We start from the raw sequence: 144,179 nt of genomic DNA on the forward strand, positions 1-144,179 counted from the left end.
TGACCTTTATTAGTGAGCCTGGTTACCCCCTCTCGGAACCACAGACTTAGAAATCGCCAGCTCATATACAGTGCATAAAATATATTTATATATATACCCTTATACAGTACACCATTTTAATAAAAAATATCACAAAATTCTTCTAAGTCCCTCGGGAAGAGTGAAAGACGCGCACGTTCATTTTCAGAGCTCCTAGACCTTCCTATAAGAAGTTAGCCCAAAAGTAGCTTCGAAAAACGCTTAGGTTAAGTATCAGAGTTGCTTCTAATGTACCAAAGCTGGACTTAGACATAATTTCACTCTCACAACATTATGGCTGGTTGGAGACAGTCCGAACCACAAGTACCGGGTCCATGGTTCTGGGCGTATACTGGGGGGACGGGGACGACTCCCATTAACCCCTGACTATACCGGGGATACGCTTATCACAATGCCTTTCTGGTCTGTGCTGAAGCAGGGCATTCTGGCAGCCAAGTGGCTTGACCTTTATTAGTGAGCCTGGTTACCCCCTCTCGGAACCACAGACTTAGAAATCGCCAGCTCATATACAGTGCATAAAATATATTTATATATATACCCTTATACACCATTTTAATAAAAAATATCACAAAATTCTTCTAAGTCCCTCGGGAAGAGTGAAAGACGCGCACGTTCATTTTAAGAGCTCCTAGACCTTCGTATAAGAAGTTAGCCAAAAAGTAGCTTCGAAAAACGCTTAGGTTAAGTTTCAGAGTTGCTTCTAATGTACCAAAGCTGGACTTAGACATAATTTCACTCTCACAACATTATGGCTGGTTGGAGACAGTCCGAACCACAAGTACCGGGTCCATGGTTCTGGGCGTATACTGGGGGGACGGGGACGACTCCCATTAACCCCTGACTATACCGGGGATACGCTTATCACAATGCCTTTCTGGTCTGTGCTGAAGCAGGGCATTCTGGCAGCCAAGTGGCTTGACCTTTATTAGTGAGCCTGGTTACCCCCTCTCGGAACCACAGACTTAGAAATCGCCAGCTCATATACAGTGCATAAAATATATTTATATATATACCCTTATACACCATTTTAATAAAAAATATCACAAAATTCTTCAAAGTCCCTCGGGAAGAGTGAAAGACGCGCACGTTCATTTTAAGAGCTCCTAGACCTTCGTATAAGAAGTTAGCCAAAAAGTAGCTTCGAAAAACGCTTAGGTTAAGTTTCAGAGTTGCTTCTAATGTACCAAAGCTGGACTTAGACATAATTTCACTCTCACAACATTATGGCTGGTTGGAGACAGTCCGAACCACAAGTACCGGGTCCATGGTTCTGGGCGTATACTGGGGGGACGGGGACGACTCCCATTAACCCCTGACTATACCGGGGATACGCTTATCACAATGCCTTTCTGGTCTGTGCTGAAGCAGGGCATTCTGGCAGTCATGTGGCTTGACCTTTATTAGTGAGCCTGGTTACCCCCTCTCGGAACCACAGACTTAGAAATCGCCAGCTCATATACAGTGCATAAAATATATTTATATATATACCCTTATACAGTACACCATTTTAATAAAAAATATCACAAAATTCTTCTAAGTCCCTCGGGAAGAGTGAAAGACGCGCACGTTCATTTTCAGAGCTCCTAGACCTTCCTATAAGAAGTTAGCCAAAAAGTAGCTTCGAAAAACGCTTAGGTTAAGTTTCAGAGTTGCTTCTAATGTACCAAAGCTGGACTTAGACATAATTTCACTCTCACAACATTATGGCTGGTTGGAGACAGTCCGAACCACAAGTACCGGGTCCATGGTTCTGGGCGTATACTGGGGGGACGGGGACGACTCCCATTAACCCCTGACTATACCGGGGATACGCTTATCACAATGCCTTTCTGGTCTGTGCTGAAGCAGGGCATTCTGGCAGCCAAGTTGCTTGACCTTTATTAGTGAGCCTGGTTACCCCCTCTCGGAACCACAGACTTAGAAATCGCCAGCTCATATACAGTGCATAAAATATATTTATATATATACCCTTATACAACATTTTAATAAAAAAATCTCAAAATTCTTCTAAGTCCCTCGGGAAGAGTGAAAGACGCGCACGTTCATTTTAAGAGCTCCTAGACCTTCGTATAAGAAGTTAGCCAAAAAGTAGCTTCGAAAAATGCTTAGGTTAAGTTTCAGAGTTGCTTCTAATGTACCAAAGCTGGACTTAGACATAATTTCACTCTCACAACATTATGGCTGGTTGGAGACAGTCCGAACCACAAGTACCGGGTCCATGGTTCTGGGCGTATACTGGGGGGACGGGGACGACTCCCATTAACCCCTGACTATACCGGGGATACGCTTATCACAATGCCTTTCTGGTCTGTGCTGAAGCAGGGCATTCTGGCAGCCAAGTGGCTTGACCTTTATTAGTGAGCCTGGTTACCCCCTCTCGGAACCACAGACTTAGAAATCGCCAGCTCATATACAGTGCATAAAATATATTTATATATATACCCTTATACACCATTTTAATAAAAAATATCACAAAATTCTTCAAAGTCCCTCGGGAAGAGTGAAAGACGCGCACGTTCATTTTAAGAGCTCCTAGACCTTCGTATAAGAAGTTAGCCAAAAAGTAGCTTCGAAAAACGCTTAGGTTAAGTTTCAGAGTTGCTTCTAATGTACCAAAGCTGGACTTAGACATAATTTCACTCTCACAACATTATGGCTGGTTGGAGACAGTCCGAACCACAAGTACCGGGTCCATGGTTCTGGGCGTATACTGGGGGGACGGGGACGACTCCCATTAACCCCTGACTATACCGGGGATACGCTTATCACAATGCCTTTCTGGTCTGTGCTGAAGCAGGGCATTCTGGCAGTCAAGTGGCTTGACCTTTATTAGTGAGCCTGGTTACCCCCTCTCGGAACCACAGACTTAGAAATCGCCAGCTCATATACAGTGCATAAAATATATTTATATATATACCCTTATACAGTACACCATTTTAATAAAAAATATCACAAAATTCTTCTAAGTCCCTCGGGAAGAGTGAAAGACGCGCACGTTCATTTTCAGAGCTCCTAGACCTTCCTATAAGAAGTTAGCCAAAAAGTAGCTTCGAAAAACGCTTAGGTTAAGTTTCAGAGTTGCTTCTAATGTACCAAAGCTGGACTTAGACATAATTTCACTCTCACAACATTATGGCTGGTTGGAGACAGTCCGAACCACAAGTACCGGGTCCATGGTTCTGGGCGTATACTGGGGGGACGGGGACGACTCCCATTAACCCCTGACTATACCGGGGATACGCTTATCACAATGCCTTTCTGGTCTGTGCTGAAGCAGGGCATTCTGGCAGCCAAGTTGCTTGACCTTTATTAGTGAGCCTGGTTACCCCCTCTCGGAACCACAGACTTAGAAATCGCCAGCTCATATACAGTGCATAAAATATATTTATATATATACCCTTATACAACATTTTAATAAAAAAATCTAAAAATTCTTCTAAGTCCCTCGGGAAGAATGAAAGACGCGCACGTTCATTTTCAGAGCTCCTAGACCTTCCTATAAGAAGTTAGCCAAAAAGTAGCTTCGAAAAACGCTTAGGGTAAGTTTCAGTGTTGCTTCTAATGTACCAAAGCTGGACTTAGACATAATTTCACTCTCACAACATTATGGCTGGTTGGAGACAGTCCGTACAACAAGTACCGGGTCCATGGTTCTGGGCGTATACTGGGGGGACGGGGACGACTCCCATTAACCCCTGACTATACCGGGGATACGCTTATCACAATGCCTTTCTGGTTTGTGCTGAAGCAGGGCATTCTGGCAGCCAAGTGGCTTGACCTTTATTAGTGAGCCTGGTTACCCCCTCTCGGAACCACAGACTTAGAAATCGCCAGCTCATATACAGTGCATAAAATATATTTATATATATACCCTTATACACCATTTTAATAAAAAATATCACAAAATTCTTCTAAGTCCCTCGGGAAGAGTGAAAGACGCGCACGTTCATTTTAAGAGCTCCTAGACCTTCGTATAAGAAGTTAGCCAAAAAGTAGCTTCGAAAAACGCTTAGGTTAAGTTTCAGAGTTGCTTCTAATGTACCAAAGCTGGACTTAGACATAATTTCACTCTCACAACATTATGGCTGGTTGGAGACAGTCCGAACCACAAGTACCGGGTCCATGGTTCTGGGCGTATACTGGGGGGACGGGGACGACTCCCATTAACCCCTGACTATACCGGGGATACGCTTATCACAATGCCTTTCTGGTCTGTGCTGAAGCAGGGCATTCTGGCAGCCAAGTGGCTTGACCTTTATTAGTGAGCCTGGTTACCCCCTCTCGGAACCACAGACTTAGAAATCGCCAGCTCATATACAGTGCATAAAATATATTTATATATATACCCTTATACAGTACACCATTTTAATAAAAAATATCACAAAATTCTTCTAAGTCCCTCGGGAAGAGTGAAAGACGCGCACGTTCATTTTCAGAGCTCCTAGACCTTCCTATAAGAAGTTAGCCAAAAAGTAGCTTCGAAAAACGCTTAGGTTAAGTTTCAGAGTTGCTTCTAATGTACCAAAGCTGGACTTAGACATAATTTCACTCTCACAACATTATGGCTGGTTGGAGACAGTCCGAACCACAAGTACCGGGTCCATGGTTCTGGGCGTATACTGGGGGGACGGGGACGACTCCCATTAACCCCTGACTATACCGGGGATACGCTTATCACAATGCCTTTCTGGTCTGTGCTGAAGCAGGGCATTCTGGCAGCCAAGTTGCTTGACCTTTATTAGTGAGCCTGGTTACCCCCTCTCGGAACCACAGACTTAGAAATCGCCAGCTCATATACAGTGCATAAAATATATTTATATATATACCCTTATACAACATTTTAATAAAAAAATCTCAAAATTCTTCTAAGTCCCTCGGGAAGAGTGAAAAACGCGCACGTTCATTTTCAGAGCTCCTAGACCTTCCTATAAGAAGTTAGCCAAAAAGTAGCTTCGAAAAACGCTTAGGGTAAGTTTCAGTGTTGCTTCTAATGTACCAAAGCTGGACTTAGACATAATTTCACTCTCACAACATTATGGCTGGTTGGAGACAGTCCGAACCACAAGTACCGGGTCCATGGTTCTGGGCGTATACTGGGGGGACGGGGACGACTCCCATTAACCCCTGACTATACCGGGGATACGCTTATCACAATGCCTTTCTGGTTTGTGCTGAAGCAGGGCATTCTGGCAGCCAAGTGGCTTGACCTTTATTAGTGAGCCTGGTTACCCCCTCTCGGAACCACAGACTTAGAAATCGCCAGCTCATATACAGTGCATAAAATATATTTATATATATACCCTTATACAGTACACCATTTTAATAAAAAATATCACAAAATTCTTCTAAGTCCCTCGGGAAGAGTGAAAGACGCGCACGTTCATTTTCAGAGCTCCTAGACCTTCCTATAAGAAGTTAGCCAAAAAGTAGCTTCGAAAAACGCTTAGGTTAAGTTTCAGAGTTGCTTCTAATGTACCAAAGCTGGACTTAGACATAATTTCACTCTCACAACATTATGGCTGGTTGGAGACAGTCCGAACCACAAGTACCGGGTCCATGGTTCTGGGCGTATACTGGGGGGACGGGGACGACTCCCATTAACCCCTGACTATACCGGGGATACGCTTATCACAATGCCTTTCTGGTCTGTGCTGAAGCAGGGCATTCTGGCAGCCAAGTTGCTTGACCTTTATTAGTGAGCCTGGTTACCCCCTCTCGGAACCACAGACTTAGAAATCGCCAGCTCATATACAGTGCATAAAATATATTTATATATATACCCTTATACAACATTTTAATAAAAAAATCTCAAAATTCTTCTAAGTCCCTCGGGAAGAGTGAAAGACGCGCACGTTCATTTTCAGAGCTCCTAGACCTTCCTATAAGAAGTTAGCCAAAAAGTAGCTTCGAAAAACGCTTAGGGTAAGTTTCAGTGTTGCTTCTAATGTACCAAAGCTGGACTTAGACATAATTTCACTCTCACAACATTATGGCTGGTTGGAGACAGTCCGTACAACAAGTACCGGGTCCATGGTTCTGGGCGTATACTGGGGGGACGGGGACGACTCCCATTAACCCCTGACTATACCGGGGATACGCTTATCACAATGCCTTTCTGGTTTGTGCTGAAGCAGGGCATTCTGGCAGCCAAGTGGCTTGACCTTTATTAGTGAGCCTGGTTACCCCCTCTCGGAACCACAGACTTAGAAATCGCCAGCTCATATACAGTGCATAAAATATATTTATATATATACCCTTATACACCATTTTAATAAAAAATATCACAAAATTCTTCTAAGTCCCTCGGGAAGAGTGAAAGACGCGCACGTTCATTTTAAGAGCTCCTAGACCTTCGTATAAGAAGTTAGCCAAAAAGTAGCTTCGAAAAACGCTTAGGTTAAGTTTCAGAGTTGCTTCTAATGTACCAAAGCTGGACTCAGACATAATTTCACTCTCACAACATTATGGCTGGTTGGAGACAGTCCGAACCACAAGTACCGGGTCCATGGTTCTGGGCGTATACTGGGGGGACGGGGACGACTCCCATTAACCCCTGACTATACCGGGGATACGCTTATCACAATGCCTTTCTGGTCTGTGCTGAAGCAGGGCATTCTGGCAGCCAAGTTGCTTGACCTTTATTAGTGAGCCTGTTACCCCCTCTCGGAACCACAGACTTAGAAATCGCCAGCTCATATACAGTGCATAAAATATATTTATATATATACCCTTATACAACATTTTAATAAAAAAATCTCAAAATTCTTCTAAGTCCCTCGGGAAGAGTGAAAGACGCGCACGTTCATTTTCAGAGCTCCTAGACCTTCCTATAAGAAGTTAGCCAAAAAGTAGCTTCGAAAAACGCTTAGGGTAAGTTTCAGTGTTGCTTCTAATGTACCAAAGCTGGACTTAGACATAATTTCACTCTCACAACATTATGGCTGGTTGGAGACAGTCCGTACAACAAGTACCGGGTCCATGGTTCTGGGCGTATACTGGGGGGACGGGGACGACTCCCATTAACCCCTGACTATACCGGGGATACGCTTATCACAATGCCTTTCTGGTTTGTGCTGAAGCAGGGCATTCTGGCAGCCAAGTGGCTTGACCTTTATTAGTGAGCCTGGTTACCCCCTCTCGGAACCACAGACTTAGAAATCGCCAGCTCATATACAGTGCATAAAATATATTTATATATATACCCTTATACACCATTTTAATAAAAAATATCACAAAATTCTTCTAAGTCCCTCGGGAAGAGTGAAAGACGCGCACGTTCATTTTAAGAGCTCCTAGACCTTCGTATAAGAAGTTAGCCAAAAAGTAGCTTCGAAAAACGCTAAGGTTAAGTTTCAGAGTTGCTTCTAATGTACCAAAGCTGGACTTAGACATAATTTCACTATCACAACATTATGGCTGGTTGGAGACAGTCCGAACCACAAGTACCGGGTCCATGGTTCTGGGCGTATACTGGGGGGACGGGGACGACTCCCATTAACCCCTGACTATACCGGGGATACGCTTATCACAATGCCTTTCTGGTCTGTGCTGAAGCAGGGCATTCTGGCAGCCAAGTGGCTTGACCTTTATTAGTGAGCCTGGTTACCCCCTCTCGGAACCACAGACTTAGAAATCGCCAGCTCATATACAGTGCATAAAATATATTTATATATATACCCTTATACAGTACACCATTTTAATAAAAAATATCACAAAATTCTTCTAAGTCCCTCGGGAAGAGTGAAAGACGCGCACGTTCATTTTCAGAGCTCCTAGACCTTCCTATAAGAAGTTAGCCAAAAAGTAGCTTCGAAAAACGCTTAGGTTAAGTTTCAGAGTTGCTTCTAATGTACCAAAGCTGGACTTAGACATAATTTCACTCTCACAACATTATGGCTGGTTGGAGACAGTCCGAACCACAAGTACCGGGTCCATGGTTCTGGGCGTATACTGGGGGGACGGGGACGACTCCCATTAACCCCTGACTATACCGGGGATACGCTTATCACAATGCCTTTCTGGTCTGTGCTGAAGCAGGGCATTCTGGCAGCCAAGTTGCTTGACCTTTATTAGTGAGCCAGGTTACCCCCTCTCGGAACCACAGACTTAGAAATCGCCAGCTCATATACAGTGCATAAAATATATTTATATATATACCCTTATACAAAATTTTAATTAAAAAATCTCAAAATTCTTGTAAGTCCCTCAGGAAGAGTGAAAAACGCGCACGTTCATTTTCAGAGCTCCTAGACCTTCCTATAAGAAGTTAGCCAAAAAGTAGCTTCGAAAAACGCTTAGGGTAAGTTTCAGTGTTGCTTCTAATGTACCAAAGCTGGACTTAGACATAATTTCACTCTCACAACATTATGGCTGGTTGGAGACAGTCCGAACCACAAGTACCGGGTCCATGGTTCTGGGCGTATACTGGGGGGACGGGGACGACTCCCATTAACCCCTGACTATACCGGGGATACGCTTATCACAATGCCTTTCTGGTTTGTGCTGAAGCAGGGCATTCTGGCAGCCAAGTGGCTTGACCTTTATTAGTGAGCCTGGTTACCCCCTCTCGGAACCACAGACTTAGAAATCGCCAGCTCATATACAGTGCATAAAATATATTTATATATATACCCTTATACAGTACACCATTTTAATAAAAAATATCACAAAATTCTTCTAAGTCCCTCGGGAAGAGTGAAAGACGCGCACGTTCATTTTCAGAGCTCCTAGACCTTCCTATAAGAAGTTAGCCAAAAAGTAGCTTCGAAAAACGCTTAGGTTAAGTTTCAGAGTTGCTTCTAATGTACCAAAGCTGGACTTAGACATAATTTCACTCTCACAACATTATGGCTGGTTGGAGACAGTCCGAACCACAAGTACCGGGTCCATGGTTCTGGGCGTATACTGGGGGGACGGGGACGACTCCCATTAACCCCTGACTATACCGGGGATACGCTTATCACAATGCCTTTCTGGTCTGTGCTGAAGCAGGGCATTCTGGCAGCCAAGTTGCTTGACCTTTATTAGTGAGCCAGGTTACCCCCTCTCGGAACCACAGACTTAGAAATCGCCAGCTCATATACAGTGCATAAAATATATTTATATATATACCCTTATACAAAATTTTAATTAAAAAATCTCAAAATTCTTGTAAGTCCCTCGGGAAGAGTGAAAAACGCGCACGTTCATTTTCAGAGCTCCTAGACCTTCCTATAAGAAGTTAGCCAAAAAGTAGCTTCGAAAAACGCTTAGGGTAAGTTTCAGTGTTGCTTCTAATGTACCAAAGCTGGACTTAGACATAATTTCACTCTCACAACATTATGGCTGGTTGGAGACAGTCCGAACCACAAGTACCGGGTCCATGGTTCTGGGCGTATACTGGGGGGACGGGGACGACTCCCATTAACCCCTGACTATACCGGGGATACGCTTATCACAATGCCTTTCTGGTTTGTGCTGAAGCAGGGCATTCTGGCAGCCAAGTGGCTTGACCTTTATTAGTGAGCCTGGTTACCCCCTCTCGGAACCACAGACTTAGAAATCGCCAGCTCATATACAGTGCATAAAATATATTTATATATATACCCTTATACACCATTTTAATAAAAAATATCACAAAATTCTTCTAAGTCCCTCGGGAAGAGTGAAAGACGCGCACGTTCATTTTAAGAGCTCCTAGACCTTCGTATAAGAAGTTAGCCAAAAAGTAGCTTCGAAAAACGCTTAGGTTAAGTTTCAGAGTTGCTTCTAATGTACCAAAGCTGGACTTAGACATAATTTCACTCTCACAACATTATGGCTGGTTGGAGACAGTCCGAACCACAAGTACCGGGTCCATGGTTCTGGGCGTATACTGGGGGGACGGGGACGACTCCCATTAACCCCTGACTATACCGGGGATACGCTTATCACAATGCCTTTCTGGTCTGTGCTGAAGCAGGGCATTCTGGCAGCCAAGTGGCTTGACCTTTATTAGTGAGCCTGGTTACCCCCTCTCGGAACCACAGACTTAGAAATCGCCAGCTCATATACAGTGCATAAAATATATTTATATATATACCCTTATACAGTACACCATTTTAATAAAAAATATCACAAAATTCTTCTAAGTCCCTCGGGAAGAGTGAAAGACGCGCACGTTCATTTTCAGAGCTCCTAGACCTTCCTATAAGAAGTTAGCCAAAAAGTAGCTTCGAAAAACGCTTAGGTTAAGTTTCAGAGTTGCTTCTAATGTACCAAAGCTGGACTTAGACATAATTTCACTCTCACAACATTATGGCTGGTTGGAGACAGTCCGAACCACAAGTACCGGGTCCATGGTTCTGGGCGTATACTGGGGGGACGGGGACGACTCCCATTAACCCCTGACTATACCGGGGATACGCTTATCACAATGCCTTTCTGGTCTGTGCTGAAGCAGGGCATTCTGGCAGCCAAGTTGCTTGACCTTTATTAGTGAGCCAGGTTACCCCCTCTCGGAACCACAGACTTAGAAATCGCCAGCTCATATACAGTGCATAAAATATATTTATATATATACCCTTATACAAAATTTTAATTAAAAAATCTCAAAATTCTTGTAAGTCCCTCGGGAAGAGTGAAAAACGCGCACGTTCATTTTCAGAGCTCCTAGACCTTCCTATAAGAAGTTAGCCAAAAAGTAGCTTCGAAAAACGCTTAGGGTAAGTTTCAGTGTTGCTTCTAATGTACCAAAGCTGGACTTAGACATAATTTCATTCTCACAACATTATGGCTGGTTGGAGACAGTCCGAACCACAAGTACCGGGTCCATGGTTCTGGGCGTATACTGGGGGGACGGGGACGACTCCCATTAACCCCTGACTATACCGGGGATACGCTTATCACAATGCCTTTCTGGTTTGTGCTGAAGCAGGGCATTCTGGCAGCCAAGTGGCTTGACCTTTATTAGTGAGCCTGGTTACCCCCTCTCGGAACCACAGACTTAGAAATCGCCAGCTCATATACAGTGCATAAAATATATTTATATATATACCCTTATACACCATTTTAATAAAAAATATCACAAAATTCTTCTAAGTCCCTCGGGAAGAGTGAAAGACGCGCACGTTCATTTTAAGAGCTCCTAGACCTTCGTATAAGAAGTTAGCAAAAAGTAGCTTCGAAAAACGCTTAGGTTAAGTTTCAGAGTTGCTTCTAATGTACCAAAGCTGGACTTAGACATAATTTCACTCTCACAACATTATGGCTGGTTGGAGACAGTCCGAACCACAAATACCGGGTCCATGGTTCTGGGCGTATACTGGGGGGACGGGGACGACTCCCATTAACCCCTGACTATACCGGGGATACGCTTATCACAATGCCTTTCTGGTCTGTGCTGAAGCAGGGCATTCTGGCAGCCAAGTGGCTTGACCTTTATTAGTGAGCCTGGTTACCCCCTCTCGGAACCACAGACTTAGAAATCGCCAGCTCATATACAGTGCATAAAATATATTTATATATATACCCTTATACAGTACACCATTTTAATAAAAAATATCACAAAATTCTTCTAAGTCCCTCGGGAAGAGTGAAAGACGCGCACGTTCATTTTCAGAGCTCCTAGACCTTCCTATAAGAAGTTAGCCAAAAAGTAGCTTCGAAAAACGCTTAGGTTAAGTTTCAGAGTTGCTTCTAATGTACCAAAGCTGGACTTAGACATAATTTCACTCTCACAACATTATGGCTGGTTGGAGACAGTCCGAACAACAAGTACCGGGTCCATGGTTCTGGGCGTATACTGGGGGGACGGGGACGACTCCCATTAACCCCTGACTATACCGGGGATGCGCTTATCACAATGCCTTTCTGGTCTGTGCTGAAGCAGGGCATTCTGGCAGCCAAGTGGCTTGACCTTTATTAGTGAGCCTGGTTACACCCTCTCGGAACCACAGACTTAGAAATCGCCAGCTCATATACAGTGCATAAAATATATTTATATATATACCCTTATACAACATTTTAATAAAAAAATCTCAAAATTCTTCTAAGTCCCTCGGGAAGAGTGAAAGACGCGCACGTTCATTTTCAGAGCTCCTAGACCTTCCTATAAGAAGTTAGCCAAAAAGTAGCTTCGAAAAACGCTTAGGGTAAGTTTCAGTGTTGCTTCTAATGTACCAAAGCTGGACTTAGACATAATTTCACTCTCACAACATTATGGCTGGTTGGAGACAGTCCGTACAACAAGTACCGGGTCCATGGTTCTGGGCGTATACTGGGGGGACGGGGACGACTCCCATTAACCCCTGACTATACCGGGGATACGCTTATCACAATGCCTTTCTGGTTTGTGCTGAAGCAGGGCATTCTGGCAGCCAAGTGGCTTGACCTTTATTAGTGAGCCTGGTTACCCCCTCTCGGAACCACAGACTTAGAAATCGCCAGCTCATATACAGTGCATAAAATATATTTATATATATACCCTTATACACCATTTTAATAAAAAATATCACAAAATTCTTCTAAGTCCCTCGGGAAGAGTGAAAGACGCGCACGTTCATTTTAAGAGCTCCTAGACCTTCGTATAAGAAGTTTGCCAAAAAGTAGCTTCGAAAAACGCTTAGGTTAAGTTTCAGAGTTGCTTCTAATGTACCAAAGCTGGACTTAGACATAATTTCACTCTCACAACATTATGGCTGGTTGGAGACAGTCCGAACCACAAGTACCGGGTCCATGGTTCTGGGCGTATACTGGGGGGACGGGGACGACTCCCATTAACCCCTGACTATACCGGGGATACGCTTATCACAATGCCTTTCTGGTCTGTGCTGAAGCAGGGCATTCTGGCAGCCAAGTTGCTTGACCTTTATTAGTGAGCCTGGTTACCCCCTCTCGGAACCACAGACTTAGAAATCGCCAGCTCATATACAGTGCATAAAATATATTTATATATATACCCTTATACAACATTTTAATAAAAAAATCTCAAAATTCTTCTAAGTCCCTCGGGAAGAGTGAAAGACGCGCACGTTCATTTTCAGAGCTCCTAGACCTTCCTATAAGAAGTTAGCCAAAAAGTAGCTTCGAAAAACGCTTAGGGTAAGTTTCAGTGTTGCTTCTAATGTACCAAAGCTGGACTTAGACATAATTTCACTCTCACAACATTATGGCTGGTTGGAGACAGTCCGAACCACAAGTACCGGGTCCATGGTTCTGGGCGTATACTGGGGGGACGGGGACGACTCCCATTAACCCCTGACTATACCGGGGATACGCTTATCACAATGCCTTTCTGGTCTGTGCTGAAGCAGGGCATTCTGGCAGCCAAGTTGCTTGACCTTTATTAGTGAGCCAGGTTACCCCCTCTCGGAACCACAGACTTAGAAATCGCCAGCTCATATACAGTGCATAAAATATATTTATATATATACCCTTATACAAAATTTTAATTAAAAAATCTCAAAATTCTTGTAAGTCCCTCGGGAAGAGTGAAAAACGCGCACGTTCATTTTCAGAGCTCCTAGACCTTCCTATAAGAAGTTAGCCAAAAAGTAGCTTCGAAAAACGCTTAGGGTAAGTTTCAGTGTTGCTTCTAATGTACCAAAGCTGGACTTAGACATAATTTCACTCTCACAACATTATGGCTGGTTGGAGACAGTCCGAACCACAAGTACCGGGTCCATGGTTCTGGGCGTATACTGGGGGGACGGGGACGACTCCCATTAACCCCTGACTATACCGGGGATACGCTTATCACAATGCCTTTCTGGTTTGTGCTGAAGCAGGGCATTCTGGCAGCCAAGTGGCTTGACCTTTATTAGTGAGCCTGGTTACCCCCTCTCGGAACCACAGACTTAGAAATCGCCAGCTCATATACAGTGCATAAAATATATTTATATATATACCCTTATACACCATTTTAATAAAAAATATCACAAAATTCTTCTAAGTCCCTCGGGAAGAGTGAAAGACGCGCACGTTCATTTTCAGAGCTCCTAGACCTTCCTATAAGAAGTTAGCCAAAAAGTAGCTTCGAAAAACGCTTAGGTTAAGTTTCAGAGTTGCTTCTAATGTACCAAAGCTGGACTTAGACATAATTTCACTCTCACAACATTATGGCTGGTTGGAGACAGTCCGAACCACAAGTACCGGGTCCATGGTTCTGGGCGTATACTGGGGGGACGGGGACGACTCCCATTAACCCCTGACTATACCGGGGATACGCTTATCACAATGCCTTTCTGGTCTGTGCTGAAGCAGGGCATTCTGGCAGCCAAGTTGCTTGACCTTTATTAGTGAGCCTGGTTACCCCCTCTCGGAACCACAGACTTAGAAATCGCCAGCTCATATACAGTGCATAAAATATATTTATATATATACCCTTATACACTATTTTAATAAAAAAATCACAAAATTCTTCTAAGTCCCTCGGGAAGAATGAAAGACGCGCACGTTCATTTTCAGAGCTCCTAGACCTTCCTATAAGAAGTTAGCCAAAAAGTAGCTTCGAAAAACGCTTAGGGTAAGTTTCAGTGTTGCTTCTAATGTACCAAAGCTGGACTTAGACATAATTTCACTCTCACAACATTATGGCTGGTTGGAGACAGTCCGAACCACAAGTACCGGGTCCATGGTTCTGGGCGTATACTGGGGGGACGGGGACGACTCCCATTAACCCCTGACTATACAGGGGATGCGCTTATCACAATGCCTTTCTGGTCTGTGCTGAAGCAGGGCATTCTGGCAGCCAAGTGGCTTGACCTTTATTATTGAGCCTGGTTACACCCTCTCGGAACCACAGACTTAGAAATCGCCAGCTCATATACAGTGCATAAAATATATTTATATATATACCCTTATACACCATTTTAATAAAAAATATCACAAAATTCTTCTAAGTCCCTCGGGAAGAGTGAAAGACGCGCACGTTCATTTTCAGAGCTCCAAGACCTTCCTATAAGAAGTTAGCCAAAAAGTAGCTTCGAAAAACGCTTAGGTTAAGTTTCAGAGTTGCTTCTAATGTACCAAAGCTGGACTTAGACATAATTTCTTTCTCACAACATTATGGCTGGTTGGAGACAGTCCGAACCACAAGTACCGGGTCCATGGTTCTGGGCGTATACTGGGGGGACGGGGACGACTCCCATTAACCCCTGACTATACCGGGGATATGCTTATCACAATGCCTTTCTGGTCTGTGCTGAAGCAGGGCATTCTGGCAGCCAAGTGGCTTGACCTTTATTAGTGAGCATGGTTACCCCCTCTCGGAACCACAGACTTAGAAATCGCCAGCTCATATACAGTGCATAAAATATATTTATATATATACCCTTATACACCATTTTAATAAAAAATATCACAAAATTCTTCTGAGTCCCTCGGGAAGAGTGATAGACGCGCACGTTCATTTTCAGAGCTCCTAGACCTTTCTATAAGAAGTTAGCCAAAAAGTAGCTTCGAAAAACGCTTAGGTTAAGTTTCAGAGTTGCTTCTAATGTACCAAAGCTGGACTTAGACATAATTTCACTCTCACAACATTATGGCTGGTTGGAGACAGTCCGAACCACAAGTACCGGGTCCATGGTTCTGGGCGTATACTGGGGGGACGGGGACGACTCCCATTAACCCCTGACTATACCGGGGATACGCTTATCACAATGCCTTTCTGGTCTGTGCTGAAGCAGGGCATTCTGGCAGCCAAGTTGCTTGACCTTTATTAGTGAGCCTGGTTACCCCTCTCGGAACCACAGACTTAGAAATCGCCAGCTCATATACAGTGCATAAAATATATTTATATATATACCCTTATACACCATTTTAATAAAAAAATCACAAAATTCTTCTAAGTCCCTCGGGAAGAGTGAAAGACGCGCACGTTCATTTTCAGAGCTCCTAGACCTTCCTATAAGAAGTTAGCCAAAAAGTAGCTTCGAAAAACGCTTAGGTTAAGTTTCAGAGTTGCTTCTAATGTACCAAAGCTGGACTTAGACATAATTTCACTCTCACAACGTTATGGCTGGTTGGAGACAGTCCGAACCACAAGTACCGGGTCCATGGTTCTGGGCGTATACTGGGGGGACGGGGACGACTCCCATTAACCCCTGACTATACCGGGGATACGCTTATCACAATGCCTTTCTGGTCTGTGCTGAAGCAGGGCATTCTGGCAGCCAAGTTGCTTGACCTTTATTAGTGAGCCTGGTTACCCCTCTCGGAACCACAGACTTAGAAATCGCCAGCTCATATACAGTGCATAAAATATATTTATATATATACCCTTATACACCATTTTAATAAAAAATATCACAAAATTCTTCTGAGTCCCTCGGGAAGAGTGAAAGACGCGCACGTTCATTTTCAGAGCTCCAAGACCTTCCTATAAGAAGTTAGCCAAAAAGTAGCTTCGAAAAACGCTTAGGTAAAGTTTCAGAGTTGCTTCTAATGTACCAAAGCTGGACTTAGACATAATTTCACTCTCACAACATTATGGCTGGTTGGAGACAGTCCGAACCACAAGTACCGGGTCCATGGTTCTGGGCGTATACTGGGGGGACGGGGACGACTCCCATTAACCCCTGACTATACCGGGGATACGCTTATCACAATGCCTTTCTGGTCTGTGCTGAAGCAGGGCATTCTGGCAGCCAAGTGGCTTGACCTTTATTAGTGAGAATGGTTACCCCCTCTCGGAACCACAGACTTAGAAATCGCCAGCTCATATACAGTGCATAAAATATATTTATATATATACCCTTATACACCATTTTAATAAAAAATATCACAAAATTCTTCTAATTCCCTCGGGAAGAGTGAAAGACGCGCACGTTCATTTTCAGAGCTCCTAGACCTTCCTATAAGAAGTTAGCCAAAAAGTAGCTTCGAAAAACGCTTAGGTTAAGTTTCAGAGTTGCTTCTAATGTACCAAAGCTGGACTTAGACATAATTTCACTCTCACAACATTATGGCTGGTTGGAGACAGTCCGAACCACAAGTACCGGGTCCATGGTTCTGGGCGTATACTGGGGGGACGGGGACGACTCCCATTAACCCCTGACTATACCGGGGATACGCTTATCACAATGCCTTTCTGGTCTGTGCTGAAGCAGGGCATTCTGGCAGCCAAGTTGCTTGACCTTTATTAGTGAGCCTGGTTACCCCTCTCGGAACCACAGACTTAGAAATCGCCAGCTCATATACAGTGCATAAAATATATTTATATATATACCCTTATACACTATTTTAATAAAAAAATCACAAAATTCTTCTAAGTCCCTGGGGAAGAATGAAAGACGCGCACGTTCATTTTCAGAGCTCCTAGACCTTCCTATAAGAAGTTAGCCAAAAAGTAGCTTCGAAAAACGCTTAGGGTAAGTTTCAGTGTTGCTTCTAATGTACCAAAGCTGGACTTAGACATAATTTCACTCTCACAACATTATGGCTGGTTGGAGACAGTCCGAACCACAAGTACCGGGTCCATGGTTCTGGGCGTATACTGGGGGGACGGGGACGACTCCCATTAACCCCTGACTATACCGGGGATACGCTTATCACAATGCCTTTCTGGTTTGTGCTGAAGCAGGGCATTCTGGCAGCCAAGTGGCTTGACCTTTATTAGTGAGCCTGGTTACCCCCTCTCGGAACCACAGACTTAGAAATCGCCAGCTCATATACAGTGCATAAAATATATTTATATATATACCCTTATATACCATTTTAATAAAAAATATCACAAAATTCTTCTAAGTCCCTCGGGAAGAGTGAAAGACGCGCACGTTCATTTTCAGAGCTCCAAGACCTTCCTATAAGAAGTTAGCCAAAAAGTAGCTTCGAAAAACGCTTAGGTTAAGTTTCAGAGTTGCTTCTAATGTACCAAAGCTGGACTTAGACATATTTTCACTCTCACAACATTATGGCTGGTTGGAGACAGTCCGAAGCACAAGTACCGGGTCCATGGTTCTGGGCGTATACTGGGGGGACGGGGACGACTCCCATTAACCCCTGACTATACCGGGGATACGCTTATCACAATGCCTTTCTGGTCTGTGCTGAAGCAGGGCATTCTGGCAGCCAAGTGGCTTGATCTTTATTAGTGAGCCTGGTTACCCCTCTCGGAACCACAGACTTAGAAATCGCCAGCTCATATACAGTGCATAAAATATATTTATATATATACCCTTATACACCATTTTAATAAAAAATATCACAAAATTCTTCTAAGTCCCTCGGGAAGAGTGAAAGACGCGCACGTTCATTTTAAGAGCTCCTAGACCTTCGTATAAGAAGTTAGCCAAAAAGTATCTTCGAAAAACGCTTAGGTTAAGTTTCAGAGTTGCTTCTAATGTACCAAAGCTGGACTTAGACATAATTTCACTCACACAACATTATGGCTGGTTGGAGACAGTCCGAACCACAAGTACCGGGTCCATGGTTCTGGGCGTATACTGGGGGGACGGGGACGACTCCCATTAACCCCTGACTATACCGGGGATACGCTTATCACAATGCCTTTCTGGTCTGTGCTGAAGCATGGCATTCTGGCAGCCAAGTGGATTGACCTTTATTAGTGAGCCTGGTTACCCCCTCTCGGAACCACAGACTTAGAAATCGCCAGCTCATATACAGTGCATAAAATATATTTATATATATACCCTTATACACCATTTTAATAAAAAATATCACAAAATTCTTCTAAGTCCCTCGGGAAGAGTGAAAGACGCGCACGTTCATTTTCAGAGCTCCTAGACCTTCCTATAAGAAGTTAGCCAAAAAGTAGCTTCGAAAAACGCTTAGGTTAAGTTTCAGAGTTGCTTCTAATGTACCAAAGCTGGACTTAGACATAATTTCACTCTCACAACATTATGGCTGGTTGGAGACAGTCCGAACCACAAGTACCGGGTCCATGGTTCTGGGCGTATACTGGGGGGACGGGGACGACTCCCATTAACCCCTGACTATACCGGGGATACGCTTATCACAATGCCTTTCTGGTCTGTGCTGAAGCAGGGCATTCTGGCAGCCAAGTTGCTTGACCTTTATTAGTGAGCCTGGTTACCCCTCTCGGAACCACAGACTTAGAAATCGCCAGCTCATATACAGTGCATAAAATATATTTATATATATACCCTTATACACCATTTTAATAAAAAATATCACAAAATTCTTCTAAGTCCCTCGGGAAGAGTGAAAGACGCGCACGTTCATTTTCAGAGCTCCTAGACCTTCCTATAAGAAGTTAGCCAAAAAGTAGCTTCGAAAAACGCTTAGGTTAAGTTTCAGAGTTGCTTCTAATGTACCAAAGCTGGACTTAGACATAATTTCACTCTCACAACATTATGGCTGGTTGGAGACAGTCCGAACCACAAGTACCGGGTCCATGGTTCTGGGCGTATACTGGGGGGACGGGGACGACTCCCATTAACCCCTGACTATACAGGGGATGCGCTTATCACAATGCCTTTCTGGTCTGTGCTGAAGCAGGGCATTCTGGCAGCCAAGTGGCTTGACCTTTATTATTGAGCCTGGTTACACCCTCTCGGAACCACAGACTTAGAAATCGCCAGCTCATATACAGTGCATAAAATATATTTATATATATACCCTTATACACCATTTTAATAAAAAATATCACAAAATTCTTCTAAGTCCCTCGGGAAGAGTGAAAGACGCGCACGTTCATTTTCAGAGCTCCTTGACCTTCCTATAAGAAGTTAGCCAAAAAGTAGCTTCGAAAAACGCTTAGGTTAAGTTTCAGAGTTGCTTCTAATGTACCAAAGCTGGACTTAGACATAATTTCTTTCTCACAACATTATGGCTGGTTGGAGACAGTCCGAACCACAAGTACCGGGTCCATGGTTCTGGGCGTATACTGGGGGGACGGGGACGACTCCCATTAACCCCTGACTATACCGGGGATATGCTTATCACAATGCCTTTCTGGTCTGTGCTGAAGCAGGGCATTCTGGCAGCCAAGTGGCTTGACCTTTATTAGTGAGCATGGTTACCCCCTCTCGGAACCACAGACTTAGAAATCGCCAGCTCATATACAGTGCATAAAATATATTTATATATATACCCTTATACACCATTTTAATAAAAAATATCACAAAATTCTTCTGAGTCCCTCGGGAAGAGTGATAGACGCGCACGTTCATTTTCAGAGCTCCTAGACCTTTCTATAAGAAGTTAGCCAAAAAGTAGCTTCGAAAAACGCTTAGGTTAAGTTTCAGAGTTGCTTCTAATATACCAAAGCTGGACTTAGACATAATTTCACTCTCACAACATTATGGCTGGTTGGAGACAGTCCGAACCACAAGTACCGGGTCCATGGTTCTGGGCGTATACTGGGGGGACGGGGACGACTCCCATTAACCCCTGACTATACCGGGGATACGCTTATCACAATGCCTTTCTGGTCTGTGCTGAAGCAGGGCATTCTGGCAGCCAAGTTGCTTGACCTTTATTAGTGAGCCTGGTTACCCCTCTCGGAACCACAGACTTAGAAATCGCCAGCTCATATACAGTGCATAAAATATATTTATATATATACCCTTATACACCATTTTAATAAAAAAATCACAAAATTCTTCTAAGTCCCTCGGGAAGAGTGAAAGACGCGCACGTTCATTTTCAGAGCTCCTAGACCTTCCTATAAGAAGTTAGCCAAAAAGTAGCTTCGAAAAACGCTTAGGTTAAGTTTCAGAGTTGCTTCTAATGTACCAAAGCTGGACTTAGACATAATTTCACTCTCACAACATTATGGCTGGTTGGAGACAGTCCGAACCACAAGTACCGGGTCCATGGTTCTGGGCGTATACTGGGGGGACGGGGACGACTCCCATTAACCCCTGACTATACCGGGGATACGCTTATCACAATGCCTTTCTGGTCTGTGCTGAAGCAGGGCATTCTGGCAGCCAAGTGGCTTGACCTTTATTAGTGAGAATGGTTACCCCCTCTCGGAACCACAGACTTAGAAATCGCCAGCTCATATACAGTGCATAAAATATATTTATATATATACCCTTATACACCATTTTAATAAAAAATATCACAAAATTCTTCTAATTCCCTCGGGAAGAGTGAAAGACGCGCACGTTCATTTTCAGAGCTCCTAGACCTTCCTATAAGAAGTTAGCCAAAAAGTAGCTTCGAAAAACGCTTAGGTTAAGTTTCAGAGTTGCTTCTAATGTACCAAAGCTGGACTTAGACATAATTTCACTCTCACAACATTATGGCTGGTTGGAGACAGTCCGAACCACAAGTACCGGGTCCATGGTTCTGGGCGTATACTGGGGGGACGGGGACGACTCCCATTAACCCCTGACTATACCGGGGATACGCTTATCACAATGCCTTTCTGGTCTGTGCTGAAGCAGGGCATTCTGGCAGCCAAGTTGCTTGACCTTTATTAGTGAGCCTGGTTACCCCTCTCGGAACCACAGACTTAGAAATCGCCAGCTCATATACAGTGCATAAAATATATTTATATATATACCCTTATACACTATTTTAATAAAAAAATCACAAAATTCTTCTAAGTCCCTCGGGAAGAATGAAAGACGCGCACGTTCATTTTCAGAGCTCCTAGACCTTCCTATAAGAAGTTAGCCAAAAAGTAGCTTCGAAAAACGCTTAGGGTAAGTTTCAGTGTTGCTTCTAATGTACCAAAGCTGGACTTAGACATAATTTCACTCTCACAACATTATGGCTGGTTGGAGACAGTCCGAACCACAAGTACCGGGTCCATGGTTCTGGGCGTATACTGGGGGGACGGGGACGACTCCCATTAACCCCTGACTATACCGGGGATACGCTTATCACAATGCCTTTCTGGTTTGTGCTGAAGCAGGGCATTCTGGCAGCCAAGTGGCTTGACCTTTATTAGTGAGCCTGGTTACCCCCTCTCGGAACCACAGACTTAGAAATCGCTAGCTCATATACAGTGCATAAAATATATTTATATATATACCCTTATATACCATTTTAATAAAAAATATCACAAAATTCTTCTAAGTCCCTCGGGAAGAGTGAAAGACGCGCACGTTCATTTTCAGAGCTCCAAGACCTTCCTATAAGAAGTTAGCCAAAAAGTAGCTTCGAAAAACGCTTAGGTTAAGTTTCAGAGTTGCTTCTAATGTACCAAAGCTGGACTTAGACATATTTTCACTCTCACAACATTATGGCTGGTTGGAGACAGTCCGAAGCACAAGTACCGGGTCCATGGTTCTGGGCGTATACTGGGGGGACGGGGACGACTCCCATTAACCCCTGACTATACCGGGGATACGCTTATCACAATGCCTTTCTGGTCTGTGCTGAAGCAGGGCATTCTGGCAGCCAAGTTGCTTGACCTTTATTAGTGAGCCTGGTTACCCCCTCTCGGAACCACAGACTTAGAAATCGCCAGCTCATATACAGTGCATAAAATATATTTATATATATACCCTTATACACTATTTTAATAAAAAAATCACAAAATTCTTCTAAGTCCCTCGGAAAGAATGAAAGACGCGCACGTTCATTTTCAGAGCTCCTAGACCTTCCTATAAGAAGTTAGCCAAAAAGTAGCTTCGAAAAACGCTTAGGGTAAGTTTCAGTGTTGCTTCTAATGTACCAAAGCTGGACTTAGACATAATTTCACTCTCACAACATTATGGCTGGTTGGAGACAGTCCGAACCACAAGTACCGGGTCCATGGTTCTGGGCGTATACTGGGGGGACGGGGACGACTCCCATTAACCCCTGACTATACAGGGGATGCGCTTATCACAATGCCTTTCTGGTCTGTGCTGAAGCAGGGCATTCTGGCAGCCAAGTGGCTTGACCTTTATTATTGAGCCTGGTTACACCCTCTCGGAACCACAGACTTAGAAATCGCCAGCTCATATACAGTGCATAAAATATATTTATATATATACCCTTATACACCATTTTAATAAAAAATATCACAAAATTCTTCTAAGTCCCTCGGGAAGAGTGAAAGACGCGCACGTTCATTTTCAGAGCTCCAAGACCTTCCTATAAGAAGTTAGCCAAAAAGTAGCTTCGAAAAACGCTTAGGTTAAGTTTCAGAGTTGCTTCTAATGTACCAAAGCTGGACTTAGACATAATTTCTTTCTCACAACATTATGGCTGGTTGGAGACAGTCCGAACCACAAGTACCGGGTCCATGGTTCTGGGCGTATACTGGGGGGACGGGGACGACTCCCATTAACCCCTGACTATACCGGGGATATGCTTATCACAATGCCTTTCTGGTCTGTGCTGAAGCAGGGCATTCTGGCAGCCAAGTGGCTTGACCTTTATTAGTGAGCATGGTTACCCCCTCTCGGAACCACAGACTTAGAAATCGCCAGCTCATATACAGTGCATAAAATATATTTATATATATACCCTTATACACCATTTTAATAAAAAATATCACAAAATTCTTCTGAGTCCCTCGGGAAGAGTGATAGACGCGCACGTTCATTTTCAGAGCTCCTAGACCTTTCTATAAGAAGTTAGCCAAAAAGTAGCTTCGAAAAACGCTTAGGTTAAGTTTCAGAGTTGCTTCTAATATACCAAAGCTGGACTTAGACATAATTTCACTCTCACAACATTATGGCTGGTTGGAGACAGTCCGAACCACAAGTACCGGGTCCATGGTTCTGGGCGTATACTGGGGGGACGGGGACGACTCCCATTAACCCCTGACTATACCGGGGATACGCTTATCACAATGCCTTTCTGGTCTGTGCTGAAGCAGGGCATTCTGGCAGCCAAGTTGCTTGACCTTTATTAGTGAGCCTGGTTACCCCTCTCGGAACCACAGACTTAGAAATCGCCAGCTCATATACAGTGCATAAAATATATTTATATATATACCCTTATACACCATTTTAATAAAAAAATCACAAAATTCTTCTAAGTCCCTCGGGAAGAGTGAAAGACGCGCACGTTCATTTTCAGAGCTCCTAGACCTTCCTATAAGAAGTTAGCCAAAAAGTAGCTTCGAAAAACGCTTAGGTTAAGTTTCAGAGTTGCTTCTAATGTACCAAAGCTGGACTTAGACATAATTTCACTCTCACAACATTATGGCTGGTTGGAGACAGTCCGAACCACAAGTACCGGGTCCATGGTTCTGGGCGTATACTGGGGGGACGGGGACGACTCCCATTAACCCCTGACTATACCGGGGATACGCTTATCACAATGCCTTTCTGGTCTGTGCTGAAGCAGGGCATTCTGGCAGCCAAGTGGCTTGACCTTTATTAGTGAGAATGGTTACCCCCTCTCGGAACCACAGACTTAGAAATCGCCAGCTCATATACAGTGCATAAAATATATTTATATATATACCCTTATACACCATTTTAATAAAAAATATCACAAAATTCTTCTAATTCCCTCGGGAAGAGTGAAAGACGCGCACGTTCATTTTCAGAGCTCCTAGACCTTCCTATAAGAAGTTAGCCAAAAAGTAGCTTCGAAAAACGCTTAGGTTAAGTTTCAGAGTTGCTTCTAATGTACCAAAGCTGGACTTAGACATAATTTCACTCTCACAACATTATGGCTGGTTGGAGACAGTCCGAACCACAAGTACCGGGTCCATGGTTCTGGGCGTATACTGGGGGGACGGGGACGACTCCCATTAACCCCTGACTATACCGGGGATACGCTTATCACAATGCCTTTCTGGTCTGTGCTGAAGCAGGGCATTCTGGCAGCCAAGTTGCTTGACCTTTATTAGTGAGCCTGGTTACCCCTCTCGGAACCACAGACTTAGAAATCGCCAGCTCATATACAGTGCATAAAATATATTTATATATATACCCTTATACACTATTTTAATAAAAAAATCACAAAATTCTTCTAAGTCCCTCGGGAAGAATGAAAGACGCGCACGTTCATTTTCAGAGCTCCTAGACCTTCCTATAAGAAGTTAGCCAAAAAGTAGCTTCGAAAAACGCTTAGGGTAAGTTTCAGTGTTGCTTCTAATGTACCAAAGCTGGACTTAGACATAATTTCACTCTCACAACATTATGGCTGGTTGGAGACAGTCCGAACCACAAGTACCGGGTCCATGGTTCTGGGCGTATACTGGGGGGACGGGGACGACTCCCATTAACCCCTGACTATACCGGGGATACGCTTATCACAATGCCTTTCTGGTTTGTGCTGAAGCAGGGCATTCTGGCAGCCAAGTGGCTTGACCTTTATTAGTGAGCCTGGTTACCCCCTCTCGGAACCACAGACTTAGAAATCGCCAGCTCATATACAGTGCATAAAATATATTTATATATATACCCTTATATACCATTTTAATAAAAAATATCACAAAATTCTTCTAAGTCCCTCGGGAAGAGTGAAAGACGCGCACGTTCATTTTCAGAGCTCCAAGACCTTCCTATAAGAAGTTAGCCAAAAAGTAGCTTCGAAAAACGCTTAGGTTAAGTTTCAGAGTTGCTTCTAATGTACCAAAGCTGGACTTAGACATATTTTCACTCTCACAACATTATGGCTGGTTGGAGACAGTCCGAAGCACAAGTACCGGGTCCATGGTTCTGGGCGTATACTGGGGGGACGGGGACGACTCCCATTAACCCCTGACTATACCGGGGATACGCTTATCACAATGCCTTTCTGGTCTGTGCTGAAGCAGGGCATTCTGGCAGCCAAGTGGCTTGATCTTTATTAGTGAGCCTGGTTACCCCTCTCGGAACCACAGACTTAGAAATCGCCAGCTCATATACAGTGCATAAAATATATTTATATATATACCCTTATACACCATTTTAATAAAAAATATCACAAAATTCTTCTAAGTCCCTCGGGAAGAGTGAAAGACGCGCACGTTCATTTTAAGAGCTCCTAGACCTTCGTATAAGAAGTTAGCCAAAAAGTATCTTCGAAAAACGCTTAGGTTAAGTTTCAGAGTTGCTTCTAATGTACCAAAGCTGGACTTAGACATAATTTCACTCTCACAACATTATGGCTGGTTGGAGACAGTCCGAACCACAAGTACCGGGTCCATGGTTCTGGGCGTATACTGGGGGGACGGGGACGACTCCCATTAACCCCTGACTATACCGGGGATACGCTTATCACAATGCCTTTCTGGTCTGTGCTGAAGCATGGCATTCTGGCAGCCAAGTGGCTTGACCTATTTATTAGTGAGCCTGGTTACCCCCTCTCGGAACCACAGACTTAGAAATCGCCAGCTCATATACAGTGCATAAAATATATTTATATATATACCCTTATACAGTACACCATTTTAATAAAAAATATCACAAAATTCTTCTAAGTCCCTCGGGAAGAGTGAAAGACGCGCACGTTCATTTTCAGAGCTCCTAGACCTTCCTATAAGAAGTTAGCCAAAAAGTAGCTTCGAAAAACGCTTAGGGTAAGTTTCAGTGTTGCTTCTAATGTACCAAAGTTATGGACTTAGACATAATTTCACTCTCACAACATTATGGCTGGTTGGAGACAGTCCGAACCACAAGTACCGGGTCCATGGTTCTGGGCGTATACTGGGGGGACGGGGACGACTCCCATTAACCCCTGACTATACCGGGGATACGCTTATCACAATGCCTTTCTGGTTTGTGCTGAAGCAGGGCATTCTGGCAGCCAAGTGGCTTGACCTTTATTAGTGAGCCTGGTTACCCCCTCTCGGAACCACAGACTTAGAAATCGCCAGCTCATATACAGTGCATAAAATATATTTATATATATACCCTTATACACCATTTTAATAAAAAATATCACAAAATTCTTCTAAGTCCCTCGGGAAGAGTGAAAGACGCGCACGTTCATTTTCAGAGCTCCAAGACCTTCCTATAAGAAGTTAGCCAAAAAGTAGCTTCGAAAAACGCTTAGGTTAAGTTTCAGAGTTGCTTCTAATGTACCAAAGCTGGACTTACAGTAGACATATTTTCACTCTCACAACATTATGGCTGGTTGGAGACAGACCGAACCACAAGTACCGGTTCCATGGTTCTGGGCGTATACTGGGGGGACGGGGACGACTCCCATTAACCCCTGACTATACCGGGGATACGCTTATCACAATGCCTTTCTGGTCTGTGCTGAAGCAGGGCATTCTGGCAGCCAAGTGGCTTGATCTTTATTATTGAGCCTGGTTACCCCTCTCGGAACCACAGACTTAGAAATCGCCAGCTCATATACAGTGCATAAAATATATTTATATATATACCCTTATACACCATTTTAATAAAAAATATCACAAAATTCTTCTAAGTCCCTCGGGAAGAGTGAAAGACGCGCACGTTCATTTTAAGAGCTCCTAGACCTTCGTATAAGAAGTTAGCCAAAAAGTATCTTCGAAAAACGCTTAGGTTAAGTTTCAGAGTTGCTTCTAATGTACCAAAGCTGGACTTAGACATAATTTCACTCACACAACATTATAGCTGGTTGGAGACAGTCCGAACCACAAGTACCGGGTCCATGGTTCTGGGCGTATACTGGGGGGACGGGGACGACTCCCATTAACCCCTGACTATACCGGGGATACGCTTATCACAATGCCTTTCTGGTCTGTGCTGAAGCATGGCATTCTGGCAGCCAAGTGGCTTGACCTTTATTAGTGAGCCTGGTTACCCCCTCTCGGAACCACAGACTTAGAAATCGCCAGCTCATATACAGTGCATAAAATATATTTGTATATATACCCTTATACAGTACACCATTTTAATAAAAAATATCACAAAATTCTTCTAAGTCCCTCGGGAAGAGTGAAAGACGCGCACGTTCATTTTCAGAGCTCCTAGACCTTCCTATAAGAAGTTAGCCAAAAAGTAGCTTCGAAAAACGCTTAGGTTAAGTTTCAGAGTTGCTTCTAATGTACCAAAGCTGGACTTAGACATAATTTCACTCTCACAACATTATGGCTGGTTGGAGACAGTCCGAACCACAAGTACCGGGTCCATGGTTCTGGGCGTATACTGGGGGGGACGGGGACGACTCCCATTAACCCCTGACTATACCGGGGATGCGCTTATCACAATGCCTTTCTGGTCTGTGCTGAAGCAGGGCATTCTGGCAGCCAAGTGGCTTGACCTTTATTAGTGAGCCTGGTTACACCCTCTCGGAACCACAGACTTAGAAATCGCCAGCTCATATACAGTGCATAAAATATATTTATATATATACCCTTATACACCATTTTAATAAAAAATATCACAAAATTCTTCTAAGTCCCTCGGTAAGAGTAAAAGACGCGCCCGTTCATTTTCAGAGCTCCAAGACCTTCCTATAAGAAGTTAGCCAAAAAGTAGCTTCGAAAAACGCTTAGGTTAAGTTTCAGAGTTGCTTCTAATGTACCAATGCTGGACTTAGACATAATTTCACTCTCACAACATTATGGCTGGTTGGAGACAGTCCGAACCACAAGTACCGGGTCCATGGTTCTGGGCGTATACTGGGGGGACGGGGACGACTCCCATTAACCCCTGACTATACCGGGGATACGCTTATCACAATGCCTTTCTGGTCTGTGCTGAAGCAGGGCATTCTGGCAGCCAAGTTGCTTGACCTTTATTAGTGAGCCTGGTTACCCCCTCTCGGAACCACAGACTTAGAAATCGCCAGCTCATATACAGTGCATAAAATATATTTATATATATACCCTTATACACCATTTTAATAAAAAAATCACAAAATTCTTCTAAGTCCCTCGGGAAGAGTGAAAGACGCGCACGTTCATTTTCAGAGCTCCTAGACCTTCCTATAAGAAGTTAGCCAAAAAGTAGCTTCGAAAAACGCTTAGGGTAAGTTTCAGTGTTGCTTCTAATGTACCAAAGCTGAACTTAGACATAATTTCACTCTCACAACATTATGGCTGGTTGGAGACAGTCCGAACCACAAGTACCGGGTCCATGGTTCTGGGCGTATACTGGGGGGACGGGGACGACTCCCATTAACCCCTGACTATACCGGGGATACGCTTATCACAATGCCTTTCTGGTCTGTGCTGAAGCAGGGCATTCTGGCAGCCAAGTGGCTTGACCTTTATTAGTGAGCCTGGTTACCCCCTCTCGGAACCACAGACTTAGAAATCGCCAGCTCATATACAGTGCATAAAATATATTTATATAATATATTTATATATATACCCTTATACGCCATTTTAATAAAAAATATCACAAAATTCTTCTAAGTCCCTCGGGAAGAGTGAAAGACGCGCACGTTCATTTTCAGATCTCCAAGACCTTTCCTATAAGAAGTTAGCCAAAAAGTAGCTTCGAAAAATGCATAGGTTAAGTTTCAGAGTTGCTTCTAATGTACCAAAGCTGGACTTAGACATAATTTCACTCTCACAACATTATGGCTGGTTGGAGACAGTCCGAACCAGAAGTACCGGTTCCATGGTTCTGGGCGTATACTGGGGGGACGGGGACGACTCCCATTAACCCCTGACTATACCGGGGATACGCTTATCACAATGCCTTTCTGGTCTTTGCTGAAGCAGGGCATTCTGGCAGCCAAGTGGCTTGATCTTTATTAGTGAGCCTGGTTACCCCTCTCGGAACCACAGACTTAGAAATCGCCAGCTCATATACAGTGCATAAAATATATTTATATATATACCCTTATACAGTACACCATTTTAATAAAAAATATCACAAAATTCTTCTAAGTCCCTCGGGAAGAGTGAAAGACGCGCACGTTCATTTTGAGAGCTCCTAGACCTTCCTATAAGAAGTTAGCCAAAAAGTAGCTTCGAAAAACGCTTAGGTTAAGTTTCAGAGTTGCTTCTAATGTACCAAAGCTGGACTTAGACATAATTTCACTCTCACAACATTATGGCTGGTTGGAGACAGTCCGAACCACAAGTACCGGGTCCATGGTTCTGGGCGTATTCTGGGGGGACGGGGACGACTCCCATTAACCCCTGACTATACCGGGGATACGCTTATCACAATGCCTTTCTGGTCTGTGCTGAAGCAGGGCATTCTGGCAGCCAAGTGGCTTGATCTTTATTAGTGAGCCTGGTTACCCCTCTCGGAACCACAGACTTAGAAATCGCCAGCTCATATACAGTGCATAAAATATATTTATATATATACCCTTATACACCATTTTAATAAAAAATATCACAAAATTCTTCTAAGTCCCTCGGGAAGAGTGAAAGACGCGCACGTTCATTTTAAGAGCTCCTAGACCTTCGTATAAGAAGTTAGCCAAAAAGTATCTTCGAAAAACGCTTAGGTTAAGTTTCAGAGTTGCTTCTAATGTACCAAAGCTGGACTTAGACATAATTTCACTCACACAACATTATGGCTGGTTGGAGACAGTCCGAACCACAAGTACCGGGTCCATGGTTCTGGGCGTATACTGGGGGGACGGGGACGACTCCCATTAACCCCTGACTATACCGGGGATACGCTTATCACAATGCCTTTCTGGTCTGTGCTGAAGCAGGGCATTCTGGCAGCCAAGTGGCTTGACCTTTATTAGTGAGCCTGGTTACCCCCTCTCGGAACCACAGACTTAGAAATCGCCAGCTCATATACAGTGCATAAAATATATTTATATATATACCCTTATACAGTACACCATTTTAATAAAAAATATCACAAAATTCTTCTAAGTCCCTCGGGAAGAGTGAAAGACGCGCACGTTCATTTTCAGAGCTCCTAGACCTTCCTATAAGAAGTTAGCCAAAAAGTAGCTTCGAAAAACGCTTAGGTTAAGTTTCAGAGTTGCTTCTAATGTACCAAAGCTGGACTTAGACATAATTTCACTCTCACAACATTATGGCTGGTTGGAGACAGTCCGAACCACAAGTACCGGGTCCATGGTTCTGGGCGTATACTGGGGGGGATGGGGACGACTCCCATTAACCCCTGACTATACCGGGGATGCGCTTATCACAATGCCTTTCTGGTCTGTGCTGAAGCAGGGCATTCTGGCAGCCAAGTGGCTTGACCTTTATTAGTGAGCCTGGTTACACCCTCTCGGAACCACAGACTTAGAAATCGCCAGCTCATATACAGTGCATAAAATATATTTATATATATACCCTTATACACCATTTTAATAAAAAATATCACAAAATTCTTCTAAGTCCCTCGGAAAGAGTAAAAGACGCGCCCGTTCATTTTCAGAGCTCCAAGACCTTCCTATAAGAAGTTAGCCAAAAAGTAGCTTCGAAAAACGCTTAGGTTAAGTTTCAGAGTTGCTTCTAATGTACCAATGCTGGACTTAGACATAATTTCACTCTCACAACATTATGGCTGGTTGGAGACAGTCCGAACCACAAGTACCGGGTCCATGGTTCTGGGCGTATACTGGGGGGACGGGGACGACTCCCATTAACCCCTGACTATACCGGGGATACGCTTATCACAATTCCTTTCTGGTCTGTGCTGAAGCAGGGCATTCTGGCAGCCAAGTTGCTTGACCTTTATTAGTGAGCCAGGTTACCCCCTCTCGGAACCACAGACTTAGAAATCGCCAGCTCATATACAGTGCATAAAATATATTTATATAATATATTTATATATATACCCTTATACACCATTTTAATAAAAAATATCACAAAATTCTTCTAAGTCCCTCGGGAAGAGTGAAAGACGCGCACGTTCATTTTCAGATCTCCAAGACCTTCCTATAAGAAGTTAGCCAAAAAGTAGCTTCGAAAAACGCATAGGTTAAGTTTCAGAGTTGCTTCTAATGTACCAAAGCTGGACTTAGACATAATTTCACTCTCACAACATTATGGCTGGTTGGAGACAGTCCGAACCAGAAATACCGGTTCCATGGTTCTGGGCGTATACTGGGGGGACGGGGACGACTCCCATTAACCCCTGACTATACCGGGGATACGCTTATCACAATGCCTTTCTGGTCTGTGCTGAAGCAGGGCATTCTGGCAGCCAAGTGGCTTGATCTTTATTAGTGAGCCTGGTTACCCCTCTCGGAACCACAGACTTAGAAATCGCCAGCTCATATACAGTGCATAAAATATATTTATATATATACCCTTATACACCATTTTAATAAAAAATATCACAAAATTCTTCTCAGTCCCTCGGTAAGAGTAAAAGACGCGCCCGTTCATTTTCAGAGCTCCAAGACCTTCCTATAAGAAGTTAGCCAAAAAGTAGCTTCGAAAAACGCATAGGTTAAGTTTCAGAGTTGCTTCAAATGTACCAATGCTGGACTTAGACATAATTTCACTCTCACAACATTATGGCTGGTTGGAGACAGTCCGAACCACAAGTACCGGGTCCATGGTTCTGGGCGTATACTGGGGGGACGGGGGGGACTCCCATTAACCCCTGACTATACCGGGGATACGCTTATCACAATGCCTTTCTGGTCTGTGCTGAAGCAGGGCATTCTGGCAGCCAAGTTGCTTGACCTTTATTAGTGAGCCTGGTTACCCTCTCTCGGAACCACAGACTTAGAAATCGCCAGCTCATATACAGTGCATAAAATATATTTATATATATACCCTTATACACCATTTTAATAAAAAAATCACAAAATTCTTCTAAGTCCCTCGAGAAGAGTGAAAGACGCGCACGTTCATTTTCAGAGCTCCTAGACCTTCCTATAAGAAGTTAGCCAAAAAGTAGCTTCGAAAAACGCTTAGGGTAAGTTTTAGTGTTGCTTCTAATGTACCAAAGCTGTACTTAGACATAATTTCACTCTCACAACATTATGGCTGGTTGGAGACAGTCCGAACCACAAGTACCGGGTCCATGGTTCTGGGCGTATACTGGGGGGACGGGGACGACTCCCATTAACCCCTGACTATACCGGGGATACGCTTATCACAATGCCTTTCTGGTCTGTGCTGAAGCAGGGCATTCTGGCAGCCAAGTGGCTTGACCTTTATTAGTGAGCCTGGTTACCCCCTCTCGGAACCACAGACTTAGAAATCGCCAGCTCATATACAGTGCATAAAATATATTTATATAATATATTTATATATATACCCTTATACACCATTTTAATAAAAAATATCACAAAATTCTTCTAAGTCCCTCGGGAAGAGTGAAAGACGCGCACGTTCATTTTCAGAGCTCCAAGACCTTCCTATAAGAAGTTAGCCAAAAAGTAGCTTCGAAAAACGCATAGGTTAAGTTTCAGAGTTGCTTCTAATGTACCAAAGATTGACTTAGACATAATTTCACTCTCACAACATTATGGCTGGTTGGAGACAGTCCGAACCAGAAGTACCGGGTCCATGGTTCTGGGCGTATACTGGGGGGACGGGGACGACTCCCATTAACCCCTGACTATACTGGGGATACGCTTATCACAATGCCTTTCTGGTCTGTGCTGAAGCAGGGCATTCTGGCAGCTAAGTGGCTTTATCTTTATTAGTGAGCCTGGTTACCCCCTCTCGGAACCACAGACTTAGAAATCGCCAGCTCATATACAGTGCATAAAATATATTTATATATAAACCCTTATACAGTACACCATTTTAATAAAAAATATCACAAAATTCTTCTAAGTCCCTCGGGAAGAGTGAAAGACGCGCACGTTCATTTTCAGAGCTCCTAGACCTTCCTATAAGAAGTTAGCCAAAAAGTAGCTTCGAAAAACGCTTAGGTTAAGTTTCAGAGTTGCTTCTAATGTACCAAAGCTGGACTTAGACATAATTTCACTCTCACAACATTATGGCTGGTTGGAGACAGTCCGAACCACAAGTACCGGGTACATGGTTCTGGGCGTATACTGGGGGGACGGGGACGACTCCCATTAACCCCTGACTATACCAGGGATACGCTTATCACAATGCCTTTCTGGTCTGTGCTGAAGCAGGGCATTCTGGCAGCCAAGTTGCTTGACCTTTATTAGTGAGCCTGGTTACCCCCTCTCGGAACCACAGACTTAGAAATCGCCAGCTCATATACAGTGCATAAAATATATTTATATATATACCCTTATACACCATTTTAATAAAAAAATCACAAAATTCTTCTAAGTCCCTCGGGAAGAGTGAAAGACGCGCACGTTCATTTTCAGATCTCCAAGACCTTCCTATAAGAAGTTAGCCAAAAAGTAGCTTCGAAAAACGCATAGGTTAAGTTTCAGAGCTGCTTCTAATGTACCAAAGCTGGACTTAGACATAATTTCACTCTCACAACATTATGGCTGGTTGGAGACAGTCCGAACCAGAAGTACCGGTTCCATGGTTCTGGGCGTATACTGGGGGGACGGGGACGACTCCCATTAACCCCTGACTATACCGGGGATACGCTTATCACAATGCCTTTCTGGTCTGTGCTGAAGCAGGGCATTCTGGCAGCCAAGTGGCTTGACCTTTATTAGTGAGCCTGGTTACCCCCTCTCGGAACCACAGACTTAGAAATCGCCAGCTCATATACAGTGCATAAAATATATTTATATAATATATTTATATATATACCCTTATACACCATTTTAATAAAAAATATCACAAAATTCTTCTAAGTCCCTCGGGAAGAGTGAAAGACGCGCACGTTCATTTTCAGATCTCCAAGACCTTCCTATAAGAAGTTAGCCAAAAAGTAGCTTCGAAAAACGCATAGGTTAAGTTTCAGAGTTGCTTCTAATGTACCAAAGCTGGACTTAGACATAATTTCACTCTCACAACATTATGGCTGGTTGGAGACAGTCCGAACCAGAAGTACCGGTTCCATGATTCTGGGCGTATACTGGGGGGACGGGGACGACTCCCATTAACCCCTGACTATACCGGGGATACGCTTATCACAATGCCTTTCTGGTCTTTGCTGAAGCAGGGCATTCTGGCAGCCAAGTGGCTTGATCTTTATTAGTGAGCCTGGTTACCCCTCTCGGAACCACAGACTTAGAAATCGCCAGCTCATATACAGTGCATAAAATATATTTATATATATACCCTTATACAGTACACCATTTTAATAAAAAATATCACAAAATTCTTCTAAGTCCCTCGGGAAGAGTGAAAGACGCGCACGTTCATTTTCAGAGCTCCTAGACCTTCCTATAAGAAGTTAGCCAAAAAGTAGCTTCGAAAAACGCTTAGTGTAAGTTTTAGTGTTGCTTCTAATGTACCAAAGCTGTACTTAGACATAATTTCACTCTCACAACATTATGGCTGGTTGGAGACAGTCCGAACCACAAGTACCGGGTGCATGGTTCTGGGCGTATACTGGGGGGACGGGGACGACTCCCATTAACCCCTGACTATACCGGGGATACGCTTATCACAATGCCTTTCTGGTCTGTGCTGAAGCAGGGCATTCTGGCAGCCAAGTGGCTTGACCTTTTTTAGTGAGCCTGGTTACCCCCTCTCGGAACCACAGACTTAGAAATCGCCAGCTCATATACAGTGCATAAAATATATTTATATAATATATTTATATATATACCCTTATACACCATTTTAATAAAAAATATCACAAAATTCTTCTAAGTCCCTCGGGAAGAGTGAAAGACGCGCACGTTCATTTTCAGAGCTCCAAGACCTTCCTATAAGAAGTTAGCCAAAAAGTAGCTTCGAAAAACGCATAGGTTAAGTTTCAGAGTTGCTTCTAATGTACCAAAGATTGACTTAGACATAATTTCACTCTCACAACATTATGGCTGGTTGGAGACAGTCCGAACGACAAGTACCGGGTCCATGGTTCTGGGCGTATACTGGGGGGACGGGGACGACTCCCATTAACCCCTGACTATACCGGGGATACGCTTATCACAATGCCTTTCTGGTCTGTGCTGAAGCAGGGCATTCTGGCAGCCAAGTGGCTTGACCTTTATTAGTGAGCCTGGTTACCCCCTCTCGGAACCACAGACTTAGAAATCGCCAGCTCATATACAGTGCATAAAATATATTTATATATATACCCTTATACACCATTTTAATAAAAAATATCACAAAATTCTTCTAAGTCCCTCGGGAAGAGTGAAAGACGCGCACGTTCATTTTAAGAGCTCCTAGACCTTCGTATAAGAAGTTAGCCAAAAAGTATCTTCGAAAAACGCTTAGGTTAAGTTTCAGAGTTGCTTCTAATGTACCAAAGCTGGACTTAGACATAATTTCACTCACACAACATTATGGCTGGTTGGAGACAGTCCGAACCACAAGTACCGGGTCCATGGTTCTGGGCGTATACTGGGGGGACGGGGACGACTCCCATTAACCCCTGACTATACCGGGGATACGCTTATCACAATGCCTTTCTGGTCTGTGCTGAAGCAGGGCATTCTGGCAGCCAAGTGGCTTGACCTTTATTAGTGAGCCTGGTTACCCCCTCTCGGAACCACAGACTTAGAAATCGCCAGCTCATATACAGTGCATAAAATATATTTATATATATACCCTTATACACCATTTTAATAAAAAATATCACAAAATTCTTCTAAGTCCCTCGGTAAGAGTAAAAGACGCGCCCGTTCATTTTCAGAGCTCCAAGACCTTCCTATAAGAAGTTAGGCAAAAAGTAGCTTCGAAAAACGCTTAGGTTAAGTTTCAGAGTTGCTTCTAATGTACCAATGCTGGACTTAGACATAATTTCACTCTCACAACATTATGGCTGGTTGGAGACAGTCCGAACCACAAGTACCGGGTCCATGGTTCTGGGCGTATACTGGGGGAAGGGGACAACTCCCATTAAGCCCTGACTATACCGGGGATACGCTTATCACAATGCATTTCTGGTCTGTGCTGAAGCAGGGCATTCTGGCAGCCAAGTGCTTGACCTTTATTAGTGAGCCTGGTTACCCCCTCTCGGAACCACAGACTTAGAAATCGCCAGCTCATATACAGTGCATAAAATATATTTATATAATATATTTATATAGATACCCTTGTACACCATTTTAATAAAAAATATCACAAAATTCTTCTAAGTCCCTCGGGAAGAGTGAAAGACGCGCACGTACATTTTCAGAGCTCCTTGACCTTCCTATAAGAAGTTAGCCAAAAAGTAGCTTCGAAAAACGCTTAGGTTAAGTTTCAGAGTTGCTTCTAATGTACCAAAGCTGGACTTAGACATAATTTCACTCTCACAACATTATGGCTGGTTGGAGACAGTCCGAACCAGGAGTACCGGGTCGATGGTTCTGGGCGTATACTGGGGGGACGGGGACGACTCCCATTAACCCCTGACTATAACGGGGATACGCTTATCACAATGCCTTTCTGGTCTGTGCTGAAGCAGGGCATTCTGGCAGCCAAGTGACTTGACCTTTATTAGTGAGCCTGGTTACCCCCTCTCGGAACCACAGACTTAGAAATCGCCAGCTCATATACAGTGCTTAAAATATATTTATATAATATATTTATATATATACCCTTATACACCATTTTAATAAAAAATATCACAAAATTCTTCTAAGTCCCTCGGTAAGAGTAAAAGACGCGCCCGTTCATTTTCAGAGCTCCAAGACCTTCCTATAAGAAGTTAGCCAAAAAGTAGCTTCGAAAAACGCTTAGGTTAAGTTTCAGAGTTGCTTCTAATGTACCAATGCTGGACTTAGACATAATTTCACTCTCACAACATTATGGCTGGTTGGAGACAGTCCGAACCACAAGTACCGGGTCCATGGTTCTGGGCGTATACTGGGGGGACGGGGACGACTCCTATTAACCCCTGATTATACCGGGGATACGCTTATCACAATGCCTTTCTGGTCTGTGCTGAAGCAGGGCATTCTGGCAGCCAAGTTGCTTGACCTTTATTAGTGAGCCTGGTTACCCCCTCTCGGAACCACAGACTTAGAAATCGCCAGCTCATATACAGTGCATAAAATATATTTATATATATACCCTTATACACCATTTTAATAAAAAAATCACAAAATTCTTCTAAGTCCCTCGGGAAGAGTAAAAGACGCGCACGTTCATTTTCAGATCTCCAAGACCTTCCTATAAGAAGTTAGCCAAAAAGTAGCTTCGAAAAACGCATAGGTTAAGTTTCAGAGCTGCTTCTAATGTACCAAAGCTGGACTTAGACATAATTTCACTCTCACAACATTATGGCTGGTTGGAGACAGTCCGAACCAGAAGTACCGGTTCCATGGTTCTGGGCGTATACTGGGGGGACGGGGACGACTCCCATTAACCCCTGACTATACCGGGGATACGCTTATCACAATGCCTTTCTGGTCTGTGCTGAAGCAGGGCATTCTGGCAGCCAAGTGGCTTGATCTTTATTAGTGAGCCTGGTTACCCCTCTCGGAACCACAGACTTAGAAATCGCCAGCTCATATACAGTGCATAAAATATATTTATATAATATATTTATATATATACCCTTATACACCATTTTAATAAAAAATATCACAAAATTCTTCTAAGTCCCTCGGGAAGAGTGAAAGACGCGCACGTTCATTTTAAGAGCTCCTAGACCTTCGTATAAGAAGTTAGCCAAAAAGTATCTTCGAAAAACGCTTAGGTTAAGTTTCAGAGTTGCTTCTAATGTACCAAAGCTGGACTTAGACATAATTTCACTCACACAACATTATGGCTGGTTGGAGACAGTCCGAACCACAAGTACCGGGTCCATGGTTCTGGGCGTATACTGGGGGGACGGGGACGACTCCCATTAACCCCTGACTATACCGGGGATACGCTTATCACAATGCCTTTCTGGTCTGTGCTGAAGCAGGGCATTCTGGCAGCCAAGTGGCTTGACCTTTATTAGTGAGCCTGGTTACCCCCTCTCGGAACCACAGACTTAGAAATCGCCAGCTCATATACAGTGCATAAAATATATTTATATATATACCCTTATACACCATTTTAATAAAAAATATCACAAAATTCTTCTAAGTCCCTCGGTAAGAGTAAAAGACGCGCCCGTTCATTTTCAGAGCTCCAAGACCTTCCTATAAGAAGTTAGGCAAAAAGTAGCTTCGAAAAACGCTTAGGTTAAGTTTCAGAGTTGCTTCTAATGTACCAATGCTGGACTTAGACATAATTTCACTCTCACAACATTATGGCTGGTTGGAGACAGTCCGAACCACAAGTACCGGGTCCATGGTTCTGGGCGTATACTGGGGGAAGGGGACAACTCCCATTAAGCCCTGACTATACCGGGGATACGCTTATCACAATGCATTTCTGGTCTGTGCTGAAGCAGGGCATTCTGGCAGCCAAGTGCTTGACCTTTATTAGTGAGCCTGGTTACCCCCTCTCGGAACCACAGACTTAGAAATCGCCAGCTCATATACAGTGCATAAAATATATTTATATAATATATTTATATAGATACCCTTGTACACCATTTTAATAAAAAATATCACAAAATTCTTCTAAGTCCCTCGGGAAGAGTGAAAGACGCGCACGTACATTATCAGAGCTCCTTGACCTTCCTATAAGAAGTTAGCCAAAAAGTAGCTTCGAAAAACGCTTAGGTTAAGTTTCAGAGTTGCTTCTAATGTACCAAAGCTGGACTTAGACATAATTTCACTCTCACAACATTATGGCTGGTTGGAGACAGTCCGAACCAGGAGTACCGGGTCGATGGTTCTGGGCGTATACTGGGGGGACGGGGACGACTCCCATTAACCCCTGACTATAACGGGGATACGCTTATCACAATGCCTTTCTGGTCTGTGCTGAAGCAGGGCATTCTGGCAGCCAAGTGACTTGACCTTTATTAGTGAGCCTGGTTACCCCCTCTCGGAACCACAGACTTAGAAATCGCCAGCTCATATACAGTGCTTAAAATATATTTATATAATATATTTATATATATACCCTTATACACCATTTTAATAAAAAATATCACAAAATTCTTCTAAGTCCCTCGGTAAGAGTAAAAGACGCGCCCGTTCATTTTCAGAGCTCCAAGACCTTCCTATAAGAAGTTAGCCAAAAAGTAGCTTCGAAAAACGCTTAGGTTAAGTTTCAGAGTTGCTTCTAATGTACCAATGCTGGACTTAGACATAATTTCACTCTCACAACATTATGGCTGGTTGGAGACAGTCCGAACCACAAGTACCGGGTCCATGGTTCTGGGCGTATACTGGGGGGACGGGGACGACTCCTATTAACCCCTGATTATACCGGGGATACGCTTATCACAATGCCTTTCTGGTCTGTGCTGAAGCAGGGCATTCTGGCAGCCAAGTTGCTTGACCTTTATTAGTGAGCCTGGTTACCCCCTCTCGGAACCACAGACTTAGAAATCGCCAGCTCATATACAGTGCATAAAATATATTTATATATATACCCTTATACACCATTTTAATAAAAAAATCACAAAATTCTTCTAAGTCCCTCGGGAAGAGTAAAAGACGCGCACGTTCATTTTCAGATCTCCAAGACCTTCCTATAAGAAGTTAGCCAAAAAGTAGCTTCGAAAAACGCATAGGTTAAGTTTCAGAGCTGCTTCTAATGTACCAAAGCTGGACTTAGACATAATTTCACTCTCACAACATTATGGCTGGTTGGAGACAGTCCGAACCAGAAGTACCGGTTCCATGGTTCTGGGCGTATACTGGGGGGACGGGGACGACTCCCATTAACCCCTGACTATACCGGGGATACGCTTATCACAATGCCTTTCTGGTCTGTGCTGAAGCAGGGCATTCTGGCAGCCAAGTGGCTTGATCTTTATTAGTGAGCCTGGTTACCCCTCTCGGAACCACAGACTTAGAAATCGCCAGCTCATATACAGTGCATAAAATATATTTATATATATACCCTTATACAGTACACCATTTTAATAAAAAATATCACAAAATTCTTCTAAGTCCCTCGGGAAGAGTGAAAGACGCGCACGTTCATTTTGAGAGCTCATAGACCTTCCTATAAGAAGTTAGCCAAAAAGTAGCTTCGAAAAACGCTTAGGTTAAGTTTCAGAGTTGCTTCTAATGTACCAAAGCTGGACTTAGACATAATTTCACTCTCACAACATTATGGCTGGTTGGAGACAGTCCGAACCACATGTACCGGGTCCATGGTTCTGGGCGTATACTGGGGGGGACGGGGACGACTCCCATTAACCCCTGACTATACCGGGGATGCGCTTATCACAATGCCTTTCTGGTCTGTGCTGAAGCAGGGCATTCTGGCAGCCAAGTGGCTTGACCTTTATTAGTGAGCCTGGTTACACCCTCTCGGAACCACAGACTTAGAAATCGCCAGCTCATATACAGTGCATAAAATATATTTATATATATACCCTTATACACCATTTTAATAAAAAATATAACAAAATTCTTCTAAGTCCCTCGGTAAGAGTAAAAGACGCGCCAGTTCATTTTCAGAGCTCCAAGACCTTCCTATAAGAAGTTAGCCAAAAAGTAGCTTCGAAAAACGCTTAGGTTAAGTTTCAGAGATGCTTCTAATGTACCAATGCTGGACTTAGACATAATTTCACTCTCACAACATTATGGCTGGTTGGAGACAGTCCGAACCACAAGTACCGGGTCCATGGTTCTGGGCGTATACTGGGGGGACGGGGACGACTCCTATTAACCCCTGATTATACCGGGGATACGCTTATCACAATGCCTTTCTGGTCTGTGCTGAAGCAGGGCATTCTGGCAGCCAAGTTGCTTGACCTTTATTAGTGAGCCTGGTTACCCCCTCTCGGAACCACAGACTTAGAAATCGCCAGCTCATATACAGTGCATAAAATATATTTATATATATACCCTTATACACCATTTTAATAAAAAAATCACAAAATTCTTCTAAGTCCCTCGGGAAGAGTAAAAGACGCGCACGTTCATTTTCAGATCTCCAAGACCTTCCTATAAGAAGTTAGCCAAAAAGTAGCTTCGAAAAACGCATAGGTTAAGTTTCAGAGCTGCTTCTAATGTACCAAAGCTGGACTTAGACATAATTTCACTCTCACAACATTATGGCTGGTTGGAGACAGTCCGAACCAGAAGTACCGGTTCCATGGTTCTGGGCGTATACTGGGGGGACGGGGACGACTCCCATTAACCCCTGACTATACCGGGGATACGCTTATCACAATGCCTTTCTGGTCTGTGCTGAAGCAGGGCATTCTGGCAGCCAAGTGGCTTGATCTTTATTAGTGAGCCTGGTTACCCCTCTCGGAACCACAGACTTAGAAATCGCCAGCTCATATACAGTGCATAAAATATATTTATATATATACCCTTATACAGTACACCATTTTAATAAAAAATATCACAAAATTCTTCTAAGTCCCTCGGGAAGAGTGAAAGACGCGCACGTTCATTTTGAGAGCTCATAGACCTTCCTATAAGAAGTTAGCCAAAAAGTAGCTTCGAAAAACGCTTAGGTTAAGTTTCAGAGTTGCTTCTAATGTACCAAAGCTGGACTTAGACATAATTTCACTCTCACAACATTATGGCTGGTTGGAGACAGTCCGAACCACATGTACCGGGTCCATGGTTCTGGGCGTATACTGGGGGGGACGGGGACGACTCCCATTAACCCCTGACTATACCGGGGATGCGCTTATCACAATGCCTTTCTGGTCTGTGCTGAAGCAGGGCATTCTGGCAGCCAAGTGGCTTGACCTTTATTAGTGAGCCTGGTTACACCCTCTCGGAACCACAGACTTAGAAATCGCCAGCTCATATACAGTGCATAAAATATATTTATATATATACCCTTATACACCATTTTAATAAAAAATATAACAAAATTCTTCTAAGTCCCTCGGTAAGAGTAAAAGACGCGCCAGTTCATTTTCAGAGCTCCAAGACCTTCCTATAAGAAGTTAGCCAAAAAGTAGCTTCGAAAAACGCTTAGGTTAAGTTTCAGAGATGCTTCTAATGTACCAATGCTGGACTTAGACATAATTTCACTCTCACAACATTATGGCTGGTTGGAGACAGTCCGAACCACAAGTACCGGGTCCATGGTTCTGGGCGTATACTGGGGGGACGGGGACGACTCCCATTAACCCCTGACTATACCGGGGATACGCTTATCACAATGCCTTTCTGGTCTGTGCTGAAGCAGGGAATTCTGGCAGCCAAGTTGCTTGACCTTTATTAGTGAGCCTGGTTACCCCCTCTCGGAACCACAGACTTAGAAATCGCCAGCTCATATACAGTGCATAAAATATATTTATATATATACCCTTATACACCATTTTAATAAAAAAATCACAAAATTCTTCTAAGTCCCTCGGGAAGAGTGAAAGACGCGCACGTTCATTTTCAGAGCTCCTAGACCTTTCTATAAGAAGTTAGCCAAAAAGTAGCTTCGAAAAACGCTTAGGGTAAGTTTTAGTGTTGCTTCTAATGTACCAAAGCTGTACTTAGACATAATTTCACTCTCACAACATTATGGCTGGTTGGAGACAGTCCGAACCACAAGTACCGGGTCCATGGTTCTGGGCGTATACTGGGGGGACGGGGACGACTCCCATTAACCCCTGACTATACCGGGGATACGCTTATCACAATGCCTTTCTGGTCTGTGCTGAAGCAGGGCATTCTGGCAGCCAAGTGGCTTGACCTTTATTAGTGAGCCTGGTTACCCCCTCTCGGAACCACAGACTTAGAAATCGCCAGCTCATATACAGTGCATAAAATATATTTATATAATATATTTATATATATACCCTTATACACCATTTTAATAAAAAAATATCACAAAATTCTTCTAAGTCCCTCGGGAAGAGTGAAAGACGCGCACGTTCATTTTCAGAGCTCCAAGACCTTCCTATAAGAAGTTAGCCAAAAAGTAGCTTCGAAAAACGCATAGGTTAAGTTTCAGAGTTGCTTCTAATGTACCAAAGCTGGACTTAGACATAATTTCACTCTCACAACATTATGGCTGGTTGGAGACAGTCCGAACCACAAGTACCGGTTCCATGGTTCTGGGCGTATACTGGGGGGACGGGGACGACTCCCATTAACCCCTGACTATACCGGGGATACGCTTATCACAATGCCTTTCTGGTCTGTGCTGAAGCAGGGCATTCTGGCAGCCAAGTGGCTTGATCTTTATTAGTGAGCCTGGTTACCCCTCTCGGAACCACAGACTTAGAAATCGCCAGCTCATATACAGTGCATAAAATATATTTATATATATACCCTTATACACCATTTTAATAAAAAATATCACAAAATTCTTCTAAGTCCCTCGGTAAGAGTAAAAGACGCGCCCGTTCATTTTCAGAGCTCCAAGACCTTCCTATAAGAAGTTAGCCAAAAAGTAGCTTCGAAAAACGCTTAGGTTAAGTTTCAGAGTTGCTTCTAATGTACCAAAGCTGGACTTAGACATAATTTCACTCTCACAACATTATGGCTGGTTGGAGACAGTCCGAACCACAAGTACCGGGTCCATGGTTCTGGGCGTATACTGGGGGGACGGGGACGACTCCCATTAACCCCTGACTATACCGGGGATACGCTTATCACAATGCCTTTCTGGTCTGTGCTGAAGCAGGGCATTCTGGCAGCCAAGTTGCTTGACCTTTATTAGTGAGCCTGGTTACCCCCTCTCGGAACCACAGACTTAGAAATCGCCAGCTCATATACAGTGCATAAAATATATTTATATATATACCCTTATACACCATTTTAATAAAAAAATCACAAAATTCTTCTAAGTCCCTCGGGAAGAGTGAAAGACGCGCACGTTCATTTTCAGAGCTCCTAGACCTTTCTATAAGAAGTTAGCCAAAAAGTAGCTTCGAAAAACGCTTAGGGTAAGTTTTAGTGTTGCTTCTAATGTACCAAAGCTGTACTTAGACATAATTTCACTCTCACAACATTATGGCTGGTTGGAGACAGTCCGAACCACAAGTACCGGGTCCATGGTTCTGGGCGTATACTGGGGGGACGGGGACGACTCCCATTAACCCCTGACTATACCGGGGATACGCTTATCACAATGCCTTTCTGGTCTGTGCTGAAGCAGGGCATTCTGGCAGCCAAGTGGCTTGACCTTTATTAGTGAGCCTGGTTACCCCCTCTCGGAACCACAGACTTAGAAATCGCCAGCTCATATACAGTGCATAAAATATATTTATATAATATATTTATATATATACCCTTATACACCATTTTAATAAAAAATATCACAAAATTCTTCTAAGTCCCTCGGGAAGAGTGAAAGACGCGCACGTTCATTTTCAGAGCTCCAAGACCTTCCTATAAGAAGTTAGCCAAAAAGTAGCTTCGAAAAACGCATAGGTTAAGTTTCAGAGTTGCTTCTAATGTACCAAAGCTGGACTTAGACATAATTTCACTCTCACAACATTATGGCTGGTTGGAGACAGTCCGAACCACAAGTACCGGTTCCATGGTTCTGGGCGTATACTGGGGGGACGGGGACGACTCCCATTAACCCCTGACTATACCGGGGATACGCTTATCACAATGCCTTTCTGGTCTGTGCTGAAGCAGGGCATTCTGGCAGCCAAGTGGCTTGATCTTTATTAGTGAGCCTGGTTACCCCTCTCGGAACCACAGACTTAGAAATCGCCAGCTCATATACAGTGCATAAAATATATTTATATATATACCCTTATACACCATTTTAATAAAAAATATCACAAAATTCTTCTAAGTCCCTCGGTAAGAGTAAAAGACGCGCCCGTTCATTTTCAGAGCTCCAAGACCTTCCTATAAGAAGTTAGCCAAAAAGTAGCTTCGAAAAACGCTTAGGTTAAGTTTCAGAGTTGCTTCTAATGTACCAAAGCTGGACTTAGACATAATTTCACTCTCACAACATTATGGCTGGTTGGAGACAGTCCGAACCACAAGTACCGGGTCCATGGTTCTGGGCGTATACTGGGGGGACGGGGACGACTCCCATTAACCCCTGACTATACCGGGGATACGCTTATCACAATGCCTTTCTGGTCTGTGCTGAAGCAGGGCATTCTGTCAGCCAAGTTGCTTGACCTTTATTAGTGAGCCTGGTTACCCCCTCTCGGAACCACAGACTTAGAAATCGCCAGCTCATATACAGTGCATAAAATATATTTATATAATATATTTTTATATATACCCTTATACACCATTTTAATAAAAAATATCACAAAATTCTTCTAAGTCCCTCGGGAAGAGTGAAAGACGCGCACGTTCATTTTCAGAGCTCCAAGACCTTCCTATAAGAAGTTAGCCAAAAAGTAGCTTCGAAAAACGCATAGGTTAAGTTTCAGAGTTGCTTCTAATGTACCAAAGCTGGACTTAGACATAATTTCACTCTCACAACATTATGGCTGGTTGGAGACAGTCCGAACCACAAGTACCGGTTCCATGGTTCTGGGCGTATACTGGGGGGACGGGGACGACTCCCATTAACCCCTGACTATACCGGGGATACGCTTATCACAATGCCTTTCTGGTCTGTGCTGAAGCAGGGCATTCTGGCAGCCAAGTGGCTTGATCTTTATTAGTGAGCCTGGTTACCCCTCTCGGAACCACAGACTTAGAAATCGCCAGCTCATATACAGTGCATAAAATATATTTATATACTGTATATACCCTTATACACCATTTTAATAAAAAATATCACAAAATTCTTCTAAGTCCCTCGGTAAGAGTAAAAGACGCGCCCGTTCATTTTCAGAGCTCCAAGACCTTCCTATAAGAAGTTAGCCAAAAAGTAGCTTCGAAAAACGCTTAGGTTAAGTTTCAGAGTTGCTTCTAATGTACCAATGCTGGACTTAGACATAATTTCACTCTCACAACATTATGGCTGGTTGGAGACAGTCCGAACCACAAGTACCGGGTCCATGGTTCTGGGCGTATACTGGGGGGACGGGGACGACTCCCATTAACCCCTGACTATACCGGGGATACGCTTATCACAATGCCTTTCTGGTCTGTGCTGAAGCAGGGCATTCTGGCATCCAAGTTGCTTGACATTTATTAGTGAGCCTGGTTACCCCCTCTCGGAACCACAGACTTAGAAATCGCCAGCTCATATACAGTGCATAAAATATATTTATATATATACCCTTATACACCATTTTAATAAAGAAATCACAAAATTCTTCTAAGTCCCTCGGGAAGAGTGAAAGACGCGCACGTTCATTTTCAGAGCTCCTAGACCTTCCTATAAGAAGTTAGCCAAAAAGTAGCTTCGAAAAACGCTTAGGGTAAGTTTCAGTGTTGCTTCTAATGTACCAAAGCTGTACTTAGACATAATTTCACTCTCACAACATTATGGCTGGTTGGAGACAGTCCGAACCACAAGTACCGGGTCCATGGTTCTGGGCGTATACTGGGGGGACGGGGACGACTCCCATTAACCCCTGACTATACCGGGGATACGCTTATCACAATGCCTTTCTGGTCTGTGCTGAAGGAGGGCATTCTGGCAGCCAAGTTGCTTGACCTTTATTAGTGAGCCTGGTTACCCCCTCTCGGAACCACAGACTTAGAAATCGCCAGCTCATATACAGTGCATAAAATATATTTATATATATACCCTTATACACCATTTTAATAAAAAAAATCACAAAATTCTTCTAAGTCCCTCGGGAAGAGTGAAAGACGCGCACGTTCATTTTCAGAGCTCCTAGACCTTCCTATAAGAAGTTAGCCAAAAAGTAGCTTCGAAAAACGCTTAGGGTAAGTTTCAGTGTTGCTTCTAATGTACCAAAGCTGGACTTAGACATAATTTCACTCTCACAACATTATGGCTGGTTGGAGACAGTCCGAACCACAAGTACCGGGTCCATGGTTCTGGGCGTATACTGGGGGGGACGGGGACGACTCCCATTAACCCCTGACTATACCGGGGATACGCTTATCACAATGCCTTTCTGGTCTGTGCTGAAGCAGGGCATTCTGGCAGGCAAGTGGCTTGACCTTTATTAGTGAGCCTGGTTACCCCCTCTCGGAACCACAGACTTAGAAATCGCCAGCTCATATACAGTGCATAAAATATATTTATATATACCCTTATACACCATTTTAATAAAAAAATCACAAAATTCTTCTAAGTCCCTCGGGAAGAGTGAAAAACGCGCACGTTCATTTTCAGAGCTCCTAGACCTTCCTATAAGAAGTTAGCCAAAAAGTAGCTTCGAAAAACGCTTAGGGTAAGTTTCAGTGTTGCTTCTAATGTACCAAAGCTGGACTTAGACATAATTTCACTCTCACAACATTATGGCTGGTTGGAGACAGTCCGAACCACAAGTACCGGGTCCATGGTTCTGGGCGTATACTGGGGGGACGGGGACGACTCCCATTAACCCCTGACTATACCGGGGATACGCTTATCATAATGCCTTTCTGGTCTGTGCTGAAGCAGGGCATTCTGGCAGCCAAGTGGCTTGACCTTTATTAGTGAGCCTGGTTACCCCCTCTCGGAACCACAGACTTAGAAATCGCCAGCTCATATACAGTGCATAAAATATATTTATATATATACCCTTATACACCATTTTAATAAAAAATATCACAAAATTCTTCTAAGTCCCTCGGGAAGAGTGAAAGACGCGCACGTTAATTTTCAGAGCTCCTAGACCTTCCTATAAGAAGTTAGCCAAAAAGTAGCTTCGAAAAACGCTTAGGTTAAGTTTCAGAGTTGCTTCTAATGTACCAAAGCTGGACTTAGACATAATTTCACTCTCACAACTTTATGGCTGGTTGGAGACAGTCCGTACCACAAGTACCGGTTCCATGGTTCTGGGCGTATACTGGGGGGACGGGGACGACTCCCATTAACCCCTGACTATACCGGGGATACGCTTATCACAATGCCTTTCTGGTCTGTGCTGAAGCAGGGCATTCTGGCAGCCAAGTTGCTTGACCTTTATTAGTGAGCCTGGTTACCCCCTCTCGGAACCACAGACTTAGAAATCGCCAGCTCATATACAGTGCATAAAATATATTTATATATATACCCTTATACACCATTTTAATAAAAAAAATCACAAAATTCTTCTAAGTCCCTCGGGAAGAGTGAAAGACGCGCACGTTCATTTTCAGAGCTCCGAGACCTTCCTATAAGAATTTAGCCAAAAAGTAGCTTTGAAAAACGCTTAGGGTAAGTTTCAGTGTTGCTTCTAATGTACCAAAGCTGGACTTAGACATAATTTCACTCTCACAACATTATGGCTGGATGGAGACAGTCCGAACCACAAGTACCGGGTCCATGGTTCTGGGCGTGTACTGGGGGGACGGGGACGACTCCCATTAACCCCTGACTATACCGGGGATACGCTTATCACAATGCCTTTCTGGTCTGTGCTGAAGCAGGGCATTCTGGCAGCCAAGTGGCTTGACCTTTATTAGTGAGCCTGGTTACCCCCTCTCGGAACCACAGACTTAGAAATCGCCAGCTCATATACAGTGCATAAAATATATTTATATATATACCCTTATACACCATTTTAATAAAAAATATCACAAAATTCTTCTAAGTCCCTCGGGAAGAGTGAAAGACGCGCACGTTAATTTTCAGAGCTCCTAGACCTTCCTATAAGAAGTTAGCCAAAAAGTAGCTTCGAAAAACGCTTAGGTTAAGTTTCAGAGTTGCTTCTAATGTACCAAAGCTGGACTTAGACATAATTTCACTCTCACAACATTATGGCTGGTTGGAGACAGTCCGAACCACAAGTACCGGGTCCATGGTTCTGGGCGTATACTGGGGGGGACGGGGACGACTCCCATTAACCCCTGACTATACCGGGGATACGCTTATCACAATGCCTTTCTGGTCTGTGCTGAAGCAGGGCATTCTGGCAGCCAAGTGGCTTGACCTTTATTAGTGAGCCTGGTTACCCCCTCTCGGAACCACAGACTTAGAAATCGCCAGCTCATATACAGTGCATAAAATATATTTATATATATACCCTTATACACCATTTTAATAAAAAATATCACAAAATTCTTCTAAGTCCCTCGGGAAGAGTGAAAGACGCGCACGTTAATTTTCAAAGCTCCTAGACCTTCCTATAAGAAGTTAGCCAAAAAGTAGCTTCGAAAAACGCTTAGGTTAAGTTTCAGAGTTGCTTCTAATGTACCAAAGCTGGACTTAGACATAATTTCACTCTCACAACTTTATGGCTGGTTGGAGACAGTCCGAACCACAAGTACCGGTTCCATGGTTCTGGGCGTATACTGGGGGGACGGGGACGACTCCCATTAACCCCTGACTATACCGGGGATACGCTTATCACAATGCCTTTCTGGTCTGTGCTTAAGCAGGGCATTCTGGCAGCCAAGTTGCTTGACCTTTATTAGTGAGCCTGGTTACCCCCTCTCGGAACCACAGACTTAGAAATCGCCAGCTCATATACAGTGCATAAAATATATTTATATATATACCCTTATACACCATTTTAATAAAAAAAATCACAAAATGCTTCTAAGTCCCTCGGGAAGAGTGAAAGACGCGCACGTTCATTTTCAGAGCTCCTAGACCTTCCTATAATAATTTAGCCAAAAAGTAGCTTCGAAAAACGCTTAGGGTAAGTTTCAGTGTTGCTTCTAATGTACCAAAGCTGGACTTAGACATAATTTCACTCTCACAACATTATGGCTGGTTGGAGACAGTCCGAACCACAAGTACCGGGTCCATGGTTCTGGGCGTGTACTGGGGGGACGGGGACGACTCCCATTAACCCCTGACTATACCGGGGATACGCTTATCACAATGCCTTTCTGGTCTGTGCTGAAGCAGGGCATTCTGGCAGCCAAGTGGCTTGACCTTTATTTGTGAGCCTGGTTACCCCCTCTCGGAACCACAGACTTAGAAATCGCCAGCTCATATACAGTGCATAAAATATATTTATATATATACCCTTATACACCATTTTAATAAAAAAATATCACAAAATTCTTCTAAGTCCCTCGGGAAGAGTGAAAGACGCGCACGTTAATTTTCAGAGCTCCTAGACCTTCCTATAAGAAGTTAGCCAAAAAGTAGCTTCGAAAAACGCTTAGGTTAAGTTTCAGAGTTGCTTCTAATGTACCAAAGCTGGACTTAGACATAATTTCACTCTCACAACTTTATGGCTGGTTGGAGACAGTCCGAACCACAAGTACCGGTTCCATGGTTCTGGGCGTATACTGGGGGGACGGGGACGACTCCCATTAACCCCTGACTATACCGGGGATGCACTTATCACAATGCCTTTCTGGTCTGTGCTGAAGCAGGGCATTCTGGCAGCCAAGTGGCTTGACCTTTATTAGTGAGCCTGGTTACACCCTCTCGGAACCACAGACTTAGAAATCGCCAGCTCATATACAGTGCATAAAATATATTTATATATATACCCTTATACACCATTTTAATAAAAAATATCACAAAATTCTTCTAAGTCCCTCGGTAAGAGTAAAAGACGCGCCCGTTCATTTTCAGAGCTCCAAGACCTTCCTATAAGAAGTTAGCCAAAAAGTAGCTTCGAAAAACGCTTAGGTTAAGTTTCAGAGTTGCTTCTAATGTACCAAAGCTGGACTTAGACATAATTTCACTCTCACAACTTTATGGTTGGTTGGAGACAGTCCGAACCACAAGTACCGGTTCCATGGTTCTGGGCGTATACTGGGGGGACGGGGACGACTCCCATTAACCCCTGACTATACCGGGGATACGCTTATCACAATGCCTTTCTGGTCTGTGCTGAAGGAGGGCATTCTGGCAGCCAAGTTGCTTGACCTTTATTAGTGAGCCTGGTTACCCCCTCTCGGAACCACAGACTTAGAAATCGCCAGCTCATATACAGTGCATAAAATATATTTATATATATACCCTTATACACCATTTTAATAAAAAAAATCACAAAATTCTTCTAAGTCCCTCGGGAAGAGTGAAAGACGCGCACGTTCATTTTCAGAGCTCCTAGACCTTCCTATAAGAAGTTAGCCAAAAAGTAGCTTCGAAAAACGCTTAGGGTAAGTTTCAGTGTTGCTTCTAATGTACCAAAGCTGGACTTAGACATAATTTCACTCTCACAACATTATGGCTGGTTGGAGACAGTCCGAACCACAAGTACCGGGTCCATGGTTCTGGGCGTATACTGGGGGGGACGGGGACGACTCCCATTAACCCCTGACTATACCGGGGATACGCTTATCACAATGCCTTTCTGGTCTGTGCTGAAGCAGGGCATTCTGGCAGGCAAGTGGCTTGACCTTTATTAGTGAGCCTGGTTACCCCCTCTCGGAACCACAGACTTAGAAATCGCCAGCTCATATACAGTGCATAAAATATATTTATATATACCCTTATACACCATTTTAATAAAAAAATCACAAAATTCTTCTAAGTCCCTCGGGAAGAGTGAAAAACGCGCACGTTCATTTTCAGAGCTCCTAGACCTTCCTATAAGAAGTTAGCCAAAAAGTAGCTTCGAAAAACGCTTAGGGTAAGTTTCAGTGTTGCTTCTAATGTACCAAAGCTGGACTTAGACATAATTTCACTCTCACAACATTATGGCTGGTTGGAGACAGTCCGAACCACAAGTACCGGGTCCATGGTTCTGGGCGTATACTGGGGGGACGGGGACGACTCCCATTAACCCCTGACTATACCGGGGATACGCTTATCATAATGCCTTTCTGGTCTGTGCTGAAGCAGGGCATTCTGGCAGCCAAGTGGCTTGACCTTTATTAGTGAGCCTGGTTACCCCCTCTCGGAACCACAGACTTAGAAATCGCCAGCTCATATACAGTGCATAAAATATATTTATATATATACCCTTATACACCATTTTAATAAAAAATATCACAAAATTCTTCTAAGTCCCTCGGGAAGAGTGAAAGACGCGCACGTTCATTTTCAGAGCTCCTAGACCTTCCTATAAGAATTTAGCCAAAAAGTAGCTTCGAAAAACGCTTAGGGTAAGTTTCAGTGTTGCTTCTAATGTACCAAAGCTGGACTTAGACATAATTTCACTCTCACAACATTATGGCTGGTTGGAGACAGTCCGAACCACAAGTACCGGGTCCATGGTTCTGGGCGTGTACTGGGGGGACGGGGACGACTCCCATTAACCCCTGACTATACCGGGGATACGCTTATCACAATGCCTTTCTGGTCTGTGCTGAAGCAGGGCATTCTGGCAGCCAAGTGGCTTGACCTTTATTAGTGAGCCTGGTTACCCCCTCTCGGAACCACAGACTTAGAAATCGCCAGCTCATATACAGTGCATAAAATATATTTATATATATACCCTTATACACCATTTTAATAAAAAATATCACAAAATTCTTCTAAGTCCCTCGGGAAGAGTGAAAGACGCGCACGTTAATTTTCAGAGCTCCTAGACCTTCCTATAAGAAGTTAGCCAAAAAGTAGCTTCGAAAAACGCTTAGGTTAAGTTTCAGAGTTGCTTCTAATGTACCAAAGCTGGACTTAGACATAATTTCACTCTCACAACTTTATGGCTGGTTGGAGACAGTCCGAACCACAAGTACCGGTTCCATGGTTCTGGGCGTATACTGGGGGGACGGGGACGACTCCCATTAACCCCTGACTATACCGGGGATACGCTTATCACAATGCCTTTCTGGTCTGTGCTGAAGCAGGGCATTCTGGCAGCCAAGTTGCTTGACCTTTATTAGTGAGCCTGGTTACCCCCTCTCGGAACCACAGACTTAGAAATCGCCAGCTCATATACAGTGCATAAAATATATTTATATATATACCCTTATACACCATTTTAATAAAAAAAATCACAAAATTCTTCTAAGTCCCTCGGGAAGAGTGAAAGACGCGCACGTTCATTTTCAGAGCTCCGAGACCTTCCTATAAGAATTTAGCCAAAAAGTAGCTTCGAAAAACGCTTAGGGTAAGTTTCAGTGTTGCTTCTAATGTACCAAAGCTGGACTTAGACATAATTTCACTCTCACAACATTATGGCTGGTTGGAGACAGTCCGAACCACAAGTACCGGGTCCATGGTTCTGGGCGTGTACTGGGGGGACGGGGACGACTCCCATTAACCCCTGACTATACCGGGGATACGCTTATCACAATGCCTTTCTGGTCTGTGCTGAAGCAGGGCATTCTGGCAGCCAAGTGGCTTGACCTTTATTAGTGAGCCTGGTTACCCCCTCTCGGAACCACAGACTTAGAAATCGCCAGCTCATATACAGTGCATAAAATATATTTATATATATACCCTTATACACCATTTTAATAAAAAATATCACAAAATTCTTCTAAGTCCCTCGGGAAGAGTGAAAGACGCGCACGTTAATTTTCAGAGCTCCTAGACCTTCCTATAAGAAGTTAGCCAAAAAGTAGCTTCGAAAAACGCTTAGGTTAAGTTTCAGAGTTGCTTCTAATGTACCAAAGCTGGACTTAGACATAATTTCACTCTCACAACATTATGGCTGGTTGGAGACAGTCCGAACCACAAGTACCGGGTCCATGGTTCTGGGCGTATACTGGGGGGGACGGGGACGACTCCCATTAACCCCTGACTATACCGGGGATACGCTTATCACAATGCCTTTCTGGTCTGTGCTGAAGCAGGGCATTCTGGCAGCCAAGTGGCTTGACCTTTATTAGTGAGCCTGGTTACCCCCTCTCGGAACCACAGACTTAGAAATCGCCAGCTCATATACAGTGCATAAAATATATTTATATATATACCCTTATACACCATTTTAATAAAAAATATCACAAAATTCTTCTAAGTCCCTCGGGAAGAGTGAAAGACGCGCACGTTAATTTTCAGAGCTCCTAGACCTTCCTATAAGAAGTTAGCCTAAAAGTAGCTTCGAAAAACGCTTAGGTTAAGTTTCAGAGTTGCTTCTAATGTACCAAAGCTGGACTTAGACATAATTTCACTCTCACAACTTTATGGCTGGTTGGAGACAGTCCGAACCACAAGTACCGGTTCCATGGTTCTGGGCGTATACTGGGGGGACGGGGACGACTCCCATTAACCCCTGACTATACCGGGGATACGCTTATCACAATGCCTTTCTGGTCTGTGCTTAAGCAGGGCATTCTGGCAGCCAAGTTGCTTGACCTTTATTAGTGAGCCTGGTTACCCCCTCTCGGAACCACAGACTTAGAAATCGCCAGCTCATATACAGTGCATAAAATATATTTATATATATACCCTTATACACCATTTTAATAAAAAAAATCACAAAATTCTTCTAAGTCCCTCGGGAAGAGTGAAAGACGCGCACGTTCATTTTCAGAGCTCCTAGACCTTCCTATAATAATTTAGCCAAAAAGTAGCTTCGAAAAACGCTTAGGGTAAGTTTCAGTGTTGCTTCTAATGTACCAAAGCTGGACTTAGACATAATTTCACTCTCACAACATTATGGCTGGTTGGAGACAGTCCGAACCACAAGTACCGGGTCCATGGTTCTGGGCGTGTACTGGGGGGACGGGGACGACTCCCATTAACCCCTGACTATACCGGGGATACGCTTATCACAATGCCTTTCTGGTCTGTGCTGAAGCAGGGCATTCTGGCAGCCAAGTGGCTTGACCTTTATTAGTGAGCCTGGTTACCCCCTCTCGGAACCACAGACTTAGAAATCGCCAGCTCATATACAGTGCATAAAATATATTTATATATATACCCTTATACACCATTTTAATAAAAAATATCACAAAATTCTTCTAAGTCCCTCGGGAAGAGTGAAAGACGCGCACGTTAATTTTCAGAGCTCCTAGACCTTCCTATAAGAAGTTAGCCAAAAAGTAGCTTCGAAAAACGCTTAGGTTAAGTTTCAGAGTTGCTTCTAATGTACCAAAGCTGGACTTAGACATAATTTCACTCTCACAACTTTATGGCTGGTTGGAGACAGTCCGAACCACAAGTACCGGTTCCATGGTTCTGGGCGTATACTGGGGGGACGGGGACGACTCCCATTAACCCCTGACTATACCGGGGATGCACTTATCACAATGCCTTTCTGGTCTGTGCTGAAGCAGGGCATTCTGGCAGCCAAGTGGCTTGACCTTTATTAGTGAGCCTGGTTACACCCTCTCGGAACCACAGACTTAGAAATCGCCAGCTCATATACAGTGCATAAAATATATTTATATATATACCCTTATACACCATTTTAATAAAAAATATCACAAAATTCTTCTAAGTCCCTCGGTAAGAGTAAAAGACGCGCCCGTTCATTTTCAGAGCTCCAAGACCTTCCTATAAGAAGTTAGCCAAAAAGTAGCTTCGAAAAACGCTTAGGTTAAGTTTCAGAGTTGCTTCTAATGTACCAAAGCTGGACTTAGACATAATTTCACTCTCACAACTTTATGGTTGGTTGGAGACAGTCCGAACCACAAGTACCGGTTCCATGGTTCTGGGCGTATACTGGGGGGACGGGGACGACTCCCATTAACCCCTGACTATACCGGGGATACGCTTATCACAATGCCTTTCTGGTCTGTGCTGAAGGAGGGCATTCTGGCAGCCAAGTTGCTTGACCTTTATTAGTGAGCCTGGTTACCCCCTCTCGGAACCACAGACTTAGAAATCGCCAGCTCATATACAGTGCATAAAATATATTTATATATATACCCTTATACACCATTTTAATAAAAAAAATCACAAAATTCTTCTAAGTCCCTCGGGAAGAGTGAAAGACGCGCACGTTCATTTTCAGAGCTCCTAGACCTTCCTATAAGAAGTTAGCCAAAAAGTAGCTTCGAAAAACGCTTAGGGTAAGTTTCAGTGTTGCTTCTAATGTACCAAAGCTGGACTTAGACATAATTTCACTCTCACAACATTATGGCTGGTTGGAGACAGTCCGAACCACAAGTACCGGGTCCATGGTTCTGGGCGTATACTGGGGGGACGGGGACGACTCCCATTAACCCCTGACTATACCGGGGATACGCTTATCATAATGCCTTTCTGGTCTGTGCTGAAGCAGGGCATTCTGGCAGCCAAGTGGCTTGACCTTTATTAGTGAGCCTGGTTACCCCCTCTCGGAACCACAGACTTAGAAATCGCCAGCTCATATACAGTGCATAAAATATATTTATATACTGTATATACCCTTATACACCATTTTAATAAAAAAAATCACAAAATTCTTCTAAGTCCCTCGGGAAGAGTGAAAGACGCGCACGTTAATTTTCAGAGCTCCTAGACCTTCCTATAAGAAGTTAGCCAAAAAGTAGCTTCGAAAAACGCTTAGGTTAAGTTTCAGAGTTGCTTCTAATGTACCAAAGCTGGACTTAGACATAATTTCACTCTCACAACTTTATGGCTGGTTGGAGACAGTCCGAACCACAAGTACCGGTTCCATGGTTCTGGGCGTATACTGGGGGGACGGGGACGACTCCCATTAACCCCTGACTATACCGGGGATACGCTTATCACAATGCCTTTCTGGTCTGTGCTGAAGCAGGGCATTCTGGCAGCCAAGTTGCTTGACCTTTATTAGTGAGCCTGGTTACCCCCTCTCGGAACCACAGACTTAGAAATCGCCAGCTCATATACAGTGCATAAAATATATTTATATATATACCCTTATACACCATTTTAATAAAAAAAATCACAAAATTCTTCTAAGTCCCTCGGGAAGAGTGAAAGACGCGCACGTTCATTTTCAGAGCTCCGAGACCTTCCTATAAGAATTTAGCCAAAAAGTAGCTTCGAAAAACGCTTAGGGTAAGTTTCAGTGTTGCTTCTAATGTACCAAAGCTGGACTTAGACATAATTTCACTCTCACAACATTATGGCTGGTTGGAGACAGTCCGAACCACAAGTACCGGGTCCATGGTTCTGGGCGTGTACTGGGGGGACGGGGACGACTCCCATTAACCCCTGACTATACCGGGGATACGCTTATCACAATGCCTTTCTGGTCTGTGCTGAAGCAGGGCATTCTGGCAGCCAAGTGGCTTGACCTTTATTAGTGAGCCTGGTTACCCCCTCTCGGAACCACAGACTTAGAAATCGCCAGCTCATATACAGTGCATAAAATATATTTATATATATACCCTTATACACCATTTTAATAAAAAATATCACAAAATTCTTCTAAGTCCCTCGGGAAGAGTGAAAGACGCGCACGTTAATTTTCAGAGCTCCTAGACCTTCCTATAAGAAGTTAGCCAAAAAGTAGCTTCGAAAAACGCTTAGGTTAAGTTTCAGAGTTGCTTCTAATGTACCAAAGCTGGACTTAGACATAATTTCACTCTCACAACATTATGGCTGGTTGGAGACAGTCCGAACCACAAGTACCGGGTCCATGGTTCTGGGCGTATACTGGGGGGGACGGGGACGACTCCCATTAACCCCTGACTATACCGGGGATACGCTTATCACAATGCCTTTCTGGTCTGTGCTGAAGCAGGGCATTCTGGCAGCCAAGTGGCTTGACCTTTATTAGTGAGCCTGGTTACCCCCTCTCGGAACCACAGACTTAGAAATCGCCAGCTCATATACAGTGCATAAAATATATTTTTATATATACCCTTATACACCATTTTAATAAAAAATATCACAAAATTCTTCTAAGTCCCTCGGGAAGAGTGAAAGACGCGCACGTTAATTTTCAGAGCTCCTAGACCTTCCTATAAGAAGTTAGCCAAAAAGTAGCTTCGAAAAACGCTTAGGTTAAGTTTCAGAGTTGCTTCTAATGTACCAAAGCTGGACTTAGACATAATTTCACTCTCACAACTTTATGGCTGGTTGGAGACAGTCCGAACCACAAGTACCGGTTCCATGGTTCTGGGCGTATACTGGGGGGACGGGGACGACTCCCATTAACCCCTGACTATACCGGGGATACGCTTATCACAATGCCTTTCTGGTCTGTGCTTAAGCAGGGCATTCTGGCAGCCAAGTTGCTTGACCTTTATTAGTGAGCCTGGTTACCCCCTCTCGGAACCACAGACTTAGAAATCGCCAGCTCATATACAGTGCATAAAATATATTTATATATATACCCTTATACACCATTTTAATAAAAAAAATCACAAAATTCTTCTAAGTCCCTCGGGAAGAGTGAAAGACGCGCACGTTCATTTTCAGAGCTCCTAGACCTTCCTATAATAATTTAGCCAAAAAGTAGCTTCGAAAAACGCTTAGGGTAAGTTTCAGTGTTGCTTCTAATGTACCAAAGCTGGACTTAGACATAATTTCACTCTCACAACATTATGGCTGGTTGGAGACAGTCCGAACCACAAGTACCGGGTCCATGGTTCTGGGCGTGTACTGGGGGGACGGGGACGACTCCCATTAACCCCTGACTATACCGGGGATACGCTTATCACAATGCCTTTCTGGTCTGTGCTGAAGCAGGGCATTCTGGCAGCCAAGTGGCTTGACCTTTATTAGTGAGCCTGGTTACCCCCTCTCGGAACCACAGACTTAGAAATCGCCAGCTCATATACAGTGCATAAAATATATTTATATATATACCCTTATACACCATTTTAATAAAAAATATCACAAAATTCTTCTAAGTCCCTCGGGAAGAGTGAAAGACGCGCACGTTAATTTTCAGAGCTCCTAGACCTTCCTATAAGAAGTTAGCCAAAAAGTAGCTTCGAAAAACGCTTAGGTTAAGTTTCAGAGTTGCTTCTAATGTACCAAAGCTGGACTTAGACATAATTTCACTCTCACAACTTTATGGCTGGTTGGAGACAGTCCGAACCACAAGTACCGGTTCCATGGTTCTGGGCGTATACTGGGGGGACGGGGACGACTCCCATTAACCCCTGACTATACCGGGGATGCACTTATCACAATGCCTTTCTGGTCTGTGCTGAAGCAGGGCATTCTGGCAGCCAAGTGGCTTGACCTTTATTAGTGAGCCTGGTTACACCCTCTCGGAACCACAGACTTAGAAATCGCCAGCTCATATACAGTGCATAAAATATATTTATATATATACCCTTATACACCATTTTAATAAAAAATATCACAAAATTCTTCTAAGTCCCTCGGTAAGAGTAAAAGACGCGCCCGTTCATTTTCAGAGCTCCAAGACCTTCCTATAAGAAGTTAGCCAAAAAGTAGCTTCGAAAAACGCTTAGGTTAAGTTTCAGAGTTGCTTCTAATGTACCAAAGCTGGACTTAGACATAATTTCACTCTCACAACTTTATGGCTGGTTGGAGACAGTCCGAACCACAAGTACCGGTTCCATGGTTCTGGGCGTATACTGGGGGGACGGGGACGACTCCCATTAACCCCTGACTATACCGGGGATGCACTTATCACAATGCCTTTCTGGTCTGTGCTTTTAGCAGGGCATTCTGGCAGCCAAGTGGCTTGACCTTTATTAGTGAGCCTGGTTACACCCTCTCGGAACCACAGACTTAGAAATCGCCAGCTCATATACAGTGCATAAAATATATTTATATATATACCCTTATACACCATTTTAATAAAAAATATCACAAAATTCTGCTAAGTCCCTCGGTAAGAGTAAAAGACGCGCACGTTCATTTTCAGAGCTCCAAGACCTTCCTATAAGAAGTTAGCCAAAAAGTAGCTTCGAAAAACGCTTAGGTTAAGTTTCAGAGTTGCTTCTAATGTACCAATGCTGGACTTAGACATAATTTCACTCTCACAACATTATGGCTGGTTGGAGACAGTCCGAACCACAAGTACCGGGTCCATGGTTCTGGGCGTATACTGGGGGGACGGGGACGACTCCCATTAACCCCTGACTATACCGGGGATACGCTTATCACAATGCCTTTCTGGTCTGTGCTGAAGCAGGGCATTCTGGCATCCAAGTTGCTTGACCTTTATTAGTGAGCCTGGTTACCCCCTCTCGGAACCACAGACTTAGAAATCGCCAGCTCATATACAGTGCATAAAATATATTTATATATATACCCTTATACACCATTTTAATAAAGAAATCACAAAATTCTTCTAAGTCCCTCGGGAAGAGTGAAAGACGCGCACGTTCATTTTCAGAGCTCCTAGACCTTCCTATAAGAAGTTAGCCAAAAAGTAGCTTCGAAAAACGCTTAGGGTAAGTTTCAGTGTTGCTTCTAATGTACCAAAGCTGTACTTAGACATAATTTCACTCTCACAACATTATGGCTGGTTGGAGACAGTCCGAACCACAAGTACCGGGTCCATGGTTCTGGGCGTACTGTATACTGGGGGGACGGGGATGACTCCCATTAACCCCTGACTATACCGGGGATACGCTTATCACAATGCCTTTCTGGTCTGTGCTGAAGCAGGGCATTCTGGCAGCCAAGTGGCTTGACCTTTATTAGTGAGAATGGTTACCCCCTCTCGGAACCACAGACTTAGAAATCGCCAGCTCATATACAGTGCATAAAATATATTTATATAATATATTTATATATATACCCTTATACACCATTTTAATAAAAAATATCACAAAATTCTTCTAAGTCCCTCGGGAAGAGTGAAAGACGCGCACGTTCATTTTCAGAGCTCCAAAACCTTCCTATAAGAAGTTAGCCAAAAAGTAGCTTCGAAAAACGCATAGGTTAAGTTTCAGAGTTGCTTCTAATGTACCAAAGCTGGACTTAGACATAATTTCACTCTCACAACATTATGGCTGGTTGGAGACAGTCCGAACCACAAGTACCGGTTCCATGGTTCTGGGCGTATACTGGGGGGACGGGGACGACTCCCATTAACCCCTGACTATACCGGGGATACGCTTATCACAATGCCTTTCTGGTCTGTGCTGAAGCAGGGCATTCTGGCAGCCAAGTTGCTTGACCTTTATTAGTGAGCCTTGTTACCCCCTCTCGGAACCACAGACTTAGAAATCGCCAGCTCATATACAGTGCATAAAATATATTTATATATATACCCTTATACACCATTTTAATAAAAAAATCACAAAATTCTTCTAAGTCCCTCGGGAAGAGTGAAAAACGCGCACGTTCATTTTCAGAGCTCCTAGACGTTCCTATAAGAAGTTAGCCAAAAAGTAGCTTCGAAAAACGCTTAGGGTAAGTTTCAGTGTTGCTTCTAATGTACCAAAGCTGGACTTAGACATAATTTCACTCTCACAACATTATGGCTGGTTGGAGACAGTCCGATCCACAAGTACCGGGTCCATGGTTCTGGGCGTATACTGGGGGGGACGGGGACGACTTACATTAACCCCTGACTATACCGGGGATACGCTTATCACAATGCCTTTCTGGTCTGTGCTGAAGCAGGGCATTCTGGCAGCCAAGTGGCTTGACCTTTATTAGTGAGCCTGGTTACCCCCTCTCGGAACCACAGACTTAGAAATCGCCAGCTCATATACAGTGCATAAAATATATTTATATAATATATTTATATATATACCCTTATACACCATTTTAATAAAAAATATCACAAAATTCTTCTAAGTCCCTCGGGAAGAGTGAAAGACGCGCACGTTAATTTTCAGAGCTCCTAGACCTTCCTATAAGAAGTTAGCCAAAAAGTAGCTTCGAAAAACGCTTAGGTTAAGTTTCAGAGTTGCTTCTAATGTACCAAAGCTGGACTTAGACATAATTTCACTCTCACAACTTTATGGCTGGTTGGAGACAGTCCGAACCACAAGTACCGGTTCCATGGTTCTGGGCGTATACTGGGGGGACGGGGACGACTCCCATTAACCCCTGACTATACCGGGGATGCACTTATCACAATGCCTTTCTGGTCTGTGCTGAAGCAGGGCATTCTGGCAGCCAAGTGGCTTGACCTTTATTAGTGAGCCTGGTTACACCCTCTCGGAACCACAGACTTAGAAATCGCCAGCTCATATACAGTGCATAAAATATATTTATATATATACCCTTATACACCATTTTAATAAAAAATATCACAAAATTCTTCTAAGTCCCTCGGTAAGAGTAAAAGACGCGCCCGTTCATTTTCAGAGCTCCAAGACCTTCCTATAAGAAGTTAGCCAAAAAGTAGCTTCGAAAAACGCTTAGGTTAAGTTTCAGAGTTGCTTCTAATGTACCAATGCTGGACTTAGACATAATTTCACTCTCACAACATTATGGCTGGTTGGAGACAGTCCGAACCACAAGTACCGGGTCCATGGTTCTGGGCGTATACTGGGGGGACGGGGACGACTCCCATTAACCCCTGACTATACCGGGGATACGCTTATCACAATGCCTTTCTGGTCTGTGCTGAAGCAGGGCATTCTGGCATCCAAGTTGCTTGACCTTTATTAGTGAGCCTGGTTACCCCCTCTCGGAACCACAGACTTAGAAATCGCCAGCTCATATACAGTGCATAAAATATATTTATATATATACCCTTATACACCATTTTAATAAAAAATATCACAAAATTCTTCTAAGTCCCTCGGGAAGAGTGAAAGACGCGCACGTTCATTTTCAGAGCTCCAAGACCTTCCTATAAGAAGTTAGCCAAAAAGTAGCTTCGAAAAACGCATAGGTTAAGTTTCAGAGTTGCTTCTAATGTACCAAAGCTGGACTTAGACACAATTTCACTCTCACAACATTATGGCTGGTTGGAGACAGTCCGACCGAACCACAAGTACCGGTTCCATGGTTCTGGGCGTATACTGGGGGGACGGGGACGACTCCCATTAACCCCTGACTATACCGGGGATACGCTTATCACAATGCCTTTCTGGTCTGTGCTGAAGCAGGGCATACTGGCAGCCAAGTTGCTTGACCTTTATTAGTGAGCCTGGTTACCCCCTCTCGGAACCACAGACTTAGAAATCGCCAGCTCATATACAGTGCATAAAATATATTTATATATATACCCTTATACACCATTTTAATAAAAAAATCACAAAATTCTTCTAAGTCCCTCGGGAAGAGTGAAAAACGCGCACGTTCATTTTCAGAGCTCCTAGACCTTCCTATAAGAAGTTAGCCAAAAAGTAGCTTCGAAAAACGCTTAGGGTAAGTTTCAGTGTTGCTTCTAATGTACCAAAGCTGGACTTAGACATAATTTCACTCTCACAACATTATGGCTGGTTGGAGACAGTCCGAACCACAAGTACCGGGTCCATGGTTCTGGGCGTATACTGGGGGGGACGGGGACGACTCCCATTAACCCCTGACTATACCGGGGATACGCTTATCACAATGCCTTTCTGGTCTGTGCTGAAGCAGGGCATTCTGGCAGCCAAGTGGCTTGACCTTTATTAGTGAGCCTGGTTACCCCCTCTCGGAACCACAGACTTAGAAATCGCCAGCTCATATACAGTGCATAAAATATATTTATATATACCCTTATACACCATTTTAATAAAAAAATCACAAAATTCTTCTAAGTCCCTCGGGAAGAGTGAAAAACGCGCACGTTCATTTTCAGAGCTCCTAGACCTTCCTATAAGAAGTTAGCCAAAAAGTAGCTTCGAAAAACGCTTAGGGTAAGTTTCAGTGTTGCTTCTAATGTACCAAAGCTGGACTTAGACATAATTTCACTCTCACAACATTATGGCTGGTTGGAGACAGTCCGAACCACAAGTACCGGGTCCATGGTTCTGGGCGTATACTGGGGGGACGGGGACGACTCCCATTAACCCCTGACTATACCGGGGATACGCTTATCATAATGCCTTTCTGGTCTGTGCTGAAGCAGGGCATTCTGGCAGCCAAGTGGCTTGACCTTTATTAGTGAGCCTGGTTACCCCCTCTCGGAACCACAGACTTAGAAATCGCCAGCTCATATACAGTGCATAAAATATATTTATATATATACCCTTATACACCATTTTAATAAAAAATATCACAAAATTCTTCTAAGTCCCTCGGGAAGAGTGAAAGACGCGCACGTTAATTTTCAGAGCTCCTAGACCTTCCTATAAGAAGTTAGCCAAAAAGTAGCTTCGAAAAACGCTTAGGTTAAGTTTCAGAGTTGCTTCTAATGTACCAAAGCTGGACTTAGACATAATTTCACTCTCACAACTTTATGGTTGGTTGGAGACAGTCCGAACCACAAGTACCGGTTCCATGGTTCTGGGCGTATACTGGGGGGACGGGGACGACTCCCATTAACCCCTGACTATACCGGGGATACGCTTATCACAATGCCTTTCTGGTCTGTGCTGAAGGAGGGCATTCTGGCAGCCAAGTTGCTTGACCTTTATTAGTGAGCCTGGTTACCCCCTCTCGGAACCACAGACTTAGAAATCGCCAGCTCATATACAGTGCATAAAATATATTTATATATATACCCTTATACACCATTTTAATAAAAAAAATCACAAAATTCTTCTAAGTCCCTCGGGAAGAGTGAAAGACGCGCACGTTCATTTTCAGAGCTCCTAGACCTTCCTATAAGAAGTTAGCCAAAAAGTAGCTTCGAAAAACGCTTAGGGTAAGTTTCAGTGTTGCTTCTAATGTACCAAAGCTGGACTTAGACATAATTTCACTCTCACAACATTATGGCTGGTTGGAGACAGTCCGAACCACAAGTACCGGGTCCATGGTTCTGGGCGTATACTGGGGGGGACGGGGACGACTCCCATTAACCCCTGACTATACCGGGGATACGCTTATCACAATGCCTTTCTGGTCTGTGCTGAAGCAGGGCATTCTGGCAGCCAAGTGGCTTGACCTTTATTAGTGAGCCTGGTTACCCCCTCTCGGAACCACAGACTTAGAAATCGCCAGCTCATATACAGTGCATAAAATATATTTATATATACCCTTATACACCATTTTAATAAAAAAATCACAAAATTCTTCTAAGTCCCTCGGGAAGAGTGAAAAACGCGCACGTTCATTTTCAGAGCTCCTAGACCTTCCTATAAGAAGTTAGCCAAAAAGTAGCTTCGAAAAACGCTTAGGGTAAGTTTCAGTGTTGCTTCTAATGTACCAAAGCTGGACTTAGACATAATTTCACTCTCACAACATTATGGCTGGTTGGAGACAGTCCGAACCACAAGTACCGGGTCCATGGTTCTGGGCGTATACTGGGGGGACGGGGACGACTCCCATTAACCCCTGACTATACCGGGGATACGCTTATCATAATGCCTTTCTGGTCTGTGCTGAAGCAGGGCATTCTGGCAGCCAAGTGGCTTGACCTTTATTAGTGAGCCTGGTTACCCCCTCTCGGAACCACAGACTTAGAAATCGCCAGCTCATATACAGTGCATAAAATATATTTATATATATACCCTTATACACCATTTTAATAAAAAATATCACAAAATTCTTCTAAGTCCCTCGGGAAGAGTGAAAGACGCGCACGTTAATTTTCAGAGCTCCTAGACCTTCCTATAAGAAGTTAGCCAAAAAGTAGCTTCGAAAAACGCTTAGGTTAAGTTTCAGAGTTGCTTCTAATGTACCAAAGCTGGACTTAGACATAATTTCACTCTCACAACTTTATGGCTGGTTGGAGACAGTCCGAACCACAAGTACCGGTTCCATGGTTCTGGGCGTATACTGGGGGGACGGGGACGACTCCCATTAACCCCTGACTATACCGGGGATACGCTTATCACAATGCCTTTCTGGTCTGTGCTGAAGCAGGGCATTCTGGCAGCCAAGTTGCTTGACCTTTATTAGTGAGCCTGGTTACCCCCTCTCGGAACCACAGACTTAGAAATCGCCAGCTCATATACAGTGCATAAAATATATTTATATATATACCCTTATACACCATTTTAATAAAAAAAATCACAAAATTCTTCTAAGTCCCTCGGGAAGAGTGAAAGACGCGCACGTTCATTTTCAGAGCTCCTAGACCTTCCTATAAGAATTTAGCCAAAAAGTAGCTTCGAAAAACGCTTAGGGTAAGTTTCAGTGTTGCTTCTAATGTACCAAAGCTGGACTTAGACATAATTTCACTCTCACAACATTATGGCTGGTTGGAGACAGTCCGAACCACAAGTACCGGGTCCATGGTTCTGGGCGTGTACTGGGGGGACGGGGACGACTCCCATTAACCCCTGACTATACCGGGGATACGCTTATCACAATGCCTTTCTGGTCTGTGCTGAAGCAGGGCATTCTGGCAGCCAAGTGGCTTGACCTTTATTAGTGAGCCTGGTTACCCCCTCTCGGAACCACAGACTTAGAAATCGCCAGCTCATATACAGTGCATAAAATATATTTATATATATACCCTTATACACCATTTTAATAAAAAATATCACAAAATTCTTCTAAGTCCCTCGGGAAGAGTGAAAGACGCGCACGTTAATTTTCAGAGCTCCTTGACCTTCCTATAAGAAGTTAGCCAAAAAGTAGCTTCGAAAAACGCTTAGGTTAAGTTTCAGAGTTGCTTCTAATGTACCAAAGCTGGACTTAGACATAATTTCACTCTCACAACATTATGGCTGGTTGGAGACAGTCCGAACCACAAGTACCGGGTCCATGGTTCTGGGCGTATACTGGGGGGGACGGGGACGACTCCCATTAACCCCTGACTATACCGGGGATACGCTTATCACAATGCCTTTCTGGTCTGTGCTGAAGCAGGGCATTCTGGCAGCCAAGTGGCTTGACCTTTATTAGTGAGCCTGGTTACCCCCTCTCGGAACCACAGACTTAGAAATCGCCAGCTCATATACAGTGCATAAAATATATTTATATATATACCCTTATACACCATTTTAATAAAAAAAATTACAAAATTCTTCTAAGTCCCTCGGGAAGAGTGAAAGACGCGCACGTTCATTTTCAGAGCTCCTAGACCTTCCTATAAGAATTTAGCCAAAAAGTAGCTTCGAAAAACGCTTAGGGTAAGTTTCAGTGTTGCTTCTAATGTACCAAAGCTGGACTTAGACATAATTTCACTCTCACAACATTATGGCTGGTTGGAGACAGTCCGAACCACAAGTACCGGGTCCATGGTTCTGGGCGTGTACTGGGGGGACGGGGACGACTCCCATTAACCCCTGACTATACCGGGGATACGCTTATCACAATGCCTTTCTGGTCTGTGCTGAAGCAGGGCATTCTGGCAGCCAAGTGGCTTGACCTTTATTAGTGAGCCTGGTTACCCCCTCTCGGAACCACAGACTTAGAAATCGCCAGCTCATATACAGTGCATAAAATATATTTATATATATACCCTTATACACCATTTTAATAAAAAATATCACAAAATTCTTCTACACTGGCGACACACTTTATTCGAGCTGGGCTAGTCCCACGAATTCGGGTATACCCGGGTGTATTGAGGTTTGTGACTGTTTTCTGCCCGAGTGCATTGAGTTATTTTCCGGCAGGGATTGAAGCATTTTATTCCCGTTGGCTGCAATACTGCACACTACATATATATATACTGCATTACAATTCATGAATTTATGCCATCTGGTAGACACGCGAAGCATTGCAGCCTATTAAATCCTAATCATTATCATTTAACAGATCAGCCGCCCATCAGCCAGGCATGAACCCAGGCTGGGAAGGCAAATGCAACGGGGCTTGTCAGAGGTGAGGAGCGGCGCATTCCAGGTATCTGCCAGGTACATACCGGGTATTTGCTCGAATAAAGTGTGTCGGTGCAGTAAGTCCCTCGGGAAGAGTGAAAGACGCGCACGTTAATTTTCAGAGCTCCTAGACCTTCCTATAAGAAGTTAGCCAAAAAGTAGCTTCGAAAAACGCTTAGGTTAAGTTTCAGAGTTGCTTCTAATGTACCAAAGCTGGACTTAGACATAATTTCACTCTCACAACTTTATGGCTGGTTGGAGACAGTCCGAACCACAAGTACCGGTTCCATGGTTCTGGGCGTATACTGGGGGGACGGGGACGACTCCCATTAACCCCTGACTATACCGGGGATACGCTTATCACAATGCCTTTCTGGTCTGTGCTGAAGCAGGGCATTCTGGCAGCCAAGTTGCTTGACCTTTATTAGTGAGCCTGGTTACCCCCTCTCGGAACCACAGACTTAGAAATCGCCAGCTCATATACAGTGCATAAAATATATTTATATATATACCCTTATACACCATTTTAATAAAAAAAATCACAAAATTCTTCTAAGTCCCTCGGGAAGAGTGAAAGACGCGCACGTTCATTTTCAGAGCTCCGAGACCTTCCTATAAGAATTTAGCCAAAAAGTAGCTTCGAAAAACGCTTAGGGTAAGTTTCAGTGTTGCTTCTAATGTACCAAAGCTGGACTTAGACATAATTTCACTCTCACAACATTATGGCTGGTTGGAGACAGTCCGAACCACAAGTACCGGGTCCATGGTTCTGGGCGTGTACTGGGGGGACGGGGACGACTCCCATTAACCCCTGACTATACCGGGGATACGCTTATCACAATGCCTTTCTGGTCTGTGCTGAAGCAGGGCATTCTGGCAGCCAAGTGGCTTGACCTTTATTAGTGAGCCTGGTTACCCCCTCTCGGAACCACAGACTTAGAAATCGCCAGCTCATATACAGTGCATAAAATATATTTATATATATACCCTTATACACCATTTTAATAAAAAATATCACAAAATTCTTCTAAGTCCCTCGGGAAGAGTGAAAGACGCGCACGTTAATTTTCAGAGCTCCTAGACCTTCCTATAAGAAGTTAGCCAAAAAGTAGCTTCGAAAAACGCTTAGGTTAAGTTTCAGAGTTGCTTCTAATGTACCAAAGCTGGACTTAGACATAATTTCACTCTCACAACTTTATGGCTGGTTGGAGACAGTCCGAACCACAAGTACCGGTTCCATGGTTCTGGGCGTATACTGGGGGGACGGGGACGACTCCCATTAACCCCTGACTATACCGGGGATACGCTTATCACAATGCCTTTCTGGTCTGTGCTGAAGCAGGGCATTCTGGCAGCCAAGTTGCTTGACCTTTATTAGTGAGCCTGGTTACCCCCTCTCGGAACCACAGACTTAGAAATCGCCAGCTCATATACAGTGCATAAAATATATTTATATATATACCCTTATACACCATTTTAATAAAAAAAATCACAAAATTCTTCTAAGTCCCTCGGGAAGAGTGAAAGACGCGCACGTTCATTTTCAGAGCTCCGAGACCTTCCTATAAGAATTTAGCCAAAAAGTAGCTTCGAAAAACGCTTAGGGTAAGTTTCAGTGTTGCTTCTAATGTACCAAAGCTGGACTTAGACATAATTTCACTCTCACAACATTATGGCTGGTTGGAGACAGTCCGAACCACAAGTACCGGGTCCATGGTTCTGGGCGTGTACTGGGGGGACGGGGACGACTCCCATTAACCCCTGACTATACCGGGGATACGCTTATCACAATGCCTTTCTGGTCTGTGCTGAAGCAGGGCATTCTGGCAGCCAAGTGGCTTGACCTTTATTAGTGAGCCTGGTTACCCCCTCTCGGAACCACAGACTTAGAAATCGCCAGCTCATATACAGTGCATAAAATATATTTATATATATACCCTTATACACCATTTTAATAAAAAATATCACAAAATTCTTCTAAGTCCCTCGGGAAGAGTGAAAGACGCGCACGTTAATTTTCAGAGCTCCTAGACCTTCCTATAAGAAGTTAGCCAAAAAGTAGCTTCGAAAAACGCTTAGGTTAAGTTTCAGAGTTGCTTCTAATGTACCAAAGCTGGACTTAGACATAATTTCACTCTCACAACTTTATGGCTGGTTGGAGACAGTCCGAACCACAAGTACCGGTTCCATGGTTCTGGGCGTATACTGGGGGGACGGGGACGACTCCCATTAACCCCTGACTATACCGGGGATACGCTTATCACAATGCCTTTCTGGTCTGTGCTGAAGCAGGGCATTCTGGCAGCCAAGTTGCTTGACCTTTATTAGTGAGCCTGGTTACCCCCTCTCGGAACCACAGACTTAGAAATCGCCAGCTCATATACAGTGCATAAAATATATTTATATATATACCCTTATACACCATTTTAATAAAAAAAATCACAAAATTCTTCTAAGTCCCTCGGGAAGAGTGAAAGACGCGCACGTTCATTTTCAGAGCTCCGAGACCTTCCTATAAGAATTTAGCCAAAAAGTAGCTTCGAAAAACGCTTAGGGTAAGTTTCAGTGTTGCTTCTAATGTACCAAAGCTGGACTTAGACATAATTTCACTCTCACAACATTATGGCTGGTTGGAGACAGTCCGAACCACAAGTACCGGGTCCATGGTTCTGGGCGTGTACTGGGGGGACGGGGACGACTCCCATTAACCCCTGACTATACCGGGGATACGCTTATCACAATGCCTTTCTGGTCTGTGCTGAAGCAGGGCATTCTGGCAGCCAAGTGGCTTGACCTTTATTAGTGAGCCTGGTTACCCCCTCTCGGAACCACAGACTTAGAAATCGCCAGCTCATATACAGTGCATAAAATATATTTATATATATACCCTTATACACCATTTTAATAAAAAATATCACAAAATTCTTCTAAGTCCCTCGGGAAGAGTGAAAGACGCGCACGTTAATTTTCAGAGCTCCTAGATCTTCCTATAAGAAGTTAGCCAAAAAGTAGCTTCGAAAAACGCTTAGGTTAAGTTTCAGAGTTGCTTCTAATGTACCAAAGCTGGACTTAGACATAATTTCACTCTCACAACTTTATGGCTGGTTGGAGACAGTCCGAACCACAAGTACCGGTTCCATGGTTCTGGGCGTATACTGGGGGGACGGGGACGACTCCCATTAACCCCTGACTATACCGGGGATACGCTTATCACAATGCCTTTCTGGTCTGTGCTTAAGCAGGGCATTCTGGCAGCCAAGTTGCTTGACCTTTATTAGTGAGCCTGGTTACCCCCTCTCGGAACCACAGACTTAGAAATCGCCAGCTCATATACAGTGCATAAAATATATTTATATATATACCCTTATACACCATTTTAATAAAAAAAATCACAAAATTCTTCTAAGTCCCTCGGGAAGAGTGAAAGACGCGCACGTTCATTTTCAGAGCTCCTAGACCTTCCTATAATAATTTAGCCAAAAAGTAGCTTCGAAAAACGCTTAGGGTAAGTTTCAGTGTTGCTTCTAATGTACCAAAGCTGGACTTAGACATAATTTCACTCTCACAACATTATGGCTGGTTGGAGACAGTCCGAACCACAAGTACCGGGTCCATGGTTCTGGGCGTGTACTGGGGGGACGGGGACGACTCCCATTAACCCCTGACTATACCGGGGATACGCTTATCACAATGCCTTTCTGGTCTGTGCTGAAGCAGGGCATTCTGGCAGCCAAGTGGCTTGACCTTTATTAGTGAGCCTGGTTACCCCCTCTCGGAACCACAGACTTAGAAATCGCCAGCTCATATACAGTGCATAAAATATATTTATATATATACCCTTATACACCATTTTAATAAAAAATATCACAAAATTCTTCTAAGTCCCTCGGGAAGAGTGAAAGACGCGCACGTTAATTTTCAGAGCTCCTAGACCTTCCTATAAGAAGTTAGCCAAAAAGTAGCTTCGAAAAACGCTTAGGTTAAGTTTCAGAGTTGCTTCTAATGTACCAAAGCTGGACTTAGACATAATTTCACTCTCACAACTTTATGGCTGGTTGGAGACAGTCCGAACCACAAGTACCGGTTCCATGGTTCTGGGCGTATACTGGGGGGACGGGGACGACTCCCATTAACCCCTGACTATACCGGGGATGCACTTATCACAATGCCTTTCTGGTCTGTGCTGAAGCAGGGCATTCTGGCAGCCAAGTGGCTTGACCTTTATTAGTGAGCCTGGTTACACCCTCTCGGAACCACAGACTTAGAAATCGCCAGCTCATATACAGTGCATAAAATATATTTATATATATACCCTTATACACCATTTTAATAAAAAATATCACAAAATTCTTCTAAGTCCCTCGGTAAGAGTAAAAGACGCGCCCGTTCATTTTCAGAGCTCCAAGACCTTCCTATAAGAAGTTAGCCAAAAAGTAGCTTCGAAAAACGCTTAGGTTAAGTTTCAGAGTTGCTTCTAATGTACCAAAGCTGGACTTAGACATAATTTCACTCTCACAACTTTATGGCTGGTTGGAGACAGTCCGAACCACAAGTACCGGTTCCATGGTTCTGGGCGTATACTGGGGGGACGGGGACGACTCCCATTAACCCCTGACTATACCGGGGATGCACTTATCACAATGCCTTTCTGGTCTGTGCTGAAGCAGGGCATTCTGGCAGCCAAGTGGCTTGACCTTTATTAGTGAGCCTGGTTACACCCTCTCGGAACCACAGACATAGAAATCGCCAGCTCATATACAGTGCATAAAATATATTTATATATATACCCTTATACACCATTTTAATAAAAAATATCACAAAATTCTGCTAAGTCCCTCGGTAAGAGTAAAAGACGCGCCCGTTCATTTTCAGAGCTCCAAGACCTTCCTATAAGAAGTTAGCCAAAAAGTAGCTTCGAAAAACGCTTAGGTTAAGTTTCAGAGTTGCTTCTAATGTACCAATGCTGGACTTAGACATAATTTCACTCTCACAACATTATGGCTGGTTGGAGACAGTCCGAACCACAAGTACCGGGTCCATGGTTCTGGGCGTATACTGGGGGGACGGGGACGACTCCCATTAACCCCTGACTATACCGGGGATACGCTTATCACAATGCCTTTCTGGTCTGTGCTGAAGCAGGGCATTCTGGCATCCAAGTTGCTTGACCTTTATTAGTGAGCCTGGTTACCCCCTCTCGGAACCACAGACTTAGAAATCGCCAGCTCATATACAGTGCATAAAATATATTTATATATATACCCTTATACACCATTTTAATAAAGAAATCACAAAATTCTTCTAAGTCCCTCGGGAAGAGTGAAAGACGCGCACGTTCATTTTCAGAGCTCCTAGACCTTCCTATAAGAAGTTAGCCAAAAAGTAGCTTCGAAAAACGCTTAGGGTAAGTTTCAGTGTTGCTTCTAATGTACCAAAGCTGTACTTAGACATAATTTCACTCTCACAACATTATGGCTGGTTGGAGACAGTCCGAACCACAAGTACCGGGTCCATGGTTCTGGGCGTACTGTATACTGGGGGGACGGGGATGACTCCCATTAACCCCTGACTATACCGGGGATACGCTTATCACAATGCCTTTCTGGTCTGTGCTGAAGCAGGGCATTCTGGCAGCCAAGTGGCTTGACCTTTATTAGTGAGAATGGTTACCCCCTCTCGGAACCACAGACTTAGAAATCGCCAGCTCATATACAGTGCATAAAATATATTTATATAATATATTTATATATATACCCTTATACACCATTTTAATAAAAAATATCACAAAATTCTTCTAAGTCCCTCGGGAAGAGTGAAAGACGCGCACGTTCATTTTCAGAGCTCCAAAACCTTCCTATAAGAAGTTAGCCAAAAAGTAGCTTCGAAAAACGCTTAGGTTAAGTTTCAGAGTTGCTTCTAATGTACCAAAGCTGGACTTAGACATAATTTCACTCTCACAACTTTATGGCTGGTTGGAGACAGTCCGAACCACAAGTACCGGTTCCATGGTTCTGGGCGTATACTGGGGGGACGGGGACGACTCCCATTAACCCCTGACTATACCGGGGATGCACTTATCACAATGCCTTTCTGGTCTGTGCTGAAGCAGGGCATTCTGGCAGCCAAGTGGCTTGACCTTTATTAGTGAGCCTGGTTACACCCTCTCGGAACCACAGACATAGAAATCGCCAGCTCATATACAGTGCATAAAATATATTTATATATATACCCTTATACACCATTTTAATAAAAAATATCACAAAATTCTGCTAAGTCCCTCGGTAAGAGTAAAAGACGCGCCCGTTCATTTTCAGAGCTCCAAGACCTTCCTATAAGAAGTTAGCCAAAAAGTAGCTTCGAAAAACGCTTAGGTTAAGTTTCAGAGTTGCTTCTAATGTACCAATGCTGGACTTAGACATAATTTCACTCTCACAACATTATGGCTGGTTGGAGACAGTCCGAACCACAAGTACCGGGTCCATGGTTCTGGGCGTATACTGGGGGGACGGGGACGACTCCCATTAACCCCTGACTATACCGGGGATACGCTTATCACAATGCCTTTCTGGTCTGTGCTGAAGCAGGGCATTCTGGCATCCAAGTTGCTTGACCTTTATTAGTGAGCCTGGTTACCCCCTCTCGGAACCACAGACTTAGAAATCGCCAGCTCATATACAGTGCATAAAATATATTTATATATATACCCTTATACACCATTTTAATAAAGAAATCACAAAATTCTTCTAAGTCCCTCGGGAAGAGTGAAAGACGCGCACGTTCATTTTCAGAGCTCCTAGACCTTCCTATAAGAAGTTAGCCAAAAAGTAGCTTCGAAAAACGCTTAGGGTAAGTTTCAGTGTTGCTTCTAATGTACCAAAGCTGTACTTAGACATAATTTCACTCTCACAACATTATGGCTGGTTGGAGACAGTCCGAACCACAAGTACCGGGTCCATGGTTCTGGGCGTACTGTATACTGGGGGGACGGGGATGACTCCCATTAACCCCTGACTATACCGGGGATACGCTTATCACAATGCCTTTCTGGTCTGTGCTGAAGCAGGGCATTCTGGCAGCCAAGTGGCTTGACCTTTATTAGTGAGAATGGTTACCCCCTCTCGGAACCACAGACTTAGAAATCGCCAGCTCATATACAGTGCATAAAATATATTTATATAATATATTTATATATATACCCTTATACACCATTTTAATAAAAAATATCACAAAATTCTTCTAAGTCCCTCGGGAAGAGTGAAAGACGCGCACGTTCATTTTCAGAGCTCCAAAACCTTCCTATAAGAAGTTAGCCAAAAAGTAGCTTCGAAAAACGCATAGGTTAAGTTTCAGAGTTGCTTCTAATGTACCAAAGCTGGACTTAGACATAATTTCACTCTCACAACATTATGGCTGGTTGGAGACAGTCCGAACCACAAGTACCGGTTCCATGGTTCTGGGCGTATACTGGGGGGACGGAGACGACTCCCATTAACCCCTGACTATACCGGGGATACGCTTATCACAATGCCTTTCTGGTCTGTGCTGAAGCAGGGCATTCTGGCAGCCAAGTTGCTTGACCTTTATTAGTGAGCCTTGTTACCCCCTCTCGGAACCACAGACTTAGAAATCGCCAGCTCATATACAGTGCATAAAATATATTTATATATATACCCTTATACACCATTTTAATAAAAAAATCACAAAATTCTTCTAAGTCCCTCGGGAAGAGTGAAAAACGCGCACGTTCATTTTCAGAGCTCCTAGACGTTCCTATAAGAAGTTAGCCAAAAAGTAGCTTCGAAAAACGCTTAGGGTAAGTTTCAGTGTTGCTTCTAATGTACCAAATCTGGACTTAGACATAATTTCACTCTCACAACATTATGGCTGGTTGGAGACAGTCCGAACCACAAGTACCGGGTCCATGGTTCTGGGCGTATACTGGGGGGGGACGGGGACGACTTACATTAACCCCTGACTATACCGGGGATACGCTTATCACAATGCCTTTCTGGTCTGTGCTGAAGCAGGGCATTCTGGCAGCCAAGTGGCTTGACCTTTATTAGTGAGCCTGGTTACCCCCTCTCGGAACCACAGACTTAGAAATCGCCAGCTCATATACAGTGCATAAAATATATTTATATAATATATTTATATATATACCCTTATACACCATTTTAATAAAAAATATCACAAAATTCTTCTAAGTCCCTCGGGAAGAGTGAAAGACGCGCACGTTAATTTTCAGAGCTCCTAGACCTTCCTATAAGAAGTTAGCCAAAAAGTAGCTTCGAAAAACGCTTAGGTTAAGTTTCAGAGTTGCTTCTAATGTACCAAAGCTGGACTTAGACATAATTTCACTCTCACAACTTTATGGCTGGTTGGAGACAGTCCGAACCACAAGTACCGGTTCCATGGTTCTGGGCGTATACTGGGGGGACGGGGACGACTCCCATTAACCCCTGACTATACCGGGGATGCACTTATCACAATGCCTTTCTGGTCTGTGCTGAAGCAGGGCATTCTGGCAGCCAAGTGGCTTGACCTTTATTAGTGAGCCTGGTTACACCCTCTCGGAACCACAGACTTAGAAATCGCCAGCTCATATACAGTGCATAAAATATATTTATATATATACCCTTATACACCATTTTAATAAAAAATATCACAAAATTCTTCTAAGTCCCTCGGTAAGAGTAAAAGACGCGCCCGTTCATTTTCAGAGCTCCAAGACCTTCCTATAAGAAGTTAGCCAAAAAGTAGCTTCGAAAAACGCTTAGGTTAAGTTTCAGAGTTGCTTCTAATGTACCAATGCTGGACTTAGACATAATTTCACTCTCACAACATTATGGCTGGTTGGAGACAGTCCGAACCACAAGTACCGGGTCCATGGTTCTGGGCGTATACTGGGGGGACGGGGACGACTCCCATTAACCCCTGACTATACCGGGGATACGCTTATCACAATGCCTTTCTGGTCTGTGCTGAAGCAGGGCATTCTGGCAGCCAAGTGGCTTGACCTTTATTAGTGAGCCTGGTTACACCCTCTCGGAACCACAGACTTAGAAATCGCCAGCTCATATACAGTGCATAAAATATATTTATATATATACCCTTATACACCATTTTAATAAAAAATATCACAAAATTCTTCTAAGTCCCTCGGTAAGAGTAAAAGACGCGCCCGTTCATTTTCAGAGCTCCAAGACCTTCCTATAAGAAGTTAGCCAAAAAGTAGCTTCGAAAAACGCTTAGGTTAAGTTTCAGAGTTGCTTCTAATGTACCAATGCTGGACTTAGACATAATTTCACTCTCACAACATTATGGCTGGTTGGAGACAGTCCGAACCACAAGTACCGGGTCCATGGTTCTGGGCGTATACTGGGGGGACGGGGACGACTCCCATTAACCCCTGACTATACCGGGGATACGCTTATCACAATGCCTTTCTGGTCTGTGCTGAAGCAGGGCATTCTGGCATCCAAGTTGCTTGACCTTTATTAGTGAGCCTGGTTACCCCCTCTCGGAACCACAGACTTAGAAATCGCCAGCTCATATACAGTGCATAAAATATATTTATATATATACCCTTATACACCATTTTAATAAAAAAAATCACAAAATTCTTCTAAGTCCCTCGGGAAGAGTGAAAGACGCGCACGTTCATTTTCAGAGCTCCTAGACCTTCCTATAAGAATTTAGCCAAAAAGTAGCTTCGAAAAACGCTTAGGGTAAGTTTCAGTGTTGCTTCTAATGTACCAAAGCTGGACTTAGACATAATTTCACTCTCACAACATTATGGCTGGTTGGAGACAGTCCGAACCACAAGTACCGGGTCCATGGTTCTGGGCGTGTACTGGGGGGACGGGGACGACTCCCATTAACCCCTGACTATACCGGGGATACGCTTATCACAATGCCTTTCTGGTCTGTGCTGAAGCAGGGCATTCTGGCAGCCAAGTGGCTTGACCTTTATTAGTGAGCCTGGTTACCCCCTCTCGGAACCACAGACTTAGAAATCGCCAGCTCATATACAGTGCATAAAATATATTTATATATATACCCTTATACACCATTTTAATAAAAAATATCACAAAATTCTTCTAAGTCCCTCGGGAAGAGTGAAAGACGCGCACGTTCATTTTCAGAGCTCCTAGACCTTCCTATAAGAAGTTAGCCAAAAAGTAGCTTCGAAAAACGCTTAGGTTAAGTTTCAGAGTTGCTTCTAATGTACCAAAGCTGGACTTAGACATAATTTCACTCTCACAACATTATGGCTGGTTGGAGACAGTCCGAACCACAAGTACCGGTTCCATGGTTCTGGGCGTATACTGGGGGGACGGGGATGACTCCCATTAACCCCTGACTATACCGGGGATACGCTTATCACAATGCCTTTCTGGTCTGTGCTGAAGCAGGGCATTCTGGCAGCCAAGTTGCTTGACCTTTATTAGTGAGCCTGGTTACCCCCTCTCGGAACCACAGACTTAGAAATCGCCAGCTCATATACAGTGCATAAAATATATTTATATATATACCCTTATACACCATTTTAATAAAAAAAATCACAAAATTCTTCTAAGTCCCTCGGGAAGAGTGAAAGACGCGCACGTTCATTTTCAGAGCTCCTAGACCTTCCTATAAGAATTTAGCCAAAAAGTAGCTTCGAAAAACGCTTAGGGTAAGTTTCAGTGTTGCTTCTAATGTACCAAAGCTGGACTTAGACATAATTTCACTCTCACAACATTATGGCTCGTTGGAGACAGTCCGAACCACAAGTACCGGGTCCATGGTTCTGGGCGTGTACTGGGGGGACGGGGACGACTCCCATTAACCCCTGACTATACCGGGGATACGCTTATCACAATGCCTTTCTGGTCTGTGCTGAAGCAGGGCATTCTGGCAGCCAAGTGGCTTGACCTTTATTAGTGAGCCTGGTTACCCCCTCTCGGAACCACAGACTTAGAAATCGCCAGCTCATATACAGTGCATAAAATATATTTATATATATACCCTTATACACCATTTTAATAAAAAATATCACAAAATTCTTCTAAGTCCCTCGGGAAGAGTGAAAGACGCGCACGTTAATTTTCAGAACTCCTAGACCTTCCTATAAGAAGTTAGCCAAAAAGTAGCTTCGAAAAACGCTTAGGTTAAGTTTCAGACTTGCTTCTAATGTACCAAAGCTGGACTTAGACATAATTTCACTCTCACAACTTTATGGCTGGTTGGAGACAGTCCGAACCACAAGTACCGGTTCCATGGTTCTGGGCGTATACTGGGGGGACGGGGACGACTCCCATTAACCCCTGACTATACCGGGGATACGCTTATCACAATGCCTTTCTGGTCTGTGCTGAAGCAGGGCATTCTGGCAGCCAAGTTGCTTGACCTTTATTAGTGAGCCTGGTTACCCCCTCTCGGAACCACAGACTTAGAAATCGCCAGCTCATATACAGTGCATAAAATATATTTATATATATACCCTTATACACCATTTTAATAAAAAAAATCACAAAATTCTTCTAAGTCCCTCGGGAAGAGTGAAAGACGCGCACGTTCATTTTCAGAGCTCCTAGACCTTCCTATAAGAATTTAGCCAAAAAGTAGCTTCGAAAAACGCTTAGGGTAAGTTTCAGTGTTGCTTCTAATGTACCAAAGCTGGACTTAGACATAATTTCACTCTCACAACATTATGGCTGGTTGGAGACAGTCCGAACCACAAGTACCGGGTCCATGGTTCTGGGCGTGTACTGGGGGGACGGGGACGACTCCCATTAACCCCTGACTATACCGGGGATACGCTTATCACAATGCCTTTCTGGTCTGTGCTGAAGCAGGGCATTCTGGCAGCCAAGTGGCTTGACCTTTATTAGTGAGCCTGGTTACCCCCTCTCGGAACCACAGACTTAGAAATCGCCAGCTCATATACAGTGCATAAAATATATTTATATATATACCCTTATACACCATTTTAATAAAAAAAATCACAAAATTCTTCTAAGTCCCTCGGGAAGAGTGAAAGACGCGCACGTTCATTTTCAGAGCTCCTAGACCTTCCTATAAGAATTTAGCCAAAAAGTAGCTTCGAAAAACGCTTAGGGTAAGTTTCAGTGTTGCTTCTAATGTACCAAAGCTGGACTTAGACATAATTTCACTCTCACAACATTATGGCTGGTTGGAGACAGTCCGAACCACAAGTACCGGGTCCATGGTTCTGGGCGTGTACTGGGGGGACGGGGACGACTCCCATTAACCCCTGACTATACCGGGGATACGCTTATCACAATGCCTTTCTGGTCTGTGCTGAAGCAGGGCATTCTGGCAGCCAAGTGGCTTGACCTTTATTAGTGAGCCTGGTTACCCCCTCTCGGAACCACAGACTTAGAAATCGCCAGCTCATATACAGTGCATAAAATATATTTATATATATACCCTTATACACCATTTTAATAAAAAATATCACAAAATTCTTCTAAGTCCCTCGGGAAGAGTGAAAGACGCGCACGTTCATTTTCAGAGCTCCTAGACGTTCCTATAAGAAGTTAGCCAAAAAGTAGCTTCGAAAAACGCTTAGGGTAAGTTTCAGTGTTGCTTCTAATGTACCAAATCTGGACTTAGACATAATTTCACTCTCACAACATTATGGCTGGTTGGAGACAGTCCGAACCACAAGTACCGGGTCCATGGTTCTGGGCGTATACTGGGGGGGGGACGGGGACGACTTACATTAACCCCTGACTATACCGGGGATACGCTTATCACAATGCCTTTCTGGTCTGTGCTGAAGCAGGGCATTCTGGCAGCCAAGTGGCTTGACCTTTATTAGTGAGCCTGGTTACCCCCTCTCGGAACCACAGACTTAGAAATCGCCAGCTCATATACAGTGCATAAAATATATTTATATAATATATTTATATATATACCCTTATACACCATTTTAATAAAAAATATCACAAAATTCTTCTAAGTCCCTCGGGAAGAGTGAAAGACGCGCACGTTAATTTTCAGAGCTCCTAGACCTTCCTATAAGAAGTTAGCCAAAAAGTAGCTTCGAAAAACGCTTAGGTTAAGTTTCAGAGTTGCTTCTAATGTACCAAAGCTGGACTTAGACATAATTTCACTCTCACAACTTTATGGCTGGTTGGAGACAGTCCGAACCACAAGTACCGGTTCCATGGTTCTGGGCGTATACTGGGGGGACGGGGACGACTCCCATTAACCCCTGACTATACCGGGGATGCACTTATCACAATGCCTTTCTGGTCTGTGCTGAAGCAGGGCATTCTGGCAGCCAAGTGGCTTGACCTTTATTAGTGAGCCTGGTTACACCCTCTCGGAACCACAGACTTAGAAATCGCCAGCTCATATACAGTGCATAAAATATATTTATATATATACCCTTATACACCATTTTAATAAAAAATATCACAAAATTCTTCTAAGTCCCTCGGTAAGAGTAAAAGACGCGCCCGTTCATTTTCAGAGCTCCAAGACCTTCCTATAAGAAGTTAGCCAAAAAGTAGCTTCGAAAAACGCTTAGGTTAAGTTTCAGAGTTGCTTCTAATGTACCAATGCTGGACTTAGACATAATTTCACTCTCACAACATTATGGCTGGTTGGAGACAGTCCGAACCACAAGTACCGGGTCCATGGTTCTGGGCGTATACTGGGGGGACGGGGACGACTCCCATTAACCCCTGACTATACCGGGGATACGCTTATCACAATGCCTTTCTGGTCTGTGCTGAAGCAGGGCATTCTGGCAGCCAAGTGGCTTGACCTTTATTAGTGAGCCTGGTTACACCCTCTCGGAACCACAGACTTAGAAATCGCCAGCTCATATACAGTGCATAAAATATATTTATATATATACCCTTATACACCATTTTAATAAAAAATATCACAAAATTCTTCTAAGTCCCTCGGTAAGAGTAAAAGACGCGCCCGTTCATTTTCAGAGCTCCAAGACCTTCCTATAAGAAGTTAGCCAAAAAGTAGCTTCGAAAAACGCTTAGGTTAAGTTTCAGAGTTGCTTCTAATGTACCAATGCTGGACTTAGACATAATTTCACTCTCACAACATTATGGCTGGTTGGAGACAGTCCGAACCACAAGTACCGGGTCCATGGTTCTGGGCGTATACTGGGGGGACGGGGACGACTCCCATTAACCCCTGACTATACCGGGGATACGCTTATCACAATGCCTTTCTGGTCTGTGCTGAAGCAGGGCATTCTGGCATCCAAGTTGCTTGACCTTTATTAGTGAGCCTGGTTACCCCCTCTCGGAACCACAGACTTAGAAATCGCCAGCTCATATACAGTGCATAAAATATATTTATATATATACCCTTATACACCATTTTAATAAAAAAAATCACAAAATTCTTCTAAGTCCCTCGGGAAGAGTGAAAGACGCGCACGTTCATTTTCAGAGCTCCTAGACCTTCCTATAAGAATTTAGCCAAAAAGTAGCTTCGAAAAACGCTTAGGGTAAGTTTCAGTGTTGCTTCTAATGTACCAAAGCTGGACTTAGACATAATTTCACTCTCACAACATTATGGCTGGTTGGAGACAGTCCGAACCACAAGTACCGGGTCCATGGTTCTGGGCGTGTACTGGGGGGACGGGGACGACTCCCATTAACCCCTGACTATACCGGGGATACGCTTATCACAATGCCTTTCTGGTCTGTGCTGAAGCAGGGCATTCTGGCAGCCAAGTGGCTTGACCTTTATTAGTGAGCCTGGTTACCCCCTCTCGGAACCACAGACTTAGAAATCGCCAGCTCATATACAGTGCATAAAATATATTTATATATATACCCTTATACACCATTTTAATAAAAAATATCACAAAATTCTTCTAAGTCCCTCGGGAAGAGTGAAAGACGCGCACGTTCATTTTCAGAGCTCCTAGACCTTCCTATAAGAAGTTAGCCAAAAAGTAGCTTCGAAAAACGCTTAGGTTAAGTTTCAGAGTTGCTTCTAATGTACCAAAGCTGGACTTAGACATAATTTCACTCTCACAACATTATGGCTGGTTGGAGACAGTCCGAACCACAAGTACCGGTTCCATGGTTCTGGGCGTATACTGGGGGGACGGGGATGACTCCCATTAACCCCTGACTATACCGGGGATACGCTTATCACAATGCCTTTCTGGTCTGTGCTGAAGCAGGGCATTCTGGCAGCCAAGTTGCTTGACCTTTATTAGTGAGCCTGGTTACCCCCTCTCGGAACCACAGACTTAGAAATCGCCAGCTCATATACAGTGCATAAAATATATTTATATATATACCCTTATACACCATTTTAATAAAAAAAATCACAAAATTCTTCTAAGTCCCTCGGGAAGAGTGAAAGACGCGCACGTTCATTTTCAGAGCTCCTAGACCTTCCTATAAGAATTTAGCCAAAAAGTAGCTTCGAAAAACGCTTAGGGTAAGTTTCAGTGTTGCTTCTAATGTACCAAAGCTGGACTTAGACATAATTTCACTCTCACAACATTATGGCTCGTTGGAGACAGTCCGAACCACAAGTACCGGGTCCATGGTTCTGGGCGTGTACTGGGGGGACGGGGACGACTCCCATTAACCCCTGACTATACCGGGGATACGCTTATCACAATGCCTTTCTGGTCTGTGCTGAAGCAGGGCATTCTGGCAGCCAAGTGGCTTGACCTTTATTAGTGAGCCTGGTTACCCCCTCTCGGAACCACAGACTTAGAAATCGCCAGCTCATATACAGTGCATAAAATATATTTATATATATACCCTTATACACCATTTTAATAAAAAATATCACAAAATTCTTCTAAGTCCCTCGGGAAGAGTGAAAGACGCGCACGTTAATTTTCAGAACTCCTAGACCTTCCTATAAGAAGTTAGCCAAAAAGTAGCTTCGAAAAACGCTTAGGTTAAGTTTCAGACTTGCTTCTAATGTACCAAAGCTGGACTTAGACATAATTTCACTCTCACAACTTTATGGCTGGTTGGAGACAGTCCGAACCACAAGTACCGGTTCCATGGTTCTGGGCGTATACTGGGGGGACGGGGACGACTCCCATTAACCCCTGACTATACCGGGGATACGCTTATCACAATGCCTTTCTGGTCTGTGCTGAAGCAGGGCATTCTGGCAGCCAAGTTGCTTGACCTTTATTAGTGAGCCTGGTTACCCCCTCTCGGAACCACAGACTTAGAAATCGCCAGCTCATATACAGTGCATAAAATATATTTATATATATACCCTTATACACCATTTTAATAAAAAAAATCACAAAATTCTTCTAAGTCCCTCGGGAAGAGTGAAAGACGCGCACGTTCATTTTCAGAGCTCCTAGACCTTCCTATAAGAATTTAGCCAAAAAGTAGCTTCGAAAAACGCTTAGGGTAAGTTTCAGTGTTGCTTCTAATGTACCAAAGCTGGACTTAGACATAATTTCACTCTCACAACATTATGGCTGGTTGGAGACAGTCCGAACCACAAGTACCGGGTCCATGGTTCTGGGCGTGTACTGGGGGGACGGGGACGACTCCCATTAACCCCTGACTATACCGGGGATACGCTTATCACAATGCCTTTCTGGTCTGTGCTGAAGCAGGGCATTCTGGCAGCCAAGTGGCTTGACCTTTATTAGTGAGCCTGGTTACCCCCTCTCGGAACCACAGACTTAGAAATCGCCAGCTCATATACAGTGCATAAAATATATTTATATATATACCCTTATACACCATTTTAATAAAAAAAATCACAAAATTCTTCTAAGTCCCTCGGGAAGAGTGAAAGACGCGCACGTTCATTTTCAGAGCTCCTAGACCTTCCTATAAGAATTTAGCCAAAAAGTAGCTTCGAAAAACGCTTAGGGTAAGTTTCAGTGTTGCTTCTAATGTACCAAAGCTGGACTTAGACATAATTTCACTCTCACAACATTATGGCTGGTTGGAGACAGTCCGAACCACAAGTACCGGGTCCATGGTTCTGGGCGTGTACTGGGGGGACGGGGACGACTCCCATTAACCCCTGACTATACCGGGGATACGCTTATCACAATGCCTTTCTGGTCTGTGCTGAAGCAGGGCATTCTGGCAGCCAAGTGGCTTGACCTTTATTAGTGAGCCTGGTTACCCCCTCTCGGAACCACAGACTTAGAAATCGCCAGCTCATATACAGTGCATAAAATATATTTATATATATACCCTTATACACCATTTTAATAAAAAATATCACAAAATTCTTCTAAGTCCCTCGGGAAGAGTGAAAGACGCGCACGTTCATTTTCAGAGCTCCTAGACCTTCCTATAAGAAGTTAGCCAAAAAGTAGCTTCGAAAAACGCTTAGGTTAAGTTTCAGAGTTGCTTCTAATGTACCAAAGCTGGACTTAGACATAATTTCACTCTCACAACATTATGGCTGGTTGGAGACAGTCCGAACCACAAGTACCGGGTCCATGGTTCTGGGCGTGTACTGGGGGGACGGGGACGACTCCCATTAACCCCTGACTATACCGGGGATACGCTTATCACAATGCCTTTCTGGTCTGTGCTGAAGCAGGGCATTCTGGCAGCCAAGTGGCTTGGCCTTTATTAGTGAGCCTGGTTACCCCCTCTCGGAACCACAGACTTAGAAATCGCCAGCTCATATACAGTGCATAAAATATATTTATATATATACCCTTATACACCATTTTAATAAAAAATATCACAAAATTCTTCTAAGTCCCTCGGGAAGAGTGAAAGACGCGCACGTTCATTTTAAAAGCTCATAGACCTTCCTATAAGAAGTTAGCCAAAAAGTAGCTTCGAAAAACGCTTAGGTTAAGTTTCAGAGTTGCTTCTAATGTACCAAAGCTGGACTTAGACATAATTTCACTCTCACAACAGTATGGCTGGTTGGAGACAGTCCGAACCACAAGTACCGGGTCCATGGTTCTGGGCGTATACTGGGGGGACGGGGACGACTCCCATTAACCCCTGACTATACCGGGGATACGCTTATCACAATGCCTTTCTGGTCTGTGCTGAAGCAGGGCATTCTGGCAGCCAAGTGGCTTGACCTTTATTAGTGAGCCTGGTTACCCCCTCTCGGAACCACAGACTTAGAAATCGCCAGCTCATATACAGTGCATAAAATATATTTATATATATACCCTTATACAGTACACCATTTTAATAAAAAATATCACAAAATTCTTCTAAGTCCCTCGGGAAGAGTGAAAGACGCGCACGTTCATTTTGAGAGCTCCTAGACCTTCCTATAAGAAGTTAGCCAAAATGTAGCTTCGAAAAACGCTTAGGTTAAGTTTCAGAGTTGCTTCTAATGTACCAAAGCTGGACTTAGACATAATTTCACTCTCACAACATTATGGCTGGTTGGAGACAGTCCGAACCACAAGTACCGGGTCCATGGTTCTGGGCGTATACTGGGTGGGACGGGGACGACTCCCATTAACCCCTGACTATACCGGGGATACGCTTATCACAATGCCTTTCTGGTCTGTGCTGAAGCAGGGCATTCTGGCAGCCAAGTGGCTTGACCTTTATTAGTGAGCCTGGTTACCCCTCTCGGAACCACAGACTTAAAAATCGCCAGCTCATATACAGTGCATAAAATATATTTATATATATACCCTTATACACCATTTTAATAAAAAATATCACAAAATTCTTCTAAGTCCCTCGGGAAGAGTGAAAGACGCGCACGTTCATTTTCAGATCTCCTAGACCTTCATATAAGAAGTTAGCCAAAAAGTAGCTTCGAAAAACGCTTAGGTTAAGTTTCAGAGTTGCTTCTAATGTACCAAAGCTGGACTTAGACATAATTTCACTCTCACAACATTATGGCTGGTTGGAGACAGTCCGAACCACAAGTACCGGGTCCATGGTTCTGGGCGTATACTGGGGGGGACGGGGACGACTCCCATTAACCCCTGACTAAACTGGGGATACGCTTATCACAATGCCTTTCTGGTCTGTGCTGAAGCAGGGCATTCTGGCAGCCAAGTGGCTTGACCTTTATTAGTGAGCCTGGTTATCCCCTCTCGGAACCACAGACTTAAAAATCGCCAGCTCATATACAGTGCATAAAATATATTTATATATATACCCTTATACACCATTTTAATAAAAAATATCACAAAATTCTTCTAAGTCCCTCGGGAAGAGTGAAAGACGCGCACGTTCATTTTCAGAGCTCCTAGACCTTCCTATAAGAAGTTAGCCAAAAAGTAGCTTCGAAAAACGCTTAGGGTAAGTTTCAGTGTTGCTTCTAATGTACCAAAGCTGGACTTAGACATAATTTCACTCTCACAACATTATGGCTGGTTGGAGACAGTCCGAACCACAAGTACCGGGTCCATGGTTCTGGGCGTGTACTGGGGGGACGGGGACGACTCCCATTAACCCCTGACTATACCGGGGATACGCTTATCACAATGCCTTTCTGGTCTGTGCTGAAGCAGGGCATTCTGGCAGCCAAGTGGCTTGACCTTTATTAGTGAGCCTGGTTACCCCCTCTCGGAACCACAGACTTAGAAATCGCCAGCTCATATACAGTGCATAAAATATATTTATATATATACCCTTATACACCATTTTAATAAAAAATATCACAAAATTCTTCTAAGTCCCTCGGGAAAAGTGAAAGACGCGCACGTTCATTTTCAGAGCTCCTTGACCTTCCTATAAGAAGTTAGCCAAAAAGTAGCTTCGAAAAACGCTTAGGTTAAGTTTCAGAGTTGCTTCTAATGTACCAAAGCTGGACTTAGACATAATTTCACTCTCACAATATTATGGCTGGTTGGAGACAGTCCGAACCACAAGTACCGGGTCGATGGTTCTGGGCGTATACTGGGGGGACGGGGACGACTCCCATTAACCCCTGACTATACCGGGGATACGCTTATCACAATGCCTTTCTGGTCTGTGCTGAAGCAGGGCATTCTGGCAGCCAAGTGGCTTGACCTTTATTAGTGAGCCTGGTTAACCCCTCTCGGAACCACAGACTTAGAAATCGCCAGCTCATGTACAGTGCATAAAATATATTTATATAATATATTTATATATATACCCTTATACACCATTTTAATAAAAAATATCACAAAATTCTTCTAAGTCCCTCGGGAAGAGTGAAAGACGCACACGTTCATTTTCAGAGCTCCTTGACCTTCCTATAAGAAGTTAGCCAAAAAGTAGCTTCGAAAAACGCTTAGGTTAAGTTTCAGAGTTGCTTCTAATGTACCAAAGCTGGACTTAGACATAATTTCACTCTCACAACATTATGGCTGGTTGGAGACAGTCCGAACCACAAGTACCGGGTCCATGGTTCTGGCCGTATACTGGGGGGACGGGGACGACTCCCATTAACCCCTGACTATACCGGGGATACGCTTATCACAATGCCTTTCTGGTCTGTGCTGAAGCAGGGCATTCTGGCAACCAAGTGGCTTGACATTTATTAGTGAGCCTGGTTACCCCCTCTCGGAACCACAGACTTAGAAATCGCCAGCTCATATACAGTGCATAAAATATATTTACTGTATATAATATATTTATATATATACCCTTATACACCATTTTAATAAAAAATATCACAAAATTCTTCTAAGTCCCTCGGGAAGAGTGAAAGACGCGCACGTTCATTTTCAGAGCTCCTAGACCTTCCTATAAGAAGTTAGCCAAAAAGTAGCTTCGAAAAACGCTTAGGTTAAGTTTCAGAGTTGCTTCTAATGTACCAAAGCTGGACTTAGACATAATTTCACTCTCACAACATTATGGCTGGTTGGAGACAGTCCGAACCACAAGTACCGGGTCCATGGTTCTGGGCGTATACTGGGGGAAGGGGACGACTCCCATTAACCCCTGGCTATACCGGGGATACGCTTATCACAATGCATTTCTGGTCTGTGCTGAAGCAGGGCATTCTGGCAGCCAAGTGGCTTGACCTTTATTAGTGAGCCTGGTTACCCCCTCTCGGAACCACAGACTTAGAAATCGCCAGCTCATATACAGTGCATAAAATATATTTACTGTATATAATATATTTATATATATACCCTTATACACCATTTTAATAAAAAATATCACAAAATTCTTCTAAGTCCCTCGGGAAGAGTGAAAGACGCGCACGTTCATTTTCAGAGCTCCTAGACCTTCCTATAAGAAGTTAGCCAAAAAGTAGCTTCGAAAAACGCTTAGGTTAAGTTTCAGAGTTGCTTCTAATGTACCAAAGCTGGACTTAGACATAATTTCACTCTCACAACATTATGGCTGGTTGGACACAGTCCGAACCACAAGTACCGGGTCCATGGTTCTGGGCGTATACGGGGGGGACGGGGACGACTCCCATTAACCCCTGACTATACAGGGGATACGCTTATCACAATGCCTTTCTGGTCTGTGCTGAAGCAGGGCATTCTGGCAGCCAAGTGGCTTGACCTTTATTAGTGAGCCTGGTTACCCCCTCTCGGAACCACAGACTTAGAAATCGCCAGCTCATATACAGTGCATAAAATATATTTACTGTATATAATATATTTATATATATACCCTTACACACCATTTTAATAAAAAATATCACAAAATTCTTCTAAGTCCCTCGGGAAGAGTGAAAGACGCGCACGTTCATTTTCAGAGCTCCTAGACCTTCCTATAAGAAGTTAGCCAAAAAGTAGCTTCGAAAAACGCTTAGGTTAAGTTTCAGAGTTGCTTCTAATGTACCAAAGCTGGACTTAGACATAATTTCACTCTCACAACATTATGGCTGGTTGGACACAGTCCGAACCACAAGTACCGGGTCCATGGTTCTGGGCGTATACGGGGGGGACGGGGACGACTCCCATTAACCCCTGACTATACAGGGGATACGCTTATCACAATGCCTTTCTGGTCTGTGCTGAAGCAGGGCATTCTGGCAGCCAAGTGGCTTGACCTTTATTAGTGAGCCTGGTTACCCCCTCTCGGAACCACAGACTTAGAAATCGCCAGCTCATATACAGTGCATAAAATATATTTATATATATACCCTTATACACCATTTTAATAAAAAATATCACAAAATTCTACTAAGTCCCTCGGGAAAAGTGAAAGACGCGCACATTCATTTTCAGAGCTCCTTGACCTTCCTATAAGAAGTTAGCCAAAAAGTAGCTTCGAAAAACGCTTAGGTTAAGTTTCAGAGTTGCTTCTAATGTACCAAAGCTGGACTTAGACATAATTTCACTCTCACAACATTATGGCTGGTTGGAGACATTCCGAACCATAAGTACCGGGTCCATGGTTCTGGGCGTATACTGGCGGGACGGGGACGACTCCCATTAACCCCTGACTATACCGGGGATACGCTTATCACAATGCCTTTCTGGTCTGTGCTGAAGCAGGGCATTCTGGCAGCCAAGTGGCTTGACCTTTATTAGTGAGCCTGGTTACCCCCTCTCGGAACCACAGACTTAGAAATCGCCAGCTCATATACAGTGCATAAAATATATTTATTTAATATATTTATATATATATACCCTTATACACCATTTTAATAAAAAATATCACAAAATTCTTCTAAGTCCCTCGGGAAGAGTGAAAGACGCGCACGTTCATTTTCAGCGCTCCTTGACCTTCCTATAAGAAGTTAGCCAAAAAGTATCTTCGAAAAACGCTTAGGTTAATTTTCAGAGTTGCTTCTAATGTACCAAAGCTGGACTTAGACATAATTTCACTCTCACAACATTATGGCTGGTTGGAGACAGTCCGAACCACAAGTACCGGGTCGATGGTTCTGGGCGTATACTGGGGGGACGGGGACGACTCCCATTAACCCCTGACTATACCGGGGATACGCTTATCACAATGCCTTTCTGGTCTGTGCTGAAGCAGGGCATTCTGGCAGCCAAGTGGCTTGACCTTTATTAGTGAGCCTGGTTACCCCCTCTCGGAACCAAAGACTTAGAAATCGCCAGCTCATATACAGTGCTTAAAATATATTTATTTAATATATTTATATATATATACCCTTATACACCATTTTAATAAAAAATATCACAAAATTCTTCTAAGTCCCTCGGGAAGAGTAAAAGACGCGCACGTTCATTTTCAGCGCTCCTAGTCCTTCCTATAAGAAGTTAGCCAAAAAGTAGCTTCGAAAAACGCTTAGGTTAAGTTTCAGAGTTGCTTCTAATGTACCAAAGCTGGACTTAGACATAATTTCACTCTCACAACATTATGGCTGGTTGGACACAGTCCGAACCACAAGTACCGGGTCCATGGTTCTGGGCGTATACGGGGGGGACGGGGACGACTCCCATTAACCCCTGACTATACCGGGGATACGCTTATCACAATGCCTTTCTGGTCTGTGCTGAAGCAGGGCATTCTGGCAGCCAAGTGGCTTGACCTTTATTAGTGAGCCTGGTTACCCCCTCTCGGAACCACAGACTTAGAAATCGCCAGCTCATATACAGTGCATAAAATATATTTATATATATACCCTTATACACCATTTTAATAAAAAATATCACAAAATTCTTCTAAGTCCCTCGGGAAAAGTGAAAGACGCGCACATTCATTTTCAGAGCTCCTTGACCTTCCTATAAGAAGTTAGCCAAAAAGTAGCTTCGAAAAACGCTTAGGTTAAGTTTCAGAGTTGCTTCTAATGTACCAAAGCTGGACTTAGACATAATTTCACTCTCACAACATTATGGCTGGTTGGAGACATTCCGAACCATAAGTACCGGGTCCATGGTTCTGGGCGTATACTGGCGGGACGGGGACGACTCCCATTAACCCCTGACTATACCGGGGATACGCTTATCACAATGCCTTTCTGGTCTGTGCTGAAGCAGGGCATTCTGGCAGCCAAGTGGCTTGACCTTTATTAGTGAGCCTGGTTACCCCCTCTCGGAACCACAGACTTAGAAATCGCCAGCTCATATACAGTGCATAAAATATATTTATTTAATATATTTATATATATACCCTTATACACCATTTTAATAAAAAATATCACAAAATTCTTCTAAGTCCCTCGGGAAGAGTGAAAGACGCGCACGTTCATTTTCAGCGCTCCTTGACCTTCCTATAAGAAGTTAGCCAAAAAGTAGCTTCGAAAAACGCTTAGGTTAATTTTCAGAGTTGCTTCTAATGTACCAAAGCTGGACTTAGACATAATTTCACTCTCACAACATTATGGCTGGTTGGAGACAGTCCGAACCACAAGTACCGGGTCGATGGTTCTGGGCGTATACTGGGGGGACGGGGACGACTCCCATTAACCCCTGACTATACCGGGGATACGCTTATCACAATGCCTTTCTGGTCTGTGCTGAAGCAGGGCATTCTGGCAGCCAAGTGGCTTGACCTTTATTAGTGAGCCTGGTTACCCCCTCTCGGAACCACAGATTTAGAAATCGCCATCTCATATACAGTGCATAAAATATATTTATTTAATATATTTATATATATACCCTTATACACCATTTTAATAAAAAATATCACAAAATTCTTCTAAGTCCCTCGGGAAGAGTGAAAGACGCGCACGTTCATTTTCAGCGCTCCTAGTCCTTCCTATAAGAAGTTAGCCAAAAAGTAGCTTCGAAAAACGCTTAGGTTAAGTTTCAGAGTTGCTTCTAATGTACCAAAGCTGGACTTAGACATAATTTCACTCTCACAACATTATGGCTGGTTGGAGACAGTCCGAACCACAAGTACCGGGTCCATGGTTCTGGGCGTATACTGGGGGAAGGGGACGACTCCCATTAACCCCTGACTATACCGGGGATACGCTTATCACAATGCATTTCTGGTCTGTGCTGAAGCAGGGCATTCTGGCAGCCAAGTGGCTTGACCTTTATTAGTGAGCCTGGTTACCCCCTCTCGGAACCACAGACTTAGAAATCGCCAGCTCATATACAGTGCATAAAATATATTTATATATATACCCTTATACACCATTTTAATAAAAAATATCACAAAATTCTTCTAAGTCCCTCGGGAAGAGTGAAAGACGCGCACGTTCATTTTCAGCGCTCCTAGACCTTCCTATAAGAAGTTAGCTAAAAAGTAGCTTGGAAAAACGCTTAGGTTAAGTTTCAGAGTTGCTTCTAATGTACCAAAGCTGGACTTAGACATAATTTCACTCTCACAACATTATGGCTGGTTGGAGACAGTCCGAACCACAAGTACCGGGTCCATGGTTCTGGCCGTATACTGGGGGGACGGGGACGACTCCCATTAACCCCTGACTATACCGGGGATACGCTTATCACAATGCCTTTCTGGTCTGTGCTGAAGCAGGGCATTCTGGCAACCAAGTGGCTTGACCTTTATTAGTGAGCCTGGTTACCCCCTCTCGGAACCACAGACTTAGAAATCGCCAGCTCATATACAGTGCATAAAATATATTTACTGTATATAATATATTTATATATATACCCTTATACACCATTTTAATAAAAAATATCACAAAATTCTTCTAAGTCCCTCGGGAAGAGTGAAAGACGCGCACGTTCATTTTCAGAGCTCCTAGACCTTCCTATAAGAAGTTAGCCAAAAAGTAGCTTCGAAAAACGCTTAGGTTAAGTTTCAGAGTTGCTTCTAATGTACCAAAGCTGGACTTAGACATAATTTCACTCTCACAACATTATGGCTGGTTGGAGACAGTCCGAACCACAAGTACCGGGTCCATGGTTCTGGGCGTATACTGGGGGAAGGGGACGACTCCCATTAACCCCTGGCTATACCGGGGATACGCTTATCACAATGCATTTCTGGTCTGTGCTGAAGCAGGGCATTCTGGCAGCCAAGTGGCTTGACCTTTATTAGTGAGCCTGGTTACCCCCTCTCGGAACCACAGACTTAGAAATCGCCAGCTCATATACAGTGCATAAAATATATTTACTGTATATAATATATTTATATATATACCCTTATACACCATTTTAATAAAAAATATCACAAAATTCTTCTAAGTCCCTCGGGAAGAGTGAAAGACGCGCACGTTCATTTTCAGAGCTCCTAGACCTTCCTATAAGAAGTTAGCCAAAAAGTAGCTTCGAAAAACTCTTAGGTTAAGTTTCAGAGTTGCTTCTAATGTACCAAAGCTGGACTTAGACATAATTTCACTCTCACAACATTATGGCTGGTTGGACACAGTCCGAACCACAAGTACCGGGTCCATGGTTCTGGGCGTATACGGGGGGGACGGGGACGACTCCCATTAACCCCTGACTATACAGGGGATACGCTTATCACAATGCCTTTCTGGTCTGTGCTGAAGCAGGGCATTCTGGCAGCCAAGTGGCTTGACCTTTATTAGTGAGCCTGGTTACCCCCTCTCGGAACCACAGACTTAGAAATCGCCAGCTCATATACAGTGCATAAAATATATTTACTGTATATAATATATTTATATATATACCCTTATACACCATTTTAATAAAAAATATCACAAAATTCTTCTAAGTCCCTCGGGAAAAGTGAAAGACGCGCACATTCATTTTCAGAGCTCCTTGACCTTCCTATAAGAAGTTAGCCAAAAAGTAGCTTCGAAAAACGCTTAGGTTAAGTTTCAGAGTTGCTTCTAATGTACCAAAGCTGGACTTAGACATAATTTCACTCTCACAACATTATGGCTGGTTGGAGACATTCCGAACCATAAGTACCGGGTCCATGGTTCTGGGCGTATACTGGCGGGACGGGGACGACTCCCATTAACCCCTGACTATACCGGGGATACGCTTATCACAATGCCTTTCTGGTCTGTGCTGAAGCAGGGCATTCTGGCAGCCAAGTGGCTTGACCTTTATTAGTGAGCCTGGTTACCCCCTCTCGGAACCACAGACTTAGAAATCGCCAGCTCATATACAGTGCATAAAATATATTTATTTAATATATTTATATATATACCCTTATACACCATTTTAATAAAAAATATCACAAAATTCTTCTAAGTCCCTCGGGAAGAGTGAAAGACGCGCACGTTCATTTTCAGCGCTCCTTGACCTTCCTATAAGAAGTTAGCCAAAAAGTATCTTCGAAAAACGCTTAGGTTAATTTTCAGAGTTGCTTCTAATGTACCAAAGCTGGACTTAGACATAATTTCACTCTCACAACATTATGGCTGGTTGGAGACAGTCCGAACCACAAGTACCGGGTCGATGGTTCTGGGCGTATACTGGGGGGACGGGGACGACTCCCATTAACCCCTGACTATACCGGGGATACGCTTATCACAATGCCTTTCTGGTCTGTGCTGAAGCAGGGCATTCTGGCAGCCAAGTGGCTTGACCTTTATTAGTGAGCCTGGTTACCCCCTCTCGGAACTAAAGACTTAGAAATCGCCAGCTCATATACAGTGCATAAAATATATTTATATATATACCCTTATACACCATTTTAATAAAAAATATCACAAAATTCTTCTAAGTCCCTCGGGAAAAGTGAAAGACGCGCACATTCATTTTCAGAGCTCCTTGACCTTCCTATAAGAAGTTAGCCAAAAAGTAGCTTCGAAAAACGCTTAGGTTAAGTTTCAGAGTTGCTTCTAATGTACCAAAGCTGGACTTAGACATAATTTCACTCTCACAACATTATGGCTGGTTGGAGACATTCCGAACCATAAGTACCGGGTCCATGGTTCTGGGCGTATACTGGCGGGACGGGGACGACTCCCATTAACCCCTGACTATACCGGGGATACGCTTATCACAATGCCTTTCTGGTCTGTGCTGAAGCAGGGCATTCTGGCAGCCAAGTGGCTTGACCTTTATTAGTGAGCCTGGTTACCCCCTCTCGGAACCACAGACTTAGAAATCGCCAGCTCATATACAGTGCATAAAATATATTTATTTAATATATTTATATATATACCCTTATACACCATTTTAATAAAAAATATCACAAAATTCTTCTAAGTCCCTCGGGAAGAGTGAAAGACGCGCACGTTCATTTTCAGCGCTCCTTGACCTTCCTATAAGAAGTTAGCCAAAAAGTATCTTCGAAAAACGCTTAGGTTAATTTTCAGAGTTGCTTCTAATGTACCAAAGCTGGACTTAGACATAATTTCACTCTCACAACATTATGGCTGGTTGGAGACAGTCCGAACCACAAGTACCGGGTCGATGGTTCTGGGCGTATACTGGGGGGACGGGGACGACTCCCATTAACCCCTGACTATACCGGGGATACGCTTATCACAATGCCTTTCTGGTCTGTGCTGAAGCAGGGCATTCTGGCAGCCAAGTGGCTTGACCTTTATTAGTGAGCCTGGTTACCCCCTCTCGGAACCAAAGACTTAGAAATCGCCAGCTCATATACAGTGCATAAAATATATTTATATATATACCCTTATACACCATTTTAATAAAAAATATCACAAAATTCTTCTAAGTCCCTCGGGAAAAGTGAAAGACGCGCACGTTCATTTTCAGAGCTCCTTGACCTTCCTATAAGAAGTTAGCCAAAAAGTAGCTTCGAAAAACGCTTAGGTTAAGTTTCAGAGTTGCTTCTAATGTACCAAAGCTGGACTTAGACATAATTTCACTCACAACATTATGGCTGGTTGGAGACATTCCGAACCATAAGTACCGGGTCCATGGTTCTGGGCGTATACTGGCGGGACGGGGACGACTCCAATTAACCCCTGATTATACCGGGGATACGCTTATCACAATGCCTTTCTGGTCTGTGCTGAAGCAGGGCATTCTGGCAGCCAAGTGGCTTGACCTTTATTAGTGAGCCTGGTTACCCCCTCTCGGAACCACAGATTTAGAAATCGCCAGCTCATATACAGTGCATAAAATATATTTATTTAATATATTTATATATATACCCTTATACACCATTTTAATAAAAAATATCACAAAATTCTTCTAAGTCCCTCGGGAAGAGTGAAAGACGAGCACGTTCATTTTCAGCGCTCCTAGTCCTTCCTATAAGAAGTTAGCCAAAAAGTAGCTTCGAAAAACGCTTAGGTTAAGTTTCAGAGTTGCTTCTAATGTACCAAAGCTGGACTTAGACATAATTTCACTCTCACAACATTATGGCTGGTTGGAGACAGTCCGAACCACAAGTACCGGGTCCATGGTTCTGGGCGTATACTGGGGGAAGGGGACGACTCCCATTAACCCCTGACTATACCGGGGATACGCTTATCACAATGCATTTCTGGTCTGTGCTGAAGCAGGGCATTCTGGCAGCCAAGTGGCTTGACCTTTATTAGTGAGCCTGGTTACCCCCTCTCGGAACCACAGACTTAGAAATCGCCAGCTCATATACAGTGCATAAAATATATTTATATATATACCCTTATACACCATTTTAATAAAAAATATCACAAAATTCTTCTAAGTCCCTCGGGAAGAGTGAAAGACGCGCACGTTCATTTTCAGCGCTCCTAGACCTTCCTATAAGAAGTTAGCTAAAAAGTAGCTTGGAAAAACGCTTAGGTTAAGTTTCAGAGTTGCTTCTAATGTACCAAAGCTGGACTTAGACATAATTTCACTCTCACAACATTATGGCTGGTTGGAGACAGTCCGAACCACAAGTACCGGGTCCATGGTTCTGGCCGTATACTGGGGGGACGGGGACGACTCCCATTAACCCCTGACTATACCGGGGATACGCTTATCACAATGCCTTTCTGGTCTGTGCTGAAGCAGGGCATTCTGGCAACCAAGTGGCTTGACCTTTATTAGTGAGCCTGGTTACCCCCTCTCGGAACCACAGACTTAGAAATCGCCAGCTCATATACAGTGCATAAAATATATTTACTGTATATAATATATTTATATATATACCCTTATACACCATTTTAATAAAAAATATCACAAAATTCTTCTAAGTCCCTCGGGAAGAGTGAAAGACGCGCACGTTCATTTTCAGAGCTCCTAGACCTTCCTATAAGAAGTTAGCCAAAAAGTAGCTTCGAAAAACGCTTAGGTTAAGTTTCAGAGTTGCTTCTAATGTACCAAAGCTGGACTTAGACATAATTTCACTCTCACAACATTATGGCTGGTTGGAGACAGTCCGAACCACAAGTACCGGGTCCATGGTTCTGGGCGTATACTGGGGGAAGGGGACGACTCCCATTAACCCCTGGCTATACCGGGGATACGCTTATCACAATGCATTTCTGGTCTGTGCTGAAGCAGGGCATTCTGGCAGCCAAGTGGCTTGACCTTTATTAGTGAGCCTGGTTACCCCCTCTCGGAACCACAGACTTAGAAATCGCCAGCTCATATACAGTGCATAAAATATATTTACTGTATATAATATATTTATATATATACCCTTATACACCATTTTAATAAAAAATATCACAAAATTCTTCTAAGTCCCTCGGGAAGAGTGAAAGACGCGCACGTTCATTTTCAGAGCTCCTAGACCTTCCTATAAGAAGTTAGCCAAAAAGTAGCTTCGAAAAACGCTTAGGTTAAGTTTCAGAGTTGCTTCTAATGTACCAAAGCTGGACTTAGACATAATTTCACTCTCACAACATTATGGCTGGTTGGACACAGTCCGAACCACAAGTACCGGGTCCATGGTTCTGGGCGTATACGGGGGGGACGGGGACGACTCCCATTAACCCCTGACTATACCGGGGATACGCTTATCACAATGCCTTTCTGGTCTGTGCTGAAGCAGGGCATTCTGGCAGCCAAGTGGCTTGACCTTTATTAGTGAGCCTGGTTACCCCCTCTCGGAACCACAGACTTAGAAATCGCCAGCTCATATACAGTGCATAAAATATATTTATATATATACCCTTATACACCATTTTAATAAAAAATATCACAAAATTCTTCTAAGTCCCTCGGGAAAAGTGAAAGACGCGCACATTCATTTTCAGAGCTCCTTGAACTTCCTATAAGAAGTTAGCCAAAAAGTAGCTTCGAAAAACGCTTAGGTTAAGTTTCAGAGTTGCTTCTAATGTACCAAAGCTGGACTTAGACATAATTTCACTCTCACAACATTATGGCTGGTTGGAGACATTCCGAACCATAAGTACCGGGTCCATGGTTCTGGGCGTATACTGGCGGGACGGGGACGACTCCCATTAACCCCTGACTATACCGGGGATACGCTTATCACAATGCCTTTCTGGTCTGTGCTGAAGCAGGGCATTCTGGCAGCCAAGTGGCTTGACCTTTATTAGTGAGCCTGGTTACCCCCTCTCGGAACCACAGACTTAGAAATCGCCAGCTCATATACAGTGCATAAAATATATTTATTTAATATATTTATATATATACCCTTATACACCATTTTAATAAAAAATATCACAAAATTCTTCTAAGTCCCTCGGGAAGAGTGAAAGACGCGCACGTTCATTTTCAGCGCTCCTTGACCTTCCTATAAGAAGTTAGCCAAAAAGTATCTTCGAAAAACGCTTAGGTTAATTTTCAGAGTTGCTTCTAATGTACCAAAGCTGGACTTAGACATAATTTCACTCTCACAACATTATGGCTGGTTGGAGACAGTCCGAACCACAAGTACCGGGTCGATGGTTCTGGGCGTATACTGGGGGGACGGGGACGACTCCCATTAACCCCTGACTATACCGGGGATACGCTTATCACAATGCCTTTCTGGTCTGTGCTGAAGCAGGGCATTCTGGCAGCCAAGTGGCTTGACCTTTATTAGTGAGCCTGGTTACCCCCTCTCGGAACCAAAGACTTAGAAATCGCCAGCTCATATACAGTGCATAAAATATATTTATATATACAGTATACCCTTATACACCATTTTAATAAAAAATATCACAAAATTCTTCTAAGTCCCTCGGGAAGAGTGAAAGACGCGCACGTTCATTTTCAGCGCTCCTAGTCCTTCCTATAAGAAGTTAGCCAAAAAGTAGCTTCGAAAAACGCTTAGGTTAAGTTTCAGAGTTGCTTCTAATGTACCAAAGCTGGACTTAGACATAATTTCACTCTCACAACATTATGGCTGGTTGGACACAGTCTGAACCACAAGTACCGGGTCCATGGTTCTGGGCGTATACGGGGGGGACGGGGACGACTCCCATTAACCCCTGACTATTCCGGGGATACGCTTATCACAATGCCTTTCTGGTCTGTGCTGAAGCAGGGCATTCTGGCAGCCAAGTGGCTTGACCTTTATTAGTGAGCCTGGTTACCCCCTCTCGGAACCACAGACTTAGAAATCGCCAGCTCATATACAGTGCATAAAATATATTTATATATATACCCTTATACACCATTTTAATAAAAAATATCACAAAATTCTTCTAAGTCCCTCGGGAAAAGTGAAAGACGCGCACATTCATTTTCAGAGCTCCTTGACCTTCCTATAAGAAGTTAGCCAAAAAGTAGCTTCGAAAAACGCTTAGGTTAAGTTTCAGAGTTGCTTCTAATGTACCAAAGCTGGACTTAGACATAATTTCACTCTCACAACATTATGGCTGGTTGGACACAGTCCGAACCACAAGTACCGGGTCCATGGTTCTGGGCGTATACGGGGGGGACGGGGACGACTCCCATTAACCCCTGACTATACCGGGGATACGCTTATCACAATGCCTTTCTGGTCTGTGCTGAAGCAGGGCATTCTGGCAGCCAAGTGGCTTGACCTTTATTAGTGAGCCTGGTTACCCCCTCTCGGAACCACAGACTTAGAAATCGCCAGCTCATATACAGTGCATAAAATATATTTATATATATATACCCTTATACACCATTTTAATAAAAAATATCACAAAATTCTTCTAAGTCCCTCGGGAAAAGTGAAAGACGCGCACATTCATTTTCAGAGCTCCTTGACCTTCCTATAAGAAGTTAGCCAAAAAGTAGCTTCGAAAAACGCTTAGGTTAAGTTTCAGAGTTGCTTCTAATGTACCAAAGCTGGACTTAGACATAATTTCACTCTCACAACATTATGGCTGGTTGGAGACATTCCGAACCATAAGTACCGGGTCCATGGTTCTGGGCGTATACTGGCGGGACGGGGACGACTCCCATTAACCCCTGACTATACCGGGGATACGCTTATCACAATGCCTTTCTGGTCTGTGCTGAAGCAGGGCATTCTGGCAGCCAAGTTGCTTGACCTTTATTAGTGAGCCTGGTTACCCCCTCTCGGAACCACAGACTTAGAAATCGCCAGCTCATATACAGTGCATAAAATATATTTATATATATACCCTTATACACCATTTTAATAAAAAAATATCACAAAATTCTTCTAAGTCCCTCGGGAAGAGTGAAAGACGCGCACGTTCATTTTCAGAGCTCCTAGACCATCCTAAAAGAAGTTAGCCAAAAAGTAGCTTCGAAAAACGCTTAGGTTAAGTTTCAGAGTAGCTTCTAATGTACCAAAGCTGGACTTAGACATAATTTCACTCTCACAACATTATGGCTGGTTGGAGACAGTCCGAACCACAAGTACCGGGTCCATGGTTCTGGGCGTATACTGGGGGGGACGGGGACGACTCCCATTAACCCCTGACTATACCGGGGATACGCTTATCACAATGCCTTTCTGGTCTGTGCTGAAGCAGGGCATTCTGGCAGCCAAGTGGCTTGACCTTTATTAGTGAGCCTGGTTACCCCCTCTCGGAACCACAGACTTAGAAATCGCCAGCTCATATACAGTGCATAAAATATATTTATATATATACCCTTATACACCATTTTAATAAAAAATATCACAAAATTCTTCTAAGTCCCTCGGGAAGAGTGAAAGACGCGCACGTTCATTTTCAGAGCTCCTAGACCTTCCTATAAGAAGTTAGACAAAAAGTAGCATCGAAAAACGCTTAGGTTAAGTTTCAGAGTTGCTTCTAATGTACCAAAGCTGGACTTAGACATAATTTCACTCTCACAACATTATGGCTGGTTGGAGACAGTCCGAACCACAAGTACCGGGTCCATGGTTCTGGGCGTATACTGGGGGAAGGGGACGACTCCCATTAACCCCTGACTATACCGGGGATACGCTTATCACAATGCATTTCTGGTCTGTGCTGAAGCAGGGCATTCTGGCAGCCAAGTGGCTTGACCTTTATTAGTGAGCCTGGTTACCCCCTCTCGGAACCACAGACTTAGAAATCGCCAGCTCATATACAGTGCATAAAATATATTTATATATATACCCTTATACACCATTTTAATAAAAAATATCACAAAATTCTTCTAAGTCCCTCGGGAAGAGTGAAAGACGCGCACGTTCATTTTCAGCGCTCCTTGACCTTCCTATAAGAAGTTAGCCAAAAAGTATCTTCGAAAAACGCTTAGGTTAATTTTCAGAGTTGCTTCTAATGCACCAAAGCTGGACTTAGACATAATTTCACTCTCACAACATTATGGCTGGTTGGAGACAGTCCGAACCACAAGTACCGGGTCGATGGTTCTGGGCGTATACTGGGGGGACGGGGACGACTCCCATTAACCCCTGACTATACCGGGGATACGCTTATCACAATGCCTTTCTGGTCTGTGCTGAAGCAGGGCATTCTGGCAGCCAAGTGGCTTGACCTTTATTAGTGAGCCTGGTTACCCCCTCTCGGAACCACAGACTTAGAAATCGCCAGCTCATATACAGTGCATAAAATATATTTATATATATACCCTTATACACCATTTTAATAAAAAATATCACAAAATTCTTCTAAGTCCCTCGGGAAAAGTGAAAGACGCGCACGTTCATTTTCAGAGCTCCTTGACCTTCCTATAAGAAGTTAGCCAAAAAGTAGCTTCGAAAAACGCTTAGGTTAAGTTTCAGAGTTGCTTCTAATGTACCAAAGCTGGACTTAGACATAATTTCACTCTCACAATATTATGGCTGGTTGGAGACAGTCCGAACCACAAGTACCGGGTCGATGGTTCTGGGCGTATACTGGGGGGACGGGGACGACTCCCATTAACCCCTGACTATACCGGGGATACGCTTATCACAATGCCTTTCTGGTCTGTGCTGAAGCAGGGCATTCTGGCAGCCAAGTGGCTTGACCTTTATTAGTGAGCCTGGTTAACCCCTCTCGGAACCACAGACTTAGAAATCGCCAGCTCATATACAGTGCATAAAATATATTTATATAATATATTTATATATATACCCTTATACACCATTTTAATAAAAAATATCACAAAATTCTTCTAAGTCCCTCGGGAAGAGTGAAAGACGCGCACGTTCATTTTCAGAGCTCCTAGACCTTCCTATAAGAAGTTAGCCAAAAAGTAGCTTCGAAAAACGCTTACAGTAGGTTAAGTTTCAGAGTTGCTTCTAATGTACCAAAGCTGGACTTAGACATAATTTCACTCTCACAACATTATGGCTGGTTGGAGACAGTCCGAACCACAAGTACCGGGTCCATGGTTCTGGCCGTATACTGGGGGGACGGGGACGACTCCCATTAACCCCTGACTATACCGGGGATACGCTTATCACAATGCCTTTCTGGTCTGTGCTGAAGCAGGGCATTCTGGCAACCAAGTGGCTTGACCTTTATTAGTGAGCCTGGTTACCCCCTCTCGGAACCACAGACTTAGAAATCGCCAGCTCATATACAGTGCATAAAATATATTTACTGTATATAATATATTTATATATATACCCTTATACACCATTTTAATAAAAAATATCACAAAATTCTTCTAAGTCCCTCGGGAAGAGTGAAAGACGCGCACGTTCATTTTCAGAGCTCCTAGACCTTCCTATAAGAAGTTAGCCAAAAAGTAGCTTCGAAAAACGCTTAGGTTAAGTTTCAGAGTTGCTTCTAATGTACCAAAGCTGGACTTAGACATAATTTCACTCTCACAACATTATGGCTGGTTGGAGACAGTCCGAACCACAAGTACCGGGTCCATGGTTCTGGGCGTATACTGGGGGAAGGGGACGACTCCCATTAACCCCTGGCTATACCGGGGATACGCTTATCACAATGCATTTCTGGTCTGTGCTGAAGCAGGGCATTCTGGCAGCCAAGTGGCTTGACCTTTATTAGTGAGCCTGGTTACCCCCTCTCGGAACCACAGACTTAGAAATCGCCAGCTCATATACAGTGCATAAAATATATTTACTGTATATAATATATTTATATATATACCCTTATACACCATTTTAATAAAAAATATCACAAAATTCTTCTAAGTCCCTCGGGAAGAGTGAAAGACGCGCACGTTCATTTTCAGAGCTCCTAGACCTTCCTATAAGAAGTTAGCCAAAAAGTAGCTTCGAAAAACGCTTAGGTTAAGTTTCAGAGTTGCTTCTAATGTACCAAAGCTGGACTTAGACATAATTTCACTCTCACAACATTATGGCTGGTTGGACACAGTCCGAACCACAAGTACCGGGTCCATGGTTCTGGGCGTATACGGGGGGGACGGGGACGACTCCCATTAACCCCTGACTATACCGGGGATACGCTTATCACAATGCCTTTCTGGTCTGTGCTGAAGCAGGGCATTCTGGCAGCCAAGTGGCTTGACCTTTATTAGTGAGCCTGGTTACCCCCTCTCGGAACCACAGACTTAGAAATCGCCAGCTCATATACAGTGCATAAAATATATTTATATATATACCCTTATACACCATTTTAATAAAAAATATCACAAAATTCTTCTAAGTCCCTCGGGAAAAGTGAAAGACGCGCACATTCATTTTCAGAGCTCCTTGACCTTCCTATAAGAAGTTAGCCAAAAAGTAGCTTCGAAAAACGCTTAGGTTAAGTTTCAGAGTTGCTTCTAATGTACCAAAGCTGGACTTAGACATAATTTCACTCTCACAACATTATGGCTGGTTGGAGACATTCCGAACCATAAGTACCGGGTCCATGGTTCTGGGCGTATACTGGCGGGACGGGGACGACTCCCATTAACCCCTGACTATACCGGGGATACGCTTATCACAATGCCTTTCTGGTCTGTGCTGAAGCAGGGCATTCTGGCAGCCAAGTGGCTTGACCTTTATTAGTGAGCCTGGTTACCCCCTCTCGGAACCACAGACTTAGAAATCGCCAGCTCATATACAGTGCATAAAATATATTTATATATACAGTATACCCTTATACACCATTTTAATAAAAAATATCACAAAATTCTTCTAAGTCCCTCGGGAAGAGTGAAAGACGCGCACGTTCATTTTCAGCGCTCCTAGTCCTTCCTATAAGAAGTTAGCCAAAAAGTAGCTTCGAAAAACGCTTAGGTTAAGTTTCAGAGTTGCTTCTAATGTACCAAAGCTGGACTTAGACATAATTTCACTCTCACAACATTATGGCTGGTTGGACACAGTCCGAACCACAAGTACCGGGTCCATGGTTCTGGGCGTATACGGGGGGGACGGGGACGACTCCCATTAACCCCTGACTATACCGGGGATACGCTTATCACAATGCCTTTCTGGTCTGTGCTGAAGCAGGGCATTCTGGCAGCCAAGTGGCTTGACCTTTATTAGTGAGCCTGGTTACCCCCTCTCGGAACCACAGACTTAGAAATCGCCAGCTCATATACAGTGCATAAAATATATTTATATATATACCCTTATACACCATTTTAATAAAAAATATCACAAAATTCTTCTAAGTCCCTCGGGAAGAGTGAAAGACGCGCACGTTCATTTTCAGAGCTCCTAGACCTTCCTATAAGAAGTTAGCCAAAAAGTAGCTTCGAAAAACGCTTACAGTAGGTTAAGTTTCAGAGTTGCTTCTAATGTACCAAAGCTGGACTTAGACATAATTTCACTCTCACAACATTATGGCTGGTTGGAGACAGTCCGAACCACAAGTACCGGGTCCATGGTTCTGGCCGTATACTGGGGGGACGGGGACGACTCCCATTAACCCCTGACTATACCGGGGATACGCTTATCACAATGCCTTTCTGCTCTGTGCTGAAGCAGGGCATTCTGGCAACCAAGTGGCTTGACCTTTATTAGTGAGCCTGGTTACCCCCTCTCGGAACCACAGACTTAGAAATCGCCAGCTCATATACAGTGCATAAAATATATTTACTGTATATAATATATTTATATATATACCCTTATACACCATTTTAATAAAAAATATCACAAAATTCTTCTAAGTCCCTCGGGAAGAGTGAAAGACGCGCACGTTCATTTTCAGAGCTCCTAGACCTTCCTATAAGAAGTTAGCCAAAAAGTAGCTTCGAAAAACGCTTAGGTTAAGTTTCAGAGTTGCTTCTAATGTACCAAAGCTGGACTTAGACATAATTTCACTCTCACAACATTATGGCTGGTTGGAGACAGTCCGAACCACAAGTACCGGGTCCATGGTTCTGGGCGTATACTGGGGGAAGGGGACGACTCCCATTAACCCCTGGCTATACCGGGGATACGCTTATCACAATGCATTTCTGGTCTGTGCTGAAGCAGGGCATTCTGGCAGCCAAGTGGCTTGACCTTTATTAGTGAGCCTGGTTACCCCCTCTCGGAACCACAGACTTAGAAATCGCCAGCTCATATACAGTGCATAAAATATATTTACTGTATATAATATATTTATATATATACCCTTATACACCATTTTAATAAAAAATATCACAAAATTCTTCTAAGTCCCTCGGGAAGAGTGAAAGACGCGCACGTTCATTTTCAGAGCTCCTAGACCTTCCTATAAGAAGTTAGCCAAAAAGTAGCTTCGAAAAACGCTTAGGTTAAGTTTCAGAGTTGCTTCTAATGTACCAAAGCTGGACTTAGACATAATTTCACTCTCACAACATTATGGCTGGTTGGACACAGTCCGAACCACAAGTACCGGGTCCATGGTTCTGGGCGTATACGGGGGGGACGGGGACGACTCCCATTAACCCCTGACTATACCGGGGATACGCTTATCACAATGCCTTTCTGGTCTGTGCTGAAGCAGGGCATTCTGGCAGCCAAGTGGCTTGACCTTTATTAGTGAGCCTGGTTACCCCCTCTCGGAACCACAGACTTAGAAATCGCCAGCTCATATACAGTGCATAAAATATATTTATATATATACCCTTATACACCATTTTAATAAAAAATATCACAAAATTCTTCTAAGTCCCTCGGGAAAAGTGAAAGACGCGCACATTCATTTTCAGAGCTCCTTGACCTTCCTATAAGAAGTTAGCCAAAAAGTAGCTTCGAAAAACGCTTAGGTTAAGTTTCAGAGTTGCTTCTAATGTACCAAAGCTGGACTTAGACATAATTTCACTCTCACAACATTATGGCTGGTTGGAGACATTCCGAACCATAAGTACCGGGTCCATGGTTCTGGGCGTATACTGGCGGGACGGGGACGACTCCCATTAACCCCTGACTATACCGGGGATACGCTTATCACAATGCCTTTCTGGTCTGTGCTGAAGCAGGGCATTCTGGCAGCCAAGTGGCTTGACCTTTATTAGTGAGCCTGGTTACCCCCTCTCGGAACCACAGACTTAGAAATCGCCAGCTCATATACAGTGCATAAAATATATTTATATATACAGTATACCCTTATACACCATTTTAATAAAAAATATCACAAAATTCTTCTAAGTCCCTCGGGAAGAGTGAAAGACGCGCACGTTCATTTTCAGCGCTCCTAGTCCTTCCTATAAGAAGTTAGCCAAAAAGTAGCTTCGAAAAACGCTTAGGTTAAGTTTCAGAGTTGCTTCTAATGTACCAAAGCTGGACTTAGACATAATTTCACTCTCACAACATTATGGCTGGTTGGACACAGTCCGAACCACAAGTACCGGGTCCATGGTTCTGGGCGTATACGGGGGGGACGGGGACGACTCCCATTAACCCCTGACTATACCGGGGATACGCTTATCACAATGCCTTTCTGGTCTGTGCTGAAGCAGGGCATTCTGGCAGCCAAGTGGCTTGACCTTTATTAGTGAGCCTGGTTACCCCCTCTCGGAACCACAGACTTAGAAATCGCCAGCTCATATACAGTGCATAAAATATATTTATATATATACCCTTATACACCATTTTAATAAAAAATATCACAAAATTCTTCTAAGTCCCTCGGGAAGAGTAAAAGACGCGCACGTTCATTTTCAGAGCTCCTAGACCTTCCTATAAGAAGTTAGCCAAAAAGTAGCTTCGAAAAACGCTTACAGTAGGTTAAGTTTCAGAGTTGCTTCTAATGTACCAAAGCTGGACTTAGACATAATTTCACTCTCACAACATTATGGCTGGTTGGAGACAGTCCGAACCACAAGTACCGGGTCCATGGTTCTGGCCGTATACTGGGGGTACGGGGACGACTCCCATTAACCCCTGACTATACCGGGGATACGCTTATCACAATGCCTTTCTGGTCTGTGCTGAAGCAGGGCATTCTGGCAACCAAGTGGCTTGACCTTTATTAGTGAGCCTGGTTACCCCCTCTCGGAACCACAGACTTAGAAATCGCCAGCTCATATACAGTGCATAAAATATATTTACTGTATATAATATATTTATATATATACCCTTATACACCATTTTAATAAAAAATATCACAAAATTCTTCTAAGTCCCTCGGGAAGAGTGAAAGACGCGCACGTTCATTTTCAGAGCTCCTAGACCTTCCTATAAGAAGTTAGCCAAAAAGTAGCTTCGAAAAACGCTTAGGTTAAGTTTCAGAGTTGCTTCTAATGTACCAAAGCTGGACTTAGACATAATTTCACTCTCACAACATTATGGCTGGTTGGAGACAGTCCGAACCACAAGTACCGGGTCCATGGTTCTGGGCGTATACTGGGGGAAGGGGACGACTCCCATTAATCCCTGGCTATACCGGGGATACGCTTATCACAATGCATTTCTGGTCTGTGCTGAAGCAGGGCATTCTGGCAGCCAAGTGGCTTGACCTTTATTAGTGAGCCTGGTTACCCCCTCTCGGAACCACAGACTTAGAAATCGCCAGCTCATATACAGTGCATAAAATATATTTACTGTATATAATATATTTATATATATACCCTTATACACCATTTTAAAAAAAAATATCACAAAATTCTTCTAAGTCCCTCGGGAAGAGTGAAAGACGCGCACGTTCATTTTCAGAGCTCCTAGACCTTCCTATAAGAAGTTAGCCAAAAAGTAGCTTCGAAAAACGCTTAGGTTAAGTTTCAGAGTTGCTTCTAATGTACCAAAGCTGGACTTAGACATAATTTCACTCTCACAACATTATGGCTGGTTGGACACAGTCCGAACCACAAGTACCGGGTCCATGGTTCTGGGCGTATACGGGGGGGACGGGGACGACTCCCATTAACCCCTGACTATACCGGGGATACGCTTATCACAATGCCTTTCTGGTCTGTGCTGAAGCAGGGCATTCTGGCAGCCAAGTGGCTTGACCTTTATTAGTGAGCCTGGTTACCCCCTCTCGGAACCACAGACTTAGAAATCGCCAGCTCATATACAGTGCATAAAATATATTTATATATATACCCTTATACACCATTTTAATAAAAAATATCACAAAATTCTTCTAAGTCCCTCGGGAAAAGTGAAAGACGCGCACATTCATTTTCAGAGCTCCTTGACCTTCCTATAAGAAGTTAGCCAAAAAGTAGCTTCGAAAAACGCTTAGGTTAAGTTTCAGAGTTGCTTCTAATGTACCAAAGCTGGACTTAGACATAATTTCACTCTCACAACATTATGGCTGGTTGGAGACATTCCGAACCATAAGTACCGGGTCCATGGTTCTGGGCGTATACTGGCGGGACGGGGACGACTCCCATTAACCCCTGACTATACCGGGGATACGCTTATCACAATGCCTTTCTGGTCTGTGCTGAAGCAGGGCATTCTGGCAGCCAAGTGGCTTGACCTTTATTAGTGAGCCTGGTTACCCCCTCTCGGAACCACAGACTTAGAAATCGCCAGCTCATATACAGTGCATAAAATATATTTATTTAATATATTTATATATATATACCCTTATACACCATTTTAATAAAAAATATCACAAAATTCTTCTAAGTCCCTCGGGAAGAGTGAAAGACGCGCACGTTCATTTTCAGCGCTCCTTGACCTTCCTATAAGAAGTTAGCCAAAAAGTATCTTCGAAAAACGCTTAGGTTAATTTTCAGAGTTGCTTCTAATGTACCAAAGCTGGACTTAGACATAATTTCACTCTCACAACATTATGGCTGGTTGGAGACAGTCCGAACCACAAGTACCGGGTCGATGGTTCTGGGCGTATACTGGGGGGACGGGGACGACTCCCATTAACCCCTGACTATACCGGGGATACGCTTATCACAATGCCTTTCTGGTCTGTGCTGAAGCAGGGCATTCTGGCAGCCAAGTGGCTTGACCTTTATTAGTGAGCCTGGTTACCCCCTCTCGGAACCAAAGACTTAGAAATCGCCAGCTCATATACAGTGCATAAAATATATTTATATATACAGTATACCCTTATACACCATTTTAATAAAAAATATCACAAAATTCTTCTAAGTCCCTCGGGAAGAGTGAAAGACGCGCACGTTCATTTTCAGCGCTCCTAGTCCTTCCTATAAGAAGTTAGCCAAAAAGTAGCTTCGAAAAACGCTTAGGTTAAGTTTCAGAGTTGCTTCTAATGTACCAAAGCTGGACTTAGACATAATTTCACTCTCACAACATTATGGCTGGTTGGACACAGTCCGAACCACAAGTACCGGGTCCATGGTTCTGGGCGTATACGGGGGGGACGGGGACGACTCCCATTAACCCCTGACTATACCGGGGATACGCTTATCACAATGCCTTTCTGGTCTGTGCTGAAGCAGGGCATTCTGGCAGCCAAGTGGCTTGACCTTTATTAGTGAGCCTGGTTACCCCCTCTCGGAACCACAGACTTAGAAATCGCCAGCTCATATACAGTGCATAAAATATATTTATATATATACCCTTATACACCATTTTAATAAAAAATATCACAAAATTCTTCTAAGTCCCTCGGGAAAAGTGAAAGACGCGCACATTCATTTTCAGAGCTCCTTGACCTTCCTATAAGAAGTTAGCCAAAAAGTAGCTTCGAAAAACGCTTAGGTTAAGTTTCAGAGTTGCTTCTAATGTACCAAAGCTGGACTTAGACATAATTTCACTCTCACAACATTATGGCTGGTTGGAGACATTCCGAACCATAAGTACCGGGTCCATGGTTCTGGGCGTATACTGGCGGGACGGGGACGACTCCCATTAACCCCTGACTATACCGGGAATACGCTTATCACAATGCCTTTCTGGTCTGTGCTGAAGCAGGGCATTCTGGCAGCCAAGTGGCTTGACCTTTATTAGTGAGCCTGGTTACCCCCTCTCGGAACCACAGACTTAGAAATCGCCAGCTCATATACAGTGCATAAAATATATTTATTTAATATATTTATATATATATACCCTTATACACCATTTTAATAAAAAATATCACAAAATTCTTCTAAGTCCCTCGGGAAGAGTGAAAGACGCGCACGTTCATTTTCAGCGCTCCTTGACCTTCCTATAAGAAGTTAGCCAAAAAGTATCTTCGAAAAACGCTTAGGTTAATTTTCAGAGTTGCTTCTAATGTACCAAAGCTGGACTTAGACATAATTTCACTCTCACAACATTATGGCTGGTTGGAGACAGTCCGAACCACAAGTACCGGGTCAATGGTTCTGGGCGTATACTGGGGGGACGGGGACGACTCCCATTAACCCCTGACTATACCGGGGATACGCTTATCACAATGCCTTTCTGGTCTGTGCTGAAGCAGGGCATTCTGGCAGCCAAGTGGCTTGACCTTTATTAGTGAGCCTGGTTACCCCCTCTCGGAACCAAAGACTTAGAAATCGCCAGCTCATATACAGTGCATAAAATATATTTATATATACAGTATACCCTTATACACCATTTTAATAAAAAATATCACAAAATTCTTCTAAGTCCCTCGGGAAGAGTGAAAGACGCGCACGTTCATTTTCAGCGCTCCTAGTCCTTCCTATAAGAAGTTAGCCAAAAAGTAGCTTCGAAAAACGCTTAGGTTAAGTTTCAGAGTTGCTTCTAATGTACCAAAGCTGGACTTAGACATAATTTCACTCTCACAACATTATGGCTGGTTGGACACAGTCCGAACCACAAGTACCGGGTCCATGGTTCTGGGCGTATACGGGGGGGACGGGGACGACTCCCATTAACCCCTGACTATACCGGGGATACGCTTATCACAATGCCTTTCTGGTCTGTGCTGAAGCAGGGCATTCTGGCAGCCAAGTGGCTTGACCTTTATTAGTGAGCCTGGTTACCCCCTCTCGGAACCACAGACTTAGAAATCGCCAGCTCATATACAGTGCATAAAATATATTTATATATATACCCTTATACACCATTTTAATAAAAAATATCACAAAATTCTTCTAAGTCCCTCGGGAAAAGTGAAAGACGCGCACATTCATTTTCAGAGCTCCTTGACCTTCCTATAAGAAGTTAGCCAAAAAGTAGCTTCGAAAAACGCTTAGGTTAAGTTTCAGAGTTGCTTCTAATGTACCAAAGCTGGACTTAGACATAATTTCACTCTCACAACATTATGGCTGGTTGGAGACATTCCGAACCATAAGTACCGGGTCCATGGTTCTGGGCGTATACTGGCGGGACGGGGACGACTCCCATTAACCCCTGACTATACCGGGGATACGCTTATCACAATGCCTTTCTGGTCTGTGCTGAAGCAGGGCATTCTGGCAGCCAAGTGGCTTGACCTTTATTAGTGAGCCTGGTTACCCCCTCTCGGAACCACAGACTTAGAAATCGCCAGCTCATATACAGTGCATAAAATATATTTATTTAATATATTTATATATATATACCCTTATACACCATTTTAATAAAAAATATCACAAAATTCTTCTAAGTCCCTCGGGAAGAGTGAAAGACGCGCACGTTCATTTTCAGCGCTCCTTGACCTTCCTATAAGAAGTTAGCCAAAAAGTATCTTCGAAAAACGCTTAGGTTAATTTTCAGAGTTGCTTCTAATGTACCAAAGCTGGACTTAGACATAATTTCACTCTCACAACATTATGGCTGGTTGGAGACAGTCCGAACCACAAGTACCGGGTCGATGGTTCTGGGCGTATACTGGGGGGACGGGGACGACTCCCATTAACCCCTGACTATACCGGGGATACGCTTATCACAATGCCTTTCTGGTCTGTGCTGAAGCAGGGCATTCTGGCAGCCAAGTGGCTTGACCTTTATTAGTGAGCCTGGTTACCCCCTCTCGGAACCAAAGACTTAGAAATCGCCAGCTCATATACAGTGCATAAAATATATTTATATATACAGTATACCCTTATACACCATTTTAATAAAAAATATCACAAAATTCTTCTAAGTCCCTCGGGAAGAGTGAAAGACGCGCACGTTCATTTTCAGCGCTCCTAGTCCTTCCTATAAGAAGTTAGCCAAAAAGTAGCTTCGAAAAACGCTTAGGTTAAGTTTCAGAGTTGCTTCTAATGTACCAAAGCTGGACTTAGACATAATTTCACTCTCACAACATTATGGCTGGTTGGACACAGTCCGAACCACAAGTACCGGGTCCATGGTTCTGGGCGTATACGGGGGGGACGGGGACGACTCCCATTAACCCCTGACTATACCGGGGATACGCTTATCACAATGCCTTTCTGGTCTGTGCTGAAGCAGGGCATTCTGGCAGCCAAGTGGCTTGACCTTTATTAGTGAGCCTGGTTACCCCCTCTCGGAACCACAGACTTAGAAATCGCCAGCTCATATACAGTGCATAAAATATATTTATTTAATATATTTATATATATACCCTTATACACCATTTTAATAAAAAATATCACAAAATTCTTCTAAGTCCCTCGGGAAGAGTGAAAGACGCGCACGTTCATTTTCAGCGCTCCTTGACCTTCCTATAAGAAGTTAGCCAAAAAGTATCTTCGAAAAACGCTTAGGTTAATTTTCAGAGTTGCTTCTAATGTACCAAAGCTGGACTTAGACATAATTTCACTCTCACAACATTATGGCTGGTTGGAGACAGTCCGAACCACAAGTACCGGGTCGATGGTTCTGGGCGTATACTGGGGGGACGGGGACGACTCCCATTAACCCCTGACTATACCGGGGATACGCTTATCACAATGCCTTTCTGGTCTGTGCTGAAGCAGGGCATTCTGGCAGCCAAGTGGCTTGACCTTTATTAGTGAGCCTGGTTACCCCCTCTCGGAACCAAAGACTTAGAAATCGCCAGCTCATATACAGTGCATAAAATATATTTATATATATACCCTTATACACCATTTTAATAAAAAATATCACAAAATTCTTCTAAGTCCCTCGGGAAAAGTGAAAGACGCGCACGTTCATTTTCAGAGCTCCTTGACCTTCCTATAAGAAGTTAGCCAAAAAGTAGCTTCGAAAAACGCTTAGGTTAAGTTTCAGAGTTGCTTCTAATGTACCAAAGCTGGACTTAGACATAATTTCACTCACAACATTATGGCTGGTTGTAGACATTCCGAACCATAAGTACCGGGTCCATGGTTCTGGGCGTATACTGGCGGGACGGGGACGACTCCCATTAACCCCTGATTATACCGGGGATACGCTTATCACAATGCCTTTCTGGTCTGTGCTGAAGCAGGGCATTCTGGCAGCCAAGTGGCTTGACCTTTATTAGTGAGCCTGGTTACCCCCTCTCGGAACCACAGATTTAGAAATCGCCAGCTCATATACAGTGCATAAAATATATTTATTTAATATATTTATATATATACCCTTATACACCATTTTAATAAAAAATATCACAAAATTCTTCTAAGTCCCTCGGGAAGAGTGAAAGACGCGCACGTTCATTTTCAGCGCTCCTAGTCCTTCCTATAAGAAGTTAGCCAAAAAGTAGCTTCGAAAAACGCTTAGGTTAAGTTTCAGAGTTGCTTCTAATGTACCAAAGCTGGACTTAGACATAATTTCACTCTCACAACATTATGGCTGGTTGGAGACAGTCCGAACCACAAGTACCGGGTCCATGGTTCTGGGCGTATACTGGGGGAAGGGGACGACTCCCATTAACCCCTGACTATACCGGGGATACGCTTATCACAATGCATTTCTGGTCTGTGCTGAAGCAGGGCATTCTGGCAGCCAAGTGGCTTGACCTTTATTAGTGAGCCTGGTTACCCCCTCTCGGAACCACAGACTTAGAAATCGCCAGCTCATATACAGTGCATAAAATATATTTATATATATACCCTTATACACCATTTTAATAAAAAATATCACAAAATTCTTCTAAGTCCCTCGGGAAGAGTGAAAGACGCGCACGTTCATTTTCAGCGCTCCTAGACCTTCCTATAAGAAGTTAGCTAAAAAGTATCTTCGAAAAACGCTTAGGTTAATTTTCAGAGTTGCTTCTAATGTACCAAAGCTGGACTTAGACATAATTTCACTCTCACAACATTATGGCTGGTTGGAGAAAGTCCGAACCACAAGTACCGGGTCGATGGTTCTGGGCGTATACTGGGGGGACGGGGACGACTCCCATTAACCCCTGACTATACCGGGGATACGCTTATCACAATGCCTTTCTGGTCTGTGCTGAAGCAGGGCATTCTGGCAGCCAAGTGGCTTGACCTTTATTAGTGAGCCTGGTTACCCCCTCTCGGAACCACAGACTTAGAAATCGCCAGCTCATATACAGTGTATAAAATATATTTATATAATATATTTATATATATACCCTTATACACCATTTTAATAAAAAATATCACAAAATTCTTCTAAGTCCCTCGGGAAGAGTGAAAGACGCGCACGTTCATTTTCAGAGCTCCTAGACCTTCCTATAAGAAGTTAGCCAAAAAGTAGCTTCGAAAAACGCTTAGGTTAAGTTTCAGAGTTGCTTCTAATGTACCAAAGCTGGACTTAGACATAATTTCACTCTCACAACATTATGGCTGGTTGGAGACATTCCGAACCATAAGTACCGGGTCCATGGTTCTGGGCGTATACTGGCGGGACGGGGACGACTCCCATTAACCCCTGACTATACCGGGGATACGCTTATCACAATGCCTTTCTGGTCTGTGCTGAAGCAGGGCATTCTGGCAGCCAAGTGGCTTGACCTTTATTAGTGAGCCTGGTTACCCCCTCTCGGAAACACAGACTTAGAAATCGCCAGCTCATATACAGTGCATAAAATATATTTATTTAATATATTTATATATATATACCCTTATACACCATTTTAATAAAAAATATCACAAAATTCTTCTAAGTCCCTCGGGAAGAGTGAAAGACGCGCACGTTCATTTTCAGCGCTCCTTGACCTTCCTATAAGAAGTTAGCCAAAAAGTATCTTCGAAAAACGCTTAGGTTAATTTTCAGAGTTGCTTCTAATGTACCAAAGCTGGACTTAGACATAATTTCACTCTCACAACATTATGGCTGGTTGGAGACAGTCCGAACCACAAGTACCGGGTCGATGGTTCTGGGCGTATACTGGGGGGACGGGGACGACTCCCATTAACCCCTGACTATACCGGGGATACGCTTATCACAATGCCTTTCTGGTCTGTGCTGAAGCAGGGCATTCTGGCAGCCAAGTGGCTTGACCTTTATTAGTGAGCCTGGTTACCCCCTCTCGGAACCAAAGACTTAGAAATCGCCAGCTCATATACAGTGCATAAAATATATTTATATATACAGTATACCCTTATACACCATTTTAATAAAAAATATCACAAAATTCTTCTAAGTCCCTCGGGAAGAGTGAAAGACGCGCACGTTCATTTTCAGCGCTCCTAGTCCTTCCTATAAGAAGTTAGCCAAAAAGTAGCTTCGAAAAACGCTTAGGTTAAGTTTCAGAGTTGCTTCTAATGTACCAAAGCTGGACTTAGACATAATTTCACTCTCACAACATTATGGCTGGTTGGACACAGTCCGAACCACAAGTACCGGGTCCATGGTTCTGGGCGTATACGGGGGGGACGGGGACGACTCCCATTAACCCCTGACTATACCGGGGATACGCTTATCACAATGCCTTTCTGGTCTGTGCTGAAGCAGGGCATTCTGGCAGCCAAGTGGCTTGACCTTTATTAGTGAGCCTGGTTACCCCCTCTCGGAACCACAGACTTAGAAATCGCCAGCTCATATACAGTGCATAAAATATATTTATATATATACCCTTATACACCATTTTAATAAAAAATATCACAAAATTCTTCTAAGTCCCTCGGGAAAAGTGAAAGACGCGCACATTCATTTTCAGAGCTCCTTGACCTTCCTATAAGAAGTTAGCCAAAAAGTAGCTTCGAAAAACGCTTAGGTTAAGTTTCAGAGTTGCTTCTAATGTACCAAAGCTGGACTTAGACATAATTTCACTCTCACAACATTATGGCTGGTTGGAGACATTCCGAACCATAAGTACCGGGTCCATGGTTCTGGGCGTATACTGGCGGGACGGGGACGACTCCCATTAACCCCTGACTATACCGGGGATACGCTTATCACAATGCCTTTCTGGTCTGTGCTGAAGCAGGGCATTCTGGCAGCCAAGTGGCTTGACCTTTATTAGTGAGCCTGGTTACCCCCTCTCGGAACCACAGACTTAGAAATCGCCAGCTCATATACAGTGCATAAAATATATTTATTTAATATATTTATATATATACCCTTATACACCATTTTAATAAAAAATATCACAAAATTCTTCTAAGTCCCTCGGGAAGAGTGAAAGACGCGCACGTTCATTTTCAGCGCTCCTTGACCTTCCTATAAGAAGTTAGCCAAAAAGTATCTTCGAAAAACGCTTAGGTTAATTTTCAGAGTTGCTTCTAATGTACCAAAGCTGGACTTAGACATAATTTCACTCTCACAACATTATGGCTGGTTGGAGACAGTCCGAACCACAAGTACCGGGTCGATGGTTCTGGGCGTATACTGGGGGGACGGGGACGACTCCCATTAACCCCTGACTATACCGGGGATACGCTTATCACAATGCCTTTCTGGTCTGTGCTGAAGCAGGGCATTCTGGCAGCCAAGTGGCTTGACCTTTATTAGTGAGCCTGGTTACCCCCTCTCGGAACCAAAGACTTAGAAATCGCCAGCTCATATACAGTGCATAAAATATATTTATATATATACCCTTATACACCATTTTAATAAAAAATATCACAAAATTCTTCTAAGTCCCTCGGGAAAAGTGAAAGACGCGCACGTTCATTTTCAGAGCTCCTTGACCTTCCTATAAGAAGTTAGCCAAAAAGTAGCTTCGAAAAACGCTTAGGTTAAGTTTCAGAGTTGCTTCTAATGTACCAAAGCTGGACTTAGACATAATTTCACTCACAACATTATGGCTGGTTGTAGACATTCCGAACCATAAGTACCGGGTCCATGGTTCTGGGCGTATACTGGCGGGACGGGGACGACTCCCATTAACCCCTGATTATACCGGGGATACGCTTATCACAATGCCTTTCTGGTCTGTGCTGAAGCAGGGCATTCTGGCAGCCAAGTGGCTTGACCTTTATTAGTGAGCCTGGTTACCCCCTCTCGGAACCACAGATTTAGAAATCGCCAGCTCATATACAGTGCATAAAATATATTTATTTAATATATTTATATATATACCCTTATACACCATTTTAATAAAAAATATCACAAAATTCTTCTAAGTCCCTCGGGAAGAGTGAAAGACGCGCACGTTCATTTTCATCGCTCCTAGTCCTTCCTATAAGAAGTTAGCCAAAAAGTAGCTTCGAAAAACGCTTAGGTTAAGTTTCAGAGTTGCTTCTAATGTACCAAAGCTGGACTTAGACATAATTTCACTCTCACAACATTATGGCTGGTTGGAGACAGTCCGAACCACAAGTACCGGGTCCATGGTTCTGGGCGTATACTGGGGGAAGGGGACGACTCCCATTAACCCCTGACTATACCGGGGATACGCTTATCACAATGCATTTCTGGTCTGTGCTGAAGCAGGGCATTCTGGCAGCCAAGTGGCTTGACCTTTATTAGTGAGCCTGGTTACCCCCTCTCGGAACCACAGACTTAGAAATCGCCAGCTCATATACAGTGCATAAAATATATTTATATATATACCCTTATACACCATTTTAATAAAAAATATCACAAAATTCTTCTAAGTCCCTCGGGAAGAGTGAAAGACGCGCACGTTCATTTTCAGCGCTCCTAGACCTTCCTATAAGAAGTTAGCTAAAAAGTATCTTCGAAAAACGCTTAGGTTAATTTTCAGAGTTGCTTCTAATGTACCAAAGCTGGACTTAGACATAATTTCACTCTCACAACATTATGGCTGGTTGGAGACAGTCCGAACCACAAGTACCGGGTCGATGGTTCTGGGCGTATACTGGGGGGACGGGGACGACTCCCATTAACCCCTGACTATACCGGGGATACGCTTATCACAATGCCTTTCTGGTCTGTGCTGAAGCAGGGCATTCTGGCAGCCAAGTGGCTTGACCTTTATTAGTGAGCCTGGTTACCCCCTCTCGGAACCACAGACTTAGAAATCGCCAGCTCATATACAGTGTATAAAATATATTTATATAATATATTTATATATATACCCTTATACACCATTTTAATAAAAAATATCACAAAATTCTTCTAAGTCCCTCGGGAAGAGTAAAAGACGCGCACGTTCATTTTCAGAGCTCCTAGACCTTCCTATAAGAAGTTAGCCAAAAAGTAGCTTCGAAAAACGCTTAGGTTAAGTTTCAGAGTTGCTTCTAATGTACCAAAGCTGGACTTAGACATAATTTCACTCTCACAACATTATGGCTGGTTGGAGACAGTCCGAACCACAAGTACCGGGTCCATGGTTCTGGGCGTATACTGGGGGAAGGGGACGACTCCCATTAACCCCTGACTATACCGGGGATACGCTTATCACAATGCATTTCTGGTCTGTGCTGAAGCAGGGCATTCTGGCAGCCAAGTGGCTTGACCTTTATTAGTGAGCCTGGTTACCCCCTCTCGGAACCACAGACTTAGAAATCGCCAGCTCATATACAGTGCATAAAATATATTTATATATATACCCTTATACACCATTTTAATAAAAAATATCACAAAATTCTTCTAAGTCCCTCGGGAAGAGTGAAAGACGCGCACGTTCATTTTCAGCGCTCCTAGACCTTCCTATAAGAAGTTAGCTAAAAAGTATCTTCGAAAAACGCTTAGGTTAATTTTCAGAGTTGCTTCTAATGTACCAAAGCTGGACTTAGACATAATTTCACTCTCACAACATTATGGCTGGTTGGAGAAAGTCCGAACCACAAGTACCGGGTCGATGGTTCTGGGCGTATACTGGGGGGACGGGGACGACTCCCATTAACCCCTGACTATACCGGGGATACGCTTATCACAATGCCTTTCTGGTCTGTGCTGAAGCAGGGCATTCTGGCAGCCAAGTGGCTTGACCTTTATTAGTGAGCCTGGTTACCCCCTCTCGGAACCACAGACTTAGAAATCGCCAGCTCATATACAGTGTATAAAATATATTTATATAATATATTTATATATATACCCTTATACACCATTTTAATAAAAAATATCACAAAATTCTTCTAAGTCCCTCGGGAAGAGTGAAAGACGCGCACGTTCATTTTCAGAGCTCCTAGACCTTCCTATAAGAAGTTAGCCAAAAAGTAGCTTCGAAAAACGCTTAGGTTAAGTTTCAGAGTTGCTTCTAATGTACCAAAGCTGGACTTAGACATAATTTCACTCTCACAACATTATGGCTGGTTGGAGACATTCCGAACCATAAGTACCGGGTCCATGGTTCTGGGCGTATACTGGCGGGACGGGGACGACTCCCATTAACCCCTGACTATACCGGGGATACGCTTATCACAATGCCTTTCTGGTCTGTGCTGAAGCAGGGCATTCTGGCAGCCAAGTGGCTTGACCTTTATTAGTGAGCCTGGTTACCCCCTCTCGGAAACACAGACTTAGAAATCGCCAGCTCATATACAGTGCATAAAATATATTTATTTAATATATTTATATATATATACCCTTATACACCATTTTAATAAAAAATATCACAAAATTCTTCTAAGTCCCTCGGGAAGAGTGAAAGACGCGCACGTTCATTTTCAGCGCTCCTTGACCTTCCTATAAGAAGTTAGCCAAAAAGTATCTTCGAAAAACGCTTAGGTTAATTTTCAGAGTTGCTTCTAATGTACCAAAGCTGGACTTAGACATAATTTCACTCTCACAACATTATGGCTGGTTGGAGACAGTCCGAACCACAAGTACCGGGTCGATGGTTCTGGGCGTATACTGGGGGGACGGGGACGACTCCCATTAACCCCTGACTATACCGGGGATACGCTTATCACAATGCCTTTCTGGTCTGTGCTGAAGCAGGGCATTCTGGCAGCCAAGTGGCTTGACCTTTATTAGTGAGCCTGGTTACCCCCTCTCGGAACCAAAGACTTAGAAATCGCCAGCTCATATACAGTGCATAAAATATATTTATATATACAGTATACCCTTATACACCATTTTAATAAAAAATATCACAAAATTCTTCTAAGTCCCTCGGGAAGAGTGAAAGACGCGCACGTTCATTTTCAGCGCTCCTAGTCCTTCCTATAAGAAGTTAGCCAAAAAGTAGCTTCGAAAAACGCTTAGGTTAAGTTTCAGAGTTGCTTCTAATGTACCAAAGCTGGACTTAGACATAATTTCACTCTCACAACATTATGGCTGGTTGGACACAGTCCGAACCACAAGTACCGGGTCCATGGTTCTGGGCGTATACGGGGGGGACGGGGACGACTCCCATTAACCCCTGACTATACCGGGGATACGCTTATCACAATGCCTTTCTGGTCTGTGCTGAAGCAGGGCATTCTGGCAGCCAAGTGGCTTGACCTTTATTAGTGAGCCTGGTTACCCCCTCTCGGAACCACAGACTTAGAAATCGCCAGCTCATATACAGTGCATAAAATATATTTATATATATACCCTTATACACCATTTTAATAAAAAATATCACAAAATTCTTCTAAGTCCCTCGGGAAAAGTGAAAGACGCGCACATTCATTTTCAGAGCTCCTTGACCTTCCTATAAGAAGTTAGCCAAAAAGTAGCTTCGAAAAACGCTTAGGTTAAGTTTCAGAGTTGCTTCTAATGTACCAAAGCTGGACTTAGACATAATTTCACTCTCACAACATTATGGCTGGTTGGAGACATTCCGAACCATAAGTACCGGGTCCATGGTTCTGGGCGTATACTGGCGGGACGGGGACGACTCCCATTAACCCCTGACTATACCGGGGATACGCTTATCACAATGCCTTTCTGGTCTGTGCTGAAGCAGGGCATTCTGGCAGCCAAGTGGCTTGACCTTTATTAGTGAGCCTGGTTACCCCCTCTCGGAACCACAGACTTAGAAATCGCCAGCTCATATACAGTGCATAAAATATATTTATTTAATATATTTATATATATACCCTTATACACCATTTTAATAAAAAATATCACAAAATTCTTCTAAGTCCCTCGGGAAGAGTGAAAGACGCGCACGTTCATTTTCAGCGCTCCTTGACCTTCCTATAAGAAGTTAGCCAAAAAGTATCTTCGAAAAACGCTTAGGTTAATTTTCAGAGTTGCTTCTAATGTACCAAAGCTGGACTTAGACATAATTTCACTCTCACAACATTATGGCTGGTTGGAGACAGTCCGAACCACAAGTACCGGGTCGATGGTTCTGGGCGTATACTGGGGGGACGGGGACGACTCCCATTAACCCCTGACTATACCGGGGATACGCTTATCACAATGCCTTTCTGGTCTGTGCTGAAGCAGGGCATTCTGGCAGCCAAGTGGCTTGACCTTTATTAGTGAGCCTGGTTACCCCCTCTCGGAACCAAAGACTTAGAAATCGCCAGCTCATATACAGTGCATAAAATATATTTATATATATACCCTTATACACCATTTTAATAAAAAATATCACAAAATTCTTCTAAGTCCCTCGGGAAAAGTGAAAGACGCGCACGTTCATTTTCAGAGCTCCTTGACCTTCCTATAAGAAGTTAGCCAAAAAGTAGCTTCGAAAAACGCTTAGGTTAAGTTTCAGAGTTGCTTCTAATGTACCAAAGCTGGACTTAGACATAATTTCACTCACAACATTATGGCTGGTTGTAGACATTCCGAACCATAAGTACCGGGTCCATGGTTCTGGGCGTATACTGGCGGGACGGGGACGACTCCCATTAACCCCTGATTATACCGGGGATACGCTTATCACAATGCCTTTCTGGTCTGTGCTGAAGCAGGGCATTCTGGCAGCCAAGTGGCTTGACCTTTATTAGTGAGCCTGGTTACCCCCTCTCGGAACCACAGATTTAGAAATCGCCAGCTCATATACAGTGCATAAAATATATTTATTTAATATATTTATATATATACCCTTATACACCATTTTAATAAAAAATATCACAAAATTCTTCTAAGTCCCTCGGGAAGAGTGAAAGACGCGCACGTTCATTTTCATCGCTCCTAGTCCTTCCTATAAGAAGTTAGCCAAAAAGTAGCTTCGAAAAACGCTTAGGTTAAGTTTCAGAGTTGCTTCTAATGTACCAAAGCTGGACTTAGACATAATTTCACTCTCACAACATTATGGCTGGTTGGAGACAGTCCGAACCACAAGTACCGGGTCCATGGTTCTGGGCGTATACTGGGGGAAGGGGACGACTCCCATTAACCCCTGACTATACCGGGGATACGCTTATCACAATGCATTTCTGGTCTGTGCTGAAGCAGGGCATTCTGGCAGCCAAGTGGCTTGACCTTTATTAGTGAGCCTGGTTACCCCCTCTCGGAACCACAGACTTAGAAATCGCCAGCTCATATACAGTGCATAAAATATATTTATATATATACCCTTATACACCATTTTAATAAAAAATATCACAAAATTCTTCTAAGTCCCTCGGGAAGAGTGAAAGACGCGCACGTTCATTTTCAGCGCTCCTAGACCTTCCTATAAGAAGTTAGCTAAAAAGTATCTTCGAAAAACGCTTAGGTTAATTTTCAGAGTTGCTTCTAATGTACCAAAGCTGGACTTAGACATAATTTCACTCTCACAACATTATGGCTGGTTGGAGACAGTCCGAACCACAAGTACCGGGTCGATGGTTCTGGGCGTATACTGGGGGGACGGGGACGACTCCCATTAACCCCTGACTATACCGGGGATACGCTTATCACAATGCCTTTCTGGTCTGTGCTGAAGCAGGGCATTCTGGCAGCCAAGTGGCTTGACCTTTATTAGTGAGCCTGGTTACCCCCTCTCGGAACCACAGACTTAGAAATCGCCAGCTCATATACAGTGTATAAAATATATTTATATAATATATTTATATATATACCCTTATACACCATTTTAATAAAAAATATCACAAAATTCTTCTAAGTCCCTCGGGAAGAGTGAAAGACGCGCACGTTCATTTTCAGAGCTCCTAGACCTTCCTATAAGAAGTTAGCCAAAAAGTAGCTTCGAAAAACGCTTAGGTTAAGTTTCAGAGTTGCTTCTAATGTACCAAAGCTGGACTTAGACATAATTTCACTCTCACAACATTATGGCTGGTTGGAGACAGTCCGAACCACAAGTACCGGGTCGATGGTTCTGGGCGTATACTGGGGGGACGGGGACGACTCCCATTAACCCCTGACTATACCGGGGATACGCTTATCACAATGCCTTTCTGGTCTGTGCTGAAGCAGGGCATTCTGGCAGCCAAGTGGCTTGACCTTTATTAGTGAGCCTGGTTACCCCCTCTCGGAACCACAGACTTAGAAATCGCCAGCTCATATACAGTGCATAAAATATATTTATATAATATATTTATATATATACCCTTATACACTATTTTAATAAAAAATATCACAAAATTCTTCTAAGTCCCTCGGGAAGAGTGAAAGACGCGCACGTTCATTTTCAGCGCTCCTAGACCTTCCTATAAGAAGTTAGCCAAAAAGTAGCTTCGAAAAACGCTTAGGTTAAGTTTGAGAGTTGCTTCTAATGTACCAAAGCTGGACTTAGACATAATTTCACTCTCACAACATTATGGCTGGTTGGAGACAGTCCGAACCACAAGTACCGGGTCGATGGTTCTGGGAGTATACTGGGGGGACGGGGACGACTCCCATTAACCCCTGACTATACCGGGGATACGCTTATCACAATGCATTTCTGGTCTGTGCTGAAGCAGGGCATTCTGGCAGCCAAGTGGCTTGACCTTTATTAGTGAGCCTGGTTACCCCCTCTCGGAACCACAGACTTAGAAATCGCCAGCTCATATACAGTGCATAAAATATATTTATTTAATATATTTATATATATATACCCTTATACACCATTTTAATAAAAAATATCACAAAATTCTTCTAAGTCCCTCGGGAAGAGTGAAAGACGCGCACGTTCATTTTCAGCGCTCCTTGACCTTCCTATAAGAAGTTAGCCAAAAAGTATCTTCGAAAAACGCTTAGGTTAATTTTCAGAGTTGCTTCTAATGTACCAAAGCTGGACTTAGACATAATTTCACTCTCACAACATTATGGCTGGTTGGAGACAGTCCGAACCACAAGTACCGGGTCGATGGTTCTGGGCGTATACTGGGGGGACGGGGACGACTCCCATTAACCCCTGACTATACCGGGGATACGCTTATCACAATGCCTTTCTGGTCTGTGCTGAAGCAGGGCATTCTGGCAGCCAAGTGGCTTGACCTTTATTAGTGAGCCTGGTTACCCCCTCTCGGAACCAAAGACTTAGAAATCGCCAGCTCATATACAGTGCATAAAATATATTTATATATACAGTATACCCTTATACACCATTTTAATAAAAAATATCACAAAATTCTTCTAAGTCCCTCGGGAAGAGTGAAAGACGCGCACGTTCATTTTCAGCGCTCCTAGTCCTTCCTATAAGAAGTTAGCCAAAAAGTAGCTTCGAAAAACGCTTAGGTTAAGTTTCAGAGTTGCTTCTAATGTACCAAAGCTGGACTTAGACATAATTTCACTCTCACAACATTATGGCTGGTTGGACACAGTCCGAACCACAAGTACCGGGTCCATGGTTCTGGGCGTATACGGGGGGGACGGGGACGACTCCCATTAACCCCTGACTATACCGGGGATACGCTTATCACAATGCCTTTCTGGTCTGTGCTGAAGCAGGGCATTCTGGCAGCCAAGTGGCTTGACCTTTATTAGTGAGCCTGGTTACCCCCTCTCGGAACCACAGACTTAGAAATCGCCAGCTCATATACAGTGCATAAAATATATTTATATATATACCCTTATACACCATTTTAATAAAAAATATCACAAAATTCTTCTAAGTCCCTCGGGAAAAGTGAAAGACGCGCACATTCATTTTCAGAGCTCCTTGACCTTCCTATAAGAAGTTAGCCAAAAAGTAGCTTCGAAAAACGCTTAGGTTAAGTTTCAGAGTTGCTTCTAATGTACCAAAGCTGGACTTAGACATAATTTCACTCTCACAACATTATGGCTGGTTGGAGACATTCCGAACCATAAGTACCGGGTCCATGGTTCTGGGCGTATACTGGCGGGACGGGGACGACTCCCATTAACCCCTGACTATACCGGGGATACGCTTATCACAATGCCTTTCTGGTCTGTGCTGAAGCAGGGCATTCTGGCAGCCAAGTGGCTTGACCTTTATTAGTGAGCCTGGTTACCCCCTCTCGGAACCACAGACTTAGAAATCGCCAGCTCATATACAGTGCATAAAATATATTTATTTAATATATTTATATATATACCCTTATACACCATTTTAATAAAAAATATCACAAAATTCTTCTAAGTCCCTCGGGAAGAGTGAAAGACGCGCACGTTCATTTTCAGCGCTCCTTGACCTTCCTATAAGAAGTTAGCCAAAAAGTATCTTCGAAAAACGCTTAGGTTAATTTTCAGAGTTGCTTCTAATGTACCAAAGCTGGACTTAGACATAATTTCACTCTCACAACATTATGGCTGGTTGGAGACAGTCCGAACCACAAGTACCGGGTCGATGGTTCTGGGCGTATACTGGGGGGACGGGGACGACTCCCATTAACCCCTGACTATACCGGGGATACGCTTATCACAATGCCTTTCTGGTCTGTGCTGAAGCAGGGCATTCTGGCAGCCAAGTGGCTTGACCTTTATTAGTGAGCCTGGTTACCCCCTCTCGGAACCAAAGACTTAGAAATCGCCAGCTCATATACAGTGCATAAAATATATTTATATATATACCCTTATACACCATTTTAATAAAAAATATCACAAAATTCTTCTAAGTCCCTCGGGAAAAGTGAAAGACGCGCACGTTCATTTTCAGAGCTCCTTGACCTTCCTATAAGAAGTTAGCCAAAAAGTAGCTTCGAAAAACGCTTAGGTTAAGTTTCAGAGTTGCTTCTAATGTACCAAAGCTGGACTTAGACATAATTTCACTCACAACATTATGGCTGGTTGTAGACATTCCGAACCATAAGTACCGGGTCCATGGTTCTGGGCGTATACTGGCGGGACGGGGACGACTCCCATTAACCCCTGATTATACCGGGGATACGCTTATCACAATGCCTTTCTGGTCTGTGCTGAAGCAGGGCATTCTGGCAGCCAAGTGGCTTGACCTTTATTAGTGAGCCTGGTTACCCCCTCTCGGAACCACAGATTTAGAAATCGCCAGCTCATATACAGTGCATAAAATATATTTATTTAATATATTTATATATATACCCTTATACACCATTTTAATAAAAAATATCACAAAATTCTTCTAAGTCCCTCGGGAAGAGTGAAAGACGCGCACGTTCATTTTCATCGCTCCTAGTCCTTCCTATAAGAAGTTAGCCAAAAAGTAGCTTCGAAAAACGCTTAGGTTAAGTTTCAGAGTTGCTTCTAATGTACCAAAGCTGGACTTAGACATAATTTCACTCTCACAACATTATGGCTGGTTGGAGACAGTCCGAACCACAAGTACCGGGTCCATGGTTCTGGGCGTATACTGGGGGAAGGGGACGACTCCCATTAACCCCTGACTATACCGGGGATACGCTTATCACAATGCATTTCTGGTCTGTGCTGAAGCAGGGCATTCTGGCAGCCAAGTGGCTTGACCTTTATTAGTGAGCCTGGTTACCCCCTCTCGGAACCACAGACTTAGAAATCGCCAGCTCATATACAGTGCATAAAATATATTTATATATATACCCTTATACACCATTTTAATAAAAAATATCACAAAATTCTTCTAAGTCCCTCGGGAAGAGTGAAAGACGCGCACGTTCATTTTCAGCGCTCCTAGACCTTCCTATAAGAAGTTAGCTAAAAAGTATCTTCGAAAAACGCTTAGGTTAATTTTCAGAGTTGCTTCTAATGTACCAAAGCTGGACTTAGACATAATTTCACTCTCACAACATTATGGCTGGTTGGAGACAGTCCGAACCACAAGTACCGGGTCGATGGTTCTGGGCGTATACTGGGGGGACGGGGACGACTCCCATTAACCCCTGACTATACCGGGGATACGCTTATCACAATGCCTTTCTGGTCTGTGCTGAAGCAGGGCATTCTGGCAGCCAAGTGGCTTGACCTTTATTAGTGAGCCTGGTTACCCCCTCTCGGAACCACAGACTTAGAAATCGCCAGCTCATATACAGTGTATAAAATATATTTATATAATATATTTATATATATACCCTTATACACCATTTTAATAAAAAATATCACAAAATTCTTCTAAGTCCCTCGGGAAGAGTAAAAGACGCGCACGTTCATTTTCAGAGCTCCTAGACCTTCCTATAAGAAGTTAGCCAAAAAGTAGCTTCGAAAAACGCTTAGGTTAAGTTTCAGAGTTGCTTCTAATGTACCAAAGCTGGACTTAGACATAATTTCACTCTCACAACATTATGGCTGGTTGGAGACAGTCCGAACCACAAGTACCGGGTCCATGGTTCTGGGCGTATACTGGGGGAAGGGGACGACTCCCATTAACCCCTGACTATACCGGGGATACGCTTATCACAATGCATTTCTGGTCTGTGCTGAAGCAGGGCATTCTGGCAGCCAAGTGGCTTGACCTTTATTAGTGAGCCTGGTTACCCCCTCTCGGAACCACAGACTTAGAAATCGCCAGCTCATATACAGTGCATAAAATATATTTATATATATACCCTTATACACCATTTTAATAAAAAATATCACAAAATTCTTCTAAGTCCCTCGGGAAGAGTGAAAGACGCGCACGTTCATTTTCAGCGCTCCTAGACCTTCCTATAAGAAGTTAGCTAAAAAGTATCTTCGAAAAACGCTTAGGTTAATTTTCAGAGTTGCTTCTAATGTACCAAAGCTGGACTTAGACATAATTTCACTCTCACAACATTATGGCTGGTTGGAGAAAGTCCGAACCACAAGTACCGGGTCGATGGTTCTGGGCGTATACTGGGGGGACGGGGACGACTCCCATTAACCCCTGACTATACCGGGGATACGCTTATCACAATGCCTTTCTGGTCTGTGCTGAAGCAGGGCATTCTGGCAGCCAAGTGGCTTGACCTTTATTAGTGAGCCTGGTTACCCCCTCTCGGAACCACAGACTTAGAAATCGCCAGCTCATATACAGTGTATAAAATATATTTATATAATATATTTATATATATACCCTTATACACCATTTTAATAAAAAATATCACAAAATTCTTCTAAGTCCCTCGGGAAGAGTGAAAGACGCGCACGTTCATTTTCAGAGCTCCTAGACCTTCCTATAAGAAGTTAGCCAAAAAGTAGCTTCGAAAAACGCTTAGGTTAAGTTTCAGAGTTGCTTCTAATGTACCAAAGCTGGACTTAGACATAATTTCACTCTCACAACATTATGGCTGGTTGGAGACATTCCGAACCATAAGTACCGGGTCCATGGTTCTGGGCGTATACTGGCGGGACGGGGACGACTCCCATTAACCCCTGACTATACCGGGGATACGCTTATCACAATGCCTTTCTGGTCTGTGCTGAAGCAGGGCATTCTGGCAGCCAAGTGGCTTGACCTTTATTAGTGAGCCTGGTTACCCCCTCTCGGAAACACAGACTTAGAAATCGCCAGCTCATATACAGTGCATAAAATATATTTATTTAATATATTTATATATATATACCCTTATACACCATTTTAATAAAAAATATCACAAAATTCTTCTAAGTCCCTCGGGAAGAGTGAAAGACGCGCACGTTCATTTTCAGCGCTCCTTGACCTTCCTATAAGAAGTTAGCCAAAAAGTATCTTCGAAAAACGCTTAGGTTAATTTTCAGAGTTGCTTCTAATGTACCAAAGCTGGACTTAGACATAATTTCACTCTCACAACATTATGGCTGGTTGGAGACAGTCCGAACCACAAGTACCGGGTCGATGGTTCTGGGCGTATACTGGGGGGACGGGGACGACTCCCATTAACCCCTGACTATACCGGGGATACGCTTATCACAATGCCTTTCTGGTCTGTGCTGAAGCAGGGCATTCTGGCAGCCAAGTGGCTTGACCTTTATTAGTGAGCCTGGTTACCCCCTCTCGGAACCAAAGACTTAGAAATCGCCAGCTCATATACAGTGCATAAAATATATTTATATATACAGTATACCCTTATACACCATTTTAATAAAAAATATCACAAAATTCTTCTAAGTCCCTCGGGAAGAGTGAAAGACGCGCACGTTCATTTTCAGCGCTCCTAGTCCTTCCTATAAGAAGTTAGCCAAAAAGTAGCTTCGAAAAACGCTTAGGTTAAGTTTCAGAGTTGCTTCTAATGTACCAAAGCTGGACTTAGACATAATTTCACTCTCACAACATTATGGCTGGTTGGACACAGTCCGAACCACAAGTACCGGGTCCATGGTTCTGGGCGTATACGGGGGGGACGGGGACGACTCCCATTAACCCCTGACTATACCGGGGATACGCTTATCACAATGCCTTTCTGGTCTGTGCTGAAGCAGGGCATTCTGGCAGCCAAGTGGCTTGACCTTTATTAGTGAGCCTGGTTACCCCCTCTCGGAACCACAGACTTAGAAATCGCCAGCTCATATACAGTGCATAAAATATATTTATATATATACCCTTATACACCATTTTAATAAAAAATATCACAAAATTCTTCTAAGTCCCTCGGGAAAAGTGAAAGACGCGCACATTCATTTTCAGAGCTCCTTGACCTTCCTATAAGAAGTTAGCCAAAAAGTAGCTTCGAAAAACGCTTAGGTTAAGTTTCAGAGTTGCTTCTAATGTACCAAAGCTGGACTTAGACATAATTTCACTCTCACAACATTATGGCTGGTTGGAGACATTCCGAACCATAAGTACCGGGTCCATGGTTCTGGGCGTATACTGGCGGGACGGGGACGACTCCCATTAACCCCTGACTATACCGGGGATACGCTTATCACAATGCCTTTCTGGTCTGTGCTGAAGCAGGGCATTCTGGCAGCCAAGTGGCTTGACCTTTATTAGTGAGCCTGGTTACCCCCTCTCGGAACCACAGACTTAGAAATCGCCAGCTCATATACAGTGCATAAAATATATTTATTTAATATATTTATATATATACCCTTATACACCATTTTAATAAAAAATATCACAAAATTCTTCTAAGTCCCTCGGGAAGAGTGAAAGACGCGCACGTTCATTTTCAGCGCTCCTTGACCTTCCTATAAGAAGTTAGCCAAAAAGTATCTTCGAAAAACGCTTAGGTTAATTTTCAGAGTTGCTTCTAATGTACCAAAGCTGGACTTAGACATAATTTCACTCTCACAACATTATGGCTGGTTGGAGACAGTCCGAACCACAAGTACCGGGTCGATGGTTCTGGGCGTATACTGGGGGGACGGGGACGACTCCCATTAACCCCTGACTATACCGGGGATACGCTTATCACAATGCCTTTCTGGTCTGTGCTGAAGCAGGGCATTCTGGCAGCCAAGTGGCTTGACCTTTATTAGTGAGCCTGGTTACCCCCTCTCGGAACCAAAGACTTAGAAATCGCCAGCTCATATACAGTGCATAAAATATATTTATATATATACCCTTATACACCATTTTAATAAAAAATATCACAAAATTCTTCTAAGTCCCTCGGGAAAAGTGAAAGACGCGCACGTTCATTTTCAGAGCTCCTTGACCTTCCTATAAGAAGTTAGCCAAAAAGTAGCTTCGAAAAACGCTTAGGTTAAGTTTCAGAGTTGCTTCTAATGTACCAAAGCTGGACTTAGACATAATTTCACTCACAACATTATGGCTGGTTGTAGACATTCCGAACCATAAGTACCGGGTCCATGGTTCTGGGCGTATACTGGCGGGACGGGGACGACTCCCATTAACCCCTGATTATACCGGGGATACGCTTATCACAATGCCTTTCTGGTCTGTGCTGAAGCAGGGCATTCTGGCAGCCAAGTGGCTTGACCTTTATTAGTGAGCCTGGTTACCCCCTCTCGGAACCACAGATTTAGAAATCGCCAGCTCATATACAGTGCATAAAATATATTTATTTAATATATTTATATATATACCCTTATACACCATTTTAATAAAAAATATCACAAAATTCTTCTAAGTCCCTCGGGAAGAGTGAAAGACGCGCACGTTCATTTTCATCGCTCCTAGTCCTTCCTATAAGAAGTTAGCCAAAAAGTAGCTTCGAAAAACGCTTAGGTTAAGTTTCAGAGTTGCTTCTAATGTACCAAAGCTGGACTTAGACATAATTTCACTCTCACAACATTATGGCTGGTTGGAGACAGTCCGAACCACAAGTACCGGGTCCATGGTTCTGGGCGTATACTGGGGGAAGGGGACGACTCCCATTAACCCCTGACTATACCGGGGATACGCTTATCACAATGCATTTCTGGTCTGTGCTGAAGCAGGGCATTCTGGCAGCCAAGTGGCTTGACCTTTATTAGTGAGCCTGGTTACCCCCTCTCGGAACCACAGACTTAGAAATCGCCAGCTCATATACAGTGCATAAAATATATTTATATATATACCCTTATACACCATTTTAATAAAAAATATCACAAAATTCTTCTAAGTCCCTCGGGAAGAGTGAAAGACGCGCACGTTCATTTTCAGCGCTCCTAGACCTTCCTATAAGAAGTTAGCTAAAAAGTATCTTCGAAAAACGCTTAGGTTAATTTTCAGAGTTGCTTCTAATGTACCAAAGCTGGACTTAGACATAATTTCACTCTCACAACATTATGGCTGGTTGGAGACAGTCCGAACCACAAGTACCGGGTCGATGGTTCTGGGCGTATACTGGGGGGACGGGGACGACTCCCATTAACCCCTGACTATACCGGGGATACGCTTATCACAATGCCTTTCTGGTCTGTGCTGAAGCAGGGCATTCTGGCAGCCAAGTGGCTTGACCTTTATTAGTGAGCCTGGTTACCCCCTCTCGGAACCACAGACTTAGAAATCGCCAGCTCATATACAGTGTATAAAATATATTTATATAATATATTTATATATATACCCTTATACACCATTTTAATAAAAAATATCACAAAATTCTTCTAAGTCCCTCGGGAAGAGTGAAAGACGCGCACGTTCATTTTCAGAGCTCCTAGACCTTCCTATAAGAAGTTAGCCAAAAAGTAGCTTCGAAAAACGCTTAGGTTAAGTTTCAGAGTTGCTTCTAATGTACCAAAGCTGGACTTAGACATAATTTCACTCTCACAACATTATGGCTGGTTGGAGACAGTCCGAACCACAAGTACCGGGTCGATGGTTCTGGGCGTATACTGGGGGGACGGGGACGACTCCCATTAACCCCTGACTATACCGGGGATACGCTTATCACAATGCCTTTCTGGTCTGTGCTGAAGCAGGGCATTCTGGCAGCCAAGTGGCTTGACCTTTATTAGTGAGCCTGGTTACCCCCTCTCGGAACCACAGACTTAGAAATCGCCAGCTCATATACAGTGCATAAAATATATTTATATAATATATTTATATATATACCCTTATACACTATTTTAATAAAAAATATCACAAAATTCTTCTAAGTCCCTCGGGAAGAGTGAAAGACGCGCACGTTCATTTTCAGCGCTCCTAGACCTTCCTATAAGAAGTTAGCCAAAAAGTAGCTTCGAAAAACGCTTAGGTTAAGTTTGAGAGTTGCTTCTAATGTACCAAAGCTGGACTTAGACATAATTTCACTCTCACAACATTATGGCTGGTTGGAGACAGTCCGAACCACAAGTACCGGGTCGATGGTTCTGGGAGTATACTGGGGGGACGGGGACGACTCCCATTAACCCCTGACTATACCGGGGATACGCTTATCACAATGCATTTCTGGTCTGTGCTGAAGCAGGGCATTCTGGCAGCCAAGTGGCTTGACCTTTATTAGTGAGCCTGGTTACCCCCTCTCGGAACCACAGACTTAGAAATCGCCAGCTCATATACAGTGCATAAAATATATTTATTTAATATATTTATATATATACCCTTATACACCATTTTAATAAAAAATATCACAAAATTCTTCTAAGTCCCTCGGGAAGAGTGAAAGACGCGCACGTTCATTTTCAGAGCTCCTAGACCTTCCTATAAGAAGTTAGCCAAAAAGTAGCTTCGAAAAACGCTTAGGTTAATTTTCAGAGTTGCTTCTAATGTTCCAAAGCTGGACTTAAACATAATTTCACTCTCACAACATTATGGCTGGTTGGAGACAGTCCGAACCACAAGTACCGGGTCCATGGTTCTGGGCGTATACTGGGGGAAGGGGACGACTCCCATTAACCCCTGACTATACCGGGGATACGCTTATCACAATGCATTTCTGGTCTGTGCTGAAGCAGGGCATTCTGGCAGCCAAGTGGCTTGACCTTTATTAGTGAGCCTGGTTACCCCCTCTCGGAACCACAGACTTAGAAATCGCCAGCTCATATACAGTGCATAAAATATATTTATATATATACCCTTATACACCATTTTAATAAAAAATATCACAAAATTCTTCTAAGTCCCTCGGGAAGAGTGAAAGACGCGCACGTTCATTTTCAGCGCTCCTAGACCTTCCTATAAGAAGTTAGCCAAAAAGTAGCTTCGAAAAACGCTTAGGTTAAGTTTCAGAGTTGCTTCTAATGTACCAAAGCTGGACTTAGACATAATTTCACTCTCACAACATTATGGCTGGTTGGAGACAGTCCGAACCACAAGTACCGGGTCCATGGTTCTGGGCGTATACTGGGGGAAGGGGACGACTCCCATTAACACCTGACTATACCGGGGATACGCTTATCACAATGCATTTCTGGTCTGTGCTGAAGCAGGGCATTCTGGCAGCCAAGTGGCTTGACCTTTATTAGTGAGCCTGGTTACCCCCTCTCGGAATCACAGACTTAGAAATCGCCAACTCATATACAGTGCATAAAATATATTTATAAATATACCCTTATACACCATTTTAATAAAAAATATCACAAAATTCGTCTAAGTACCTCGGGAAAAGTGAAAGACGCGCACGTTCATTTTCAGCGCTCCTAGACCTTCCTACAGTATAAGAAGTTAGCCAAAAAGTAGCTTCGAAAAACGCTTAGGTTAATTTTCAGAGTTGCTTCTAATGTACCAAAGCTGGACTTAGACATAATTTCAGTCTCACAACATTATGGCTGGTTGGAGACAGTCCGAACCACAAGTACCGGGTCCATGGTTCTGGGCGTATACGGGGGGGACGGGGACGACTCCCATTAACCCCTGAATATACCGGGGAAACGCTTATCACAATGCCTTTCTGGTCTGTGCTGAAGCAGGGCATTCTGGCAGCCAAGTGGCTTGACCTTTATAAGTGAGCCTGGTTACCCCCTCTCGGAACCACAGACTTAGAAATCGCCAGCTCATATACAGTGCATAAAATATATTTATATATATACCCTTATACACCATTTTAATAAAAAATATCACAAAATTCTTCTAAGTCCCTCTGGAAAAGTGAAAGACGCGCACGTTCATTTTCAGAGCTCCTTGACCTTCCTATAAGAAGTTAGCCAAAAAGTAGCTTCGAAAAACGCTTAGGTTAAGTTTCAGAGTTGCTTCTAATGTACCAAAGCTGGACTTAGACATAATTTCACTCTCACAACATTATGGCTGGTTGGAGACAGTCCGAACCACAAGTACCGGGTCCATGGTTCTGGGCGTATACTGGCGGGACGGGGACGACTCCCATTAACCCCTGACTATACCTGGGATACGCTTATCACAATGCCTTTCTGGTCTGTGCTGAAGCAGGGCATTCTGGCAGCCAAGTGGCTTGACCTTTATTAGTGAGCCTGGTTACCCCCTCTCGGAACCACAGACTTAGAAATAGCCAGCTCATATACAGTGCATAAAATATATTTATTTAATATATTTATATATATACCCTTATACACCATTTTAATAAAAAATATCACAAAATTCTTCTAAGTCCCTCGGGAAGAGTGAAAGACGCGCACGTTCATTTTCAGAGCTCCTAGACCTTCCTATAAGAAGTTAGCCAAAAAGTAGCTTCGAAAAACGCTTAGGTTAAGTTTCAGAGTTGCTTCTAATGTACCAAAGCTGGACTTAGACATAATTTTACTCTCACAACATTATGGCTGGTTGGAGACCGTCCGAACCACAAGTACCGGGTCCATGGTTCTGGGCGTATACTGGGGGAAGGGGACGACTCCCATTAACCCCTGACTATACCGGGGATACGCTTATCACAATGCATTTCTGGTCTGTGCTGAAGCAGGGCATTCTGGCAGCCAAGTGGCTTGACCTTTATTAGTGAGCCTGGTTACCCCCTCTCGGAACCACAGACTTAGAAATCGCCAGCTCATATACAGTGCATAAAATATATTTATATATATACCCTTATACACCATTTTAATAAAAAATAGCACAAAATTCTTCTAAGTCCCTCGGGAAGAGTGAAACACGCGCACGTTCATTTTCAGCGCTCCTAGACCTTCCTATAAGAAGTTAGCCAAAAAGTATCTTCGAAAAACGCTTAGGTTAAGTTTCAGAGTTGCTTCTAATGTACCAAAGCTGGACTTAGACATAATTTCACTCTCACAACATTATGGCTGGTTGGAGACAGTCCGAACCACAAGTACCGGGTCGATGGTTCTGGGCGTATACTGGGGGGACGGGGACGACTCCCATTAACCCCTGACTATACCGGGGATACGCTTATCACAATGCATTTCTGGTCTGTGCTGAAGCAGGGCATTCTGGCAGCCAAGTGGCTTGACCTTTATTAGTGAGCCTGGTTACCCCCTCTCGGAACCACAGACTTAGAAATCGCCAGCTCATATACAGTGCATAAAATATATTTATATACACTGGCGACACACTTTATTCGAGCTTGGCTAGTCCCACGAATTCGGGTATACCCGGGTGTATTGAGGTTTGTGACTGTTTTCTGCCCGAGTGCATTGAGGTATTTTCCAAGCAGGGATTGAAGCATTTTATTCCCGCTGGCTGCAATAATGCACAGTATATATATATATACTGCATTACAATTCATGAATTTATGCCATCTGGTAGACACGCGAAGCATTGCAGCCTATTAAATCCTAATCATTATCATTTAACAGATCAGCCGCCCATCAGCCAGTCATGAACCCAGGCTGGGAAAGCAAATGCAACGGGGCTTGTCAGAGGTGAGGAGTGGTGCATTCCAGGTATCTGCCAGGTACATACCGGGTATTTGCTCGAATAAAGTGTGTCGGTGCAGTATATACCCTTATACACCATTTTAATAAAAAATATCACAAAATTCTTCTAAGTCCCTCGGGAAGAGTGAAAGACGCGCACGTTCATTTTCAGCGCTCCTAGACCTTCCTATAAGAAGTTAGCTAAAAAGTATCTTCGAAAAACGCTTAGGTTAATTTTCAGAGTTGCTTCTAATGTACCAAAGCTGGACTTAGACATAATTTCACTCTCACAACATTATGGCTGGTTGGAGAAAGTCCGAACCACAAGTACCGGGTCGATGGTTCTGGGCGTATACTGGGGGGACGGGGACGACTCCCATTAACCCCTGACTATACCGGGGATACGCTTATCACAATGCCTTTCTGGTCTGTGCTGAAGCAGGGCATTCTGGCAGCCAAGTGGCTTGACCTTTATTAGTGAGCCTGGTTACCCCCTCTCGGAACCACAGACTTAGAAATCGCCAGCTCATATACAGTGTATAAAATATATTTATATAATATATTTATATATATACCCTTATACACCATTTTAATAAAAAATATCACAAAATTCTTCTAAGTCCCTCGGGAAGAGTGAAAGACGCGCACGTTCATTTTCAGAGCTCCTAGACCTTCCTATAAGAAGTTAGCCAAAAAGTAGCTTCGAAAAACGCTTAGGTTAAGTTTCAGAGTTGCTTCTAATGTACCAAAGCTGGACTTAGACATAATTTCACTCTCACAACATTATGGCTGGTTGGAGACATTCCGAACCATAAGTACCGGGTCCATGGTTCTGGGCGTATACTGGCGGGACGGGGACGACTCCCATTAACCCCTGACTATACCGGGGATACGCTTATCACAATGCCTTTCTGGTCTGTGCTGAAGCAGGGCATTCTGGCAGCCAAGTGGCTTGACCTTTATTAGTGAGCCTGGTTACCCCCTCTCGGAAACACAGACTTAGAAATCGCCAGCTCATATACAGTGCATAAAATATATTTATTTAATATATTTATATATATATACCCTTATACACCATTTTAATAAAAAATATCACAAAATTCTTCTAAGTCCCTCGGGAAGAGTGAAAGACGCGCACGTTCATTTTCAGCGCTCCTTGACCTTCCTATAAGAAGTTAGCCAAAAAGTATCTTCGAAAAACGCTTAGGTTAATTTTCAGAGTTGCTTCTAATGTACCAAAGCTGGACTTAGACATAATTTCACTCTCACAACATTATGGCTGGTTGGAGACAGTCCGAACCACAAGTACCGGGTCGATGGTTCTGGGCGTATACTGGGGGGACGGGGACGACTCCCATTAACCCCTGACTATACCGGGGATACGCTTATCACAATGCCTTTCTGGTCTGTGCTGAAGCAGGGCATTCTGGCAGCCAAGTGGCTTGACCTTTATTAGTGAGCCTGGTTACCCCCTCTCGGAACCAAAGACTTAGAAATCGCCAGCTCATATACAGTGCATAAAATATATTTATATATATACCCTTATACACCATTTTAATAAAAAATATCACAAAATTCTTCTAAGTCCCTCGGGAAAAGTGAAAGACGCGCACGTTCATTTTCAGCGCTCCTTGACCTTCCTATAAGAAGTTAGCCAAAAAGTATCTTCGAAAAACGCTTAGGTTAATTTTCAGAGTTGCTTCTAATGTACCAAAGCTGGACTTAGACATAATTTCACTCACAACATTATGGCTGGTTGTAGACATTCCGAACCATAAGTACCGGGTCCATGGTTCTGGGCGTATACTGGCGGGACGGGGACGACTCCCATTAACCCCTGATTATACCGGGGATACGCTTATCACAATGCCTTTCTGGTCTGTGCTGAAGCAGGGCATTCTGGCAGCCAAGTGGCTTGACCTTTATTAGTGAGCCTGGTTACCCCCTCTCGGAACCACAGATTTAGAAATCGCCAGCTCATATACAGTGCATAAAATATATTTATTTAATATATTTATATATATACCCTTATACACCATTTTAATAAAAAATATCACAAAATTCTTCTAAGTCCCTCGGGAAGAGTGAAAGACGCGCACGTTCATTTTCAGCGCTCCTAGTCCTTCCTATAAGAAGTTAGCCAAAAAGTAGCTTCGAAAAACGCTTAGGTTAAGTTTCAGAGTTGCTTCTAATGTACCAAAGCTGGACTTAGACATAATTTCACTCTCACAACATTATGGCTGGTTGGAGACAGTCCGAACCACAAGTACCGGGTCCATGGTTCTGGGCGTATACTGGGGGAAGGGGACGACTCCCATTAACCCCTGACTATACCGGGGATACGCTTATCACAATGCATTTCTGGTCTGTGCTGAAGCAGGGCATTCTGGCAGCCAAGTGGCTTGACCTTTATTAGTGAGCCTGGTTACCCCCTCTCGGAACCACAGACTTAGAAATCGCCAGCTCATATACAGTGCATAAAATATATTTATATATATACCCTTATACACCATTTTAATAAAAAATATCACAAAATTCTTCTAAGTCCCTCGGGAAGAGTGAAAGACGCGCACGTTCATTTTCAGCGCTCCTAGACCTTCCTATAAGAAGTTAGCTAAAAAGTATCTTCGAAAAACGCTTAGGTTAATTTTCAGAGTTGCTTCTAATGTACCAAAGCTGGACTTAGACATAATTTCACTCTCACAACATTATGGCTGGTTGGAGACAGTCCGAACCACAAGTACCGGGTCGATGGTTCTGGGCGTATACTGGGGGGACGGGGACGACTCCCATTAACCCCTGACTATACCGGGGATACGCTTATCACAATGCCTTTCTGGTCTGTGCTGAAGCAGGGCATTCTGGCAGCCAAGTGGCTTGACCTTTATTAGTGAGCCTGGTTACCCCCTCTCGGAACCACAGACTTAGAAATCGCCAGCTCATATACAGTGTATAAAATATATTTATATAATATATTTATATATATACCCTTATACACCATTTTAATAAAAAATATCACAAAATTCTTCTAAGTCCCTCGGGAAGAGTGAAAGACGCGCACGTTCATTTTCAGAGCTCCTAGACCTTCCTATAAGAAGTTAGCCAAAAAGTAGCTTCGAAAAACGCTTAGGTTAAGTTTCAGAGTTGCTTCTAATGTACCAAAGCTGGACTTAGACATAATTTCACTCTCACAACATTATGGCTGGTTGGAGACAGTCCGAACCACAAGTACCGGGTCGATGGTTCTGGGCGTATACTGGGGGGACGGGGACGACTCCCATTAACCCCTGACTATACCGGGGATACGCTTATCACAATGCCTTTCTGGTCTGTGCTGAAGCAGGGCATTCTGGCAGCCAAGTGGCTTGACCTTTATTAGTGAGCCTGGTTACCCCCTCTCGGAACCACAGACTTAGAAATCGCCAGCTCATATACAGTGCATAAAATATATTTATATAATATATTTATATATATACCCTTATACACTATTTTAATAAAAAATATCACAAAATTCTTCTAAGTCCCTCGGGAAGAGTGAAAGACGCGCACGTTCATTTTCAGCGCTCCTAGACCTTCCTATAAGAAGTTAGCCAAAAAGTAGCTTCGAAAAACGCTTAGGTTAAGTTTGAGAGTTGCTTCTAATGTACCAAAGCTGGACTTAGACATAATTTCACTCTCACAACATTATGGCTGGTTGGAGACAGTCCGAACCACAAGTACCGGGTCGATGGTTCTGGGAGTATACTGGGGGGACGGGGACGACTCCCATTAACCCCTGACTATACCGGGGATACGCTTATCACAATGCATTTCTGGTCTGTGCTGAAGCAGGGCATTCTGGCAGCCAAGTGGCTTGACCTTTATTAGTGAGCCTGGTTACCCCCTCTCGGAACCACAGACTTAGAAATCGCCAGCTCATATACAGTGCATAAAATATATTTATTTAATATATTTATATATATACCCTTATACACCATTTTAATAAAAAATATCACAAAATTCTTCTAAGTCCCTCGGGAAGAGTGAAAGACGCGCACGTTCATTTTCAGAGCTCCTAGACCTTCCTATAAGAAGTTAGCCAAAAAGTAGCTTCGAAAAACGCTTAGGTTAATTTTCAGAGTTGCTTCTAATGTTCCAAAGCTGGACTTAAACATAATTTCACTCTCACAACATTATGGCTGGTTGGAGACAGTCCGAACCACAAGTACCGGGTCCATGGTTCTGGGCGTATACTGGGGGAAGGGGACGACTCCCATTAACCCCTGACTATACCGGGGATACGCTTATCACAATGCATTTCTGGTCTGTGCTGAAGCAGGGCATTCTGGCAGCCAAGTGGCTTGACCTTTATTAGTGAGCCTGGTTACCCCCTCTCGGAACCACAGACTTAGAAATCGCCAGCTCATATACAGTGCATAAAATATATTTATATATATACCCTTATACACCATTTTAATAAAAAATATCACAAAATTCTTCTAAGTCCCTCGGGAAGAGTGAAAGACGCGCACGTTCATTTTCAGCGCTCCTAGACCTTCCTATAAGAAGTTAGCCAAAAAGTAGCTTCGAAAAACGCTTAGGTTAAGTTTCAGAGTTGCTTCTAATGTACCAAAGCTGGACTTAGACATAATTTCACTCTCACAACATTATGGCTGGTTGGAGACAGTCCGAACCACAAGTACCGGGTCCATGGTTCTGGGCGTATACTGGGGGAAGGGGACGACTCCCATTAACACCTGACTATACCGGGGATACGCTTATCACAATGCATTTCTGGTCTGTGCTGAAGCAGGGCATTCTGGCAGCCAAGTGGCTTGACCTTTATTAGTGAGCCTGGTTACCCCCTCTCGGAATCACAGACTTAGAAATCGCCAACTCATATACAGTGCATAAAATATATTTATAAATATACCCTTATACACCATTTTAATAAAAAATATCACAAAATTCGTCTAAGTACCTCGGGAAAAGTGAAAGACGCGCACGTTCATTTTCAGCGCTCCTAGACCTTCCTACAGTATAAGAAGTTAGCCAAAAAGTAGCTTCGAAAAACGCTTAGGTTAATATTCAGAGTTGCTTCTAATGTACCAAAGCTGGACTTAGACATAATTTCAGTCTCACAACATTATGGCTGGTTGGAGACAGTCCGAACCACAAGTACCGGGTCCATGGTTCTGGGCGTATACGGGGGGGACGGGGACGACTCCCATTAACCCCTGAATATACCGGGGAAACGCTTATCACAATGCCTTTCTGGTCTGTGCTGAAGCAGGGCATTCTGGCAGCCAAGTGGCTTGACCTTTATAAGTGAGCCTGGTTACCCCCTCTCGGAACCACAGACTTAGAAATCGCCAGCTCATATACAGTGCATAAAATATATTTATATATATACCCTTATACACCATTTTAATAAAAAATATCACAAAATTCTTCTAAGTCCCTCTGGAAAAGTGAAAGACGCGCACGTTCATTTTCAGAGCTCCTTGACCTTCCTATAAGAAGTTAGCCAAAAAGTAGCTTCGAAAAACGCTTAGGTTAAGTTTCAGAGTTGCTTCTAATGTACCAAAGCTGGACTTAGACATAATTTCACTCTCACAACATTATGGCTGGTTGGAGACAGTCCGAACCACAAGTACCGGGTCCATGGTTCTGGGCGTATACTGGCGGGACGGGGACGACTCCCATTAACCCCTGACTATACCTGGGATACGCTTATCACAATGCCTTTCTGGTCTGTGCTGAAGCAGGGCATTCTGGCAGCCAAGTGGCTTGACCTTTATTAGTGAGCCTGGTTACCCCCTCTCGGAACCACAGACTTAGAAATAGCCAGCTCATATACAGTGCATAAAATATATTTATTTAATATATTTATATATATACCCTTATACACCATTTTAATAAAAAATATCACAAAATTCTTCTAAGTCCCTCGGGAAGAGTGAAAGACGCGCACGTTCATTTTCAGAGCTCCTAGACCTTCCTATAAGAAGTTAGCCAAAAAGTAGCTTCGAAAAACGCTTAGGTTAAGTTTCAGAGTTGCTTCTAATGTACCAAAGCTGGACTTAGACATAATTTTACTCTCACAACATTATGGCTGGTTGGAGACCGTCCGAACCACAAGTACCGGGTCCATGGTTCTGGGCGTATACTGGGGGAAGGGGACGACTCCCATTAACCCCTGACTATACCGGGGATACGCTTATCACAATGCATTTCTGGTCTGTGCTGAAGCAGGGCATTCTGGCAGCCAAGTGGCTTGACCTTTATTAGTGAGCCTGGTTACCCCCTCTCGGAACCACAGACTTAGAAATCGCCAGCTCATATACAGTGCATAAAATATATTTATATATATACCCTTATACACCATTTTAATAAAAAATAGCACAAAAT

This window comes from Ascaphus truei, chromosome 1 (genome assembly GCF_040206685.1).
Source record: "Ascaphus truei isolate aAscTru1 chromosome 1, aAscTru1.hap1, whole genome shotgun sequence".
Lineage (NCBI taxonomy): Eukaryota > Metazoa > Chordata > Amphibia > Anura > Ascaphidae > Ascaphus > Ascaphus truei.